The sequence below is a fragment of the Dipodomys spectabilis genome, unplaced genomic scaffold, assembly GCF_019054845.1.
Source record: "Dipodomys spectabilis isolate Male_0828 unplaced genomic scaffold, ASM1905484v1 ptg000019l, whole genome shotgun sequence".
NCBI classification, from domain to species: Eukaryota; Metazoa; Chordata; class Mammalia; order Rodentia; family Heteromyidae; genus Dipodomys; species Dipodomys spectabilis.
In genome coordinates, this window is record NW_024870696.1 from 26,138,572 (window position 1) to 26,240,305 (window position 101,734).

A 101,734-nucleotide genomic window follows, 5' to 3' on the forward strand; every position below is an offset into this window, starting at 1 on the left:
CGCTCTTCTATATCTAGTGAGCCATGGCTACCTGATTTGGAGGAAATATTGATAGACCCGCCATGGCCGGTGCTCATATACACATGGGCACCAGACTTTTGATCTAAATCCTACTGCAGTTAGTCATGGCAGCCTCTCTATGTGAGCTAGAAAGATGGAAGACCCGTCTGCACCCATGTTGGGCAAATGTAAGGAACAGATTGAATTAGGTCTTAAATTCTCCCACATAAGAAAGTAAATAGTTTTTGATGAAGCAAAAGGAATCCCCGCTAGGGGATTAGCACAGGTCTGGGTAGATTCTTTTCCTCCTGTGATTGAAGTGGATGCCCAAGTCCAGCTGCTCCCCCTTTTTGGGCTCCCTGGATGAGCTGAGGTTTTTATTTTAATTTGCTTCCTGTTTGGCAGCACCTTATCGTGCAGCTTCCGTTTTTCTCTTTTGGGATTTAAGGGCTAACCACTGAGAGTGGTTACAAAAAGGGCCAATTCTGGTGAATTCCCAAAGCGGAAGAAGCAAGGGAAGGTGGACTGGCTCATTAGCAGCACTTTTCCTGAATGTGGTCATGAACGTTTGCAGACCATTGTTAACAGGAGGGAAAGAAAAAAATATCCTCCAAGCTTTAGAGAGGCTCCCTGGCTTTGTTTCCCTTGGCCACTTGTGGGACTTGTTTTAAGTCAGAAGTTTCCTAAGGGATTATTATTAGCTGTGTTCTCAGTACCTCACATCAGAAAAATTCCAGCCTCGTCACTTTTCAAAATACAGCTTTGATTTTTATCACATAAGGGATAAAATGCAACAATTCCAAAGGGCTCTGAAAGGATACCAAAGGGTGAGAAAAAAAAAGCATCACTTTTTCTTAAGAAAGTTTAAAAAAATCAGAGAACAACCTGAATTTTCTAGCCGCCCTTATTATTCAGAAATTGATGCTGCTCATTAGGTCAGCATTTTCTATGTGGAAATGACCGTGCTGACTTAAAAAAACGAATATTTAAATGTGATGGTTTAACACATGACCTATTTTTTGCTAACTAGCTCTGTGATGTGGAACACTCTTCTTTGCTTCTTTGAGCTTTGATTCCCAAGATAAAACCAGAAGTGCATCTGGCTGTCATTTTTTTTTTTTTTTTTTTATTTATTTTTTTTTTTATTGTAAAGCTACTATACAGAGGGTTACAGTTACATGAGTGAGGTTATGAGTACACTTCCTCTTGAACATTGTTACCCCCTCCATTGTTTTCCCCCTACCATCCCCTCCCTCCCTCCCTTCCCCGAGGTTCTTTTTTTTTGATTGTGATTAAATGATTACATAATTTCAAAGTCACAAGTTCATTCTAACTTCCCTGGAGCAAATTGTCTACCACAGTCTGTAATATATAACAGTGTTCACATGTTATATACCATATTTGTGATCAGCAGCATGAGGATATTTAGTAGTGGTTCAACCAGATGAGCGGGAGTTCTTTGTTTCTTAAGTCCTGTTAGTTTTGTCGTATCACCTAACCTTTTGGATTTAGCATCCACTTATGAGGGAGACCATGTACCGTTTGTCTCTTCGTTCTTGGCTTACCTCGCTCAACATGATTCCTTCTAGCTCCATCCATTTCCCTGCAAATGCCATTATTTTGTCATTTCTAATGGCTGCATAATATTCCATTGTGTATAGATACCACAATTTTTGGATCCATTCATCTGTGGTGGGGCACCTAGGTTGTTTCCATATCCTAGCTATTGCGAACAGTGCTGCAATAAACATGGAGGTGCACGTGTCCTTGTATATTGGTTCCTGTTGTTCAGGGTAGATGCCTAGAAGTGGTATGACTGGGTCGTAAGGGAGGTCAATCTTTAGCTTTCTAAGGACCCTCCAGACTGCTTTCCAAAGTGGTTGTATAAGTGTACATTCCCACCAGCAGTGTAATAGGGTTCCTCTTTCTCCACATCCCCTCCAGCATTTGTCGTTGGCTGATTTGTGGATGTGGGACATTCTGACTGGGGTAAGGTGGTATCTCAGGGTTGTCTTTATTTGCATTTCCTTCACCACCAGGGATGATGAACATTTCCTCATGTGTTTCTTTGCCATTTTTATTTCTTCATTTGAGAAGTCCCTCTTTAGTTCCCTTGCCCATTTAGTAATTGGTTTGTTAGGTTTGGGAGGGATTAGTTTCTTGAGTTCCCTGTATATACAGGATGTTAACCCCTTGTCTGATATATTGCTGGTAAATATTTTTTCCCAATTCGTTGGTTGTCTTTCTAGCTTAGTTGCGATAGATTTAGCTGTGCAGAAGCTTTTTATTTTAAGGTAGTCCCATTTGTCGAGTCTCTCTCCAACTTGTTGTGACCCTGGGACTCTGTTCAGGAAGTTCCTTCCTGTGCCTATTAGTTCAAGTGTCTCTCCTACTCTGTCCTGCAGTAGTTTCAGAGATTCAGGTTTAATGTTAAGGTCTTTAATCCATTTTGAGTTGATGTTGGTGCATGGTGATAGGCTGGGGTCCACTTTTAGTTTTCTGCATGTGGCTGCCCAGTTTTCCCAGCACCAGCGGTTGAAGAGGCTGTGTTTCTTCCATTGTATGTCTTTGGCTCCTTTGTCGAATATCAGCTGGCTGTAGGCCTGTGGATTTATATCTGGATCTTCTATTCTGTTCCATTGGTCTTCGGGTCTGTTTTTGTGCCAGTACCATGCTGTCTTTGTGATTATAGCTCTGTAGTAGAGTTTGAAGTTCGGCATGGATAGCCCTCCCATATTGTCTTTATCCCCTAGAATTGTTTTGGCTATTCTAGGTCTTTTGTTGTTCCATATAAATTTTTGGACTGTTTTCTGTATTTCAGTGATGTACGTCATTGGGATTTTAATAGGAATTGCATTGAATTTGTATATTAATTTTGGAAGTATCACCATCTTTACTATATTAAGTCGGCCTATCCAGGAGCATGGGAGGTCTTTCCATTTCCTAGTGTCTTCTGCAATTTCTTTCTTTAACTTTTTATAGTTCTCATTAAATAGTTCTTTTACATCTTTGGTTAGGTTAATTCCTAAATATTTTATTTTTTGGGAGGTTATTGTGAATGGGGTTGCTCCCTTTATTTCCCTCTCTTCCTGTGCGTTATCAGTGTATAGGAAGGCAACTGATTTTTGTGGGTTTATTTTGTATCCTGCTATTTTGCCGAAGTGACTTATGATTTCTAAAAGTTTGGGGATGGAGTTTTTGGGATCGTGGAGGTATAGTATCATGTCGTCTGCAAAAAGGGATAGTTTCACTTCTTCTTTCCCTATGCGGATCCCTTTAATGTCTTTTTCTTGCCTTATTGCCCTGGCTAAGGGTTCTAGGACTATGTTGAAGAGGAGTGGAGACAGTGGACATCCTTGCCTTGTTCCTGTTTTTAGGAGGATTGGTTGTAGCTTTTCCCCATTAAGTATAATATTGGCTATTGGTCTGTCATAAATGGCTTTTATTGTTTTTAGAAATGTTCCTTCTATTCCTATTTTCTCCAGAGCTTTTAGCATGAATGAATGTTGAATTTTATCAAAGGCCTTTTCTGCATCTGTGGCGATAATCATGTGATTCTTGACCTTGGCTCTGTTGATATGCTGGATTACATTTATTGACTTACGTATGTTAAACCATCCCTGTGTCTCTGGGATGAAGCCTACCTGATCATAGTGTATTATTTTTTTTATGTGTTTCTGGATTCTGTTAGCTAGAATCTTGTTAAGGATCTTTGCATCTGTGTTCATCAAGGAGATTGGCCTGTAATTCTCCTTTTTGGTTGGGTCTTTGCCTGGTTTGGGGATGAGTGTGATATTGGCTTCGTAGAATGAGTTTGGGATAGCTCCCTCCTTCTCTGTTTCTCTGAAGAGCTTGAGGAGTATGGGTATTAGTTCTTCTTTAAAGGTCTTATAGAATTCTGCTGTGAATCCATCTGGTCCTGGGCTTTTTTTTGTTGGAAGACTTTTGATAGCTTCCTGTATCTCATTATAGGATATTGGCTTATTTAATTGGTTAACTTCTTCTTTGCTCAGTTTGGGTAACTTGTATTTCTCTAAAAATGCATCCATTTCCGCCAGATTTTCTTCCTTTAGAGAGTATAGCTTTTGAAAGTAGTCTGTTAGAATTGTTTGGATATCTTGGGTACGTGTTGTGATGTTTCCCGTGGCATCCCTAATCCTATTAATATGGGTTTCCTCTCTTCTTTTTTTAATTAATCTTGCCAACGGGCCATCAATTTTGTTTATTTTTTCAAAGAACCAGCTTTTTGTTTGGTTTATTTTGGTTATGGTTTTCTGATTTTCTAATTGGTTAATCTCTGCTCTCAATTTGGTTATCTGGCTTCGTCTAGTAGCTTTAGGTCCCATTTTTTCTTGTTTTTCTAGCTGTTTTAGTTGCAACATGAGATTATTTACTTGGTCTGTCTCCATTCTCTTGATGTGGGCACTGAGGGCAATAAATTTGCCCCTCAGGACTGCTTTTGCTGTGTCCCACAAGTTTCTTTGTGAGGTGTTTTCATTTTCATTGAGTTCTAGGAAATGCTTTATTTCTTCTCTGATCTCTTCTGTTACCCAGGCCTTGTTAAGGAGTGTGCTGTTCAATTTCCATGTATTAGAGAAATTTCTGCGGTATGCTTTGTTATTGAGAGCTAGCTTGATTCCACTGTGGTCAGATAGGATACAGGGGATTATGTCGATCCCTTTGTATTTGCTTAAGTTCCTTGAATGAACTATGATATGGTCTATTTTGGAGAAAGTTCCATGAGCTGCTGAGAAGAATGTGTACTGTGTTGTTTTAGGGTGAAATACTCGGTAGATGTCAGTTAATTCCGCTTGAAGTATGGCCTCACTTAATTCGGTAGCTTCTTTGCCAATCCTCTGGTTGGTAGACCTGTCCTTTGGTGAGAGTGGCGTGTTAAAGTCTCCTAGTATTATCGTATTGGGATCTATTTTATTCTGTAAGTTTGAGAGCATTTGTTTAACATATCTGGGTGCACCGATATTTGGGGCATATAAGTTGATGATGGTTATATCCTCCTCTTGGATTGTTCCCTTTATTAATATGTAGTGTCCGTCCTTGTCTTTCTGTACTGATTTTAATGAAAAGTTTATTTTGTCAGATATCAGGATAGCTACACCTGCTTTCTTATTGGGGGAATTTGATTGGTAGATCCTTTTCCACCCCTTCACTCTGAGTTTGTTTGTATGTTTGGCTGAGAGGTGGGTCTCCTGAAGGCAACAGATGGATGGGTCTTGTTTTCTGATCCAGTCCTCAGTTCGTTTTCTTTTAATTGGCGAATTCAGCCCATTTATATTAAGAGAAAGTATAGAGAGATGCATTGTTGTCCCTGCCATTCCGTTTTCCTAAGTTTTTCTTCTTTCCTTTCCTCCTGTGCTTGCTCAGTTAGACTTTGAGTAATGCCTGTTTGGGGCAGGTCCCAGTTCCTGGTTGCTTTCTTCAGGTTGTGTCCCCCCTCTTAGAATTCTTTGTAATGCTGGCTTAATGTTTATGTATTCATTTAGTTTTTCTTTGCTATTAAAAGTTTTCAGTTCTCCATCGAATGTGAATGCTAGCTTTGCCGGGTATATCAGTCTGGGTTGGCAGTTATTGGCTCTCAGGGCTCATATGGTGCTTTCCCAGGCTTTTCTTGCATTCATTGTTTGTGTGGAGAGATCTGCAGTGATTCTAATTTTTTTCCCGTTGTAGTATAGCTCCTTCTTCATTTTTGCTGCATGCAGGATTGTTTCCTTATTATTCAGATCCATCATTGTTACTATTATGTGCCTAGAAGTGTTTCTCCTGGGATCTTGCTTGTTGGGTGTTCGATAAGCTTTTGTGATGTAGTTAAGATGGTCGTTTTTGAGGTGGGGAAAATTTTCATTGACTATCTTGTTAAATAGGTGTTGCATTCCCTTGCTCTGGAATTCCTCACCTTCGTCCACTCCGATTATGCGAAGGTTAAATTTTTTAGCATTATCTGCTTGCTCTTGAATTTCCCTTTGGTTTAATTTGAGTGATTTTTCCATATCTGTCACTTTTTGGTCCAGTTGGTGTATTCTGTCTTCTGTATCTGACACTCTACCTTCCATTTCATTCACTCTGTTGACCGTGGCTTCTATTGTGGTTTGCATGGTGGAAATGGATCCCTTTATGGATTCAATGTTGGTTCTCAGAGTACTGATCTCACCTCTCAATGAGGTGAGATCAGTATGCATTACCTCTAATTTGGCGTTTATCTCACTTCTTACTGAGGTTTGTGCAGCTTCTATTTTTGCATCCAATTTTTGTTTGATATCCTGTATATCTTTTGATAGTTCATCCTTGTGCTCTTTCAATTTCTGATCCATTTCTCGCTTTATTTCTTGAGTCATTGCCTCCAGCAACCCTTGGATGTAGTTTTTGTCTTCCATTCCTGCTTTGCTCCCACTGGGGCTCTCCCCTGCGTGGCTGCTGGCTTTTGAGGTGAGCTTGCTGTCCTGGGTAGTGGTAAACCTTGTGATTTTTCTCTGTGATTTTCGCATGGGGGTTCAGGAGACTGCTCTTCAATCTTGTTTTGGTGTGTCTGTCTTTGCTTGGTTGCTGATTCTGTATTGGTAGAGAGAGTCTGTGCCTGATCTGGATTCTGTTGGGAGCCTATTTCCAGCTGCTATTCACTTAGGATTCTCAGCTCTCTGCTGTAGCAATTCCCGCCTTTGGAAGGGTTGAGCAGCCTAGACTGCTTGTGTTTGCTCCTGCGGGTGCTCTTGGGAAGATCAGATGCTCTGGATGCACTCTCCCAAATACTGGAGTCTGCTATGGGCTCCTGATGTGTTTTTGTTTGTTTGTTTTGGGCTGGTTGTGGGCTTGAACTCTAGGTTTGGGTGCTGTCCCTCAGCTCTTCAGCTCAGGGCTGGCACCCTACCATTTGAGCCACAGCCCACTTCTGACCCTTTTTGCTTTGTTCAGGCGCCGGTCCCCTGGCCTGGTTCCGGCCCCAGCCTGGAGCGCGCTCGTTAGGCCTGTGCTAATGTGTATACCACCTTGGTTATGCAGCCTGGAGGACACAGTTCAAATTTCTTCTACTGTTGGTAGTCTTGACCCAGGGGCACTGTTCCTGGCTTGAGCATTTAAGCTCCCTTCCAGGGGCGCTCTTGCTCTGGCCTGGCCAGCAGAGTGTGCTCCACCGGCTGGTGGAGCTCTCGAACAGTTCCCAGTTTTAGTGGGTCCTGTGGTCCGGGTGTTGGGGTAGGGAGTCTAGGTCAGGGTCTGGGGATTCCCTCCAGCTCTGGTCTCCCTTGATGGATTCCCTGTCCCCTGATGGGTACTCACCCTGTAGGTCGTCAGTTGTTGTTGCAGTCCGTCAGTTGTTGTTGCAGTCCGAGTTCAGTTGGGGTGGTTGCGGGCTGGGTTGGGCGGCCCCCGCCGGGTCGTTGCGATCGCGATTGGGCAGGTGGTCTGCGGACAGGTCCCTTTGTGGCGCTGCTGGTGCCGGGCGGCTTTGGCGGGATGGAGCCTCTCCGCTCCGGTGGAGAGTGATGGGTGGGGTGGGATCCTCCTGGAGACTCCCGGCTGGTAGGTTTCTCTGTTCCTGGCGATCCGCTGTTCTGCAATCCGGTACCTGGTGATCTGCAAGCAGCCCCCTGTGTCTCTGTGGCTCCGGCAGCCCCCGCCGGGCCGGCTGGCCGGCGGCTTGGCGCACTGCCGCGCGGCCAGTAAAGGTTGGGGGAGGGGTCTTCGCTCTTCTCTGTTCTGAATTTCTTCTTTTCCTCTCTTTCTTTTTTTTGTTATTTTCCACCTCTGGTTTTTCTCTGAGTGTTCGTCTTTTTGTTGTTGTCGGTCTCTTGGGGAGATTAAAGGTTGGAACTCGAACTCTCTTTTTGGTTGGAGAGAGCTGTGGCGTTTCCCTACTGCCCCGTCGCCATCTTGGTCCCCCCTCTCTGGCTGTCATTTTGTGACATATTATTGCTGCAGCTAGCTATCATATTATGATATAATGACAAATAGAGGGAGGAAGACAGTTTTTGTGGCTTTAGGGACTGATCTCAAGACCTTGAGCTTGCAAGATAGACATTCTACAGCATGAGTCACACCTCTAGCCCTTTTTTTTTTTTTTAACCTTGATCATTTTCCCAATAGGGTCTTGCTTTATGTCCCGGGAAGGCTGGACTGTGATCCTCCTATCTGCGCTTCCCGTGTCACTGGAGATAACTGGTATGTACCTTTCACACTGTGCACCCTCAGGCATGCACCACATGCACCATTCATTCCAGCATCGGTAGGAAAAAGAAAAGAAAGAAAAAGAGAATAACTCATAATAGATAGAGAATGCCGGCTGTAAGCCAAGTGCTTTACACGCATTGCTTTAAGCAAATATCACAAAATGGAAGGTAAACATTGATTTTATTTTTCTAGAGGATGAAACAGAGGCGTAGAGAGATTCAACAACTTGAATATTTTTGGTTGGTTAATGAGAAAGCTGGGATTCCATTCCACATTCATGTCCTTTTCCATCTCAATGGGAAGTACACCTTAATTTTTACAGGACAGAAAATGCTAGAACAACTGTCCTGACTCTGTAAGTGTCTTGGGAGAGGATTTTTCGGAAGAAGCTGTTGAGTCACCATGGATGTGGTAGGGATTATTTCCTGGGAGCTGATCTCCAGAGACGGTAGGGCTATGAGGAAGTGAGAAGAGAAAGTCAGGTATGAAACAAGGGGTATGTTCAAAACCAGCCACCCCGAGGGACAATCAGGAAGCCTTTTCATTAGAGAACTCCAGGAGACAGTGCAGAACACCTCCGAAAATCCCAAAGAGGGGCAAGAGAGCTGGAGCTAATCAGTCCACCATTGTCCATCTCTGGCTGAGGGCTTCTCCCTGAAGGGCAAGATTCACTCTCCTGTGCTTGAGGTGGATTCTTGAGGCCAGAGAAAACTATCCACATATGCCCGTTATTTCAAGCGCTTGTGTTTAGCAAACACAGATATGGATATGCTGTGTTGGGTCATGGTAAGTTTATTCATTTTCTATTATTGCCTTCGCGATTTAGTACAAACTTGGTGGCTGCAAGCAACAAACACTTCTTATTAATAGATTGGTTTCTCTGCTCTGGGTTCAAATTGAATGAATCCACTTCCAAGATCATTCAAAATGACGGCAGAATAAAGTTCTTTGTGGTTGTTCAACAGAGGCCTGTGATCCTCCTTTGTTTCCTCCCGTGGCTAGGATGACAGGCACACACCACTGCACCAGCTTTCCCCGTTGCAATGGGGTCTCACAAACTTTTATGTTCAAGCTGGCCTAGAACTGCAATTCTCCCAATCTCAACCTCCAGTAACTGAGATTTCAGTGACACCCAGCTATTGGATGAAATGGAGTCTCATGAACTTTTTGACTGCACCAGACTCGTTTTCTTCATCTCCCAAACAAGCAATTGCTGGTTAGGTCTCTCCCTTCAAACCTCTACCACTTCATCCTTCCTCTGTGTACCACTTCTGTGTTCCTGTCTGTGGAGATCTTGGGATTGCATTGTTTACCTAGATAATAAAAACAAACATTCTTTTTTAAGTTCAGCTGGCTAGTAGTTTTAATTCGACATGCAAGGGTCTTTCTCAGCAGTGCCTACATTACTATTTTGTTAGCTAATTGGGATAGGAGCCTGAATTCATGGGGGTCACCTTTAAGAGTATGCCTGCTATGATAGGGACAATCTTCAGAGATAGAATCCAGGGACTGGGTTGAATGGTTGATCTAAATTAGCACTGGGGTGATGTGTCTTATGAATTAACTCCTCTTCTGAAAATAATAGTACTCCCAGAGTACAAAGATATCCATATCCTTAAGTGGACATTATATAAATACAAATTATAGCTAACATTTTAGGTTCCCCATTTATATTTCCCCTGGACACACATTTTTCTTCAATTAATCCAAGTAAGTCTGTTGGTTTTATTTTTTTTTGGGGGGGGGGGGGTCCAGTTGTGGGGCCTGAACTCTGGGCCTGGGCGCTGTCCCTCAGCTCTTCAGCTCAAGGCTAGTGCTCTACCATTTGAGCCACAGCGCCACTTCCGGCTTTTTTTCTTTTTGCTTATGTGGGGCTGGGGAATTGAACCCAGGGCCTCAGGCATGCAAGGCAAGCGCTCTACCACTGAGCCACCTTCCCAGTCCCATGTCTGCTGGTTTTATATCTCACTTGTTCTTTCACTGTATGAATTATCCCCTACACAGATGCTTCATTTTGTCAGTTACCCTATTTAAACAATATTTGTAACTAATATTCTAGTAACTACCATTAATTGGCCACTTACTTCAACATCAAATGCTGGGCCAAGGACTTAAACAAATCATGTCATTTGACCATCGTAACGCAGTCAAGAATTAGGTATGTGTCTCCATGTTTTTCAGATGAGTACACAGAGTTTAAATAGCTTTCCCAGAATTTTGTGATCAGTAGAACTTGGTTTCAAACCTATGTCTGTCTGATTACAAAGTTTCTAGCTACCACCCGGCCATTGCTGTAACTGACCTGTGTCTTTGCTGCTCTGATCAGACTCCGTGTATGTCAGCAGCTCCTGTGCTCCTGTACAGAACGGATACAAGCAACACACAACAGGTGTATGGAAGAGCTGGGTATATAGAAACACGTTCTAATATGTGATGTTTGCCATTCTCTGGTTTTACTTGCAGTTATTCTTACCCAAATTTTTGCTTTAAAACAGGAATCATTTTGGAAATGCTTTCCCGTAAGGTGTTCTATGTATTACATTCCCAGGCCCTGACTCAACCTGACTTTTAGGAAGTGATCAAAGATCCTTACCAAGTGCATAAATGAGTACAGTCAAGTGAGCTATGTAACCCATTTCCTCCTGTGTTCTGATAATACCCGGGGGGAGAGCTGGCCTCTTAAAATGAGAGCGTTACATTGTGTCAGCTTTTTCCTTACTGTGAAAAAAATAATGCCTTAGGGAAGGTGGGGTTTTCCTTGGCTCACAGTTTCAGAGGCTCTGGTCCCTGGTCAGCTTGCTCTGTGTCTGTGATGAAGCAGGGGATCCTAGCAGAAGGGAATGGTAGAGTGAAGCTGCTCACCTTGCAGGCAGAGAGCAGAGAAGGGCCTGGGTGGGCCTTGGTCTGCGTCTTCCTTGTCTTCCCCTGTTATTCTACTTTGGTCCACTGCCGTTGGCGTGTGCCAGCCACATTTAGGGTGGGTCCTCATCCCTCAGAGCCCTCACAGACACACCCGAAGATGCACTGTACCCATCTCCCAGTGTCTCCCAGTTCATCCAGGTTAGCAATCAGGAACCAGAAACATCACGCACACTGTTCCTTCTCCTTTAATTTCTCAGTGTGCAAAGATGAACACATTGAGGAAAAGAGGCCAGCCTCTGAATCTCCTCACCCGTAACTGAGCAGCGGTGGATGAGCCTGACCTCTCACGGTGAGACGCAGCGGAAGGCCATTCCCTAAGACAGCAGGGACTCTCTCAGGGAGCACATTCCAAATCCTATGAAGTCCTGGTGTTTCGTTTCTCAGTATTGGGGATTGAACCCAGGGCCGTGTGCATCATAGAGAGGCAAGGTTCTACCACTGAGTCCTAGACTCAAATACTATAGACAGAACTGAGATGTCACTGTGAATAAAGACAGGGTTTCCTCTGACTGAGAGCATTTGCAAGCCCCCCCCCCAAATTATCTTAAACTTCTGAGAAGACCAAATTAAGCCTAATTCTGGGAGGTTGTAACCTTCATAGCAAAATGGAACAATGCTAGCACGAAAGTAGGAAAACATCCTGACAGAGGTGTGGGCATAGTGCCGATCTAGAAACACTGCCTATACCAGTTGCCCTGGTGCTGTCTGTGTGTCTGAGGAAATGCCATCGTCTCTAGCGCAGGAGTCCGGGGTGAGCTGCAGCCCTTCTACCTTGTTTGCCAATGTTCAGATTTGAAGAGCCAATGTGGTGTGGAGCCGAGCATCCACGGTGATGAACCGATAATCATGGGTAGTGTGCAAGCATTGTCCAGGAACAAGACCGTGAAGGAAAAGCACTGGGCTGACAACCAAAACAGAATTCCCAGCTCTCGGCAGGTCGACCCTTGCCCTCTGCATGTCGACCCTTGCCCTCGGATACTCAGAGGTTCCTCTGAGTCCTTTCATAGTGTTGTTTTAGAGAAAAAAACAGAGCTCTAAAACCCACAGGTCCTTCCCTAGGGGATGTTACAGGAATCCACAGGGCAATTTCTCCAAACCAGCAAGGCCTCATCTCTGCTTAGAGTAGATAGGAAGAGCGGAAGAGAGGAACAATAAGCAATAAGCTTCTTTTTAAAAGAAGCTCAGCTTAATCACCTTATCTCATTAAAAGATGCCTCCAGTCAGTCTGACTAGAAGCAATCTGCAAAGACTCTCTCCGATGCTAACTAGTGGAATGTTTCCTTTCATTAGAGTGCCTAGTCTGACTCTGGGAAATCAAACCCCCCCCCCCCCCAGGCGCCACAATCCATGCTATTAAACTAATCAGAAGAAAGATGGAAAGATGGCAGCTATAGTAGGATGGTGGAGCTTAGTCACTCAGTCCCCCTGAAATAGCCTTGAAAACTGAATCAAAAGTGCATTCTCTTGGGCTTCCTTTATGTAACAGACTTAGGTTTCCACTTTCCAAAATGCTGGGACGTGGCGGGAAATAGAAGAGAAAGCCATACACATCTGAAAAACCAACAAAATACCCTGGGAATGGCTTTGTGATGACCATGAGTGAGGTACGAAATATGGAATTCCAGGCTGTTTGTGTACAAAATAGTATGGTGTCAATAAAACAAGAACTTTGTCAAATCTTAATGGCATGATTTAAAAATATGGATGAGATAATCATGAGATAATATAAAGCACCAGAGATACCTGTATTAGATATATCATATCTTATATATATCATTATATAGTATATAATATATATTATTACTTTATTATATAACAGATCTTTTATATATTTATTGATTCTGTATTAATTAATGTTATATAATATATGAATACAATATGTTTATTATATATTATATCATATAATTACATATATCATATATGATATAATTATAGCTATATATTATATATAAATATGAATGTAATATATTGTATATTATGTTTATATAATATATAACAAATATACATTATATAATCACAATACAGCATATTGAAGTTGCTATTGAAAATTTTAGAATTTGCAATTCAGAAATGACTGTTCATGGCTAAATACGTCTGAAGGCAACTTGAGAATTTGCCAGGCCTTTAAAACACGAATAAATACCTTGTCAGCAGTGCTAATCCTATATAGAAGAGCCTATGATTTCCATACTAGTGGGAGATTTCTAGGCTAGTGTTATAGATCTTATTTCTTGAAAATGAGTCCTAGAAAGAGTGAAGAGAAAGAAACAGTGAGCTCAGATATCAGGTTAACCAGCAAGCAGCCTTCACATCACCAATGGGGCATCACACTGAGCCAGTATTTCCTAAAATGATGGTAGGTACTGAATAGTCCATCCAGGTAGAGAGCAGCTGTATGTTTTGCTGGCTCGGAGTCTTTCTGAAGGTCTTACGTTCTTGTCAGCTTAGTAATTTATTTAATTAGATGGTTTGTATATGCAATCCTGTATGTTTGTTATTTTTTAACTTGAAGTTGTTCAGGGTTTCTAACTCACCATGTTGTAGGAGAGGGAAACTAGCACGGTTTCTTTCGAAAACATCCGACTCGGTACTTTCTCGTGTGTGTGTCACTGGGATTCACCCAGCAAAGTGAAGTGTGACAAAGGCTATGAAAATGTTTATGGCCTTTTTGTTTAATAATCTGACTCTTGAGAATTCATTCTAAGGAAATAACTTAATGATTACAAAGCACTAGTAATACAAAACATAAAAATTTGCTTTGGGCAACCAAACACTGGAAACAACCTAACCGTCCACTAGGGAATCATTTAATATGCAACTAATAAAATACTCGTAATGACTACTGGAACATGAAAGATAATCACGATGCTAAATTTTACAAGGCGAGCACCAATTTTATGTTTATTCCAATTGTAGCTTCTAGGGGGAAAAATACGTTTACAGAATAATAGATATGTTGGATTAGTAGAATGCTGGTCCCATTTCACCGATTTACATTTCCTGAATATTGTGAAATGATCATTTTAGAATGCAAACAAATAGGCCACTCACCTTGGCCACGTGAAGGAAGAAGCATGGTGGTTTTCTTTTTTCATTTTTACTGCAGTTTTGGCAGCCTGTCTCCTGTCAAGTTCCAGTCAGCAAGATAAGATTAAGTAGAAGACGCTAACCCAGTGGCCAGCGAGGTGAAGAGAGTTAACAAATGGTTGTCAGCCACTTTTTCCTCACTCAAGCATGGACGGAACCAGGGCTTTCCTGGAGACCAGCTTGAGCTGCTGAATAGAACAGAGGGGAAGGGGTGGGGGCTGTCCTTCAAACAGAGTTGAATTCAATGATACTTCAAAACCACATATATGGTGCTAATAACCACATGCGTGGGTGCCAAACGGGACACACTACAGTACAAATCAAAACCCCTAGGACTTCTTAAATGGATCAATTCTGACTTAGTGATAACTCTCACAGTAGCACTTCTACATCATAATTCCTCAGTTCACAGCCAGCCCCTAATCCATCATTGACAAGTCCAGATGGAACTGGAATGCAATGAGGACAATGAGAAGCTAGGGGCCAGCGGCTCGGGACTGCAGTCTAGCTATCAGGAGGCTGAGATCTGAGGATTGCAGGTTGAAGCCAGGCAAGCAGAAAAGCCTGAGAGACTCTTATCTCCAATTAACCACCAGTGGCTCAAGGTGATAAAGCACTAGCCTTGAGCAAAAAAGCTCAGGGACAGCTCCCAGGTGCTGAGTTCAAGCCCCACAACTGACAGAAAAGAAAAGAACAAGAAAAAATAAGGGAGTTAAATAAGTAAAAGAAAAAAAAAAGTGAGGCTGGGAAGGTGGCTCAGTGGTAGTGTGCTCGCCTGGCATGCATGAGGCCCTGGGTTCGATTCCTCAGTACCACATCCACAGAAAAAGCTGGAAGTGGTGCTATGGCTCTAAGTGGAAGAGCACTAGCCTTGAGCAAAAGAAGCTCAGGGCCAGTGCTAAGGCTCTGAGTTCAAGCCCTGGGACTGGCAAAAAAAAAAAATGTGTCAGTAGCTCAGATTTGCAAGGTCTCTAATGTCCTCGTAAAACCCCCAAACAATGCTAGTTGGAAATGCGTTTAACCGGGGGGGGGGGGGGGGGGGGGGGGGGGGGGGGGGGGGGGCATTTCCTGAGCACGTTCCTTATTGTTAGGGAGCCAGACTGGCTTTCTAACCTACAACCACGCCAAGTCCACACGCAGCACAGGCCCTAGAGAGGTGATATTAGTGATTTTTTTTCAATGGGAACAACTTCTTAACACATCTCTATGCAAAGAACTAAAGGGTGAATAGCGTATGGAAGTGTCTGCTCCACTGCAGGCCAATGGTTAAAGCCGGTCTCCAGGAAACCTCGACAGGTTGGAGCCAGCCTGGGTGTAGTCCAGCGCCTCATGTAACTTCCAGCTCCTGGGAGGGCCTTTACTGAAGGATACCAATTTGGTGGGTGTGAAGACATGTCCCTGGGGATGATGATTGAAAGATAATTTGTTCCTGGGACCAGGGGAATTAGAGGCCTGGCATCCTGTGGTTAAGTGTAGTTAGTAGCAATCGTGGATCACAGGCTCTCAAAACTCCACTGAAGGACCAAACACGGACTAGGAACATCTAGAAAAGAACCTGGAATTTTTCTTCAGGATTTTTCTTTCAAGGCAGATGTTTGTGAGACTCTTAACTCCAATTAACCACTAAAAAGTTGGTACAAATGGTTGAACTCTAGTCTTGAGCAAAAAAGCTCGCGGACAGTGCCCAGGCCCTGAGTTCAAAGCCCAGAACCAGCACCAAAAAAAAAAAAAAAGTTGAGAAACAATCAAACTCTCTTCAGCAAGGCATTTGGTTAAGCAAACTGTGGTGTACCTGACAATGGAATTAGCTGGCAATAAAGAGAAATGCACGATCGATGCATGCAATATCCCCTGTGGATCTCAAGGGAATTAATGCCGAGAAAAAGAAAAAGGAGCAGCAGTTGCTAATGACATCTACTGTCTCCCAGGAAGGAAGATGGGAAAGAGGGAGAAGGGATCAATGAAGGTTCTAAACTTGAGGATGCTAGAATTTAGATTTTGAAATAAGAGGATATTGTTACTGCAGATATAAGACAAATGCAAGGAGAGGAATCCACCAAACATGCCAAGAACAAGTGCTTTTGCCCTTTTCTATAAAGGACCAATGGGTCATCACTTTCCCAACACGATCTTTGCTTCAGGTTGCTCTTGCCAGTCTATGCTCCTTCCCAACCCACTTTCCTAACCCAAGCCTTCCCTTCACTCCTCATAAGTGTTTCCAACTAGATTTCATAACTACAGTTTCTCCTCCTTCCAACATATCCTATATTTCATAAGAGTAGCATATCCGGGGCTGGGAAGGTGGCTCAGTGGTACAACGCTCGCCTTGCATGCCTGAGACCCTGGGTTCAATTCCTCAGCACCACATAAGCAAAAAGAAAAAAGCCAGAAGTGGCGCTGTGGCTCAAGTGGTAGAGCGCTAGCCTTGAGCTGAAGAGCTGAGGGACAGCTCAGAGCTGAGGGGCAGGCCCAGAGTTCAGGCCCCACAACCGGACCCAAAAAAAAAAAAAAAAAGAGTAGCATATCCATTGTGCAATTAAACGTGTTTAGTATGTCCTCATTATCTGTAAGAAAGAAGGCTCTGTCTTTCTGGATCAGTATCCTCATTCCATCATGTATATTCAATTATATCCACTTTATCTATCCAACTGTGTCCACTCCCACAAAGCCGCTCCGGACTTCATCTGATAGTGATTTTTACTTATTTTGATCCTTTGTACATTGTAAGTGATTTCTATAATATTTGACATTGGCATAACTTTCCTCAATAACCTGTCTATTAATTATGTATTAAATGCCAAGCTAAAATATGATTGCTTTTAAGTAGATTGCGGTTATGAGGTTTGGTTATTTAGCAAATGCAAAGATAATTATGACAGGGTTTGAGGATAAGAAAAGTATTGGTGAGGCTGGGAAGGTGGCTCAGTGGTAGAGCGCTTGCCTTGCATCATGAGGCCCTGGATTCGATTCCTCAGCACCACATAAGCAAACAGAAAAAAGCCGGAAGTGATGCTGTGGCTCAAGTGGTAGAGCACTAGCCTTGAGTTGAAGAGCTGAGGGACAGCGCCCAGGCCCAGAGTTCAGGCCCCACGACCGGACCGCACCCCCCAAAAAAAATGTATTGGGTCATAAAGTGAAGGGGACTCAAGCCAAAAATCCAAGAAATCTACTCACAAGATGGAAACAAACTCAGAAATAGAATGACATTTACTTGTGATTTTTTTTTTCTTCTCCAGTTGTCTGCCTTGATAAAACAATGCTAGTTAAGGATGGTAGAGTCTATTGTCAAGTTCAGAGGTAGGTCCAAGCACTCTACCACTTGAGCCACAGCACCACTTACGGTTTTCTGATGGTTTATTGGAGATAAGAGTCTCACGAACTTTCTTGCCCAGGCTGGCTTTGAACTGCAATCCTCGATCTCAGCCTCCTGAGTAGCTAGAATGACAGGCGTGAGCCTAAGTTGATATTAGTGAGAAGTCTGACTTGGACAGAGACTCATGGTCATGCAACTTGGCAATCAGTAACCAGTCTGTGAACATAACCCCTCCTTAGAAAACACACTGTAAAGCGGGACGGAGGTGAGGCCCAGAGCCAGCCTCCTGCATGGGAAACACTGTGTTTAACCTAACGTGTCTCCTTTTTATTATGATGTTAGTTACTACAACTATTTTTATTGCTAGGGCAGTAGACTCCAACAAGCTTTTATTAAGAGTTGTCACACTCTTGCCAGTCAAAACTGTCAGCATGTTTCTTGGTATTGACATTTCTGGAAATACTCACTTCCAAGAAGACTGGAGCAGCAACCTCTGAACTTTCTAAATTACCACTGACCCCAAGCTTTCTGTTCTCGGTAGGAAGCGGCTTGGTAAAATCACTAACTCTCCTAACAGAGAAAGTACAATCCATGCTCTGACTTAGGAATTAAGTAGAAATTAGCTAGATAAAGAAGAAGAGCATCCAAGGAAGAACAGAAAGGGTAAATAGTGTTTAGGCCAAGAAGAAATACGCAATTTTGGTAGTGAAAAATAAGACTAGAGAAAGAAGTCTGATCCTTGTGAGGAACTAGCTTGTGAACTCTGTAGTGTACCCTAGAGCAGATGTAGGGACTTTCATTTATTCATTCCTTCAAGAAATATCGAGGGCCTTTTATATACAAAGAGGTGTGAATAGAGCTTTTAGAATGTATAGGGAGTATGGTTACCTGTGGGCATGAGCACAGTGGTTTGTTCAAGGGACAAAGACATCATCTGTGTGTCTGCAACAGAGTGAGCAAGGGGAGAAAATAGTGTATGCTAATATTAGAGTTACACTCCGGTCAGGATACTATAGTTCCTTACACATCAACATAAGGAAGTTAGGTTGTATTCTTGAGCATGTGAAAGGCACTGGAGGTTGTAAGTTAAGGGTTTAGGAATTCATTAAGGGACAGGAGTAAATGAGTGAAGGGTGATTGCGTAGCTCGATAAGGTACGATGGCTTGGCCAGGATCGCAGCCGTGCAAGTAAGCTCAAGGGACACATCTTTAAGATATATTTTGGAGGCAGAACGATAGGCTACGGGTCATATGTGAAAGTAACGAAGAAAGAAATGAATGCTTCCCACGTGTGTACTCAAACAACTACATGAATGAGCAGTATGGACAGAGATAAAGGAGGTTGGGAAACAAAGAATAAAAACCACACGCTCTGTTTAAGACTTTAAATTGATGTTTCCAGCAAGCGATTGTATATTAGGGAAACTCAGAAGAAGGTAAAGGACAAAGAAACTAATTTGAGAATCATTTTTTTCACATGTGTGGCATTTAAAGCTGCGGGAGAAGATGGGCTGCTCAGAGTGGGTGAAGGTGAAGAATCAATGTAGGCCTAGAAGTCTAAAGTGAAGTCAGTAAACCGAGGAATAGAAAGCTGCGATGGAATAGCAAATGAGTAGAGAGAGAGAGAGAGTGTAAGAGAGAGAGAAAGAGAGAGAGAGAGGGCTTCAAAGAGGCAGTAGTTAGCTTCTGTGCAGTTGAATAATAGTTAGTACAGGGTTTTGAAATATAAAGGGCCATATGATAAGTACTTTGAATGGAGCAATAAAACAAAAGCCCAATTAGAATCAGTGAAGTACGAAGGAAAGAAGAGGAAAGTGCAAATGGACAATTCTTTAGAATATTTTTCTGTGGAGGGACAGGGTAAAAAAAAAATGTAGCAATGGTGTCACTGGAAAATGAACTATGAAAGTTGTTGGTGAGGATGGGAGGAAAAACTGGGAGAAAGCATGGGCCAGGGTGACACTACCCGTAAAACATGTACTCTACCTGATTTATGTAACTGTAGCTCTCCTGTGTATGGCCTTTATAATGACAATTAAACATTTTAAGCCGGGCGCCGGTGGCTCACACCTGTAATCCTAGCTACTCAGGAGGCTGAGATCTGAGGATTGCGGTTCAAAGCCAGCCCGGGCAGGAGAGACCTCAATTGCTAATGACTGAAAGGATAGATGAATATTTGTAATTTGCCAAGACAACACCATTAACAGAAATAGAACAATCTTGGAAATACTGTCACGTTGACAACTAATGAGACATGAAAGATGCTAGGAGGGTCCCTAGAAAATCGCGTACAATTATTTGCATTTTAAAAGATGCTCATTGATACTGACATGTTTCCTAAGGAATATTTTTAAGGTTTCACTGATTGTGAGTAATCTTGTAAAATTATTTATTGTCCAGGAGAGAAATCTGAAGCTCCAATTAGAAAGTTCCAGGTTTCTCTGAGGCTCTTGGGACTCAATGTTTCCAAAATTCTGTTAATGAGTAGAAATTGTACTTGCCTGGTTTAAACCCTGGAAAGACAATTCTCAGCAAGATTTGTTTTAAGAAGACACTTTCCAGAGCAATCAGACAATGGCCCTCATGATGAGTAGGGTACAACAATGGGCATGAGCTCTTTATCCCCAGTCTCAGAACTGTTGTACCTCACCTCCTGACCTTTTGTTCCTAAAATTGTCAAATTCAGACGCTTACTAAGGAATCACTGGTGACTGACTAATAGGAAATACCCAGAACAGAAAATGAGAGTTGGTAGTTTACAAGTGTAGAGAGTTACCAGGGCAACTGCCAAGGACAATGCTACACAAGTGAAATGAATTCTTTGGATCCCCCTTTTCCCATGTTTTGTGTCTTCTCTTTCTATAGACATCAACCAGATATAATGTATCCCTTGATTTCATCTCCCAAAAAAGGTGATTTGACAAACCAATCTACAGGCAATGATTGCTACCTAATATAATCATATTGTCAAATGAGAACACTGGCCCATGGTGTACTCTGTACTTCTTCTTCCCAGGGCTGGGGAGTGTGTATGGATAGGGGCTTCCTAACTCCTCCTTTTATTTTATCCAACTAACTTGTATTGAGCATCTCTTCTGTGCGTCGTGCTAGAAAATAGATCTTGATAAATGTATGATTACCATATATTATATCACTTAATTCTCACAATAAACCCATGGTGCATGTGTGTGTGTGTGTGGGGGGGGGGTGTTCCCTGCTTCTACTGGGCTTGAACTTCAAGCTTAGGTGCTGTCCTTTTGCTTTTCCCCTAAAAAACACTCTACCACTTGAGCCACATTCCATTTTGTTTGTTTACTTATGTATTTATTGTCTAATTGTAGATAAGAGTCTCATGGACTTTTTTGGCTGCAGTGGCTTTGAGCCATGATCTGAATTCAGATCTTATAAGGCCTCCTAAATAGCTAGAATTACAGGCTTGATCCTTGGGTGCTTTTTACCCCATGAGGTTACATTTATGACTTAACTGGTGCTAGAACCAGTTAGATACTCAGAACCAGTTAACTGATTGGATCAAGGTAATCCTATTAGAGAACCAAGAGCCAAAGCATGGTCTTACCTCAAAGCTCTTTCTACTACTGTGTGTTTCCCTAGGTGAGATCTAAGTTATTCTCAGAGAGAGAAGAATTACAAAAGCTGAAAGACAAGACTACTATAAAAAGGACTATCCAAACAGATTTTTTACTTACTAGAAACTGCAGGCTTAAAAATATGGTTGGAGCTACTTAAGAGACTGAGATCTGAGAATCATGTTCAAAGCCAACATGGACAGACAAACCATGAAGATTTATATCTCTAAGTAGCTAAAAGCCGGAAGTGGAGGTGTAGCTCAAGTTGTAGAGTAGCAGCCATGTGCAGAAAAATGCTGAGCAAGACTATGAGGCTTCATGTTGAAGTCCATGTACCAGCATCACACACACCAAGAAAAAAGTTTATAGATATATATATATATATAAACAAATTTACATGCAATCTGTACATAAAAATAATATATACATACATAAAAAGCTTTCCTGATAGTTTACACTAAAATAAAATGAATTACAGATAGACTATAGTCAACAACTAAAGAAAGGAAAGAAACAATAGCACTGGAGATGTAGCTCAAGTAGTTGAATGTGAGCCTTGAGAAAAAGCCAAGGAGCAGCACAGGGAGGTGCTAAGCTCAAGCTATTGTCACAAAAGAAAACCAAGTAAGAAACCACAAAAATACTTCAAGGATATGGTTTATGAGTCATTCAGGCTTTTGGTGGGATATATTTTTTATCTAATACCACAAATGGGAAGTTTGTAAATTCAGATTTTAATAACTTGATATCAAGAATTTCCATAAGCAAAGTTAAAAAGCAAATGGAAAACAGAAAACAAAAATTGTGGAATGAATATCTGAGGAAGAACCTTTACAAAGCGAAAGAAATGTTCCTCATAGAAAAAAATAAATTGCTGAGGAAGCAGTTTCAAACAAAAACCCCTAAACTAGCCACATATATGGGGTAAAGTTCAACTTCATGGATTTCCTGCTCAAAGAAATACACACTGACCAAGGAAATGTGCATACATTTTAGTAACAAGCAAAAAAAAAAATGTCTATTGTGATGTTTTTAATACTGACAAATTGGAAGCAGGTGTTTAAATATACAGCGGAGACTGTAACTTACAGTGAAGTCATATAATAAGTACAATGCAGTTATTATTTATTTCCAGGTCTGCTGCAAAATTGGAAAGTTTACCCTTACAGCATTCCATTAAAATGCCCACGCCCAGGGAGAATGTCAGTGATTCACACCATCACTGCTTTTCTAAAACCCTTCAATACTTTGCATTGCCTCCAGGATTTAAACAAACAAAAAAAAGAGCTTAATTAGCTCTGAAGACAGTTTGATTTGAAGACAAGTCTTGGTGGCTCATTCCTGCTATCCTAGCTAAGATCTGAGAATCCTAGTTCAAAGACAGCTTAGTCAGCACCCAAGCCATGAGTTCAAGCCCCGTAACAAACAAAAAATAAAAATAATCAAATAAATATTTCTGTGTTTTTCTCAAAATTTCCCTGGATGGGGCTGGGAAAGTGGCTCAAGTGGTAGAGCACTAGCCTTGAGCTGAAGAGCTGAGGGATAGCGCCCAGGCCCAGAGTTCAAGCCCCACAACCAGCAAAAAAAAAAAAAAAAGTTTCTCTGGAAAGTGTTCTAGCATGAGTCTACTTTTAAGACTTCTTTATGAAGATAGTAGAAACTGTTTTCCTAATAACCCTGGCTCCTCTGCTCTTGAGAGTGTATAAACAAAATCATAGTTGCGTTGACAGAGAATTAGAAAATTGCATTTAACTTCATATTGTATCTTCTGCCATGGTAGACAACTTAAGATTTCTTTTATTTGAAAACTTAAAAACTAATACACGTATTTGGTCTGTCATTTCTTTTTTCTTAAGGACAGGATGTTTTGTATAGTTACTTCAGAGATTATAATCTTTGAAAATGGGAAACGGGAAAACTTCAATCAGGGAAGATATGGGATGAAATTGGCAAGGAGAAAACAAATTATCTGGTGGTAGAGGTTGCCTAGATTATTGCTAAACAGGGTGAATTGGGGCAAAAGATAATAAATAAAGGAAGCAATTAACTAAATACTGGCAGCCTATGGCATTAGAAAAGTTTGTTTTACTCAAATATAGAAAGAAAATGGGAAACAAAGTAATCATGGAGACTAGAAATATTAGTCCTAGATTTCTATGAAACTTTAATGTCATCAAAGCTATCCAAAATTTCATCAAAGAAACTATTTGAGGGATCTTTGTCATTTGCTGGAGGTATGCACAGGTACAGAAGATGAGAGTCAGGAACACCAGTTTGAACTGTATTCTGTTGCTTATCTCCAAACTTCACTACCCGCTCCTTTCTTAGATGCTTATATTTGCTTGGTGAGGGACTTACTTAGCATATAAGAACCAACAAAATATAATGGCACTCTAAGGTGACAGGAAATATGCAGACCACATTTTTCCATTGGTTTTCCTGAGGGTTTTGTTAGATCACTCAGCCCCGCCATAGCCCAACACAGCAGGAGCCTGGATTCCAATTCAGATCTATTGCAGCCACTGCCTTGCAGGAAACAAATACACTTGGTTAGCCTGCCAAAGTCTCACTTCCCCCTCCGGGATACAGGGAGCCAGGCGTTGGCAGATGAAGGTTTCCTCAGGAACCCAAGGTGGCAGAAGCCAGCCCTCCTTCTTCCCCTTTCGATAAAAATCAGCCAAAGGATGGTAACATCTGTAAAAAAAAAATAGCCTCAGGAGGTCTACACCATTCCATAACTACCAACAACCAGGTACAGTACTCAGTTTAAAAAACAAAACAAAACAACAACAAACACAGTCCTAGAGACTCAGCTCAACTCTCTGGCTGATGAGGCCTTCCAAAATAGAAGGGCCCTGGACTTAATGACAACTAAAAGAGGGGTAACTTGCCTTTTCTTAAAAAAAAAAAAAGTGGGAGCGTCGCGTCGCGGGAGCAGCCGCAGCCGGGGCCGAGCACCGAGGCGCTGCTCCCGCGACACGGCCTTCAATTTTGGGACTCCCTCGGGCACCTCCGGCACCGCCGCCGCCACTGCGGCACCCGCGGGAGGGTTTGGAGGATTTGGGACCACATCAACAAGTGCAGGTTCTGCATTCAGCTTTTCTGCCCCAGCAAACACAGGCACTACTGGACTCTTCAGTGGCACTCAGAACAAAGGTTTTGGATTTGGTACTGGTTTTGGCACAGCAACAGGAACTAGTACTGGTTTAGGTACTGGTTTGGGAACTGGCCTGGGATTTGGAGGATTCAATACACAGCAGCAACAGCAGCAAACTACATTAGGTGGTCTCTTCAGTCAGCCTACACAAGCTCCTACCCAGTCCAGCCAACTGATAAACACTGCAAGTGCTCTTTCTGCTCCAACATTATTGGGAGATGAGAGAGATGCTATTTTGGCAAAATGGAATCAACTGCAAGCCTTTTGGGGAACAGGAAAAGGATATTTCAACAATAATATTCCTCCAGTAGAATTTACACAAGAAAATCCCTTTTGTCGATTTAAGGCTGTGAAAGACCCCCGACTTCGGGTATCTCCCAAATCAGGACCTCCCTGCCCCAAGCACCAGTCAGACGGCACCAGATGCAAAGGCAAGAGGGTTTTATTTGGGCATGCCCAGGCTCCCAGGTGCACGTGACCTCGAGATCCGCAAGGTTCGGGTCAGTGGCTGGGAGCCCCGAGCAGTCTCGGGGATGGTCCTTTTATAGGACCCCTTAGTCCGTTACAACAGAGCCCGCGCTTTTTCAGCCAGTAAATTTAAAGTATTACAACCAGGTCTGCACGCAGGCAGCCAATCTTTTTAAAAATAAATCTTACACCTTGACCAATTATTGTTTAGGTGGGGTTCAACAGAGTGTACGGGCCGAGTTGCATACCTCCGGCCCTTGGTATGAGGAAATGACCTCTATCCGAGTCAGCACCTGGGGTTTATTTCTGCCAGCTGCAGGGTCGGCTAGCAGGATGTGAGCTTATCGATTAACTTGGGTGGTTACTACTTAATTACTAAAGGGAGAGTATGGGGTAATTTTCTTAGCAAAGCATGTTACGGAAGCCAGAAATTGCTTGGTTAGACATAAAACTGTTCTCTTTCAAAAGGGACTCAGGGCCTGGTAGGTTGGGGAGGGGGTCTTTCAGCTGTAGGTTATAGCTGTATGCCAAATAATAAAGATGAAGATGGTCTAGTGGTTTTAGTTTTCAACAAGAAAGAAACAGATATTCAAAATCAACAACAGCAATTGGTAGAATCACTACATAAAGTTTTGGGAGGAAACCAGACCCTTACTGTAAATGTAGAGGGTATTAAAACATTGCCAGATGATCAGACAGAAGTTGTCATTTATGTTGTTGAGCGTTCTCCTAATGGTACCTCAAGAAGAGTTCCAGCTACAATACTCTACTCCCATTTTGAACAAGCCAATATAAAAACACAGTTGCAGCAACTTGGTGTCACACTTTCTATGACAAGAACAGAACTTTCTCCTGCACAGATCAAACAGCTTTTACAGAATCCTCCTGCTGGTGTTGATCCTATTATTTGGGAACAAGCCAAGGTGGATAATCCTGATTCTGAAAAGTTAATTCCTGTACCCATGGTGGGTTTCAAAGAACTTCTTCGAAGACTGAAGGTTCAAGATCAGATGACTAAGCAGCATCAGACCAGATTAGATATCATATCTGAAGATATTAGTGAACTACAAAAGAATCAGACTACAACCATGGCCAAAATTGCACAATACAAGAGGAAACTCATGGATCTGTCCCATAGAACTTTACAGGTCCTAATCAAACAGGAAATTCAAAGAAAGAGTGGTTATGCCATCCAGGCTGACGAAGAGCAGTTGCGGGTTCAGTTAGATACAATCCAGTGTGAACTAAATGCACCTACTCAGTTCACGGGCCGGCTAAATGAACTGATGTCCCAGATCAGGATGCAGAATCATTTTGGAGCAGTCAAACCTGAAGAAAGATACTATGTAGATGCAGATCTATTACGAGAAATCAAGCAGCATTTGAAACAACAACAGGAAGGCCTTAGCCACTTGATTAGCATCATACAAGATGATCTAGAAGATATAAAGTTGGTAGAACATGGATTGAATGAAACCATCCACATCAGAGGCGGTGTCTTTAGTTGACAATTAACTTGGATTTGGGTCTGTAAAATGCTTTCTCTTACTACATCAGGCCTTCCTTAAGATAACCACATGGAAGGAGAAGGAAGGAAGGATCCTCTCCTGTCTGGGATTTTTGAGATTACTGACAAATTCACCTCACAGTTCTTCAAAGATTTCCATCTAAAAGTTTCAGTCACTTAATAAGAGAAGTACATAACTCCCCAAAGTCTATGTACTTTCTACATTTTTACGACAGCTTTGCACGTAATTACAGTGTTTAATTTGTGTATTGGCTGCTGGAGATTTGTTCTTCAGGATGTAAATCAGTTTTTAACCTGTGAGTTCAACTGTGGGAGGAGTAAAGAAAATTCAAAAGTATCTAATGATTAATGTGGTTTTCTTTTTGTTCTATAAAGATTTGAAGTATATTTTTATATTAATTTACAGAACACCTAGACAATTAGGATATAACAAAATTACCATTTCTGCAAGGTTTTGCTTTTTAAACCTTTTATTTCTAAAAATATGAAAACTTTTAAATAAATTCTTAATTTGTAATAAAAAAAAAGTGTTGCTACTATATTAACATGCCTGGAAGAGTAAAACAAAGCATCAAAACTATAAAAAAAAAAAAAAAGATAGCTGTAATAGGCTGGGACGGTGGCTCGGTGGTAGAGCGCTTGCCTTGCATGCATGAGGCCCTGGATTTGATTCCTCAGCACCACATAAGCAGAAAAAGCCGGAAGTGGCGCTGTGGCTCAAGTGGTAGAGAGCTAGGCTTGAGCTGAAGAGCTGAGGGACAGCGCCCAGGCCCAGAGTTCAGCCACCATGACCGACCAAAAAACCACACAAAAAAAGATAGCTATAAGGCCCAACCAGGACTCACAGGTCTTTGGCAGCCCCTTACCACCTGGCAGCCATTTTTTTGACTCTCTCTAATTATACCTTGCCTACACAAGTGTCTGCTAAACATTCTTATTAAAAAGATGCTCCTGAGAGGGTACCTGGTCAAGCACTACTTCATCTCTTTACAGCAGGAAGCAGCTCCAGAAGAAACCGCCTCTGCCCACATTCCCGGCCTGAGACCTGTACTTACTAAACAGCAAAAGGGGGAAGTAGCAGGCCCTCCATCTCATGCCCGTGCCCCTGCCACAAACCCAGGTGATCTGGACCAGCCCAGCTGCAGCTGGCCTCCAGCCCTGCCTGTTCCTCCCACTCCACTTCCCAGAGTGGCTTCTGGCTTGGGATCCTGAGGAAGTCTTTATGGGCCCACACCTGACCGGGTATGCTGGAGGGGGAAGTGAGACTTTGGCATCCTAACCAGTTGTATTTGTTTCCCTGCAAGGAAGTAACTAGGATAGATCTGAATCGGAATCCAGGCTCATGCTGAGTGATCCTATAAATCTGACGCTGAACAAAGGACAGGCACCGTTTCTCCCTCTCCCGTGAAGGAGATGGCCATGTCAGGCCCTGCTGACCATAAACTCCTTTAGCTGCAGGTGATGTGTGGTCTTCTGGGATGGTGGCTTTTACACATTGTAGACTGATCCGTATGAATAAGTGAGATTCAAGTGTTTATGTTCAGAGGTTTATTATCTGCTTAGCAAATAGGAAGGCCAGCATATTCCTTGAACCTGGGAAGTAGGTTTTTTATTAAGACTGCAATTTTTTTCCTAAAAAATTTTAAAAATGAAAATGTTAAACTCATTAGAATTCTGCCTTGTCTCTCCAGATACTCTTAATAGCAAGGAAGGTGTGATCCTCAAATAATTACAAGGAAAACAAATATCCCCTCCCTGTACCTGGTGGGGGTGTATAAAGTACTCTTGGCGTTGATGAGTGCAGTTCTCTGTATCTTGTCAGTTGGAAAACTGTGAATGTTTGCTGAACCAATGAACAGGACCACCAGGAGTGAAAAGGGCAAATAGCATTGAACACAGCCCGTTACCTGCCCATCAGTATTCTCTAACAGGATGTTAAGTGTGTCTGTCTGGCGGAGGAGCCTCTCCTTGCACGGAGGCATTACACAACCCCGCAGCTGCAGGGCAAACATGGGGACAAGGGAACGCGAACCCCATTCTACTGCAGGAGCTGAAGACAGGTGCTGCCAGAGCAAGACGTTTCCAGGCTCATCAGCTCAGCTTCAAAGAGGGACACGGCTGTATCCCTTGTTTCCAGACCGTGAGTGACTGGCCCCTTAGCCGTCTCCATGAGGGGTAAAATGCCCTTTCCTTTACTAATATTTAAGCAATTAAGTGGTGCTGCTTATTATAATCTTTAATGTTTTTCTTGCAAATCGATAAATGGTATCACCCCAAAGCACTTCCCTAAGACAACTTTCTTTGTAGATGATCTTACTTTTTCAGGTTATATGGCAGAAAGTGAGACCTTATCTCCAAAATAAGAGCAAAAAGATCAGGAGGTGTGGCCCAAGTGGTAGATAGAGCACCTGCCTAGCTTTTGAGTCTGCCTTTCCCAGAAAGACGACTCTGTATATATGCATATACACACGAAATGCATATGTATACACACATACATGGGCCAAACGTTACACACACACACACACACACACACCCCTTTGGTATTTGTGATGAAAACAGACATTGGTAGGGTTCACACCACTAGGTGGTAGAAGTATAAAGCTTTACAAAGACTTCAGTTGAGAGTCCGTTTAAAGTTGGTGAGAGGTGGATGCGATTGGTAAAACATTCTTTTGTCTCAACTTACCTATGAAAGGATAGTAAAATGTTGAATGTTAGTAATAGTAAAGCTCATGTCATGCATGTGGTAAATGTTGAAAACTGTCAGTCATGGTCCTTCCTGAACTGGGGATGATACCTATCTTTCAAGGTTGTTAAATATTAACCAAGATGCCATACAAGGCCTCACTGATGGACCTCAAGAAAATATCATATTTAATAAAATCTAAGCTGGAGGTTTATGATACTTCCAAGAGAGAAAATACAGTACTGTTGTTTCTATAGCTAACGTGGCAGACATCAACTTCAGAGATGCTGAGACATGAACATTTTCGCACTAGAGCTAATAAGAACATTAAAATGTTTTTCCTCCTTTTATTCCCTACTATTAACTCTATCGCTCCCTGAATCTGAAGCAATCTTCCTATCAAGACTTTAGGGTCTCTAACACAGCTCCAAGTAGTCAGCCTTTAAGCATTAAGTTATCTGTATCACTTTTATATTCTTTTTTTTTTTTTTTTTGTCGGTTGTGGGGCTTGAACTCTGGGCCTGGGCGCTGTCCCTCAGCTCTTCAGCTCAAGGCGAACGCTCTACCACTTGAGCTACAGCGCCACTTCCGGTTTTCTGGTGGTTTATTGGAGATAAGAGTCTCACGGTCTCTCCTGCCCGGGCTGGCTTTGAACCGCGATCCTCAGATCTCAGCCTCCTGAGTAGCTAGGATTACAGGCGTGAGCCACCAGCGCCAGGCCACTTTTATATTCTTTATCAGACTCCTCAGTGTCTCATGTCAATACGAATTCAACCACTCAGCTCCAATTCCTTACAATATAAGGCAGATATTAAAATTCAATTCCTTACTATATAAGGCAAATATTAAAAAAGAAAAATCTTCTTTCTAGTTCTAGCAGGCCTTCAACCTAATATTTAGGTTAACTATCATTTAGTGGACTAAATCTAGACATGGAAAAAAAGAACAAAGAAATTCACATTTCTGGTAAAAACAAAAACTGTAGGATAACCTTCGACAAAAGCAGTAGAAGGGGGTTTGAGAAGGTGGCTCAGTGGTAGAGTGCTGGCCTTGCATGCATGAGGCCCTGGGTTCAATTCCTTAGCACCACATAAGCAGAAAAAGCTAGAAGTGGGACTGAGGCTCAAGTGGTAGAGCGTTAGCCTTGAGCTGAAGAGCTGAGGGGCAGCGGCCAGGCCCAGAGCCCAGGCCCCATGACCAGGAAAAAAAAAAAAAAAAAGCAGTAGAAGGGTTAAACAGAATGAAGACGGAGAACAGAAACCTTTTCAACAAGATGATTACCAAGATCTCATCAAATGTTCAGATACTTTCTCAGTTTCACCCAGCAAATACCAGGCGGGTAACATAATTGGCTTATTACTTGTAGAAACAAAACTAAACCAACTCTATAATCTCAGGGGGGGAAAAAACTTTAACAAATTGTAGAACAGAAATCAAATATCCGTAAGTTTTGGGTCACTGGCTTTATTTCACTTAGGTCTCTTGGCAAATATTAACTTGGATACTTAAATGTCATTTCAATTAGGTACCTCTTTAGTCCTTCATCAATTACTTCAAGGATTCTAGTCTCAAATACATCCCTTTCTTCTACAAACTTCTGAAAAAGATGAACACCTCCACCAACACCGAAATAATGTGCTTTGCTGGCCAAAAGCACCCTTCCATGTTTCCCCAACAGTTGGAGGAATGTCTGGTGCAAAGCACTATAATAATCTGGGTTGTAAATAGTTTCAGAGGTGAGAATGAAGTCATATTTTACAAAGAGTTCTTCACTGCTTAGTACAAGCTTGCAAAACTCAGACCATTCTCCAGAAAAAAAACGACATTTGGCTAATTCCTGTGCTACTCTTGATTTTCTGCATCTTTTCACAACCTGTTCCTTTACATCGTTTTCTTCATCTTCCAACGTCGAGTTACCCAGGAAATTAGGTAAGGTCACTTCATCCATCACCAAACTGTTATAATCTTGAAAATGAACTTCTCTGGCCCCTACTTTGAATGCAAATATACCCAGCAACCCTGATCCACAGCCAAGATCCAACACTTTCTTCCCAGCAAAGTTCACTTTGGCCTTTGTGAAATGAGCCAGAAGATCAAAAGTACATTCCCAGATTTTTAAGCCTCCTTCATAAACACCTGGAATCAAATCAGAGTGAGAGGAAAGGCTTTCTCCAGGGAAGTTCCCTTTCAACAAGCTGTTTTTCACCACTGACAGTCTAACCTGCTGGAGACCTGGTAACATTTCTCTGACCTTATTTTCTAACACCTTCTTTACGTCTTCAGGCATCGCATGCTCTTTGGCAACTCTCAAGCAGGGCTGATTTTCACCTGGCTCCAAATCCCCTGGTCCCTTTGTTGCACTGAGTGTGCTATCAGAGTCTTGGGAGGGGTCTGAATTTCCCAGTGATGTAGTTTTCAACAAATGATTCGAAGGCACCACAAATGCTGCTGTGGGACATTTTCTGTCCCTCTGTGTTCCTTTTCCACTTTCTGCGGCTGATGATTCTTTTGAGGCATCCAGGGTCAAAACTCCGTCCCCAAGGGTGGTAAACTGGCCTTCTATTGGGAAATTAAATTGAAAGGTCATCTTCTTCTTCTCAGCACCCAATCCTTCAATTCAAAGGAAGGTGCTTCAACTTCTAAACAATGTGACGATACACTCAAATCTGCTTCAGTTATTCAATGAGTTTTTGTTGCGTCAGTTTCTGTTTAGCTGCTTATACACAATGACAAGCACTTAGAAACGTTTCTAAAGACTTTTTATAGAGTTCTTTGTTCTTCTTTCAACTTAGCCCTAAAGTAGAAAAATAAAAAAAAATGATTAAACCAAAATGTCTAGAATATCAAGTCGTTTTCCACATATATCTCCCTTCTCTAAAGTAGATGTATAAGTGTGTATTAGGTTTGGGAAAACACACACTTTTACACTCAAAAGTTGGAGAAGAAAGTAAATTAAGAACAGCAACAGCAGCCATGGTAGCAGCAGAATGAACATAAAGTTCAAGATTTAAACGCTGCTTGTTTGTTTACTTATGCATGCACGCACGCTCGCTACACTGAGGTTTGAACTCAGGGCTTTGCTTTTTGCTCCATTTGCACGAAGTCCACGGCTTTCGGCCCGGATACCTCGTGTCTTTTAGCTGTCTTCGTTGTGCTGACACATCCATCCTCTAAACCTGCACCATCTGCTCACTCCCGTTACTGCCTAAGAAAGTTCATGGGGATTTAAGGCTGCATTTTGATTTAGGGAGTGTGGCTTTAAGGTACGTACATGTACTTTCTGGCGTGTGTGCACATGTTCTGGAGCGTGCACACATACGTCCTGACACGTGCACACACACTCTGACGCGTGCACACATACGTCCTGACACGTGCACACACGCTCTGGCGTGCACACGTACGTTCTGACATGTGCACACACGCTCTGGCGTGCACACGTTCGTTCTGACATGTGCACACGCTCTGGCGTGCACACGTTCGTTCTGACATGTGCACACACGCTCTGGCATGCACACGTTCGTCCTGACATGTGCACATGCTCTGGCGTGCACACGTTCGTCCTGACATGTGCACACACGCTCATTCAGGTGACTTCATCTAAAGCGTTGGGTCCAAACCTGCGTACCACGCGTTCCCTGCCCTGAATAATAGACTTCGGTGTGGCGGCAAGGCCCGCGCTCACGGAGGCCCGCGCTCACCGAGGCCCGCGCTCACGGAGGCCCGCGCTCACCGAGGCCCGCGCTCACGGAGGCCCGCGCTCACGGAGGCCCGCGCTCACGGAGGCCCGCGCTCACCGAGGCCGCGCTCACGGAGGCCCGCGCTCACCGAGGCCGCGCTCACGGAGGCCCGCGCTCACCGAGGCCCGCGCTCACCGAGGCCCGCGCTCACGGAGGCCCGCGCTCACGGAGGCCCGCGCTCACCGAGGCCCGCGCTCACCGAGGCCCGCGCTCACGGAGGCCCGCGCTCACCGAGGCCCGCGCTCACCGAGGCCGCGCTCACCGAGGCCCGCGCTCACCGAGGCCGCGCTCACGGAGGCCCGCGCCGGGGAGACGACGGGGCCTACCGGACGCGACGCCCTCGTCCGCCCCGCACGCACGCACGGGTCCGTGCGCGGGGCCCACGCCGGGAAGCCGAGCCCGGCCCGTCCGCCGGCGCAGCGGCCTGGCTCGGGGCCGAGGGTCGCCAGGCTGCGGCAGCACGCCTACCTCGTCCCCCGGCCGGTGTAAAACCCGCAGCGCGCGGGCCCCGCGCCACCCCGCGCCGAGGCGCGCTCGGCCGTGAGTCGAGGCCTCCAGCCGGCTAGAGAGGCCCCGCTGGCTGCCGGCCAGCGAGGAGCGCCCTCACCCGGGGACGCGCCGCCCGCTTCCTCTCTGTGGCGGTAGCGGGCGCGCAAAGCCTTGTGGGACGGCGCCCCTTCCGGCGGCGGCGGGAGCGGTAGGAGCTCGCGGCCGTCGGCGGCGGGAGCATGGCGCAGGAGCGCGCGGCCGCGGCGAGCGCGGGGCCCCTGGAGGAGGTGAGCGGCTGGCCGGAGGAGACGTGCCGGCGGGAGCTGCCGTCCGTCCTGCCGCGGCTGCTCATATCCTTGGCGGTGGTCTCGCCCGGAGCGGGCGGCGCGGGGCGGGCGCGGGGCGGGGGGCGGGCCCGGAGCGGGCGGCGCGGGGCGGGCGCGGGGCGCGGGGCGGGCGCGGAGCGGGCGGCGCGGGCGGGCGCGGGGCGGGGGGCGGGCCCGGAGCGGGGGGCGCGGGGCGGGCGCGGGGCGCGGGGCGGGCGCGGGGCGCGGGGCGGGCGGGGGACGCGGGGCGGGCCCGGAACAGGCGGCGCGGGGCGGGCGCGGGGCGCGGGGCGGGCGCGGGGCGCGGGGCGGGCGGGGGACGCGGGGCGGGCCCGGAACAGGCGGCGCGGGGCGGGCGGGGGACGCGGGGCGGGCCCGGAACAGGCGGCGCGGGGCGGGCGGGGGGCGCGGGGCGGGCGCGGGGCGCGGGGCGGGCCCGGAACGGGCGGCGCGGGGCGGGCGGGGGACGCGGGGCGGGCGGGGGACGCGGGGCGGGCCCGGAACGGGCGGCGCGGGGCGGGCGGCGGGCCTCGGTGAGCGCGGGCGGAGCGGAGCGAGGGAGAGCGGAGCCGCCGCCGCCTCGGGGGAGCGGAGCCCGCTTCAGCCGCCGCCTCGGGGGAGCGGAGCCGCTGCGGCCTGCAGCCTCGCGGGGAGCGGAGCCGCCGCCTGCAGCCGCCGCCTGGGGGGAGCGGAGCCGCCGCCTGCAGCCGCCGCCTGGGGGGAGCGGAGCCGCGGCCTGCAGCCGCCGCCTCGGGGGGGGGGGGGGGGGGGAGCGGAGCCGCCGCCGCCGCCTGCAGCCGCCGCCTGGGGGGAGCGGAGCCGCCGCCTGCAGCCGCCGCCTGGGGGGAGCGGAGCCGCCGCCTGCAGCCGCCGCCTGGGGGGAGCGGAGCCGCCGCCTGCAGCCGCCGCCTGGGGGGAGCGGAGCCGCCGCCTGCAGCCGCCGCCTTGGGGGAGCGGAGCCCGCTTCAGCCGCCGCCTGGGGGGAGCGGAGCCGCCGCCTGCAGCCGCCGCCTGGGGGGAGCGGAGCCGCCGCCTGCAGCCGCCGCCTCGGGGGTTTCGCGATGGAAAATTCACGATGAATTCCACCTCCCGGAGCTCGACGTGGGCTCCTGGCCGCGCTGTATCCCCTTCGCTGCTGCTGCTGCTGCGAACACGTGCAGAGGTGCAGATTTCGGAGCAGTCCGCTCCTGGGTTGTGATAGTCAGGAGCGTTCGTCTCTCGCTGACAGGTTCTTTAAGGATAGCGTTGTTTTACAGAAAAATAGCTGCGGTCTGGTCCATCGGTGTGCGAGTGTAGTTCACAGCAGTCCTTCCTGCTTTCATGGTGAACACAGCTGCTCAGAATGTCATTCTGGTAAGGAGGGTAAGATAGGTCCGACTTACGGTAGATACCAAGGACACAAATACTGTGGAGAGAGCTGTACTAGAAACCATGGATTGTAATAACCCCGTTTTTCACGTCCAAAGTCATAACTGCACAGCTTGAAAAGGTGAACTTCTACCTCAGCAATTTTTAAAGTATTTCCTTAAGGTATTTTCACAGTACTGTTGTTTTCTTAATAAACGTTTTCAGTTTTCAAAGTAAAAGTAAGCCAGTACTTGGAGTCTAATTTCGGTCTCTTGAATCTGATACATTTCAAAGGAGTTCTCTGTAATTTATTGTAAGTAATGAATATCCTATTGTTATGCTATTTGTATCTTCCTTAACTATTTTACTCCATGTATCAACATTCTGAGAGTTGGACTGAGCATATCCGTAAGTAAAATTATTTTGTTTCAATGATTCACTTAGATGTTGTTAATGTCTGAATTCCACATATGTCAGTAAATATAACTGCAGTTTCATTTCCTTCACATTTGATTTTTTATTTCTGCCTTCTGTAAACTTCTGTCAGAAGGGTAAATTTGTTCAGGTCACAGTTTAAATTAATTTCATTTTGGTTAGGTGCCAGGGAGATTTGTGGGTGATGCGGTGCTCTATGTGTAAGCATACTGTGATTCTTCCATGTTGTTAGCACGTGATTAGACCTATATAAAACATAATTTTCAGTTTACTCAGTAACCTTCAACCTCTAGCATGTTTAGTGTCATTTAGAAAGTACTTTTCTCACTTAGTAAAGGCTACTTGAGCAGGTGATACAAATTTGCCCCTTGGAAAAATCTGACTTTCTCATCTTCAGCTGTTGTATTAAGTCTTGTGATAGACTGCTTCAGCCAGAAGAGTAGGGAGTTCAGGCCTGTTCTCTTTACTCATTTTGAGTTAACATTCTTTTTGTATTTCACTTGCTTGTGGATTGTATGCTTACTTATGATTCTGAATTGCCTGTTGAGGAGTCTAGTTTTAGGTGTGTGTTGTGTGCGTGTTTGTTTGAATTCAGAGCCTCTCACTCTACCTTAGCTTTTTTCACTCAAGGCTGATGCTCTACTGCTTGAGTGACACCTCCATTTCTGACTATTTGCTGATCAGTTGGAGATGAGTCTCAAGGATTTGTCTGCATGGGCAGGCTTTGAACTTTGATCTTCAGATCTCAGCCTCCTGAGAAGCTTGTATCATTAGGTTTGAACCACTGGTTCAAGTCTGAGTTTTGTTGTTTTTTTTTTTTTCCTTCAAAGTAACAGTTGTTTTTATCTTGACCTTAGAAGTTCTGCATATTTATTGTAAAGCACTAAGATGTACACAGAATTAGAAATGCTAATAAAATGTCCACCAGTCTGAAATAGTTAAGATTCCCATGAGAATAACTTCATTCTCATCAGCCTGTTGTTCTTTGGGTCTACATGATTACATAAAAACTGGACTTTCAGGGGCTGGGAAGGTGGCTCAGTAGAGTGCTTGCCTTGCATGCATGCATGAGGCCCTGGGTTCGATTCCTCAGCACCACATATGCAGAAAAAGCCGCAAGTGGCGCTGTGGTTCAAGTGGTAGAGCGCTAGCCTTGAGCTGAAGAGCTGAGGGACAGCACCCAGGCCCAGAGTTCAGGCCCCACAACCGGCAAAAAAAGCAAAACAAAAACTGGATTTTTACTGTTTTATTTTATTAAAGTATTGTGAAATTGTTTTGTATGTTTTAAAATACATCTTAATGATAGAAGAGCCTGTTTATTAGATATATTCTCTTCCATTTAAACTGTTTTTTAGCTATAGATAGAAGATAGGTAGATAGTAAGTAGATATGTTGCTTTTTTATTATTTGTACTATTATAGACTTTTTTGCTATTAAATAACAGTTTATGTAGAACATGGATTTTGAAACTTTATCAAGTTTTAGATTGGTGGTACTTACATATTTTCACATTTGTCATGATTTAGTGTTTTTACAAAATGTTATTTTGCTTTGCAGAAATTTTGAAAGTTATTATAGAGATGTTTTTACCTCATATGAACCACCTAACACTGGAACAAGCTTTCTTTTCACAAGTGTTACCAAAGGTATAGTATGCTTATCTTAATCTACATGTTATAAAGATTGTTAAAGCCTAGCCTTGGTTTTTTTTTAAATTTATAATTATGTCTCTGTTTCTTTAAATCAAACAAAATAAAAATAAGTATTAAAAAGTAGATGGGATGTGAGATTATAATGGTGTTGGTTTGATCATTGGGTGATAAAATATAACATTTTTCAGATCCTTCACTAAATGATGGATCCTTTATTAATTTACATTATTTATGATTGCCTTTAAATATACTTACATTTTAAGCTTTTAATGCAAATTTGGAATGGGAAGTTAGCAAAGTCACTTTGTTTTATATTCTCTGTAATACATAATGGTTAAATAGAGCCAAAATTTATTAAAGTTTTAAAAGAAGAAAAGCTGGAATATTTGTAAGCTCAAGTAACTAAGAGAAAACATTAACTCACAAACTGCATTATTACTGTTTTAGATGTATGTGTCTTTTTTAAGTGGAGGGAACTAAAGTTATTTTGGGGTCAAAATAAAATTATTTAGGATAACTTGTCTTTTACTAAGGCAGATTTCTAAGTTTACCTTTTAGTCATCAGAATCCCTTTTGCTCAGTTACTTGATTATTTGCTCTGTGAACATTTCTTAGAACCTTTTCATTACTACCAGAAAAACATCTAGCTCTTAGTGAAAGCAGAGATGTGAGTGTTAACGCGTCTTTTTAAAATTACATTTGATCTTATGGTTAAGTTAACTTTTTAGACAAAAAGTTTAGTTGTGAGATTACATGCTGTAGTCCTAATTTAAGAAGGGTATCTTGAATTGGTCAGAAAAGCAAAGTAGTCAGAATGGATTATTCATTACAAATTATGACCACTAGCAGAAAGTAGCTTTGTAAATGCCCACATGAATTCTGATTAAGATGAATTATTTGTATTTGTTGCATCTGCAAATGAACTGAGTGGTTTTATTAACTATTAGTGGTGTTATTAAATAGGCTGAAATAATAGAAATGTACATTTCTTCCCAAGGCTTAATTTAGGGACTGTGTTGTAGAAAACTTTAATTAATATTTTTTAACCTAATTGGCTGTAGTTGTTAAGCTAGACAATGAGTGGTTGCTACTAATGTAAAGTCAAGTCAACCTACTGTGCTTTTTTTTCTTTAAAGATTTACCTTTATTATTCTAGTCATTTGTATTACTATTTATAAATATAAGTCATTCCTATGATTTTCCCCCCCATAGACTGTAAAGTTATTTGATGACATGATATATGAATTAACCAGTCAAGCTGGAGGTCTGTCAAGCCAAAATTTAGAAATCCAGACCACTCTGAGGAATATTTTACAAGTAAGTTCAATGTACTAGAAGGGAGCAAGAGCAGCTGAGTAAGCTGTCTCTATGCCTGTAGTCCTAGCGTTTGGGTGGCTGAGGCGGGAGCGTTGCAGGTTTTAGGCCAGCCTAGGCTAGATAGTGACACAACCCTCTTTTTTTTTTTGTCAGTTGTGGGGCCTGAACTCTGGGCCTGGGCGCTGTCCCCCAGCTCTTCAGCTCAAGGCAAGCACTCTACTACTTAAGCCATAGCGCCACTTGCAATTTTCTGAGTGGTTTAATCGGAGATAAGAGTCTCACGGAATTTTCTGCCCGGGCTGGGCAGAAAATTTTTGAACTGCAATCCTTAGATCTCAGCTTCCTGAGTAGCTGGCATGTTAGGCATGAGCCACTGGTGCCCAAAAATGTGAAACTCTCTTTTTAAGTAAATAAACAATTTTTATCCTGTTGATAAGCCGTGTATTTTTGGAATAAATGTGATGACTTAAAATGAATATAGAAAGATGAATTCTGAATTCTTTTATACATTTTCATAGTAGGTATATACCTGCTTTCCTATGAAAAGAGGAAAAATAACAAGATAATACCCTTCCTGCAATTTGAAGGCGTATATGTAGAATGCTTGCAGTATGCGTTGAAGTGTGGGTTAGGCGTTCAAATTGCTAGCCAGTGGGTTTAACATTTGTGGTTCTGTGAAAAGAGAAGAGTTTTGTTCACTGCTGTGCCACTAGCACACAGCATATTGTTGGATATCTCTTTTAGTATACACAGAAACTTACATTTAGAATGAAACATCTTATTTCCAGACAATGGTACAGGTCTTGGAAGTTCTTACAGGATGTGTTCAGCATGTCTGCACCACCCAGGACTCAGTCGTTCTGGAGAAAATTCATAGTCTCCCTTCTTCTGTCCTTCATGTAATCAGAAGTACATTTGTACATTGTAAGGTAAGTAATAGGTCTGAATAAGTAGTTTAGTTTCAGTGGCAAAGTGCCAACTAAAATAGAAAAATAAAATGTAGTCCTAAAGAGTGGCCCCTTAAGGGCCATTTTGTTCTATCTTATTTGTATGTAATCACGGAAGTACTGTAGTCTTTGTGTCGTACAGTCTTTGTGTATCCTCACCTTAATGAGTAAGTGCTTGAACTTTGTTCTACGGAGGGAAGTTAACCCTTAGTCATCTCTACATTACTGAAGTAGCTTTAATGCACAAAAGCTTGGTAAGAATTTATAGGGCATAGGCAGCTTTGATATTTACATTTGTTGAGGAAATTAAAAATACTAATTAATAATTTTACTTGGTGACAGTGTGCTAAAATGCCATACACTTACCTCTTTTTGTTTTAATTCTGTATTTGAAAGATCATGAAAGTGAGAGATCATTTTACACATGCTTAATCTCTATAAAAAATTACATAATTATAAATTACAATTATTATAAATTTATAATTATAAATTATAAAAATTACATAATAAAAAATTACATCTCTATAAAAAATTAGTTATGCATTAAAACCAGGTGTTTTTTTTTTTTTTTTTTTTTGGGTCCGGTCATGGGGCCTGAACTCTGGGCTTGTGCACTGTCCCTCAGCTCTTCAGCTCAAGGCTAGTGCTCTACCACTTGAGCCACAGCGCCACTTCCGGCTTTTTTCTTATGTGGTGCTGAGGAATCGAACCCAGGGCCTTGAGCATGCAAGGCAAGCGCTCTACCACTGAGTCACCTTCCCAGCCCAAACCAGGTGTTTTAATATGTAGTTTGGTTAAAAGTGTTAAATTTATGATCTCTGATAGAATGAGTTCACTAAATTTGGCTCTTGAGCTTTTTTATAAGGCTTACATTTGCTCTTATTATGTTTTTGCGATCAGAACAGTGAATCTGTGTATTCTGGACGTTTGCACCTAGTCTCGGACCTTCTCCAGGCTCTTTTCAAGGAGGCTTACTCTCTTCAAAAGCAGCTGATGGAATTGCTGGACGCAGTTTTCCTGGACCCATCAGTAGATTCAAATGATGATATTTTGGATATGGTAATAGGTGAGTGAAGAAAACTTGCTGTTTACAATATTGTTTCTAGTGATTCACGATGTCTGTTCAGTAGTGGGTAAGTGTCCAGCTTTTTAAGTGTAAAACTTTTTGGTTCCTTACTATACATTTGCGTAAGATTTAACAAAGCAAGCTATGCTACTTTGTGCTCTATAACACAGTCCATGTACTGAGATAGTAGTTTTCAGATTTTTTTCAACTCATAGCAAGACATCTGGTCCCCAACATTTGGTGTTCTGTGGGTGATGTCTGAAGCAATTAGAAGTATGTTCTTAGAACCAATCGCATGTTTACCTGGGCAAGTCTGTCATTCACATGAGGTGACTTGCTAAGGCAGGAGGTCTGGTGTGAGGCCTTAGGCATTCACTCACTTCATCCAAGTTTGGGAAGCACTTGGAGTTTTTCCCTTAGGGGTCAATAACAAGGGATATTGGCACTGAAACTGGCTTTCTGCTGTTCAGATGCTTCTCAGCTCTGACAAATACTCTTATTTTGCTTGAGCCATCATTGAGTGGTTAATTTTCTCTTTGGTCATCAAATTTCGCCTGGCAGCCAAAAGTCCAGTGGCTGGGCCCCCTTCTCCTAGGGGACTTGTGACATATACATTGTTAGTGACCATTGAGGGTCAATGAAGTTTAACATTTGGAATGATAGGGTTTGGCCGCGTCTTTTGGGGCGGATGGTAACGTTCTTTCTTGTTGGGCAAGGTGGTTCTAGGAGTCCAGTGGGTTGGCTGTGCTGTGTTTGGGGGCTTGCAGTTTGATTCTTGATCTTGGTGCTTGACGTGGCCTTGTCTGGTTTGGTGCCTTCTGTTGCTGAATACGTTTAAGCAGCCTAGATTTCAGCAGCTGTGGTCTCAGCTAATTGGGGACTCTCGTCTTCTTGCGTGCTCTTGCTGATCAAGGTGACTTTGCACTCTTGTCTTTTTTGGCTGTAGAGTGAAACGTAGTGTTGAATTTAAGAAAGCTGTCCATCAGTGGGCAGCTCTTTAGCCCCGTGTTGGTGTTTGAGGCGGCCTGGCGTCGTTTCGTGTCCTGTGCTTTCAGCTTACCTGACATCAAGAGGTTCAGCAGCTCTTTTGGGTCTCAAGTCACATCATTCATTCTTGGTGACCTCTGTCTTTTTTGAGTGTCAAGTTGAATCGCAGAGCCTTGGTGACCTCTGCTTTGGTGTAGGGCTCAAGTCGAGTTGCTCTGTGTTGGTGACCTTTGAGGCCGCCTGACCCTGGCGTGGTTTAATCTTTCCAGCTGCTGACACTGCTCAGCAGCCAGTTCCCATGGGCCTTCCCTTCCGCTTTGGAGCAGAGATGTTCACCCAGTAGATGGCACCCTGGGGCTCTGTTCCCACTGCTTGGGTCCACAGTGGTTGGACATTTGTCATCATTGGTCATTCAGAAGCCTCTCCTCTGCCATACAAACAAACCTCAGTGGGGGGGGGGGGGGGGCTCTGTTCCAGAGTATGCTGTTGGTAGTCCGCGAGGGTCTGGGCAGATTACCATTCTCTGTGGCCAAAGTAGGAGCCCCAGTGATGGTTCTCTGGGTGTTCATCCTCCACTGTCTGGTTGGATCTTTACCGTTGTTCCTCTAGGAGGGTCTGTGCAGATGACCTTCCTTCCTGACAGCAATGACCCCCAGTGGATGGTGGTCTTGGGACTCTGCCCTCCACTTGGGGGCCTGCAGTACCATATACTTACTACTGTGCCACTTCTGGTTTTCTGAGTGGTTTTTATTGGAGATAAGAGTCTCATGGCCTTTCCTGCCTGAGCTGGCTTTGAACGGCGATCGTCAGATCTCAGCCTCCTGAGGAGCTAGGATGACAGGCGTGAGCCACCAGCGCCCAGCTTTATTCCTATCTTTATTGCACCACAGTCCCTACCCCCAGTTGGTTACTAACAGCAAATCTTAGGTACCTTGTCAGTTCATTCAATAAATACTTGTTTGTATGTCTGCATTGAGAGCCTGTTGAGAACTGCTTGAGAACTGAAAAACTGGAACAGCAGGAAAGGGGATTTGGAGGCAAAAAGAATAGTGGATTCAGCAGCTCTGGCCCCTACCCAGCTCCCCAGTGGGGCAGCAGCAGGCCCAGGCTGCAGCTCCCCTGCCTGGGAAGATCACATGCCATAGCTGGCCCAGCCCAGAGGCTCAGGGAACAGAAACTAAAGGGGCTCAAGCGCTGCCGGTGGCTCCATCAGGAGACAGGCCTGCAGGACCACGCTCTTCTCACTACCTTGCTTGACTCTCTGCACTGTGCCGGCCTGGGAGCTGCTTGCTCTTCATTATCTGTTTTAATTGAATCAAATCCTGAAATATTCATTTGAACTTTCTAGAACCAGGGTTTGGACTTAGGGCCTTGTGCTTAGCTCAGCTTGTTTGTTAATGGCTGATACTCTGCCACTTGAGCCATGCTTCCAGCCCACATTTTTGCAGGTTATTTTGGAGCTGCAGTCTTGAGAGCTTTTCTGCCCAGGCTGGCTTTAAACCATGATCCTCTGATCTCAGCCTCCTGAGATACTTTTAAATATAGGAGAAACAGCCCATAGGACATTTGAATATCCTAAGAGTTCTGTTATCTCTCTTTGTAGTTATCCATTCATTGTTGGACATCTGCTCTGTTATTTCCAGTATGGATCAAGCATTTCATGCCAATACGTGGAAGTTTATAATTAAGTAAGTTTATTCATTTTTAGTTTTGTGGGGTTTTAAAAGTTTTTTTTATGTTTAGTATCAGGACTTTAAAAACTCAGGGCCTAGCACTCTTGCTTGACGCTATCAGTCACAGCAGGCACTTCAGTCCATTTGAGCCATGCTTCCAGTCCAGCTTTCTCTAATTGGTGATACGGTCTTGAGGATTTTTCTGCCTGGTCTGCCTTTGACCCTTGATCCCAAGATCTCAGCCTCTTGAGTAGCTAGCATTGCAGGTTTTAGCCACTAGTGCTTGACTAGTTTTTACTTCCTATAACATGTTTTCTGTAGCCTGCATCCTGGTTATTCATGTTTCCTTAAATGGTTCTTGACACGTTGTATGTGGATGTGTGTAGCTACTGTTTGGTAAGCCAGCTGTCCTACTTGTAGTCCCAAACCAAGCTGGACTTCTTTATTCTCATACTCCTAAAATGGGGCAGAGGATGGGAATGCTTGTATAGTTAGCTAGATATGAAATAGTTATCTGTGGACCAGATTATGCCTGTATCACTTGCCTTCTGCTACTGTTGTTTAATCCTCTGTCAAGTATCCTGTTTCTAAGCTTAGGTAAATTAGTAAATACTGTAGAGCTGTAATGTAATTCCTTCCTTATGTTTATTAAATAATAAATATAAATATTAAATAATAAGATTAGACTTAAGTATAATCTTATTTATAAAGTAATTTTCACTTTCTGAATCCTGGTAGCTAGGTTTGTACGTGTGTATCACCCATCATGCCTAAATTGTTTTGTTGAAATGGAGTCTTACTAGTATTTTTTGCTGTGTTGGCTTCAAGCCATGATTGACATGTCTCTCCTGATTTCTACTTCAGTGTAGCAGAATTATAGGCATAAACCATCATGCCCTGCCTCAGAGTGGTCCTTTTAATAAGTAAATCAGATCGTGTCATTATGCTACTTAAAAGCTATCCTATTGTACCAGGATTTTAGGTTGTAACAACCTAAAAATCTCTCTGGACCTTGCTTCCATCACTAGCCTATCTCATGATAGTCTCAAGCGTGTAAAATTCTCCTTTCCCTGCATCTTTGACTGCTTTTCTCTCTCTCCTTCTGTGCATGCTGTTTACTGCTGTTTACATTTTAGTTCTCAGCTTCAGGGTTATCTTTATGACAGTATATTCTTTGAAAACCTGACTTTCAGAATAAGATTAAGTCCCTAATTGTAGCATTTAGACTTTTGCATCTTAGCATTTACCACACTGCAATAATTATTCTTGCAGTTATTTCACACTCATACAGATAGGGCAGAGATGGTGTTCATTTGTGTTCTTAGCTCCAGGGCCTGACAGAATGTCCGGAATGGAGTGAGCTCAGCTAATACTTGACATGGGGAAATGAAACCTTGGGAACTAACTTAAATACGTTCAGGTGCTTCAGAAACAAAATGTATCACCTTGAATATAAAGGATATGTTATATGTACTTTTAAGTGTCCTGTAAAGATATTGTCTTGAGTTATTGGTTGTGTTACCTGTAGTGATTTTTTTGTTTTCTTTTTTATTTAGGCAGAGCCTTAAGCACCAGTCACTTGTAAAGAACCAATTGAAACACAAAGATATAATTTCTAGTTTATGTGAAGACATTCTGTTTTCCTTCCATTCTTGTTTACAGTTGGCTGAACAGATGGCACAGTCAGAATCACAGGTAAATTTGGCTAACAGCACTAGAAATAATTCTTAGTTCCTTTGCAGTTATCTAATTACACTTGAATATATGGATCACTGTACTGAAGAACAGTAAATAATTTGTAGGGTTATTTATGGTTGGTAATTATATTTTATTCAGAACATTTCATTAATTTGTTTTTATCACCTCTAGAGTTTATATATCTCTCATCGTGGTTGCTCAAGGCATTCTCCTGAGATTTAAAAAAAATTTTTTTTTCTAATAGGTCTTCCTGATAGCCACAAAGACAAAAATATCTTTATTGCAATCTTTAGTGATACCTGTATGTATGTGTATATCAGTCTTTTGAAACTGGTATGTACTTATTTATATTCTGACTTCAAGAAGTCAGTGTTGAATTGGTGTCTTGTTTGTAAAACAGGTAAGTGTTCTAAAAGTCTGTAAAAAGGTGGACAGTTGCAGCTCATTTTCCTATAACAATTACTTTTTGTTCTCAGACTGGTGCTCTAATTTTATTTAAACAGCCCTAGGTTAACTACTTAGGGCCTACTAGCTGTATGTAATCACACGAGTGGGAAATGAGTTGGAAATTTCTTCCTAAAACAGGGACTATTCAATCTCTTGTAGACCTGCAAGGTGGTACAGATTCATTTATGTCTGTATTCTTCTCCACCAAGCAGCTGTGGGAATTGAAGCATAGAAATTCATCCAGGCCTAAAACTTGTGGTTGGCAACTCTAGGAGTAGAGATAATCAGGAAGGACTGAGCGTAGATGGGGGTAGAACTTTGAGAAGAGTTCTGGAAGTGCTAAGAAGTGAGGAATTGTGTTAGAAAGCGGCTAGCTTTTTCCTTTCACAGCTGTTCCGTTTCTCTTGTCTGTTCTACATTTAGATCTCTTTCAGCAAGGTTCCCTCAGCTGGCTGAAAAGGGAAGGTTACTTGACCCTTGCAGAGAGGTTGTTCCCATCTTTGTCCTGTGTTCTGTGTCGTCAGCATCTCACTTAATAACTTCCTTTTTGCCTATCTTGATACTACACATTCTGTAGCTAGTATGTAGAAAATAAGATTAGTTGATAATTTCTTGGACAAAAGGAGGCAGAGAAAGCCCAAGGAACAATACAGTCTGTAGTGCCAAGAGTAGACTTGAGTCAGGAGCATACTAGCCAGAATGGTTATTGTGTAATTTATATTAACTGTGTATAAAAATCAAAGAATTTAATTGAAAAGTTTCCTAACTAGCCAAAGTCTCATGTGTTTGATCATTGTGCGAGTTTGAATCTGACAATCAGTTGAAACAACTTAGTTTGTATACTTTAAATTCTGATTAGTAATGTCTTTGCTACTCACTACGTATATTTAGGACATTTTCCAAACAACTTTCTTTGTCTTAATGTATTTGGACTTTAGAATAAAGTACATTAAATTAGGTCATTTATAGATAAGTCACTTTTCAATTTTTAATGAAAGTCAGAATGAAGTGTTGTATTCATTTAGTGCATCATTAACATATTTTGATTACGTTTTATTAGTTTCGCTGTATTTGAAAAAAATTAAACATGCTCAACATTAAGGGATTTTTTTGGGGGGGGGAGGGTGTCTGGTCGTGGGGCCTGAACGCTGGGCCTGGGCGCTGTCCCTCAGCTCTTCAGCTCAAGGCTAGCGCTCTACCACTTGAGCCACAGCGCCACTTCCAGCTCTTTTCTTTTTGCTTATGTGGTGTTGAGGAATTGAACCCAGGGCCTCATGCATGCAAGGCAAGCGCTCTACCACTGAGCCACCTTCCCAGCCCCAACGGATTTTTTAAAATAAAATAATGCACACAATTAGAGAACGTTTATCAATGTAATTTAACTTTATGACAGTACTTTAAAACTTTTAATCTGTCTTTGAGCTTTTTATGTCCATGACAGTATATCTACCCTATTCTCTTTAGTAGTTGTTTGTAATTATATGCAAATAGCAGAAATGTACTAAGTCACTATCCATATGATGGACAGTTGGGTTATTTCAGCTTTCATGATATAAAAAACTTTGTATAACATACCTGTGTTAGTATTTGTGTTTGTAAGATAAAGTTCCAGAAATTGAATTGCTATTTAGTCAAGGAATTTTATACTTTAGTTCTTGATAAAAATAAAGTTGTTTTATTCTTCTACCAATGATTAAAGAAAGCGTTTATTCCCCTACTTTCCAGCTTAGGGATAGTGTATACTTTTTGGTTTTAATCTTTATTAGCTTTCGTGCTTTCTCTCTCCAAAAGACAGATAATTAGTTTGTAATTTGGACTTCTTCAGTATTAATTGATGGCTTGTATTTTTTCTTTTTAATTTCTTTTAACTATTTTCTTTAATATATCAGGATCTGGGGTTTTTGTTTTGTTTTTAATTTTTAACTATTAACCTGATTCTTATATAGTAGAGAGTGATAATGGATTATTTAAATTTCACTTTCAAGTCAACTCTTAAAGACCACTCACCTCTTTTTCTGTGGTAAGTTACTGTTACTTTCACTAATACAGGATTAACTATTTGAAGTGCCTCTGTTGTCCTTCAGTATTTGTTTTTTTGTTTTTTTTTTTGTTTTGTTTTTTGTGTCCGGTTATGGGGCCTGAACTCTGGGCCTGGGCACTGTCCCTTAGCTCTTCAGCTCAAGGCTAGCGCTCTACCACTTGAGCCACAGTGCCACTTCTGGCTTTTTTTCTTTTTGCTTATGTGGTGCTGAGGAATCGAACCCAGGGCCTCTGGCATGCAAGGCAAGCGCTTTACCACTGAGCCACCTTCCCAGCCCCGTCCTTTAGTATTTGTATTGCTTAACCAGTGTGCAGAAAATAAATTTTCTTGGAAAATTAAGTGTTTTGGGGAAAATTCATCTTATAAGTTTGGCCAATTTCATATTTTTATGCTTGCCTATTTCCTTATTTTGAAACAGGATAATGCTGACTACAGATTATTTCAGAAAACACTCAAATTATGTCGTTTCTTTGCCAACTCCCTGTTGCACTATACTAAGGTAAGGTTTTTTTTTAATCATAAAAGTCTATGCTAAATTATGAATTGTGAATTATCTATTTTTATCAGTGCCAAAGCCAATCTTCTGTATTTATCTTTTTCTGAATTTACTTTTGAGCATCTGATAGATTTTCAAGTAGCTGCCATTATTTTTATTAAATTTTCTGAAAAAATATTAATGTAAATGTAAACAAAATTATTTCTGTAAACATGAATTTTCAGGAAGCAATTGAATTTGTCTTTGAATACTATTCACCCATTATTTCTTTTATATTTCTGAATTCAATCATTTAAATGCTCAAACCCTCAAAACTGTCAATTTTAAGGAAATCTGCCTATTTGGGAGTTATTAGGATGGCAGTAATACTTGATGTTTTATGAACAGAATATAAGTTGCCCAGGCAGACTGTCAATAAAAGAAGGAGTAATAGATGTTAATGATTTGCAGACATTGATTATTCATGTTTTCTTTTCGACGTTTATTTTTGAAGGAAGAAGGATCTCTGAAGACATTATCTTCAGAATTCAGGGCTGATGCCCTGTTTCCTTCTCATTGCTAGGCTTGGTAGATGGATCAAGTGATCCTTCTGGGTAGTTACCTCTTAGAGTGGTTGTCTGCTTTTTATCGTTGGTTCTCTGCAGCATGCAAGGTGTATATTCTAGTGGCAGAGGTACAGTGTGGGTGGTATGCAAATGGCACATGATGATAGTTACCCATTTGATGCTTGCTTGGTGTGTTGAAGGCACACCAGGTTTTAAAAGCCGGGGTATTTTAACTTTTTTTTCTTTTTTTTAGTACAAAAGGCTGTCATCGGTACATATAATGTACTTTGATCAAAGTCACCGTCACTCTTCTGTTGTAACCAAACAATTTTAATGGACCTCATACTATTTTTGTATGTGTATGAAGTACTTTGATCATATTCACCCCTCCCCCCTTCATATTCTTCACTCCTTGGCTGGTTTATAGTCCTACATAATCCTTCCATTTTAACTTGATGGCCAGCTTTTTTACCGTAAATCTTTTTTTCTTTTAAGCAAACATTTAAGTATATATCAAATACTGAAATTTATACATAATAAGGCAGTGTGATGTTTTATGTAAACAAACATTTACATGTTAAGTTTATATGTGTATAATTTTTTGTGCTACGGGGTTGACCTCAATGCCTCACATTTGCTAAGTAGGCACTAAATTGTTGAGCCACATCTTCAGCCCTATTTGCACTATTTTTGAGATAGTGTCTTGCTTACATTCCTGGACCACACTGCCTATTCTACAGTTTCTGTCAGAGCTGGGATTATAGGCACACTAACATAATCAGCTTCTTCTACTGAGAGGGGACTCTTGGACCTTGCTGTCAGCACTGGCCTTGAACTTCAGTCCTCTGGTTCTCAGACTTCAAAGTAGACAGGATTACAGGCAGGCATGAACCATCTAGACCTCCCTACATAGTCTTAAAGTTTAGTTCTGGATTTAGCTGTTTGGGCATGTGTTTACCTTAAATCTTAAAATTTAGTACAAACCATTACCTTCTAAGAGATATACTGATCATAATGGTGAGGAAATTACGCCTGGGCCTGCAATCCCAGCCTTAATGATTTTTAGCTACATACTCAAAGTTACTTGATAGCTGACCTTCAGCTTTCTTTTCTATGAAATGGACATAATAACATAGTACATATAGAGAACTGAAATGTCACTTGATGTATGTCTAGTTACATACTAGATGCTTGATAACTGATAACCATGGTTATGATGGTAGGAATAACAGTAAAGAGTTGTCGGTACTTAGCCTCAAGCTCCTTTTCATTCTTTCTCACTTAAGATTATTTTTTAAAATGTGGGATATGCAGATAATGGGGGAGAATATATATTGGAAAATCATGTGTTCAAAGAATAAACAGTATTGTTTTATTTTAGGAATTCCATCCTTTCCTCTCTGATTCTTGCTCTGTATTGCACCGGCTATATCTTCAAATATACAGGTAAAAAGAAAGTCTTACAATTTTTAAACTGTCTCAATACCATTTGTTGCATGTGAAGTTTAAATACATCTTCATTTAAAATAAAATATCAAAGTGGTTTTTCTTAAGGTTGTAGTAAATTTTTGTCTGCTTGCCTAAAGTAATTGAATATAGAAGCTTTTGAAGGATAGATTCCATGTGAGTTTTACTAAACGTAGTATTCTTAACTACTTCCTTACACATCACTAATAGATACATGTTACGTTAATAAATACATTTACCACAAAGTAGAGACAAAATATTGAATACATATCTGATTGGATAAAGAGTTATTTAGAGCCCAATTACTGAAACATTTGCATAAAGTTAATCCCCCTTAGCATTAGTGTACTTTATTTCTTATAAAGCTCTTGCTGCTGAAAAACAGTATTGCTTCATAGTAAATGCAAATATTCTATTTTAAGTTATCTGTGTACCTGTACTTGGGCTTGTCTTTAGCTCTCCCTCAGCTTTTTCCCTTACAGTAGCATAGCTGGAGCTCTGGTACCTGAGCCACATGTCCATTTCCAGGCGTTGGCTGGCTTTGAGCTGTGATCTGCAGCTCTTAGCCAATTGAGTAGCTAGATTGATAGCTGTGAGCTACCAGCACTGGTATATTTTTTGCATATTTCTACAACATGGTTTTAGGACACAATTGTAAATGGGTTTTTTGCCTGTCTTTCCAGCAAGCTTCCTCCCAGTCTGTATGCTGCCAGGATTTCCAAAGCACAGCAGGAGGAGGTCGCATGTGCTTTCCTTGTGACACTGGACCTTCTCATCAGCCAGCTTCTCCCACTCCAGTCTTTCATGCAGGCAGTTTTGGATAGTAAATTAGGTAAGTTTCAAAACATTTGATGTTAAATCATTAGTAATTATGATGTGTTAGAAAGTGTTGTTTCCTTCTTTGTAGTCATTCATTTTCAAAGTTAAGTTTTAGAATGTCTTTCTATTGAAGCATGTTTTTCATTAAAAAAATATATATATATCATTCCTTTAGCTAGGTGCCAGTGGCTCATGCCTATAATCCTAGCTACTCAGAGACTGAGATTTGAGGATTGACATTCTAAGCCAGCCCCAGCAGAAAAGTCTCCATGAGACTCTTCTGTCCAATTAACCACTCAAAAACCAGAAGTGGAACTGTAGCTCAAAGTGGTAGAGCACTAGCCTTGAGCAAAGGAGCTCAGGGACAGCACCCAAGCCCTGAGTTCCAGCCCCATAACTGGGGGGGGGGGGGGGGGGGGGGTGGGAGGGATACCAAACAATCCTTTAATTTCTTTATAAAAATATCAAAGTTCTAGCCGGGCGCTGGTGGCTCACGCCTGTAATCCTAGCTACTCAGGAGGCTGAGATCTGAGGATCGCAGTTCAAAGCCAGCCCGGGCAGGAGAGACTGTGAGACTCCTATCTCCAATAAACCACCAGAAAACCGGAAGTGGTGCTGTAGCTCAAGTGGTAGAGTACTCGCCTTGAGCTGAAGAGCTGAGGGACAGCGCCCAGGCCCAGAGTTCAAGCCCCACGACCGACAAAAAAAAAAAAAAATCAAAGTTCTGAAAATACTTAGGGTGTATTTTTGCCAGTTTGCTCTAACTTACTGTGTAACCTAATCGCCTGTAAGACCTGCCTTGTGAGCTTCAGTTCCCACAATGCCTGCTCCTGGTGGTTGTCATGGACAAGCTGCCCTCTCAGCCTGAGCATGTGCAGACCCTGTGGTGTACAGAAAACCAAGTTTCTGAAGGCGCTGCCAGGTAACAAACATGTTTGTATTATATTACTGCTGACTTGAATTGCCTTACTGTAGTGGTTGTAAAATTAGGCTTAAGCCAGACATGTTGTGTTCCTATAATTGCACCTGCTTGGGAAGCTGAGACAGCAGGATTTTTTTTTTTTTTTTGGAGTTCAGGAGTTTGGGACTAGCCTGAGCAGCATAATGAAATCCATCTGAAAACAACATGCTTTTTGTTATGTCAGATGTATTAGTAGTGACAGTGACCTAGGTATAAAATTGGTAACATGATAAAAATGTTAAGATATTTTTAGTATTTAAATTTTGTCCAATGTTTATTGCCCAGTGGTCAGCATTAAAAATAATTATTAACTGTAATAGAGTAGATTGAAGTAGTAACATTAAGAAAAGAGCTTTGATAAGATACTTGAAAGGTGTCTGTCTCCTGGGAAAGTTCACTTGTCTCTCATCTTCCTCGCCAACACCAGTCTAGGTTGTAGTTCCAGACTGAATTATTGCTGTGCTCCAAGTTTTTTATTTTTCTGTAGCCCATTCTGTCCATTTCTCCAGCCCTGGCTCTGGACTTCCTTTTCTCCTGCTCAAAGTGAAGCCTAATGTCAGAGAGCCCAGGTCTGCCTTAAATCCATCCCACTCCTCCTCTCCTGCATTGCTAATACAGCTTGATGCAGTAAGACTGGTCATTTACGTTTGCTTTCGTTGCTAATACAGCTTGATGCAGTAAGACTGGTCATTTACGTTTGCTTGCATTGCTAATACAGCTTGATGCAGTAAGACTGGTCATTTACGTTTGCTTTTATATATATACATAGGCTTTGTTGTCTATACCGATGCATATTTCTCTTTCTCTTTTTAAATATTGGCACTGGGGCTTGAACTCAAGCCATATACTCTTGGTTGGCTTTTCCCCTCACAGGGCATGCTCTGTCACTTGAGTCACACTTCCACTTCCTGCATTTTGCTGAGTAATTAGAGTTTGTCTTCCCAAGCTGCCAGTGAACTTTAAGTCTCAGACCTCAGTTTCCCGAGTAGCTAGGATTATAAATGAGGTACTAGTGCTTAGCATCCTACTTTTTTTTTTGTTTCTTAAGTCCTTCATAAAAGTTATTTTTTTTCTTGCCAGTCCTGGGGGCTTGAACTTAGGGCCTGGGCACTGCCCCTGAGCTTTTGCTTAAGGGTAGCGTTCTACCTCTAGAGCCACAGCACCACTTCCAGCTTTTTCTGTTTATATGGTACTGAGGAATTGAACCCAGGGCTTCATGCATGCTATGCAAACACTCCACCACTAAGTACATTCCCAGCCCATAAAAGTTTTTTTAACCATTGCAGTATTAAAATGACTCCTCCCTGTCTGAAGTATGCTGCTTTTTGTAATTTAGATATATTTTAAATCCTTGAAGAACTTTTACGCTGATTTTGTGTAACTTACTAGTATCACAGTTGGTAAACGATGAAAATATTTTCTGTTCCTTAAGGATTTTTTTTCTGCCAATGAATATATTTTATGTGCACATATTCATACATACTAGCAGTTGTTATTGATTATACCTTGAAATTTTAATTTGTAAAAATAACCCTCCGATATGACATTTTATCTTCTAGTTATTACTATTAATGTGGGTTCAATATTCTCCATTTGCCTGCAGGATTTCTCTATTCAGAGCCGTTTTCTACAGTTTTGAGCAGTGTTCTGGCGAACTCTCTCTGCCTGTTTATTTACAGGGAATAGAGAGTAAAGGGCGAGCTGAGGCTGCCAGCACCTTGTACCAGCATGTTTGTGTTCGTTTGTGTACGTTTATCACTTCCTTTCATCCTTCGCTCTTTGCTGAGCTGGTAAGCAGTTTACTTAACGTGTATATTACACGTTGGCTTTCTCCTTGTTGAAATTGTGACTCATCTGTAAAAGACAGCGTGGGAATAGTGAATATTCCTTTGTGTATACATCATTTCCTCAACTTACCCATTTTACCCTTTAATTCAAGTGCTTTAAAGAAATGATAGTCTTTGTTTACTATTGTACTTCCAGCTAAAGTTTAAACTATATGAGAAATGATTTTGAGTGGGGGAAAAACATTGTGAGGAAAATAATTACCTAGGTTTCACAAAATAGATTAGGTCTCTGGTATATCTCAGGCATAATATAGACTTTAAAAAAAGGCGAATGGAATTGGATTAGTAAAGAGGTTCAGTAAAGCCTAGGATCAAATTTAAGGTACGGATGACATCCAACACATAAATTTATATAAGAAAATTTAAGGCAGAAAAGTGAAAAGTAAATTTTACTTATGTTGCTTTAAATTTTTCAGAGTACTTAATCTTCATGGATCTTACTGATTGAGTTACACATTTAAATACAAGTTGATTCCTCGCAGCCCGACACAATGATTAGGTGCGCAGCATACTTGAGGGAATGACATTGTAGGTTCTTCAGATACTTAGAAAATTAGCTTTCCTCTTACTTGGATTCTTGTTTTAGTATGACTATTCATGATGATGTTTGGGATATAGCACATTATTAAAGTCATGTCTGTTTTCATTAGGACACTGCGCTTCTGAATGCTGTGCTGGGTGTGAACATGATCACCTCTTTGTTAGCAATGGATGTGTGGTGCTTCGTGGCTCGGTACTAGATCTTACTGTTTGGAGCTTGCATTGGTTTTTAGTGACTAACAATAAATGACTTTATAATTTTAAGTTCCTAGAAAAGTCTCATTTCAATAATCTTGAATTACATCTCTAAATAGTTTTATACCACAGTACTAAACAAGGGAATAGGGAATTATTCCTCCTTTTTTGTTGTTGTTTTATAATCCATGTGCTTATTAGGTGGTTTTGTATATTGTTATATTCCTTTGCCAGGGACACTCAGGCCTAATCTGAAATCCAAAATGCTCTAAAACCCAAAACTTTTGAGCACAGACTTGATGTTGCAGATAGAAAACAGAATAAAATTAAACTTCATTTTATTCACAAATATTGTATCAAATGACCTTTGGGATGTATGGGTAAGATGTATATGAAACAATTTTGAATTTCATATTTAGATTGGTTGCCATCCCCAAGATCTCTCATTATGCATAGATGAATATTTCAAATATGAAAACAATTCAAATTCTGAAGTATTTCTGGTCCAAAGCAATTTGAGATAAGAGACACACAGCCTGTAACAGCAGTGTCTGTCTTTATCATCATGTTTGTATCTTTATGGCACTTGTCTTCCGTTTTTGAATATTTGTAGATTCTCAGATGCCTTCTTCGTACATTGCAGATATGGGACTGCTGAGCTCTGTGCACATCATGTCACGCTGGTTGCTCATCTGGTGAGTTCAACCTGAAGGACTCTGTAATGCCCATTTCACATATGTTTTCTGTGGGTATAATAATGTAAATAGAAAAAGGAGAAACAGTATGGAACTCAAAGAATATTTATTTGGGTCCGGTCGTGGGGCCTGAACTCTGGGCCTGGGCGCTGTCCCTCAGCTCTTCAGCTCAAGGCTAGCGCTCTACCACTTGAGCCACAGCGCCACTTCTGGGTTTTTTCTTTTTGCTTATGTGGTGCTGAGGAATCGAACCCAGGGCCTCAGGCATGCAAGGCAAGCGCTCTACCACTGAGCCACCTTCCCAGCCCTTTCTTTGATTTTAGTAAAAAAGTTTAGTTCTAAAAGCATATCAATACAAAGTGGGAAATTTTTTCTTATATTTTCAAAATTTCAGAGCGTTCAGATTGTTCTAGAAAAGAAAGACCACCTAGGTGAATGTAAATGCAAAGCATCTCTTTCTTGTTTTAATCGGACTTCACTTGGCTCCTGGTTTTGTTGAACGTGTTTCAGTCGGGGAGATGTGAGAGGACTACGTCTGGTTGTAGTAGATGCTGTTAGGAGAAGAAGTCACCTTTTGTCCTTGAGTACAAAGAGAAAGTGACAATGACTTGAGCCTTTTCAAGGTTGATAGTTTTGCTTAGAACTCTGGGATGACTGATGTGTTCGTTTGAGATGGTTATGACTGCTAGGTTTTGTCTCTGCTCTTTGATCATGTGAACCCCCATCCCTTTTGTGTTTTTTTAATAATTATGTCTAGATTATAACTTACTGTACTGAATCTCTAGCACATCTTGCACACAACAGTGATTTTGATGTTGCAGTGTTTGTTTAGACAGGGTCTCCCTTGTGGCTGTCCTCTAACTGGCAGCCTTCCTGCCTCAGCCTCCCGATTGCCACTGTGCTCAGCAACCCAATCTCATTTCCATTAAAGCCCTCCTAGTGCTTTACGATAGGAATGGATTTCTTCTAGTACATTGTTACAAAAAAGCATAAAACTGCTTTTATAAAATATTTAAGATCTTTATTTATATCAAACTCCACCTCTGTACTATTATGCTTAGATATTGAAAAGTTCTTGTGAATTTGGGGCTGGCCATTGTTGTTCATGCCTATAATCTCAGCTACTTGGAAGGTAGAGATAGAAAGGATCATGGGATGAGGACAACTGGAGCAAAAGGTGAGGTCTTCAGAGAAGAAGGTTGGTGTGTTGGTTCGTGCCTGTCATCCCTGTCATCCCAGCCGGGTGAGAGCCTCGGCAGGGAGATTGAGTCCCGGCTGGCACACTCAAGAGCAGGAGATCATAGCTGAAAAAGAACTAAAACGAGAAGGTCTGTGGGCATGGCTCACGTGGTAGAGTTCAAATCCCAGTACTGCCCCTCCTAAAAAAGAGAGATTTAAAAAAGTTCTTTAAAAAAAGATCTTAAGATTAATTTTTTTGAATAGGTTTACATACCAGGTTATCCAAGTGGTAATTTCAAAAAGAAATGACAAGTACTTTTAAACATTATCTCAAGAATTTATTTTGTTGCTGTCTGTTGTGAAGCTTGAACTCAGGACCTGGGCACTGTTCCTGAGCTTTTCTTCTCAAGGCTGGTGCTCTATCACAGTTTAACTTCTGTCTTTTTTTGGTAGTTTTTAATGGAGGTAAGAGTTTCGAGGACCTTCCTGCCTGGGCTGTCTTCAGACTGACATCCTCAAATCTCAGCCTCCTGAGTAGTTAGGATTACAGGTGTGAGCTACCAGCACCTGGCTCAGAATTTCTTAATAAAAAAGCAGTGTAGTTGCATTGGAGAAGGAAAGAATAGTCCCGAATTAGTCACCACTTAGAATTGTAGGTATAGAGGAGGCTAAGATCTAGAGGATAGTAGTTTCAAGCCAGTCCAGGCCAAAATGTCCAGGCCAAAATGTCCAGGAAGCTCCCAGATTCAAAATTAACCAACAAAAAGTTGAGCTGAGGGCATGGCTGACATGGCAGAGATAAACTGACAGCAAGCACAGGCTGTGTCCAGCCTCGGTGTCAGCAAAAAACAAACAAAAAGCTAAACTGGCTACAATTTTATCCTTTAGAAAGAACCATAAATATTTTGGCTTCTCACTGTCTTCTTATAAAATCTCTTAATTCTAAATCGGTTAAATCTTTTTCTCCGTTTCTTGTCTTTTCCTAGATAAAATCTTCCCCCGGAGAATGTCAGCAGCTCGCCCACCTGTCCATTCTGTTGAAACGACTCTTCTTCCTCATGGCTCCACCCCATCAGGCAAGGGTTGCTCTCAATGCACCTGCTAAAAACTGGATTCAGATTCCCGTCAAAGCCCCCCTCCTTCTGTTTATTCTATACTTAAGTGTTACTAGCTGAGCATCCATTTTTAACATCGGATACTTAGCTTACTCATTTCTGGAGTAGATTTTGATGTTCTTGCTTCAAATTACATACAGATAGTCTGATTCCATCCTGACTAATCCCTTGGATAAAATCCATTTAATATTCATCCAAGGGAAAAGAAATACATGTTTTAACTGGTTTTTCAGATGTGTGAGACGCATGTAATTAAATCTATATCCTCTGCTCTTTTCATTTTGAAGAGTTATCATAGTGTGCATTTTCATAGTTGAACTTTTAGGGGGAAAATTGCATCGTTAACAAGTATTAGTTGTTTGCTACTGTGAGGGAAAAAAGCAGTGGCATGACTGAGGAAAGTCTGCTTTTGTGCATCCTCTGATCTGAACTGCTGGAGTGTTGAGTATGAAGTAGAGCTCAGTAGCTTGCTTCTGTGTAGCCAGGCCTGGGGACCACTACGGCGGTGAAACAGACTCTTCTTTATGGTCCCACAGGCGTGGTTTGAAAGCTGACGCAGCGTCAAGGACACGGTGTTACTAACATGAAGAGAATGCACCTGGGATGCATCACAATTTGAGGGGAAAAGACAGCATATTTAGATATTAAAATGTTTTCTGGTTAGGGGGAGTAATTATTGTATGTGTACAAATATTAGTATTCCCACCTAAAAAAAGCGAAAGTTCAAAATTACTTAAATGAAGGAAAAATATTTTAATATACTTTATTTAAGAACAGTAATAGTTGTGCTGTCATTTCTGTGTAAAGTAAAAATTTCTGTACACACTTCTTTAAACAGGGAAGTCATAATTCTCTTAAATTTCACTCCTTATGAGCTATTGTCAGTCTTAAGAGTTTGAAATCTTAAGCCGGGCGCTGGTGGCTCATGCCTGTAATCCTAGCTACTCAGGAGGCTGAGATCTGAGGATCGCGGTTCAAAGCCAGCCCGGGCAGGAGAGACTGTGAGACTCCTATCTCCAATAAACCACCAGAAAACCGGAAGTGGCGCTGTAGCTCAAGTGGTAGAGTGCTCGCCTTGAGCTGAAGAGCTGAGGGACAGCGCCCAGGCCCAGAGTTCAAGCCCCCCGACCGACAAAAAAAAAAAAAAAGTTTGAAATCTTGAAAATGATTTCAACTAGAGCGTTTGTAGTTGAGTCCATTAGAATCTTGTTCTCTTTCTATGTAGCAAATTTTGGCATTACGCTTTGAACTGTTCAGATCATTATTAGGTATCATTTGTATTTGGGTTTTATTACAGATACTGAAGTACTCTGCAAACCATCAGTACCACTCTTGGGCTTTTATCGAAAAGAGCTCCAAGGAGGGTTCAGGAAGGGCACTCGCACAGTCACGCCCACTGCTGCCCCGTCCCCACAGTCAGGTCTGGAAACAGCCTGGATACTCTTAGTGAATGAATAGGTCAAGAAAATGTGGCACATATACACATAAAATTATGAATACAATGATAAATTTTACTCATCTGTTAGGGAGGAACATGGATGAACCTAGAAAAGTAAGTGAAGTCAGACCCACAGACACAAAGATGCATGTTTTCTCTCATGCGGAAGCTAGATCTAGCTTATAAATGTGAACACACATAGAACATTGTGTGCAAGTGTACACAAACTGAAGTGGTCTTTGCAGAGGTGAAGTCAAGACGGTGTAATTCCTTAGACAGATTCATAGTCCAACAAAATGAATGTCTGGAAAGTGGCAGTTGAAGGCCGTGGGGAGAGATCAAAGGGAGGGATGCTAGATGCGTGAAGAGGAAGTGAGAACCACTTGTAATACTTCATGTATAGCCTGTGAGACTAAGAAAACCGAGGGAGGAGGGATGGAGAGAAAGATAAAATGGCCTGACCAAGAGCATTGTATTCATCAACTGAGCTGTTGTTGTACAACTCAAAGATAAGACAGTTTTAAAAAGATGGTATTCACCAGTCAGTGTAATAACTCTCTTAGCTTTCATGGTACAGTTTGGCTTTGTGATGAAACTGCTTTTTACAGTGATGGGCTTTTAGCAAACTGTGTCGTGAGGAGACTTCTGTATGTGTACATAGAGCATTGCTGCCCCTCTCAGGCCTGCGTGTCATGCTTCACTTACACCTTATAAATCCTGCAGCAGCAAAAATAACCATGCTCAGTTACATTACCTCATTTAAATATCAAGTGAGGAAACAGTTCTTCCAAATTCATCCAGTTGTCTGAGATTCTTGTTTCTTTGCAACTTATTTCAGGTGGAGTTTATCAAGAAATTTTCTCCGAAAGAAGCAGAAAATTTGCCTCTATGGCAATGTATCTCCTTGCAGGCTTTATGCGGCGAGCTCCGGAAGCAAGCTGCGCATGCGATCACCAGAGTGGGCACTGCGCAGTGTAGGAGGTGGCTGAGCTCCAGCCCAACTCGGGGAGAGCTCCAGCCTCTAGTAGGTCATTTGCAATGCGTTGGTTCACCCAGCAGCTTTCCTGAGCACCTTCTGAGGCAATAGGCTGGTAATAAAATGCGCATGCAACTAGGATTTGCAGATTTGTATTATAAAGGTGTCTTGGAAAATCTTAATGTTGAAGTGGGGGGTCTTCCCTCTATTGTACAAGATAGACACATTGGGAAGATAATGAAATAATTCATTTTTGCTGATACACATGACTGGATTGAGCAGGCTCCCCCCCCCCCCCCCCCCCCCCCCCCCCCCCCCGTTTTTAGGACAAAGTCTTAATTATGTAGCCCATACTGGTCTCAAACTGGAAATCCTGCTGTTTCCCATGTACTGGGATTATAAATACATACCAACACACTAGGCTTAGACATGATTACTTAACACCAGGAAGACAGAGTGTTTTATGCAAACCTGCTCTGATCCTTTATTGTACCTAGAATGTTCCTTTATAAATGATGGAATAAAAAGAGAAGGATTATGCTACAAGAAGTAGAAAACACACCAAAAAAAGTAGAAAACTTTTTTTTTTATGGTTGACTAGATACAGTTCAAGTAGATGAACTTTGCAGTTCAGTGTTCATTTGCTCATTATTTTATTCAAATATATAAATACATATTTTGGGTGCTCTTATGAAGTAAGTTCTGTTGTAGGCCTTGGGATAGATAAATCAGAGGAAAAAAACTAAAAATTCTCATTTATTTACCTTCTAGCTAAGCTGTCGACAGTATATATGTACCATTTTTTGGTGGAGAACAATCAAGAAAGTCTAGGGAGAAGGCCATGTAGGTGTGGGGTTGCCGGCTTAGCCGCCATCTTAAAGTAGGAAGCTTTTCCTAAGCCATTTGTTCTCATACTGAGTGTGCAGACACTATTATCTAATAGCAGCTGGTTATAATTTAAATAAAACATTTATTTTGGAAAAACTGGTTAATACATCGTTAATTTGCACTTAACATGCCCTAAATTCTGGATTCACAGTTAGTTCATTCAGTAGATTCTTAATGTGCACTTAGGGCCAAACCCAGCATGTTTATTTGTGCAAGAAAACAGATCACTCTTAAATGAGAAGCTGCAGGTAGTTACCTAATGTGGGTTGTTGAAGTGTAATGGATTAAAGTCATTGCTACTGGTCATTATATGACCTTTACCACACCCTCAATATCTCCATCCTAGCCAGAGAGAGATTGAAATTCTTGTGTCAGTAGGAAAGTGTGAATCCAAAAGAGATTTTGTTTTAAATTCTAGTTAGTACACTTATTGATTTTGTGTCAGTCTGGGGCTTTTTAACTCAAGGCCTTGGCACTATTCTGAGCTTTTGTTGTTGCTCAAGGCTGGTGCTCTACCACTTGAGCCACAGCTCTGCTTTCAGCTTTTTGGTGTTTAATTAAAGGTAAGGGTCTCATGGAGTTTCCTACACAGGCTGGCTTCAACTGCCATCCTCAGATCTCAGCTCCTAAGACGCAAGGTGTGAGCCACTATGCCTGTCGGATAGTACATTGTAATATTTGTTTAGCAAATGCATTGTCACTGAGGTATCTTGAATTTTAAAACAATCAGTAACCTTTAAAGATTGCTGTTTACATGTGAAATAATAAACTTCATTGATGAGCATTTTAAATTATGCCAGCCATTCTAACCATTTGTATGAAATCTTTTTATTACAATTTCATGTTTCTGATTAATTTTTTAGCCTAAGCCCAAAAGTTTTAGAAAAATGAAGCAAATATTTCTTTGAATAAGGAAAATTTATTTTAATAAAATAGACTGTATAGTGCTTGCCTTTGAGAAATACTCTGTGTGGATTTATGTGAACAGTTCTAAGTGACTTGTATAACCCCTGGGTTTTCCGGTTCCTGGTCCTTTGATGCCTTTAATCTCAGGTTCTATCTCTTTCTCCCTCTTTAGAACACAGCCCTCTCTGCTTTACTTGCTGTGTGTAATTCTGCTGCTGAAGCTTTAGACGTTGCACAGCAGACTGCAATTATTGAAGTTGGGAATCAGCTTTGGGCTTTTTTAAATGTTAAGCAGGTAAGAGGAACCAGTGATCATGTTACTGAAGAACACGTAATACTGAAAAAGAATATATTAAAGGTTCCCTATAGTATAATTTTTGTAATTTTTTTAGGTGCTTGGTAGAACTTGTGAGAATGTCAAGTACCTACTTATTCTCAGGCAGTATAGTGTGATGGCATTATGATATAAATGTAGAACTTAGGAGAGAGTGGTGGTGATGGTCTAGCAAGTATTCTCATGACTCAGGACCCTCTTCTCCCCTGACGACTAAAGAGATAAGGGGAACCAAGAGGAGGGGGTGGCGTAAGAATAGTGCAGGGAATGAGTAAATGAACATTTTATCATATACGTGTATTGAAGTGCCATGATGGAGACCTTACGTACAATTTTATGTGTCTCTAAAAATACAGTTATGAAATTTACTGGGCGTGAAAGGGGAGATAAAGACGAACAAGGTACAGCATGTATGGAAATAGTAAAACCTCTTAGATTAACCTGAAACATCTCCCCTTATTGTTTCTGTTCTTCGGGCTAGTGCAGCCTGTTTGTGTGGTTCCTAGAATCCTACTTCCCTTTGGGCAAGGAGGAGTAAGGTGGAAGGCTCTAGTGAATGAATGTAAATAACTTATTTTCTTCGCAAAGCCGAGTCAGAGGATTGTCTGTTTAAAATAAAAATGGTAAACATCCCTGGTTGAAAAAGATTTCATGAAATTTGTTCAGTTTCAATGAAATGAATGGAAATTGTTCTAAACAAGTTTTTCCATTTAAAACTCAAAATAATACATTGATTTTCCTTAAAGTAAGTAGAAATAAACATGGCCTCTGGCAATCAGCAGTAGCAAAATCCATTAACTTTTGAAAACAGAGGTAGTTTTGTCATTCATGTCTGCTATGGTCACTTTACTCTTGGAATATTGACTTCAGCAAATACCTTCCACTGATGTACCCACATTCATTCATTGTAGTCATTCACTGCTGTAGTTACAGCTTTACAGTAGTATGGCATCTCAGTAAGTATGGCAGAGAGAAATGGAATTCTATGAAAACGAAGGCACATGAAAGCTTTCCAGTTTCAGACAAAAAAAATTGGATTCCATAATTAGAATAAGTCTGGATTTGAATCATGGCTTTTCTTTTCCTAGCCAGGTTATCTTGAGGAAATTATTTAACTTCTCTCCTCTTGTTTTCTTATTAGTAAAATGAGGATAATAACTATACCTTATAGACTTGCTGTAAGATATAGGTGGGGTGGTAATAACTTTGAAAAATGTTTTCATCTAGCCTGGCATATAAGTGCTTAGTAAAAACTGTATTATAATAACATTTTATTTAGTGGAAAACTTTCATCATAATTACATTGTCTCTTATTTAAGGTAACCAGTCAGCCCTATGTTCAACAGACATTGAGCCTTTTACTGCCAATTTTAGGATTTTTTGTTCAAACTGTAGATCCTCAGCTGATCAGTCAGGTAAGATTAGTGACCATGTTGTTACTTTGTTTGCTATGGAGTTTGCCAAACTGAAATCACTTTATAAAGAATCCTTAATGGTGATTTATTTATTGGTTTGTAGCTTTTTTATACCAGTAGTGGGTCTTTGAGCTCATGCCCCTTTCCTTGCTTATTAGCACTTTCCCTCCGCTGGCTCTGGACCGTTTTCTTTTTTTTTTCTTTTTTTCTTTTTTGTGAATACACTGTACAGAGGGGTTACAATTACAATTTTTTGTGAACACACTTGAACCGTTTTCTTGCTTAGCACTTTTCCTCCAGCTGGCTCTGGACCGTTTTCTTGCTTAGCACTTTCCCTCCAGCTGGCTCTGGACCGTTTTCTTGCTTAGCACTTTCCCTCCAGCTGGCTCTGGACCGTTTGAGCTTCACTTCCACTGCTTTTCTTGGTGAACTGAAGATGTCACAGATTCACTCATCATTATCACTATGTCTCCCTGTTTCTTCCTTCCAGAGTGTACTGTACTGGATTATTGACTCAGCCTTTCTCCATTCTTCCTGTCACTTTAGGCTGAATACTTTTACTGTTGCTGTTAACTGGACAGGGACTCTTCTAACTCCCTGGGATTAGGAGTCAGAGTTCTGATGTTGAACCCTGTATCTGTGGCATTTCTAAAGATATTTTTAGCAGCTATGAGTTAACCAACATGAACATTACCAGCATGGACGATCCCTTCTCTTTGAAGAAATGAAATATTTGAAAGAAGAGTTATACTGAATTCTGTTCAGGACCCCAGCTTACATGCTGTGACACAGGCCTGCATGAATCACCGTGTGGGGTCCTTGTGGTAGAACTTCACTTAAAACTTTTTGGGAAGTTCTGAGCTCACAGAAAATGGGAATGGCCTTCCTCGTCTCTGAAGTATTGACAAAATTGATCCCCCTAAATCAAGAATTAGCTTTAGCACAGGATCATGTAGGAAACAAACTTTAGGAAGAAAAATTAAGCATTCCTATTTAGGAAAATGATGGACGAGACATTTTATCATATATGGTGGGGTAGAATAGGAAGAACAGAAACTAATAGCTTTGTTTAGTGAGTGTTGACTAGCTAGGTATGTTCTTTACTATGTCTATACCATCAATTACTGAATTATCAGGATACAAACACAGTAAAAGGATTAACTCAGAATGTATAGTAAGTTAAATTTGTTACGACTTTCTCCAAACAGCTTTGGCAACCCTTGCTTTAATGTACTTTTCACAAATGAATTTTAAATACAAAATAATCTTTAAATGTTAAGGTATATAAAGTTTTTTATAAGTTGTAATGGATGTTTTAATGTTTTGAATTTTTGTTTTTCCTCCTTCCATAATTATCTAACTCATAGGTAGTCTTGGTTTCTACGGAGAGTACCGTTTGACTTACCACTAGCCTTATGCTTTATTCCTTTCCAGGTAGTCAGTTTGCAGACCTCACTACTTAAATTGGAGCCTGCTGACCATGTCCGCTTTGCAGTGCTGGATTTTGTCTCTTCGTTAGGAAAGCTGTTTATACCTCAGGTTATACAGGTACTCACACTCCTGTTGTTCCTGTGCTATTTAAAACAGTATCATGAGTAGGTTCCCTGCCTTGGCTGTTGATTTCTAAAATTCTGTGCGTTTTCTAAATGAAGCTGGAGGAAAAAGAAACATTTTCTGATTGATGGTAACTGTCAAATAGAGCTTGTTTTAAGTTATTTTCTTTTAGAAAAGCATGTGGACATTCAAATAATTTACTGAGTTGGCCACTATCATTTGAGAATAGGAGGTTCTCATTCTAGTTGGACTTCAGCACGAAAATCTTCTGAAGGTAGGAAATGTTTAGGTCCGCTAGGTGATAGTATGTAATTAGGACATTTGATAATTTATTGCAGTTGTGTATTCATAAAAGGAAGCTTATTTGCTAATAAAGTTATTTTTTTAATGTTGCAAAAAAGTTTGTGCTGACAAGTTAGGCAATTATTTATAAAAATGTCATGGCTTAGAAAACCATGTCTACTGAATTTTAAGACCTCAGGCTGAAGGGAATCCTGACGTTTTATCCTCACTACTACTCTGCAGTGTGAACAGTCATTCTAAGTTAGTTGACTACTGGTAAGCTGGGCACTGGTGGCTCATGCCTGTCACCCTGGCTACTCAGGAGGCTGAGATCTACCAGGCAGGAATGTCCCCATGAGGTTTATCTCTAGCAACTCAAAATCAATCCAGAAGTGGCACTGCTCAAGTGCTGGAGTACAAAGAAGCTGAGGGACAGCGCCCAGGCCCTTAGTTCAAGCCCCAAAACTGACCACCCCCAAAAAAAATCACTAATGAAAATGTTTTCTGTAGTCAGGGCAAGTACATACAGGTTGATTAAAATCTTTGAAACTAGTTAGACACCAGTAGCTCCTATCTGTAATTCTACCTACTTAGGAGGCTGAGATCTGAGGATTGTGGTTTGAAGCCAGACTGGGCAATGAACCACCAGAAAAGCTGGAAGTAGAGCTATGGCTCAAGTGGTAGAGCACTAGCCTTGAGCAAAAAAAGCTCAGGAGCAGTGCTCAAGCGCGCGCCCCCTCCCTCCCCCCCTTCACACTTTGAAACTGGTACAAAATTTTTTTTTGAAATTATTAACTGATAGATGTCTGAAGATCTTTTGTTTATAAGAAAACAACACTAAAACATTGGTTTTCATCTGGTAAACTTGTATTTTTAAGTGTAGATGTTAATAACTTCTTGCCAATTCTCATGGCAAAAGTGTCCAAAAATACACTCCTTCTACCACAAGTTGGTTCCGTATTTCTGCTGTATTCTGCATCACTCGTTGGCCCTAACCTGTGCAACCAATGTTCTGGGATCAGAATCGGAATGCCTTACAACTTGGGGGGTGAGGTCAGGCAGGTCCCCAAGAAACTTTGAGCTCCATGAGCATATAGGAGGCATTTGAAGTCATGAGATACTTATTTTACGTTGCCATGGTAGGTGTCATTTTAATTCTGTTGATACAGTAATTAACTGATCCCTGCTGTGAGCTTGTAGAAAAGCAACTGGCAACTAGTGAGAGAAAGTGTATTAAATAGTGGTGAGTAGAAAAATACAAAGCTGGGCAGGGAGATAGGGAGTATGTATTTGACAGTTCATATTGAACTGGGATAGTTGGTAGAGTCCTTGTGAGTGTTACAACTTGGTAAAAACCCTTGAACTAGGAGCCTGGGGAGTGTTCTGAGCAGGGAAAATGTCAGGTGCAGAGCTCCTAATATGGAGCACGCCTCATCCAGGGAAGCTATTGTTGACCAAAAGAGTTGACCTACATGCTGTGTTCACTGGGATAGATTATAGACAGTGACAACTTCTCGTTCTACTCTGAAGTTTCTTTTTCTGTTTAATCAGGGTTGTCTCTCTTTTCAGGACAAAATTCTGCCCAACCTGTCTTGTATCTTTGCCTTACTGCTAGCTGATAGGAATTGGCTACTAGAGCAACATACTTTGGAGGCATTTACTCAGTTTGCTGAGGTAATTATAAACTAATTCTTTGTGGGGATATCTGTTGGGGCTGCCTATATTAGAGGAGATAATTACTATCTTACAAGACCTTAAGTGAGGCCGTGAGCAATGGTGAGCGTTCCGAGATCAAGGACTGGAATACTCATACATGCCTTCTAGGCAGTTTTTTGGGACTGGATGGTCTAGATTTTATACTAAACTGATCGGGGGAAAGCTGGTAGTGTGCTTCCAGCAACGGCTTTGTGTGTTGCTTTTTTTTTTTTTTTAAACTGTGATCCACTACTTCTGCTCATGAGAATGTGTAGAGACAATATGAGTAGAGAAGTAAATAAAGCTTGTACAGAAGTTAGGATTACATTATTTCAGATACTCTGAAGAAGGTTTAAGAGTTTTAAGTACTCTTTGCATTGAATATTCTCAAAATTAATTTTTAAAGCCAGGTGCTGGTGGCTTACGCCTATAATCTTAGCAACTCAGGAGGCTGAGCTCTGAGGATCATGGTTCAAAGCCAGCCCAGGCAGAAAAGTCTGTGAGACTCTTACCTCCAATGATCCACCAGAAAACTGGAAGTGGGGCTACGGCTCAAGTGGTAGAGCGCTTGCCTTGAGCTCATGAGCTCAGGGACAGTGCCTGGGCCCAGAGTTTAAGCCCCACAGCTGACAAAAAACATTTAATTTTAAATTAAGGTAGTTCTTAATAGTCACATTACTTGTCTTTGCAATTTGCTAAAGTATATTAAAGTCTTATGAATCTTTTAATAGGGAACCCATCATGAAGAAATAGTTCCACAGTGTGTCAGTTCTGAAGAAATTAAGAACAAAGTAGTAACCTTTCTGGAGAAGGTAAATATTTATTACATATCCCATATTTTAATCTTTTTAAAGAAAATTTTGTCCTTAGAACCAACTTAGACTTTTCAGAGTTGCTAACATAGATAGGCTGAAACATCCCTAAATCCAGAATGTTCCAAACCTGAAGCTTTGAGCACCAAAGAAATAGAAAAACTTCAAGCTGCCAGTTTCATACATCACATAAAGTTACCATTAGGCTATGGTATTATGACACATAAACGAGTATCCTACTTAAACTTGGGTCCCAGCTCTAAAATGTCTGATTGTATATGGGAAAACATCTGAAGCACTTTACTGTGCAGTTTGGGTTACAGTAGTATATTACTGGTAATCTAGATAGTTGGGATGGCAAATGCAGACTTCCATGTTGAACATTATATTAGAGACATCTGATTATACAGAACTAAGAGGATTTAAAAAGAAAAACTTTGCAGTATGATTCAGGTATGGCGTTTTATGAGCCAAGATCTGTTTTTCCAAGACTAGGTCAATTATCTTCGTAGATATTTATACCACGCTAGTTAGAATCAAATGTTTGAATCATAGGGACCCCATGTTTGTGTATACCTTGAAAGTTAACAGGGCCGGGCGCTGGTGGCTCACGCCTGTAATCCTAGCTACTCAGGAGGCTGAGATCTGAGGATCGCGCTTCAAAGCCAGCCCGGGCAGGAGAGACCATGAGACTCCTATCTCCAATAAACCACCAGAAAACCGGAAGTGGCGCTGTAGCTCAAGTGGTAGAGCACTCGCCTTGAGCTGAAGAGCTGAGGGACAGCGCCCAGGCCCAGAGTTCAAGCCCCACGACCGACAAAAAAAAAAAAAACAAAAAAATCTTTAAAAAAAAAACAGAAAAAAAAAAAAGAAAGTTAACAGGGCGCTGGTGTTAGGATAAATTACTTAGTATGCCAATTGTTAAACTCTAGGATCTGTGTGTTTTATCCATTATATGTGTCATATACATATAGCAAAGTGGATACATTGCCTTGCTATTGTCTTAGGCTTTAGAGCCTAGTTAGTAAAGGTTAGCTGTAGCAGACTTTTCTTGGAAAGTCACTTTTCTATAGGGAAAAACACTGGAAGAATTCTAATTACATTTCAAGCAAGCATATATAAAGACAAGTCTACTTGACTTCTAAAATTGGACTGGTTCACAAGACAAAATGGTTTCGCACTCAGCGTTTATAAACAGAGTACTTAGTCTTTCTGTAAATTGCAGCATTGGCATCTAGTGGAACACACGTGTTTTTCAATTTATTTTTCCATGGTCTTCTGAAGTCTGGGTGTGTAGATGAAGCTGAAGCTGCCAAAGTGGAGCGTGTGAAACAGGAAAGAGCTGTTCTCTGGGTGCCCTTTGCTGAAGCGACTGAAGCAGCGACGGAGCGGTCATCTTTACAGGCATGTGGTTAGCCAGGGGCGTGCTCTCCTCAGCACTTTTCCTTCTTCTTTCACTTTTTATCCTTAGGTTGAACTTCACACCTAACTCCAGACACTTTAAAGATTCCCGTTTTATAGTTGCTCTATTTTAGAAATCCTGTATTTTTTTCGGAAAGATTACCAACCCTAGACAGAACTGTAACAAAAATTTTAAACATCACTGGAAATATAATCTTCCAGTATAGTAAGTCATTTGTAGTAACTGGGGAAAACTTAACTACATATTGACCCAGTAATGCCTAATGCAGTTTCTGAACCACAAAAGATGAATTAACTTACTTTCTAGAATGTTCATCAGGCTTTTATGACTAAGGCAAGAAATAACTAAAAACGTACTTATCAAAGGCAACAACTTAACACCACTAAGAATATTCCAAATACTATTTTGAGCCACAGGAGAGTAATTTTTAAGTGGAGGGTTTAGAGTCATCATGATTTTTGTTTTAATAATGAAAAATGTATTTTATGTAAGTATACCTCTAGTAAAGAAATTCTATGAGATTCTATAGTTAGAGAATTCTGTGGTTCCATCCACATTTACAGACCATTGTTCACCCACTCTTTAGCTGCCTAACTCTGGCTTACGCTTACTCCTGAGAAGAAAAAGGCTCTGAGTCTTTTGTAAACAAGCACCTTTAATGGGTATACGAGGCTGGCTCATTATGGTCTGGATTAAGTGTAGACATAGCTGCTAATCACAGGCCTGAGAATCTGCTTCCAGCCCCTCTATAAATGGTGTGGTTTCATATTGTGGGCTAGTGGCCTACTCACAGCACTGGGAAGAATTAAGACAGATCATTGGGCTATGTAAGCACTACTCCCTAGGCTTGTTTAATTGGGTAACCAGTTGTGATTTTGTCTGCAAGACTTCAAAAGACTATAATCCCCAAATTTATTTGGAGCCAGATACCTACCAAGCAGAACTGGTGCTTTGTACTTGTTTAGTTGCAGTTTAATGGTATCCCATTGTCAGACCCCTGCAAGACAAGCCTGAAAGGGACCTAAAAGAAACCTAGTGTTTGACTTATATTTACCACGGACCGTGTTTCCTGAAGAGAAGTCGCACCAGCAGTGTGATTTAGTGACTGCTACATTTCCTTTTGGAAATATGGCCATATTACACCATAGAAACCCCTCTATTGCATTGTAATAGCTAAATTCTACTAGATCTCTTTCAGCTTTTACGATGCTCTTCAGTTTCTACAGCATCCCAGTCTGCTCCTGGGTGTTGTTTTAGTTACAACTTTTAGAACAGCTTCATGCATTGTTCTAGATAACTGAGGTCAGAAGGTGGACAAGGTACTATACTATCTTGTTCTTGTGATCCAGTGATTACAAGGAGTAATTTTACATGGTTATCTCGTTTTTTCTCTGAAAAGCCTTCTGCAAAAAGAGCACGTCATGACCTCCCACTGGAAGAAGAGTATAGGTCAGCACTGCAAGCAGCAACGCGGGCCTTGGAAGCAACAGAGGCCTTAATTCAAAAGACTCCTGCTCCAGCCTGGCTTCTAATGGAAATGGAAACACTGCAACAAAGGATTGAGAGGTTAAAACGTCAGATACTCTAATGTCACCCACCAGAGCTGGGTAATATGACTGTACATTTTCTAGTATAGTGTATATAAAAAGAGCTTTTGTAAACGTGGATCTAGTGAAAATAGTCTTTATTTGACATTTACAGGATCGGGGGGTTGCTCATTAAGAACTTTGGTACAGTGAAATACATGTGGAACAGTCGGTCCACCCAAGGACCCTCACTCAGAGTACAACTGTAAACAAATAAATAAGCTGCCTAAGGAAACCATAGTGATTTGAAGTTACTGATCATTTAGAGCTTTTTTTTTCCAGCAAGTTAAATTTTGTAATAGACTTATTCTTCTCATTTGTAAAGAAATGGCACAAAATTAAGCTAACCAGCTTGCATGTTTATATTTTCTTTACTTCCAGAATTATCCTGGAAAAAAAGCATTAAGTTGAACCTTTCCTCCGCTACTTGTTCTTCATGGAAACTGGCCTCATGCACAGTTCCCCTCCTGGCAGCCTGTCCTGTAGGCCTTGGGCTGCCCTGGCGTCTAGCCAGCTCTCAGGGTTGGCCTCACAATTGAGTTGGCACAGACTTCACAAAGAGCTCCTGGTATGGGGAAAACAGGCTGCTTTGTGCCTTTCTCATCCACACAGTCTGCTTTTGAGGTATTCATTTTTTTTAAAGGAATCATTCCTACATTTAACTCACACCTGTTGTCACCAATTATTATCTTCCCAGTTATTATCTTCCCAGTTCAGCTCTCCTTCTCCCCAGCCTTCAGTGTCTCCCTGCAACACAAACATACCAACAGCAACCTACTGAAGCAAATCAAATCTGAGAAATTAGGAATGTAAGAATGACCATTTTCAGCACATGTTGATGCCAGAACGCATAAACAGCCCCATGTGAAGCAAGTAACTAAACCTGTAACTAAAAGCTGAAAAGCAGGAGAATCACTTCGGACCCACTTTTCACAATTTCTCAGGAGCTGTCTAACTGTCTTTTTACTTTTACAAGTACAAGGTTTATAATGAAATAAGCTGACTATTTTGAACATTTACCCACTGTCTTTTTCTAGGGGAAAACTAGTTTTGTTCATTCTTGCTTGCCTTGATCAACTTGATCATTTTAACCAGTTGTACGCAGTATTTTTTCCCTTCATTCAGAAAATAGCATGCTTAATAGAAGCTAGGACCTGTGCAAGCAATCCTTAAACTAGTAGCGCTCTCCCCAAAATACTCACCTCACTCATTTCTGCTGCAGCAAATTTTGAGGAAAACTGCATGACTGGTAAGACAGCATCCTTGCTGGGAACCGTCATTTCTGTCCTCAGTTCAGGTAAAATAAGAAAAGTAGCTGAAGGCTTAATTTCAGGGATCATATCAGCAAACCAGTCTAACTCGGGATCTTGTACTGGTTTCTTTTTTACGTGGATGGTAAATTCTTCACCTAAGCCAAGTTCTGGCCGAGCCTTAAGGGGCCTGTCTTGTGGCAGTGCTTCTGGTGGCTTGATCTGGTCTGAGTCTTCCCTGTTCTCTGCAAAATTAGTCTTGTGAGGAGGGCTTGATTTCAAAGGCTGAGACTCTTCAGTGAGTGGAAGCAAAACAGGAACTGGCTTCTGCTCCCAAGAAGTAACGGGCACCGCCGCAGAGATTTCGCCTCCTGGGTTTATTTGAGACCCTAAGTTGAGCTCGCAGTCACCCCAAGATTCTTTCTCCACATTCAAGTTAGTACACTGGGACCTAGCAGCATCACAGGCTTCTGCAGGCCAGACCTGAATGCTGACAGTTTGGTTTTCTGGCTCCTCTGGCTCACTCCAGTCAGGCCATTCGTCACACTTTTTGGAGCCTGAGGCAAAGTCCTCATGATCCCCAGAAGCATTTTTCATATCTGAGATTCCATTCATGGGCAATTCAATGGACCGGGGAAGCTGATCACCTGTGAGGATATGTGTGAGATTATTCTCAGAATGTTGGTTCACAGCATTTAAGAGAGGGAAGTATATAGATCTAATTTTTAAAACATAGTATTTATGCCCATTGGCATAGCTCAGTTAAAAAAGTCTACACCAGTGTTCTTAAATGTTCTAGATGTTTTAAGTACATATGCTCTGAAAAATGTTCAAGGCAGTTTGCCGAACCCAGTAATAACCTCTCTATCATCTTACGGCACATTTTGGAAGATGCAGTGAAGGCATCAGAAGTCCAAATTATCTGATGCAAAAAAATGTAACTTAAGTACTATCAACTTGTTCTCCTGAATTAGGAAGAAATGTTAAGGAGGTATGATGGAGTATGAATAAGAAAACTTAATCCAAGCAACAGAAAAAACCCTTATTTCTACCTGTCCGTAAGAGAGTACTGTAGTAATCTTGCTTTATGTGCTTCTTGCTGTTGATGGGAATGTTGCCAGAAAAGAAGCAGTTAGGGAATATGCCAGGAGAAGGCTTCTCCAACACTGGTGAGCTCTCACTTTGCTGGCTGCAGGCAACCGCATGCGTGGGAGAATCTGAAAATAAATAAAAACTCTGAGAAATGAGAGAGTAAACTATGATCGTGTGTGGTTAAGCAGTGGTTAAGGGAGATGGATAAGAGAACAGCTCTGAATGTCTCACGTGCTCCTCCCCAGAGGTGTTTTAGGTATAGGCTGTGTGTACTGCACAGCACAGTGGTGGTGGTCAAGTATGAACTGTTAAGATCCACCTCATTACAGAGTTAAAGCCTTTGAAAACACTTTGGAATCACATGTGGTTTTAAATCCTCACCCGTTTCCTTTAGTAAGTACCTAGTAAGAGTGCAGATCTAGCCTTATGAATGTACTGCTGCAGGAAGGTTGTTTTGAGAAAACGTCCATTTTGGCTGAGTACTTTGCATGCCATCTGCCCTCCACCCCCAACCCTCAGGTTTCACATCTCTAAGCTCGGACTCCGGCTGTTTGTGCGAGTCTCCTTCCTATTGAAGTCCTACTTTGCAATCGTTCTTGCCCAGTGTGCTAGTCTAAACTGCCACAACTTTCCCGTCGTTACACTTTATCTCACTATGCAGGCAGACTGTAAAAGTTGGTCTCTTTGTTCAACATTATAAGGAAAAAGTGGCGCTTTGCTCTAAACTTGGAACACAGGCTGCTGGCAGAGCTCACTAGTGTTTCTTAATCTCAATCAAATGAGAGTCAGTCTCTGATCTTCCCCCACCCCTTGTTTTACTAGGCAGTCTATCATTTGAACTATGGCCCAGCTGTTTAATGCGTTGGTTGCTTTTTGGATAGGACTCACAGCCCTCTGACCACACCTCCAGAACAAGTCATCTCAAGTAACCAGGATGACAGGTGCCAGCCACCACAGCTCCAGCTGTGAATCGAGCTACCTGAGAAGCTGAGGTGGAATTAATTACAGTTCTAGGCCAGCCTGGGCATAGAAGTTCCCAAGATCTCATCTTGACCAAGGTCTGCATGCTGTGGCATGTCTTGTCTCCCCCAGGATGCCGGGAGGCACAGGCCTAGAAGACAGCCAGTACAGAAACACCTGGACGTGTGGCCCAAAACTTAGAGGCTTGTATACAGCTAAATTCATATAGAAAAGTGTCTTAAAAATCTAATACTAAACAGCTAGATTTTAATTGTATTCTTACCTTCTGGGGAAACATCCATAGTTTTAGTAAAACTTGGGGCAGTGCGTTTGAAGATTTTGGTTCTTTCTCCTCCCACAACCACTTCCGGTCCAAGTAGAGAGACCAGCACTGCTAAGCTGTGAAGAGTGATGGCCACAATGGAATCACTGGTATCTCGCAGGCCCAGCAGTACCTAGGAGCCGGAGAGTTACTAAGTATAGAAAAGCATAGTACCTACCCTTTTCTCTCCCTGTAAACAAGCTTTGCGGATGCAATCAGAACGTGCTTGCTCAGTGAACTACATTTTCCTTAGGTGGTAAAAGACAAAAAGATTTCCCTCCCTGTCAGTCCATCCCAGACTTAAAAATACATGAAATAATTACTCCAGGTTTGCACCAATGGAACCAAATTTAGCTCTCCACATCCACACTTGGCTTATATAACTTCAGAGTTGTCACGCTCTCTCTGGAGAGCACATGCAGACCACTGACAGCAGCAGCAATCACCTTCCTGCTCTTGGCCCCTCTTCCAGCTCTACAGAACCAAAGGGAGGACCTTGGAAACCCTTTACTGATTATGCATCATCTGTCACTGCAGACTTAGATATAATGGGGTGTTTGGCCCCTGGCATACTAACAGCATCAAGAGCTGGTCTTCGGACACGAGTGAACCGTGCTGGGTATGATGGCTAATCATAGCTACCTGGAAGACCATAGTTGGAATCTGGGCAAAAGAGTTTAGAAGTACCTTTCTCAACCAGTAGCTGGGCAGAGTGGCATATGCCTGCCTAGCTAGGTGGACTGTTGAGACTGGACAGCTGTGGTTCTGGGCCATCACAGAAGTGTAACACACATGGCTGGGGACACCTCTCAGTCTAGGTGCCCACCCAAGTACGGACAACAACCAGTTCACAAGCACTGGAGGCCTGGGTCAGTAGGAGAGCACCTGCTTATTTATTAGTAAGCACACGCTTCACGCTCACTTAAAAACCCCAATACTGCCAAAAGTAAAAACAAATGTAGACTGTTAAGTAAAGCAACAACCTGTGGGATCCATCTGCACTTGATTTCCACATTAAGAACTTTTTTTAAAGCTTTAGTTGGGTCACTCTGGGTTCAGTTACTTACAGATTATCATACTGCACGGAGTACAAAGTCTCTGATAAACTGCAAAGTGTGACCAGAACAGCTAGTCTGCTAATAGTGTCAGGTGCTGTGGGTCATAATCCCTGCTCTGCTAGTGATTCTCGGCAGGGCTGGACCAATGAGTCACTCTTTTTCTGGCTTTGTCTCATCACTTATGAGATCAGAGCTTTCCAACAGAACACAGTAAGACAACCATGAGTTCAGTGCTGATAGATGAAGCGTACCAGCAACGTAAAGCATACTTTTTATATATAATTAGAGCCCTGTCTAACTTACAGGCCAGCATAATCAAGCCCCAAACCCTGAGTCATCCTCCACACCTCTTCAACTGCTGTTTTAGGCTTTCTAGGCTATTACCTGAATACCCCAGACTCTTCTGTTCATGTCCACAAATTAACACTGCTCACTTTTTCCCTGTCCTGCCTTTGAAGGCTGTGTGCAGCCCCGCTGCATTGTCTGACCTGTGGCAAGATGACCTTTTTCAGCTGCTCCTGCGTGAAGTGCTGCACGTAGGCCTCGATGTGGGACAGCAGCACCAGCCGCACATGCTCCTCATGCACCTCGAACAGCCGCAGCAGCACCGGGACCACGCGAGACTGGAACAGCGCCGGCGAGAGCAAGCCAGGGGTCTCTCCCTGCGCATCATCTACCCAACGCGCAGACGGGCACAGACGGATGAAGAAAGTGTCACGTAACGAACGGGAACCAGAAACCCAGCCCAGGATGCTATACGCACCCTGCTGTTCCAAAGCCCTGAAATCTGGGATGATCCAAAATTACCCAAGGCTGAAGTACGCACACTCTACTTTGTAATGGTTTTTATTAAAAATACTGCCCACGTGTTAGAATTCTGAATTGAGTAGCTTTTGATACAGTTACATTCAATAATTTCTTGTAGGTTAGTGATGTACAACTGCTGTTGTAAATTAAGGACTTAAGTGCTAATAGGGTTTTGAAAATGCTGGGCAGTAGCTACAGTAGTCATTATCAAGCAGAAAGATGCCTAAGAGTCGTTTGGGAGTCTTTAAAAATACATATGCCTGCTAACAGATCGGGCAGACTGGTCTTGGAAAAGCAACTACAGAGAGTCACACTGAATCATAGATACAATGGAGTACTAAAATGTGAAAGAACTACTCAATGTGTGTGTGCACATACATATGTGTGTGTGTGCACGGTAACCATTTAAAACATTAAATGTGCTCTCCAGGAAGATGATCTGTATTTGCCTGTGGGCCTAGTACCCAGATTGCATTAGAGCAATCATTGCAGTGATCAGTAACCATGCTTTGAACTTAAATCCCAACATTAGCTGTACAACATCGGTCCACTCAAAAGTGGACCAACCCCTTAACTGCCAGAAATACTTGAAAAAAATTCACCTTTTTTGGGGCCAAGCAGATGAGGAAGAAAACTCTTAACAGCTACGGGCTCTGCAAACACCAATTGATTAAGCAGAAGAGGCACCAATCGTGAAGCTATTAATTCCTCTGACAGGCAGCTGACTCTGTCCAGCAAAAATCTGAGGGCAAAGAGAGAAAGGTTTGTCTGTGGTGGTGACACTGTTACCAGTTTTTATGTGTGATTTAGCTTTCCCATGTCGGTCAAACCAGTGTATTCTGAAACAGGAAAGGTGAGCACGTTTGTTGCCAAATAAGAAAAAGGCTGAAATGTGTGTGAGTCAAGACCAGCTTGCCTGCACACCTGCGGCTATCTTAGATAATAAAAAGGCAGTTTCCTAAATTTAAAAGGTGGAAGATGTCTAACTATCTTAATGTTTCATAGAAAGCTAAATTAGACTTGAAAGCAGTCTACTAAGAAATACTGATGTTAGTTACCAATAGCAATACCCCACCATGCAATCACTCTTTAGCACGTGTTCTACTTTTTTAGGAACACACTCACCCTTTCATGCATAACCACCGACTCTCCACACACGTCCATCAAAGGTCTACATTCCCACCGCTTTCCAGGTATTCAGGATTCAGGAACCTCTTTCAAGGCCATCCCCAACTTTGCCATCTCTCTCTTTCTCTTCCCTGGAGTCCCTGCTCGGGCCGTCTCTAACACTCTCCACTCCTCCGCTGGCATCTTTCCCTTAGTCTATCGACATGCTCCCATCTCTCCCAGGTGCTGTAGACCTCCAGCCTGTAATCCTAGCTACTCAGGAGGCTGAGGTCCAGAGGACTGAAGTTTGAAGCCAGTCTGAGAAGTCTGAGAGACTCCATCTCCAATTAGCAAAAGTCCAGGTGGGGAACAAGACTAAAGCGGTGGAAGATCAGTAAGGAAGCCAACTGAGACCCTTTAATAATAAAGTTCTCTTGCCTCCAAAGTTTTCAAAAAGAGATTTTAGTCAGCATCTATCTATCTTTTTATTGGGACGGATAGGGATTTTACTAGGGTTTGAACTCAGGACCTTGTGCTTGCTGCTTGATAGGCTCTCTACCATGCTTTTTCATGGGGACAGTCTTGGCCCCCAATCATCCTATATATGGCTTCCAGTGTTATCTGGAATTACAGGCATGAAGCATCATGCCAAGTTTGTTTGAGAAAGAGTTTTGCTAATTTTTGCCCAGGATGTCTTCAAACCATGATCCTTTTGATCTCCATCTCCTGAGCTGATAGGATTCTACGCACGGCAGCCTGCCATTCACTTCTGAACTGTGTTCTCATTCTGTTCAACCAGTTCTTGCTGAAATAGTTACCAACATCTTCTTGATCCTAAATGAACAGGCCTATCGATCCTCCAGTGATCTAAAATGCCCTGTCTACTCCTTTGGGAATACACAGCTGTCCTGACTCGATCTACCTACCGCTTGAGACAGCAGCGGATAGGAGGCCGCTGCCTCTGCTCACCGCAGATGCAAACCCTCGGGACCCAGTGCATTCTCTCCCGCACCTACCTCCCACCTCTTCGTAAGCACTGTCAGTCTGAGTAGCTGTCTCCATCAGAGCTGTCTATTCTAGAGCCCAGGAACAACTTAACATGTAGGAAAACCAGTAAGTACTGCGATATCAGGACCTGAGGGATTGCATGGACTTAGCCCAAGTTAGTGAATTTAAGATCTTAACTTTATGAACTTACTTGAAAAATTCAGTTTTTTCCTCTTCATTCTTCAATGTTAGGCTTTTCAAGAAATTCACAACTTCTAGAAAATCATTTCTAAAGGCCAAAAGGAAAAGCAGTGCAGCCGATTAGAGAAGGCATGTCTAAACCCTCTAGGCACAGACAGCCCATACGCTGTTTCACAGTCTGAAGGCCTCGTGCGGTGGCCGTTCCTGGGAAGAAGCGATGGGAAGACCTGGATTTGAGACCATCAAGGAAGGGGGAAAAGGCTGAAAACCATGCCTCAAACAAGGGCAGCGGGGGACCCAGCGTGAGGCCCTGAACGACAGCCTCAGCCAAAGGGCTGCGGGGCCGCCTCAGGCGGAAGAGCACTTGCCAGCAAGAGTGAGTCTTGCACTTCGACCAAGAGTAAAAATTAAATACGCTTTCATGAGACACATGGAAGGAGGACTGGACATCCTAACACCAACAACCTACGGAGACAGAGACTTAAAACACACACTTGATATCATGCTTTACGGTTTGTAAAAGACACTGTTCAGTAAGTACCCTTGGAGAAATTATACTTCCGGTAGAAGACGGGTGGGTTCCCAAGTGTCTGGGGCGGTTAGTAAAGAGGGCAGAAGAGAGTGGAATCTGAGAGTCACAGGAATCTTGCTACTTCTCCTGTTCAAAGTTATTCAGTCCCGGAACCAGACAAAGTGAGCTCCTGTAGGGCCCCAGGCTCAGCTCCACCTGAGTGCGGCCAACACCCCACCAGGTGCTGTAAGCAGCACTGACTGCTGCTCCTGGCACCTGAAGCTTACGGCTGGGCAGAATGCATAGCACGCTTACAAGCACAGATACTCCTGGTCTCCTTCCACTCTTCTGTTCCTACTTAGAGCTGACCCCAGCACAACCTAGGGTTAGGGACACTGACCTCTCCATGTGCCACACAGTTAAAAACCTCCAGAAGGCTGGGTGCCAGTGGCACACGCCTGTAATCCTAGCTACTCAGGAGGCTAAGATCTGAGGATTGTGGTTTGAAGCCAGCCTGGGCAGGAAAGTCTGAGCCTCAACCTCTGATAAGCCGCCAAAAGTTAGCTGGAAGTAAAGCTGTGACTCAAGAGAGAATACTAGGTAGCCCTTAGCAAAAAAGCTCACAGACAGCGCATGGGCCCTGAGTGCAAGCCTCAGGACCAGCAAAAGAAAAAAAAGCAACTCGGAACTTGGGGCCATTGGCCACATTTTGTATGTTTCATGTGTTGAGCCACAGAGGTCTTTTTACTGTACAAGCAACTGGCTGCTCACTGCAAGACTGCACGTGGTATTTAAGGTGACGAGTGCTTTAGCTCACCACCACAGTGGCAGCAGGCGGCCAGGCAGGTATTACAGCAGTAATGTCCCCGTTACTTTCTAGTTATGGTTTGACAGTACATCGTGACATGTCTTTCCTGGCTGCCAATGGCACCATACAGCCTCTACACATGGTGCGTACACTTTGATAAACTAACGTATCTGTCTATACGTCATGGTAATAAATGATTCAAAAAGACTCATACCTCATGTTTTATGCACTCATCACCCTTTTCTCTTTCTGGTATCTCTAGGCTATGTAGTTGCTGTCTTCGTGTTTCAAACTGTCAAAAATCTCCCAAAAATGCCCAAGTTCTGTGTGTGACTTGTGCGGTTGGAATCTGTGTGTTTCAGAGCTACAGCATTCCCTCTGGCTCTGCGCCGGGAAAACACACACACCTTCCCATCTTCCTTCCCATCTTCCCCACCGGCCCTATTCCGCACAAAGGCCTGATCTAATTAATCATCGACAATGACAGGGAAGATACTTCGGTTGAAAGTGTACAATGGTAAATAGTCACAACTTGCACTTGTCCATTAAAAACGTATTACAAGGGTCAAGGTTCACAAGTCTTTCTGACACATAAATGACAAATACAACGCTGGTAACTACAAATACTACTGTTTAATGACGGTACTACTCTAGAGAAGTGACAGTAGTGTTTGATCACAGTTCTAGTCTAGAGACAACTACTGGAGAGGAGAGTTAGCGCCCCCTCGTGAGCACCTGGGCACGGTGCGGGCCAAGGGCAGACGCCTCCAAGCGCAACGCGCTGGCTTGACCCCAGCACCAAAAGACGGGGCAAAAATAAAAGAACGCTCAAAGGGAAACAAACAAAACCAGTACAAGGCTAGTTTTCCATCATACATTATTACGGAGGAACAAGACGCTTGCTCTGCCCAGAAGAAACACTCAACGTAACAAATCCACAGGCAGCAATGCCGGCAGAAAGGCCTTTCCCACTCACCCTCCCAGTGAGCTCTCAGCGCTAGACCCAGTCAGCTTGTTCAGGTAGAAGCAGTAATAAATCGACAGGATTCCTAGAGCCCAGGCCTTCCCCACGACTGATCTTGGATAAGACCAAGAGGCAGCCCCGTCTCCCCCCTCTTCTCCCATGGACACGAGTGAGACCCTCCTCCTAACAAGGGCCGCGGTCGGGTCGCGGTCGGTGGCGGCAGAGTGCGTGCGCAGAGGGGCAGCAGGGCAGCAGGCGCGTCCTCACCTGAAGAAGTCGTGGGACAGGAAGGCCCTGAGCGCTGGCCGGCACCGGGGGTCAGGGTTCAGCAGAGCTGAGTGCAAGGTCTGCTGGAAGCTGGAGAGAGCATCCGCTGAAACTGAAATCCAGAGCGACAGTTAGTTTCCAAGGCCTTCGCCCTCCTCTCGGGACCTCTACAGCTGGAGATGACCAGAGCAAAAACCAACCTGGAAAAGCCCAAACAAACAGAGCCTTGGCTGTTGCTGAGCGGCCTCCTCCTGGCTTCAAGCCAAGCTCCTGGCAGGTGTGCAGAGCCCAACCAGCCCTCCCCCTGCTGCTTCCGCTCAGCCTGGCGGCTCCTGACCACCGGACTCGCTCAGACCCTGGGACGATGCAACGGGGAGAGGGGGGGGGGGGGGGCAGGTCTGAGGGCCCTTCTCAACCAGACCACAGACACATTCCCTTCTCGTGTTTTCCCTTCTTAAAGGACGGTACCTAATTGGCACCACACAGTGCAAGGGAGAACAGTTGAGCAAACACAGGAGGCCTTAAAGCCGCGGGGCTCATCCTCAAATGTTTACACCGGGACAGGCTAGAGGTGACAGCCAGATGGCGCGAGTAACAGCACAACACTGCCTGCGGCCAGCACGAGAAACCAGAGCCGCGCTGCCAAGCCTGGCAACGTCCGCCGCCCACTTAAGAGGACAAATGCAGGCCCAGAACAGTCCCGGAGTGACCCAGCTGCCCAGCATGTCAGACAGAACCAGAGGAAGCAGAGAGTTAGAGGCAGTAAAAGAAAACATACACAACCAACGCTGTCATTCAGACTGGTACGCCTCAATCATTAATGGCCTTTAGCCTCAATCATTAATGGCCTTTAGCCTCAATCATTAATGGCCTTTAGCCTCAATCATTAATGGCCTTTAGCCTCAATCATTAATGGCCTTTAAGTTGTCGGGTGTCTTTCTTATTAGGAAGCTATTACAATGAAGATGGCAACTATTCACAAAAGTGACGGCCCTAGTTGAGACTTGTTTTTTACTCTGAAGTCTTTGTACTGTTCAGATGAATGGGACCCAGACTTGCCCTCACTGTTAATTACCATCCTCGATATCTGGTGAGCACCAAGTTCCTTACTACGCTTAGACGGCGGTCCTTTGGATTCCACGCGGAAGTGGTGTGGATCAGTTTCCGACTTAGTCTGTGGATGAAACAGTCTAACTCCAACTCACCCTGCTCCTTTAAGATGGCAAGCAAGCTCTCCACCAGTGTTCCGAATGCATATGCATCCCGAGCATGTCCATAGGGCTCCGGAAGAGTTGTGAATTCTGGAGACTAAAAGCAGCGAGTATAATTATAACTACAACTCATAAGTCAGTTCTAATTTCCTCTGAAGCACTTTTTCCCATGTTCAAATTTGTTTTTCTTAAGTATCTCACATACTAATTGATAGGCATTAAATACTATGAGGCACTGTACCCTACAAATAAAATTAATGACATGTCTGTCTCAAACAAAACATCTCCTAATAACTGGAATGATTGAAGATTTTTAAGGCTATATGCAGCGGCTCACACCTGTAATCCTAGTTACTCAGGAGGCAGAGATCAAGAAGACTGCTAGGGCAAAAAGCTATAGAGAGCCCATCTCAATGAATCAGCCAGCTATGGTGAACCGTGCCTGTAATCCCAGCTGTGTGGGAAACAAGACAGGGAGGAAGATCACAGTCTGAAGTCATCTCTAGGCAAAACACAAGATCCTGCCTACACAGTAACAGAGTAAAAGGGTGTGCCACCGCTCCCAAGAGTACAGCATCTGCCTAGCAGCAGGGCGCTCTGAATCAGACTCCTGTACTCAAAACAACAAGGTGTTTAAAAATATCCAAGGTGGAAAAAAAACCATCAGAAGGTCAGCAAACAGTACTCATCTTTTGATTTCAAAGCATTTGAACAGCAACACAGAGTAAAAGCATATACATATAATTCATTACACACACACACACACAAGCACACAATGAAAAACAAGTTTCATAAAACGTCAGGAAACAATAGCTAGCTCAGCAGCCTCAGGAGTCCAGTGAGATGTGCCTTCCATCCCCTATGCATTGGTTAGGACTCCCAAAACTATCATGACTGTTCAGCAACTTGAAAACCAGTGATTTGAACAAATGTGATGACTACATATTTTATGTCTATACTGAACGCAAAGCACATTAAATATGCCTTTGGGAATCAATGGTCAGAATGGTTACAAGAACAAACTTCAGGGCTGGGAAGGTGGCTCAGTGGTAGAGCGCTTGCCTTGCATGCCTGAGGCCCTGGGTTTGATTCCTCAGCACCACATAAGCAAAAAGAAAAAAGCCGGAAGTGGCACTGTGGCTCAAGTGGTAGAGCGCTAGCCTTGAGCTGAAGAGCTGAGGGACAGCGCCCAGGCCCAGAGTTCAGACCTCACGACCAGACCAAAAAAAAAAAAAAAAGAACAAACTTCAAGGGAGGCATCTGCTTTTGTTAAATAGAACGCTTTTTTTTTGTTGGTCATGTGACTTGAACTCAGGGCCTGGGTGCTGTCCCTGAGCTTTGTCCCTCAAGGCTAGCCTCTACCACTTTTGAGCCATAGTGCCACTTCCGGTTTTTCTTGGTGGCTAGAAGTCTGATGGACTTTCCTGCTCGGGCTGGCCTCAAACTGTGATCCTCAGATATCAACCTCCTGAGCTGCTAGGATCACAGGCCTGGGCCACCAGTCCTCAAGCTTAGAATCCTTCACTAGCACTGTGATACTGATAATCACTCTTCTATAATCATGGAGCCCTGGTGAACGCGCAGCTAAGCGGATGAATGACTGCGGCAACACAAAGCAAAGGCGTGGGTCGCTGCCCACCCAACAGCTACATCTTCTAGCAAAGCACCAGGCCTTCAGAATGCATGAGACACCCTTTGCACGAGGCTGTTTCTATTGCAGACACCTGGAGGTGGTGGCACGATTAACTTCAGAAGCTTTTCAAAGCCAGAGATATTATGAGGCACGAGGTACAATTTAGAGAGAAAGGACAGGCAGAGGGAAGTTCTTCAAGTTCTACGCTCCGTCGCACAAGGGCTCTTCTCCATACCCGAGGGTGAGGTCTTACCAGCTCTTCAGGAGGGATCGAGGCTGCGTCTCTTACTGAATGAATGCTCCTCAGAAACTAGGCGGAAATAAATTAAGAGAAGTCATTCAGTCATACGCTCGGCGAACCACCTCTTTCATCATGTTCCAAAAGCATAAGCAATGCAAACCGCAGCCGAGGGACTTTTACATCAATACCACACCTTCAATACATACTCTTAAAGTCTTTTAATTACATGAAACTGCACAGGGTTTTCACGGAGGATACCAGTACTCCCAGCTACTCAGGAAGCTGAGACTAGCAGGATCGAACGAGTAAGTCTGTGTGAAAGTGTGTGTGAGACTCCATTCGCAAAAAAAAAAAAAAAAAATAGAAATTAAAAAAAGCTGGAAAAAGCTGGGAATGGCACACCTGTCAGCCTCGCTACTGTGGAGAGAGGAAGACAGGAGCACAGTGGCTTGGTGCAATGCTCATGCCTATAATTCTAGCTATGCAGGAGGCTGAAACTTAGAAAAATCAGTGAGACCCATCCATCCCCAACTCCCCAGGAAGAAGCTGGGATGGCCGGGTGCCAGCGGCTTGCTCCTGTAACCCTAGCTACTCAGAAGGCTGAGGAGCGTGGCTCAAAGCCAGCCAGGCAGGAAAGTACATGAGCCTTAAGTACTAAAAAGTCAAAAGTGGAGCTATGGCTCAAGGGGTAGAGTGCTAGGTCAGGGACAGTGTGCAGACCTGAGTTCAAGCCCAAGACTGGGTAAAGAGAAAGCAAAGCTGGGGTGGAAGCATGGCTCCAGTGTAGAGGAACAGACATGGGCAAGAAGGTGAATAAGCACGAGGCACGAGGTCAAGCCCAGGACGAAAACTAAGACTCAGGAGCATAATGACCCGGTGCAGCCCCGAGAAAACGCGAGACCCTATCCCAAAAGAACCAGGACAAAAAAGGGCTCGCGTGGCTGCCGCGTGGAGTGAGTTCCTGAGCGGAGACCTCAGGATGGGGGAAGGGGAGTTCCAGACTAGAGTTCCATCAGCCAGAGTGGCTATCACTGCCATCATCCTAGCCACTCCAGAGGCTGAGGGGAAGGGGAGTTCCAGACTAGAGTTCCATCAGCCAGAGTGGCTATCACTGCCATCATCCTAGCCACTCCGGAGGCTGAGGGGAAGGGGAGCTCCAGAACTAGAGTTCCATCAGCCAGAGTGGTATAACTGCCCATCATCCTAGCCACTCCGGAGGCTGAGGCAGGAAGAGCACTGCAAACTAAAACTCAAAACCAGCCTGTACACACAGCAACACCCATTTCAAAAGTAAGCGCTTCTCAGCACTGAACAAATCATTGCTTTTCTCACTGCATCAAGTGATCTTGAGTCTTCTCACATGAGACATACAAGTTGAGGACTTGAGCTATAAAGACCAAGCCACCATCCACAGCGCAAGCGCACTGGCCCACCCACTCGAAGATTAGTTCTGAAGCACTTTCATGGCCACAATGCTGTTTCGACACGAAGAACATGGAATGAGTACAACAGATTCCTCAAATCCAACCCACATGCTCACAACCCAGAAGGTCAACGAAGAATCTCAGCAAGTGCTCAGAAGCACAGGCGGAAGGAATGGCTAATCTTGGTGGGTCGGAACATCACCGAGGGTCTAAGGACTCAGAAGGGAGCCCGGGGGAAGGAAAGTGTTCCAGGAATGGAACAGCACCAGAGGAAGAAGAAAGCAACCAGCGGCAGATCTGGAAAGAGTGGAGCTCAGTGGAAAGAATGGAACCAGGAGTGGGGGAGAGGTGGTGACGGAAGGCTACACACTGTGGCAAGGAACTGAATCCTGTGGACGCCAGGAAGAACGCCATGGCATTAGACTACGAAGACCGAAGGCGAGTTCAGAGAAAAAGGATCTGACATGGGGGCGGAAGTCAGAGGTGTCTTTGTGGAAGTGGTAGCGTTTGAAATGAGTACAAGCCCCTGCAGATGTGCATGAGCCAGCCATTCACTGTTCCAGGTAGTTAGAAAAAATGCAAGCAACTAACCCACCCTCCCTCAGCCCCTGGGGCAGAAGACACACACATGAAACGGTGTGACCAGGGAAGCGCCAGCTGCTAGGAGCAGCAGAGGCAGGGCAACTCCTTAAGAGGTCTGGGCAAGGTGAGGAGAAGGGAATCCACACATAACCCCTGTGCTCATCTGAGTAGGGAAATCCCGGCTGGGCATGCACCACACTGAGAGGCCATCCCAGCCTGGGCATGCACAGAGGTCCGGCTGCTTACCTCGGGCGTGGCCTGAGAAACTTGACAAACCGTCTCCATTCCGCCCAGTTTCCAGTGACCGTCTTCACTCACGAACACGGATGATAAGCAGACATTGTTGTGAGTCAGGTGCCCCTGGGGAAAAAACGAAGCCAGTGACTGCTGCTCCAGTATGGAAAGCTTTCAAAAGCCAAATACAGTCACCAAAGAAGATGATGACAAACCTTCCCACATGCAGCATAATAAATGGAACTGTGCTCTAAGGAATGACGAGCTGAAGGAGGTTAGAAAGGAAAATACAACAGAAAGGCTTCCAGTCTCTCCGCTGCCTATTAAGACAGGTTATAAAGATATGAAAGCCTCTGCGGATAGAATGACTCTCCATTTCCGCAGGAATCCGGATGCACCTGTCCTCACCACGGATTTATAAGCCTTTCGAGCCTACACCATGTGCTCCCACTGTCTCCAAGGACAAAATGTACCTTTGCTCCCAGAGGTTATTATGTTAATTTCTCCTCTAAATTCTTTCTCACCTACATTCTATCACGAACCCAGATCCACTTCACCTGAAATCTTGTCAGTAGGCCTTAAAAAAAATTCAGCCTAAAGAAGAGGAAAACGGAATGATAAGGACCACCAGAAATATCCTGCAGACCATAGAAGAGCCAATTTTTAAATTATAAAAAATAGTACAGTCAAGTAAGAGAGGAGGAGAAAATGAGAGCGGAGTTCAGGTACTGAGGCTTCTTTCCAAACCAGAAATCATTTTGTCAAAGAAAGAACACTTAAACCATTCTACCCCTGTGAATGAATGTGTATTTTCATTGCTGCTGCTGTTTTGCCAGTCTTGAGGCTTGAATCTGGGCCCGGGCGCTGTCCCTGAGCTACTTTTGCTGAAGCCTAGTGCAGTATCACTTCAGTCCCAGGGCCAAGTTCAGCTTTTTCTGAGTAGTTTATTAGAGATAAGAGTCTCATGGACTTTCTTGTCCAAGCTGGCTTTGAACCACGATCTTCCGATCTCAGCTAGGATTACAGGCGTGAGCCACCAGTGCCCAGCTCTGTGTATGTATTTTTATACAGGATAGTGATATATTAAAGGGAGGCTTAGAAACATCATCATGTTTTTATTTGTGGAAAAAGAAAAGCATTTAAATTTTTTCTTCATGTACAAAGAACATTTCTGAAATCATGATCACACCGTTGCCTCCAGAGAATTAGACTCAAGGCTAGGAGAGATTTTCTTATCCCTATATGCAAACAGCACAAATGTTTTGCGTGCACATACACCTCTCTCCAGAGAAGCATTGGTAACTCCTGTTATTGAGTGATCCTATGAAAATGCTTTCAAGGGATATACCTTCCACATGATAGTTGAGTATTCTATTGCTCATTAACAGGAAAAAACCTTAAAAACATCCATTAAGGTGAGTCAAATACAAGTACTTCTAATCTGTGACTAGTGTTTTTAAAATCTTAGAGAACTGCCAAAGGCCTTAATGTTTCAGAATGCAAATACCATTAAGAAATTGGGGTGAAATCAATCAATAAGTATTGTGTTTACAAGCTAAATGGTAACCCCCTTGTACAACTACTTAAAAAATAATTTTTAAAAACTATGTGTCTAGTTCAGAGCCAAGTAAACATAGGAACTACCACACTATAATGGCAGCCATGGCCAGAGAGTGACCTGTGTGGGCTGCAGTGTTAAGAACTCTCTCCGTGGCCCGGAAGGGATACGCATAAAGGACTTCCTCCTAACAAACAGTCATTTCTTTATTCAAAACCTTAAAAGGGGGCAACATTCTTGCTAATGCAAGTGTTCGTTTATAGCAATATTTAATGTTAAACCTTTGTCTTAACATAGACCATTCATTTTTAGATAAAGACTTACCCCCAAACTTACATTTAGAGGTAAATACAAATACTCAAATAGAGTTACCTAAATGCCCTGAGACAGAGAATTAGTTGTGATTTCCAAAAACTATCTGGAGCATCAGCTGTACCTTTCAATTTCTTTTTCTTATTTTTTTCTTATAAATTACACATTCTTGTGTGCATTCTTGTATGCATTCTTGTGTGCATGCACACACACACACACACACACACACACACACACACACACACACACACCCATATCATCTCCCCAATCTGCTTTAACTTCTGAGGTGGACCGTGGAACAAACAGGTTACTTACTCTGTCGTGAAGGAAGGTAAGAGCCAGCAGTATGTCATAGACCCCAGCACAGACCTCTGCAGAAGACAATGTTCCCAAGGCTGCTTCCAGAGGCTGCACTCGCTCAGTGACAAGATGAATACCATCTGCTTCCACGGTACAAGACAAAAATCGTAGCAAGCAAGGGTGACGAAGTGTCTTTAAGTGCTTAAAAATACAAACAGGAGAATTGGTGAACTTCCATAATTTCCAATGTATTGTAGTAAAAGTCCAAAAGTATTGATCTGTATTTAAGTTCAAATTACAAAGACACTTGTTCTGACTTCATTCACTTCATATTTAAGTATCTGCACAGAGGTTTCCTGCTCCTGTTTGTCTAGGTTACCAGCCAGATTGCGTGCATCACATCGACCGCCTACATACAGGCCACGAGGTATTCCTGATATCAACACATTCAGGAACTATTTTTATAAACTTGTAATTATCATGAAGGCTTCACTAAGCATTTAAAGTATACAAAACGATAGTAATCAAATTCTAATTTAGAATTTATCATTCCTTACAGACTACTGATTAAAAATGAGTCATAGTCATTAGTGAGCAAATTATAGTATCCGAGTTGATGGATTCAAGATACAATGAGCTCTAATCAAACATACTGTTTTTGGGACTCTGCTATTTCATCTTCTTTAAGACGCCTATAGTGAACTACTACCATTTTTGCTTTTTAGTAGTGCTGGAATTCAAGTTCAGGGTCTTGTACAACACCCACCAGGCCCGACTTCGTTTGAGATGGGATCTTAGGAACTTTTTGCCCAAGACTGGCCTTGAACCGTGATCTATCTATCTCCACCTGTCAAGGAGCTGGGAGCATTACACAAGGGAGCCACCTGCCAGCCTGGCTACTCAGGAAGCACAGGTAGGAGATCCCAGTCTGAGGCAAATGTGGGCAAAAGTGGGGGGCTTTATCTGAAAAGTAAAGGGAAGAGGGCTCGGGCACGGCTCAGGGGGTCGAGGCCAGCCTAGGAAGAGTGTGGGCCCTAGGTTCAAGCCCCATCCCAGGACAAAATAAAAGTAGGCTAGGGAACCCAAACTAGAGCGAGTGGGGTAAGCTAGTCACACTGCTTTCCTGGTTCTGCTACCTAGGACCTCTAGAACTTGCCATACAGATGCCACTGGCTTAGAGTATGAGAGATATTCTGAGAAGATACTTATCACCTGCTGCTTTTCCAAACTTCCCCAATTCATGCTAGGTTCACAGCAACAAGCGTTAACGACTGTAGCCATGGATGTGGAGGGGAAACCTTCGCGTTCCAGCTTCATTCCTCCAAAACGCAGACACGCTCATATGTCAAAAGTAGGTGTTTGGGATTTTCCTTTTAAAATTTTATGATATGATCTGAGTTATTTGTCTTTGCGGGATATATGCCATAAAAAGTAATACCAGGCACTGGTAGCTTACACCTGTAATCCTAGCTACTGAGGAGGCTGAGATCTGAGGACTGTGGTTCAAAACCAGCCCAAGCAGGAAAGTCTGTGAGACTCACCTCCCTTAACCACCAAAATACCAGTAGCAGAGCTGGGGCTCAAGTGGTAGTCTTGAACACTAGTCTTGAACAATAAGGCTCAGGGACATAGCCCAGGCCCAGAGTTCACAAGCCAGGACACACACACACACACACACACACACACACACACATACTTTTATGATGTGAGCAGCTGAATATCCACTATGCTTGCTATTCAACGAAGTATCAATGAAGAACTTGTCTCTCAGACACGTGTAGTTAGAATCATTTCTTGCCTTGCTCCCTCTGGCAGTCCAGGGCCTTGTACATGTTCTGAGCTATCTGCATAGCACTAGACTTGACAGTGTGCCAGCACACTAATGTGCTGGTACTGTTAGCCAGGAGCAGTAGTGACCAAGTGCAAGCTACAAGCTATTTCCTGAGGGGAACCAATGCCTCTCCAAGTTCTCTACCTGTGCAGGGTCTGTGAGCGACAGCCACAGTCCAGGTCCAACACTCTTTCTGGAGCATCAAGCTTAACACATGGGTTCAGCATTCTATCTAGGGCATGACCATGTCTCAGGAAAAGAAAAACTAGACAGACATGCCTACGTCCTGTCTCCTACTTGAACCTTGTGTAGCGACTCCTCTTGGGGGAAAATGAGTGGTCAGTTGTGGTTAGGACTTCTCCTTAAGGCCAGTTCTAACTGAACCGAGGCACCTGTGCAGTCAAAGTGCATGAGTCCTTACCCTACCTAGCCTCTGCACACAACTCCTACTCAACGCTCATGCATACGCATCGCTTCCATACATACACTTAAAACCAGGACGTGGCAGTCTTGTATATGCACAGATCTCTGCCAAAAATCTTCCAAGTGAGCCCTCATTTCCCTAAGATCAGCCCACTATCATTACCAGAACTTCTCCACACTCCAAACCTAAGAAAATGGAAATTCTTAACCACGTGTTTGCCTTGAGACATCTAGTTCAAGCCTGCCTTTTCTGTTAACAGTGCATTCTTTTTCTTCCTATTAAACTCCTCACTTTGCCACTTAAAAAAAAGAAAAAAAATAGCAACACTCCTAGAACAAGTACGGACAACAGTGCTTTTATAAGAGACAAATAATAAAACACTATTTTTCACAGCCGTATCCTCTGCCCTTTACTGGCTTCACTGACAGAAGACAAGACAGTAGCAAGCACTGCTCGGCTGTCACTTATTTTGGTACCTTGGCAGCTTTGTTGACCTTGTCTTCATTCTCTCTCTTGTACACAAAGACCGAAGCAACTCTGCCATCCTGCAGCACCGCGGGGTACACGGCCAGTCCAGAGGGCAGCGTGCAGGGCGGTTCTTGGAGAGTAGAGCTCTTCAGCGCACTGTTCTCCGATCCCATCCCCGAGGCAGTGAGACCCTCCTCAGAGCCAACTAGAGCTAAAAGAAAATGGAAAGCAGACTCAGAAATGAACGCTATCTGTAACATGAGCAGCAGGAAATAGCCAAGATAACCAGACACAGCCACATGCAAACCTATTCATTTCTTCAACCTCATAATGAGGGCATGTGACAGGAAAGATGGTATGTACTCAGCAAGCTGTCAGCAATGCTTATGAACAGCTCTAGAAAGAAAACGTTGGTTGCAAAATAGCCACCTGCAGCTGGCTGTCCTCCTCCAAATCCAACTACACACACCCTTTTACCTTCTTTAAAAAAGACAAACTATAGAAAAAGGTAACTCTTACTTGCTAACCTACTTAATCATCTTGCTTTACAAAGGACTAAGAAAAACCCACCTGTATACCTAAAATAAAATTATACAGAAAGGGGCTGGGAAGGTGGCTCAGTGATAGAGCGCTTGCCTTGCATGCATGAGGCCCTGGGTTCGATTTCCCCAGCACCACAGAAGCAGAAAAAGTCCGAAGTGGGGCTGACGCTCAAGTGGTAGAGAGCTAGCCTTCAGCTGAAGAGCTGAGGGACAGCGCCCAGGCCCAGAGTTCAGGCCCCATGACCAGACCCCTCCCCCCCCAAAAAAAATTATACAGAAAAACAATACAAATTGGATAACATAACAATGACGAAAGATATATTAATAAATGGAAAGATTATGTAAACCAAGTAAAAGACTAAAATTATAGTAGGATGATGGGAAAACTGCAGAGCTGTAGCTTAGCCGTAGAACACTTGTCTATGCTTGAGGCCCGAAGCCTGTAAAAACCACAAAAACCCAACACAGAGCAACCAACCCATTAAATAAAAAAGAAACAGTGCGATCTCACTACTTTTCAAAGGCATGCTAAAAAGGGGGGGATCCAACACTGTGTAATTTTCAACGCTAGCCCTGTACACGTGCGCACAAGCACATGCATATGAAGATGGAAGATGTAACCACTGTCTCACAGAAAGCCCCTCAGGGGAGGCGTGGAGAGGGCAGTTAGAAAACCAACATATATGGAGGAAGGAGTATGGGCCATTTTATGTGTGTGCGCGTGCGCACTCACACTTGCTTATACCTCCCAGGTCTTCTACCATGTGAATGTCCTGTACTTTACAACAGGCATACAAATTCACAGGGCGAATCTGGTCATACAGGGGAGCAGGAGGAGCCCGCGGTGCAGCACCAAGGGGGGGAGGGCTTGTCCTGTGATGGCAGCGTGTGCAGTTCCATCCATCACTGTCAGCAGGAACTCAGAGCTTGAGTACTTATGTGGGATGTATGACTTAATGCTGACTCCATTAAAAAAACAAACAAACATACAGACCAAACACGATATTTCTGGAAAATCTTTGACGATCAGTTTTCAGTTCTGGCTTTACCATAGCACAAAATCTTTTAAAGTGTTAAAGCTCTTAAGCTAATGGCTCACACCTGTAATCCTAGCTACTCATGAGCTGAGTGAGATCTAAGGACTGTGGTTTGAAGTGAGACTCTTCTCTCCAATTGGCCATCAAAAAGCTGGAAGTGGAGCTGTGGCTTAGTGGCAGAGTGCTAACTGAGCACAAAAGTTCAGGGACAGTGCTCAGGCCCTAAGTTCAAGTTGGACAGGCACAAAAAAAGAAAAAAGGAAGAGTTCTTACTGGCAGTATAGCAAGTGCTAGCTATGAATATCACAGGCAACAATTCTCTGAAGATATAGAAAAGTTCTTAAAAATCCGTGGTCTTAGTTAAATATAAGCCAAACAGTCATTACACATGATCTGTCTCTTACCTACAGAATACAGTGTTCAAAACACAGACCTACATCAGACATTAGCAAGCACAGATGCAAACACATCAGCACCTAGGGTACAAGATGGACAGGCTTAAGGCTATCTTAAACTAGAAGTTTTCAAAATTCAGACTATTTCTGAAGAGCAAATTCTGCTTTGTAACAAAGCCAGCATTCCTACCTATTTATGTTTCTTAGGAATGAGAGAAATAAAAAGAACAAGAAAAAACAAAAACAGAATTAAAGTAGCCAAATACCTCAACTAGAGAAGACATTTATCTTCTTGAGACCATACATAAAGACAGTGAGAAAAAGCAACTGTTAATTCCCCTCAGCTGGAGGTACATGCAGCGCTGGCCAGGTCAGCCCAAGTTCCTTCTAAGAAAGGAGCTGATCCCTGCGCAGCACTGGAATCTCACTGTCTAGGATGTCCCTTTCTTGGGCAAGGTGTGATGATCCAAGAGGGCAGTCAACTTACAGGTCAGCCATCATGGCCTGACCGGATGGTAAACTGGCCAGATCGGTGTGGCCCCTAGGAATCTGGCGGGAAAGACTTTTGTCTATTAGTAGCATCACAGCTCAAAGTAGGACCATGGGGTGGAGCTGGGGCCATGACTGGCCAAAACCGCATGAGGCAGATACTCGGCAGACACAGAGGAGGTCAGCTGGGCACACCACTGCCCTCATCTCCAGGCTGAGGAGATCCCAGCTTCCAACCAGCTGCCTCCCCCAAACACTGTGACAATCCGCTCCTTCCTGGAGGTGCTTCACTGGGTCTATGATCTCTGAAACCAGCTGCCATCTCCTCCCCGAAAAACCAGTCGGACAAGAGGAGTGAGTTGCGGACGTGTCATTCACGTGTTTATCTGGGGCTAGCCATGTGCCTTTTGCTTAGCCACAAAATCCAGCTTTTCAAAAGTCAATACGCAATAAAAAATAAAAACCTGAGAATAAGGAACTACAAGTAAATGATAAATATCCTCTTGGCAAAAAAAGAAAAAAAAAATCACACTGTTAATTTAGTTTTAATATTTGTACCAAATCCAAATTAGAGACCCGTCACCAGGATTCAGAGAGCATTCCAGAGAAATGAAGGGCGGTGAGCAGAAGCCACCATCAGCTCACACGTTATTACCAGACGACAAACACTTCCTCACGGAAACCTCTTCTGACTTCGGGTATTATGATGACAACTGCAAATTAAGGAAAGTTCTTTGTGGAAGTGTGAGGAAGGAATTATATTTAAAAAATTTAAATAGTTAAAAATTAAAGAGGAGTGAAGCAACTTGAGAGAGTTCAAGGTGGAGAAGCCATCTGGTTTTGAAGCGCTGCTAATGCGGACTTGTACTGACACCATCAGTGTGGGGCGAGCAGAGGAGCAGCTACGTTACCACGCCAGTGCAAACCTTTTAGGGCACAATAAAAGGCTGTGCTGCTGCGCACGGCTGGAGAATGTTTAGAGCAGTATTTTTAATTCTTCACCAACAACGGTATCTAAAACTGTACAAATACTTCCCTTTCGCTGTGTGGATGGAACCCAGGGCCTCGCAGACTAAGCAAGCACTTGCTTGTGGATTACACCTCAGCCCTTGAGAGGCACAAGGTATTGATACAAATAGTGCTTTAAAATAATTTCAAGGGCCTGGGAAGGTGGCTCAGTGGTAGAGCGCTTGCCTTGCATGCCTGAGGCCCTGGGTTCGATTCCTCAGCACCACATAAGCAAAAAGAAAAAAGCCGCAAGTGGCGCTGTGGCTCAAGTGGTAGAGCGCTAGCCTTGAGCTGAAGAGCTGAGGGACAGCGCCCAGGCCCAGAGTTCAGGCCCCACGACCGACAAGAAAAAATTAAAATATGCCTTTGTGCCACTGAAGGTAATAAAAATAGGATCTGAACTGTAAGAGCACCGGGACTTCCACAGGTGCTTCCTTTTCAGAGCACACCCCGCACGCGCCCCCAAAACTGCTCGCTCAAGCAAGTCCAGGGGAAGAGTGCAGAGCGCAAAGCAGAGCAGCAGTGGAGCACGCGGCTCTGCCTGTCACGGCACAGGGGCACAGGGGCACAGGGGCACAGGGGCACAGGGGCACAGGGGCCTGGAGAGGCCGCGGGCGGGGCGGGAGGCCGGCTGCAGGCCAGGCCGGTCAGCGGCAACCGCCTCCTCTCCACAGCGCTCCAAGCGGGGGTCCTCCGGGACCAGGCGGCCGGGGCGCGCGGGCCACGGGGCGCAGGGCGCGTTCTCCGCTAAAAATAAAGCTCCGCGCGTGGGACAGGGGGCAGCCCCTGCCCGGCCCCGCACCCCTGCCCGGCCCCGCACCCCTGCCCCAACCCCTCACCCCTGCCCGGCCCCCTCACCCCTGCCCGGCCCCGCACCCCTGCCCGGCCCCGCACCCCTGCCCGGCCCCTCACCCCTGCCCCGGGCCCGCACCCCTGCCCGGCCCCGCACCACTGCCCGGCCCCGCACCACTGCCCCAACCCCTCACCCCTGCCCGGCCCCTCACCCCTGCCCGGCCCCTCACCCCCTGCCCCGGGCCCGCACCCCTGCCTGGCCCCTCACTTCTGCCCGGGCCCGCACCCCTGCCCGGCCCCGCACCCCTGCCCGGGCCCGCACCCCTACCCCGGGCCCGCACCACTGCCCCGCTCCACACCCCTGCCCCAACCCCTCACCCCTGCCCCGGCCCCGCACCCCTGCCCCAACCCCTCACCCCTGCCCGGCCCCTCACCCCTGCCCCGCTCCGCACCCCTGCCCCAACCCCTCACCCCTGCCCCGGGCCCGCACCCCTGCCCCGGCCCCTCACCCCTGCCCCGGCCCCGCACCCCTGCCCCAACCCCTCACCCCTGCCCCGGCCCCGCACCCCTGCCCCAACCCCTCACCCCTGCCCGGCCCCTCACCCCTGCCCCGCTCCGCACCCCTGCCCCAACCCCTCACCCCTGCCCCGGCCCCGCACCCCGCGCCCCGGCCCGCACCCCGCGCCCCGGCCCCGCACCCCTGCCCCGGGCCCGCACCCCCGCGCCCCGGCCCCGCACCCCTGCCCCGGCCCCCGCACCCCTGCCCCGGGCCCGCACCCCTGCCCCGGCCCCGCACCCCTGCCCCGGCCCCGCACCCCTGCCCCGGGCCCGCACCCCCTGCCCAGGGCCCGCAACCCTGCCCCGGCTCCGCACCCCTGCCCCGGCTCCGCACCCCTGTCCCAACCCCTCACCCCTGCCCGGCCCCTCACCCCTGCCCGGCCCCCGCACCCCTGCCCGGCCCCCGCACCCCTGCCCCGGCCCCGCACCCCTGCCCCGGCCCCTCACCCCTGCCCCGGGCCCGCACCCCTGCCCCGGCCCCTCACCCCTGCCCGGCCCCTCACCCCTGCCCAGGCCCGCACCACTGCCCCAGGCCCGCACCACTGCCCCAACCCCTCACCCCTGCCCCGGCCCCGCACCCCTGCCCCGGCCCCGCACCACTGCCCCAACCCCTCACCCCTGCCCGGCCCCGCACCCCTGCCCCGGCCCCGCACCCCTGCCTGGCCCCTCACCCCTGCCCCGGGCCCGCACCCCTGCCCCGGCCCCGCACCCCTGCCCGGCCCCGCACCCCTGCCCCGGCCCCGCACCCCTGCCCCGGCCCCGCACCCCTGCCCGGCCCCGCACCCCTGCCCCGGCCCCGCACCCCTGCCCGGCCCCTCACCCCTGCCCCGCCCCGCACCCCTGCCCCAACCCCTCACCTCTGCCCGGGCCCGCACCCCTGCCTGGGCCCTTCACCCCTGCCCGGGCCCTTCACCCCTGCCCGGGCCCCTGCCCCGCACCCCTGCCCTGTCCCGCACCCCTGCCCGGGCCCGCACCCCTGCCCCGGGCCCCGTACCCCTACCCGGCCCCGCACCCCTGCCCGGGCCCGCACCCCTGCCCCGCACCCCTGCCCGGGCCCGCACCCCTGCCCCGCACCCCTGCCCGGGCCCGCACCCCTGCCCCGCACCCCTGCCCGGGCCCGCACCCCTCCTGCCGCCGCCGCTCACCTCGCACACTTCTTCCCCGAGCTCGGCCTCCGGGCAGGGCACCGGAACCGCCGGCGGGCAGGGCCCCGCACCGCACCGGAGGAAGTCCGCGGAGCTGCGGGTGGCAAGCGGGAGAGGGCAGCGCTCAACCGGCAGCCGGGCCGCGCCGGGCTCGTCCCCGCGCCGGAGTGGAGCGCGGCCCCGCGGCGGACGCGCGCCGGCCCCGACCGCCCCGGCCCGGCCGGCCCCGCGACCCGGCGCGCGGCGCGGGCGCCCGGGTACCTGCGGCGGGCGAGGCCGAGGCCCGGCTCCGCGCCCCTCCGCGCCCCGGGTCTCCAGCCACCTCGCCTCCCCGTGCGGCCGCGACCCGCACCACAACCTTCAGGTCGCTTCCCCGGAGAGCACCGAGCCTGGCCCGGAAGCTGGACCGGACGCTGGCCCTCGAGCCCCTCCGACGCCGCCGCGGAGGCGGACGAACCCGGAACCGCGCCGCAGCGGCCGCCCCGTGACGCTCAGACAGGCGCCATCGTAAGTGCGGGCGGAAGCGGCGCCTGGGGTTCCCTGCGGGGCTCAGCCGCCCGCTGGGCCCGGCGGGGGTGATCTGTGTAGGCGCGCAGCCGCGACGTCAATTTTGGCCTTGATCTTTTCATTCTAGGCTTTAAACCTCCCAGTTTTTATCGCACTTCCGCCCGGATCCAAAATGGCCGCCTGTGGTCTCAACCACTACAGTAAAGGGGCGGGTCATACAAATGCAGCATGGCGATTGGCTAGGACTCTCAGGAGCGTGGCGTTGCGTCTCCCAGTCTCTGATTGGCTGTGCTACGTGGCCCTTGGGTCTGGCTGAATCAGGCTGGGGAGCTGTCGGGGTCCGGAGGATGCCCGCGCGGGCTCGCCCGGAGCCTCCTGCTGTGACGAGTGGTTCCTGCCTGACGGGTCTCGGGGTAAAGAGACACTTCCCCTCGGAGAAGGCGCCGTCCCGTTGCCCACCCCCGGCTGGCCTCCTTCAGGAAACCTCGCGGGCTTGAAGACTGCCCTACTGTCATCTGAAATCTGTCACTGTCATCTGAACTCTGTCATGTCACCTGAACTCTGTCATGTCACCTGAAATCTATCATGCCATCTGAAATCTGTCATGCCATCTGAAGATCTGAAACTGCCATCTGAAATCTGTCACGTTCATCTGAAGATGTCAGTCATCTGAAATCTGTCACTGTCACCTAAAAGCTGTCATGTCATCCGAAATCTGTCATGCTATCGGAAGTCTGTCATGTCACCTGAAATCTGTCACATCATCTGAAGAACTATCACTGTCATCTGAAATCTGTCATGTCATCTGAAATCTGTCATGTCATCTGAAATTTGTCATCTGAAATCTGTCATGTCATCTGAAGTCTGTCACTCTCATCTGAAGATCTGTCACTGTCACCTGAAATCTCAGTCATATGAAATCTGTCATGTCACCTGAAATCTGTCATGTCATCTGAAATCTGTCACTATCATCTGAAATCTGTCATATCATCTGAAATCTGTCACTATCATCTGAAATCTGTCATATCATCTGAAATCTGTCACTGTCATCTGAAATCTGTCATGTCACCTGAAATCTGTCATGCCATCTGAAATCTGTCACTGTCATCTGAAGATATGTCACTGTCATTTGAAGATATGTCACTGTCACCTGGTCTGTCACTGTCATCTGAAATCTGTCACGTTCCTTTGAAATCTGTCACTTGAAATCTGTCATTGTCATCTGAAAATGTGTCACTGTCATCTGAAATATGTCACTGCCACCTGAATTCTGTCATGTCACCTGAAATCTGTCGTGTCATCTGAAGATGTCACTGTCATCTGAAATCTGTCAGTCATGTGAAGATCTGTCACTGTCACCTGAAGTCTGTCGCTGTCATCTGAAGATCTGTCACTGTCACCTGAAGTCTGTCGCTGTCATCTGAAGATATGTCACTGTTACCTGAAATATGTCACTGTCACCTGAAGTCTGTTGCTGTCATCTGAAATCTGTCATGTCACCTGAAATCTGCCACTGTTACCTGAAATCTGTCACTGTCATCTGAAATGTCACTGCCACCTGAAATCTGTCACTGTCATCTGGAAATCTGTCACTGCCACCTGAAATCTGTCACTGTCATCTGGAAATCTGTCACTGTCATCTGGAAATCTGTCACTGTCATCTGAAATGTCACTGCCACCTGAAATCTGTCACTGTCATCTGGAAATCTGTCACTGCCACCTGAAATCTGTTACTGTCATCTGGAAATCTGTCACTGTCATCTGGAAATCTGTCACTGTCATCTGAAATGTCACTGCCACCTGAAATCTGTCACTGTCATCTGGAAATATGTCACTGTCATCTGAAATCTGTCACTGCCACCTGAAATCTATCACTGTCACCTGGAATCTGTCATGTCATCTGAAGATATGTCACTGTCACCTGCAATCTGTCACAGGCATTAGTATGACTGCCTAGTGCGCCTGCAACCCAAGGCTGACCACCGAGTCTAAGGTCTTGGGCCATACTTTTAGATTCTTTCTGGCTGACAGTAGAGCCAAAAAATGACTTACGGTGGACAGATAAGTTCTTCATATTAAAAAAAAACATAGGTACAATTTTCGTTCTTATTCTAAAATGCATTAGGTACTTATTAGAATATAGAACAATGGCTAATTAACCCCATCCTATAAACTCGATGAAGTGTGGCCTCCTTGGCCTAGGTTGGTGCTGTTCTATAGAATTCAAGCTCCATATATTGAGTTTAATATGGTCTCGTAACCACATTAAAAAAAAGTGAATATAGTGAATTTAATTTTGATATTGTATTTTGACTCAAAAGATCCAACAGACCGGCTTAACTGTTCACTCCACACACACAAGCAATTATTAAGATATATCGTTCATAGGATTTTAGCATTGTTGAGCCACATTTTAATGTCCCTTCGTTGCATGTGACTGAGTTCTGTATTGAAAAGTGCAGTCCAGGCGATCTTATCATGATCTGACACGCAGAAGTTGAGAAGCCAAGAATGGGGCTGGTTCTTCTCCGGCCTCCAGAGGAGTGGTCAGCCCGAGACCGGGAGAGGAGAAGCTTCGGGCGGCAGCCCCGGAGGCTGGGCCTTTAAATTTCGCTTATTGTAAGACTACAAGCCTTCTCTACAATACTTTCAGCCAGCTCACCCATCTCTTGCTGTGCTTTGAGTTCAGCTGTGATAGTCACTATGATAATTAATATGCTGTGCTTTGAGTTCAGCTGTGATAGTCACGACGATAATTAATATGCTGTGATTTCTTCCAGTTAAAAATATTTCTGACACTTGTCATGATGATTATCAAAACATCTGTCGTCATCATAGGTGAACGAACGTGGCTAAAGTATCAGTACCTCCGTTTCTGCCATTTCTGCCCTTTTGGTATGATACTTCAACCCTGGTGGATGGGTTCCTAATATCTAGAATGCTAGCCGGCTCTAGCCCACACCGTCAACCAATTAAACAAGCAGACTGTGACTGTGTAAGTGCAGAAGTAGCTCGGGCTGTCTATCCGGATACAGAAATGTCCAGGAAAAAAGGATACAGATATGTCCAATATATCTGTTCTCACTTCCCTTCCTTTGTTCCCCTCCACTATGGAGTCTAAGAGACCAAACTGTCCCTTTCTAAGCCTCCTTTGCAACTGGGTCTTCACAAATCATAGCCAGTGAAATGCAGCAAAGCTGTGACTAGGCTTGGGGCGGAAGGGCAGTGCGTGAGGAAGGAGCTTCTGCCTTCTGGATGCAGGCAACGAATGTGGTGAAGCAGCGGCTACTGCCATGGACAGGGGGGTCGCGGAGGGTGAGCTGGGGAGGGTGAGCTGGCGGGGGAAGGGCAGGAGTCTTTGGCATCCCATACTCCCCGTGCAGAATTCCTATGTTCTTTTTTTCTTCCTTTTCCAAGAAGAGCAGAAGCAAGTCCCGTCAAACTGTGCGAGGAATCTTCAGCAATCTGAGTGTGTCTCTGGCGTCAAACTGTGCGAGGAATCTTCAGCAATCTGACTGTGTCCCCGGCCTGCCCTCCAGGCTGGACCTTTTCTCTGAGTCTCGCTGACATTCATTTCCTTGCTTTCGAATCCAATGTCCAACTATGGCTGAGACTCCTCCCTCAACCCAGGCCTCGTGGTCAGGACTCTACTTCTTTTTATTTTACAAATTAGTCCTACAAATATTCATGGGAGAAGCTATTTTCCTTTGGGACGAGGAGGGGCAAGCTGGGAGACACACTTGGTGCTTTCCTTCCCGGTGTCCGCTCATTCATCCAGTCCTGATGCTACTCATGTCGCTAAACCCCTGTGACAGGTTATTATGTCTGTGGTGATAGATTCCAGACTTACTCAAGTCACAGGCTGACTAGAACATTTTTGGTCTGATGGTCCTCTACACCATTCTGTCCAGGGCACATCTGATTGGACGGTACTCCGATAGCACTTAGCACATTCAGAAGCCTAGAGTTCGGAGACAAAGTGTTTGGGTTTGGTCATGGGCCTGAACTCAGCGTCTGGGCGCTGTCCCTCAGCTCTTCAGCTCAAGGCTAGCGCTCTACCGCTTGAGCCACAGCACCACTTCTGGCTTTTTCTGTGTATGTGGTGCTGGGGAATCGAGCCCGGGTCTTCCCGCATGTGAGGCGAGCGCTCTACCACCGAGCCGCCTTCCCAGCCCTGGTGGCAGAATTTTTACTGCGAGTCTGCATATGGCTCTGCTTTGACTCTGAGTTAGCCCTCCGAGCCCCTAGATCATCTGCTCTGACCATGGAAGTGATTCATAGGCGCCGCTAATGCCCGCCAACACCTCATTCTCCCCCTTCTGAAATGACTCCTTTGGCCATGAAATGTCACTTCCAACACATCCGGAGATAGCACTGTTTTTTCTGAGTTAGAGATACCTGAAGTGCTTGTGTCTGTCCCTGAAGTGTGAATTACTTCTCAATTTCAAAATGC

General features: G+C 44.0%; 4 protein-coding genes across 7 annotated transcripts; 2 read left to right on the forward strand and 2 right to left on the reverse strand.

Annotated features, from left to right (window-relative positions):
• Window positions 1-23,951: 23,951 nt before the first annotated feature.
• Window positions 23,952-26,479, forward strand: LOC122103706 (nucleoporin p54-like). The gene is made up of 2 exons (XM_042674295.1): window positions 23,952-24,589; window positions 25,218-26,479. Exons 1-2 carry the CDS (start codon window positions 23,952-23,954, stop codon window positions 26,218-26,220), a joined length of 1,641 nt encoding a protein of 546 aa, XP_042530229.1. The 3' UTR covers window positions 26,221-26,479.
• A 3,891-nt stretch (window positions 26,480-30,370) lies between these two features.
• On the reverse strand, window positions 30,371-33,251 carry Mettl18 (methyltransferase like 18). The gene is made up of 2 exons (XM_042674352.1): window positions 33,132-33,251; window positions 30,371-31,720 (listed from the first exon to the last, which is right to left on the reverse strand). Exon 2 carries the CDS (start codon window positions 31,511-31,513, stop codon window positions 30,419-30,421), a length of 1,095 nt encoding a protein of 364 aa, XP_042530286.1. The 5' UTR covers window positions 31,514-31,720; window positions 33,132-33,251; the 3' UTR covers window positions 30,371-30,418.
• Window positions 33,252-33,360: 109 nt separating this feature from the next.
• CUNH1orf112 (chromosome unknown C1orf112 homolog) lies at window positions 33,361-70,337 on the forward strand. Of its 3 annotated transcripts, none has more exons than XM_042674345.1 (24): window positions 33,361-33,502; window positions 35,194-35,233; window positions 36,818-36,906; window positions 38,125-38,229; window positions 39,018-39,158; window positions 40,077-40,242; window positions 42,833-42,917; window positions 44,459-44,597; window positions 47,507-47,587; window positions 49,511-49,575; window positions 50,280-50,428; window positions 51,208-51,337; window positions 52,980-53,166; window positions 53,874-53,956; window positions 54,572-54,653; window positions 56,819-56,908; window positions 59,224-59,409; window positions 61,328-61,450; window positions 62,809-62,904; window positions 64,339-64,452; window positions 66,310-66,414; window positions 67,167-67,247; window positions 68,532-68,651; window positions 70,070-70,337. In XM_042674345.1, the coding sequence occupies exons 1-24, from the start codon at window positions 33,392-33,394 to the stop codon at window positions 70,256-70,258; spliced, it is 2,757 nt and encodes a 918-aa protein (XP_042530279.1). In that variant the 5' UTR covers window positions 33,361-33,391; the 3' UTR covers window positions 70,259-70,337. The 3 variants fall into 3 exon arrangements, with proteins under 3 accessions (XP_042530279.1, XP_042530281.1, XP_042530282.1); XM_042674347.1 differs by having other exon boundaries at window positions 54,602-54,653; XM_042674348.1 differs by lacking the exon at window positions 59,224-59,409.
• Scyl3 (SCY1 like pseudokinase 3) lies at window positions 70,338-97,232 on the reverse strand. Of its 2 annotated transcripts, XM_042674351.1 has the most exons (16): window positions 97,133-97,232; window positions 96,775-96,868; window positions 93,917-93,984; window positions 90,817-91,019; window positions 88,101-88,286; window positions 85,928-86,041; window positions 83,688-83,744; window positions 81,796-81,898; window positions 80,591-80,702; window positions 78,051-78,128; window positions 76,348-76,487; window positions 75,427-75,611; window positions 73,842-74,013; window positions 72,559-72,723; window positions 71,459-72,153; window positions 70,338-71,003 (listed from the first exon to the last, which is right to left on the reverse strand). In XM_042674351.1, exons 4-16 carry the CDS (start codon window positions 90,979-90,981, stop codon window positions 70,932-70,934), a joined length of 2,244 nt encoding a protein of 747 aa, XP_042530285.1. In that variant the 5' UTR covers window positions 90,982-91,019; window positions 93,917-93,984; window positions 96,775-96,868; window positions 97,133-97,232; the 3' UTR covers window positions 70,338-70,931. The 2 variants fall into 2 exon arrangements, with proteins under 2 accessions (XP_042530285.1, XP_042530284.1); XM_042674350.1 differs by lacking the exon at window positions 93,917-93,984.
• Between the last annotated feature and the right edge of the window lie 4,502 nt (window positions 97,233-101,734).

Excerpts from the sequence above, each read along its gene's own strand:
- LOC122103706 (XM_042674295.1), top strand. The coding sequence starts at position 23,952 with ATGACAACTAAAAGAGGGGTAACTTGCCTTTTCTTAAAAAAAAAAAAA. Across the intron at positions 24,590-25,217 it reads AATCCCTTTTGTCGATTTAA|AGCTGTAGGTTATAGCTGTA; the intron begins GGCTGTGAAAGA and ends AGGGGGTCTTTC.
- Mettl18 (XM_042674352.1), bottom strand. The coding sequence starts at position 31,513 with ATGACCTTTCAATTTAATTTCCCAATAGAAGGCCAGTTTACCACCCTT.
- CUNH1orf112 (XM_042674345.1), top strand. The coding sequence starts at position 33,392 with ATGGCGCAGGAGCGCGCGGCCGCGGCGAGCGCGGGGCCCCTGGAGGAG. Across the intron at positions 40,243-42,832 it reads TATTTTGGATATGGTAATAG|TTATCCATTCATTGTTGGAC; the intron begins GTGAGTGAAGAA and ends CTCTCTTTGTAG. Across the intron at positions 50,429-51,207 it reads AGTTTTGGATAGTAAATTAG|ACCTGCCTTGTGAGCTTCAG; the intron begins GTAAGTTTCAAA and ends ATCGCCTGTAAG.
- Scyl3 (XM_042674350.1), bottom strand. The coding sequence starts at position 90,981 with ATGGGATCGGAGAACAGTGCGCTGAAGAGCTCTACTCTCCAAGAACCG. Across the intron at positions 80,703-81,795 it reads TGCCATCTTAAAGGAGCAGG|TTTCAGCGGATGCTCTCTCC; the intron begins GTGAGTTGGAGT and ends TCTGGATTTCAG. Across the intron at positions 76,488-78,050 it reads GAAAAAACTGAATTTTTCAA|ATTTTTGCTGGACAGAGTCA; the intron begins GTAAGTTCATAA and ends CTTTGCCCTCAG.